General features: G+C 39.9%; 3 protein-coding genes and 1 non-coding gene across 9 annotated transcripts; 2 read left to right on the top strand and 2 right to left on the bottom strand.

The window, feature by feature from the left end:
* The first annotated feature begins 599 nt into the window (after window positions 1–599).
* Window positions 600–8,943, top strand: LOC131230955 (uncharacterized). 2 transcript variants are annotated; one of them, XR_009164150.1, is made up of 6 exons: window positions 600–1,147; window positions 3,155–3,316; window positions 3,831–3,894; window positions 7,098–7,348; window positions 7,998–8,321; window positions 8,419–8,943. XR_009164150.1 is itself a non-coding variant. In XM_058226976.1 (5 exons), exons 1-5 carry the CDS (start codon window positions 708–710, stop codon window positions 8,065–8,067), a joined length of 987 nt encoding a protein of 328 aa, XP_058082959.1. In that variant the 5' UTR covers window positions 600–707; the 3' UTR covers window positions 8,068–8,943. The 2 variants fall into 2 exon arrangements, 1 of the variants encoding a protein (XP_058082959.1); XM_058226976.1 differs by having other exon boundaries at window positions 7,998–8,943.
* A 5,516-nt stretch (window positions 8,944–14,459) lies between these two features.
* LOC131231593 (DNA polymerase zeta catalytic subunit) lies at window positions 14,460–76,756 on the top strand. 5 transcript variants are annotated; one of them, XM_058227839.1, is made up of 23 exons: window positions 14,461–14,699; window positions 15,865–15,947; window positions 23,300–23,354; window positions 27,616–27,665; window positions 27,785–27,897; window positions 29,775–29,817; window positions 34,156–34,224; window positions 34,624–34,791; window positions 34,911–35,082; window positions 35,174–35,265; window positions 35,370–35,810; window positions 36,805–38,572; window positions 47,184–47,444; window positions 47,520–48,013; window positions 48,887–49,032; window positions 52,421–53,015; window positions 54,609–54,755; window positions 55,630–55,905; window positions 57,516–57,623; window positions 66,553–66,758; window positions 66,860–67,163; window positions 75,047–75,715; window positions 76,349–76,756. In XM_058227839.1, the coding sequence occupies exons 1-23, from the start codon at window positions 14,591–14,593 to the stop codon at window positions 76,520–76,522; spliced, it is 6,543 nt and encodes a 2,180-aa protein (XP_058083822.1). In that variant the 5' UTR covers window positions 14,461–14,590; the 3' UTR covers window positions 76,523–76,756. The 5 variants fall into 5 exon arrangements, with proteins under 5 accessions (XP_058083823.1, XP_058083824.1, XP_058083822.1 ...); XM_058227840.1 differs by lacking the exon at window positions 34,156–34,224 and having other exon boundaries at window positions 14,460–14,699; XM_058227841.1 differs by lacking the exon at window positions 54,609–54,755 and having other exon boundaries at window positions 14,460–14,699.
* A 13,794-nt stretch (window positions 76,757–90,550) lies between these two features.
* Window positions 90,551–91,369, bottom strand: LOC131230937 (putative glutaredoxin-C14). The gene has a single exon (XM_058226962.1). It carries the CDS (start codon window positions 91,187–91,189, stop codon window positions 90,833–90,835), a length of 357 nt encoding a protein of 118 aa, XP_058082945.1. The 5' UTR covers window positions 91,190–91,369; the 3' UTR covers window positions 90,551–90,832.
* A 17,283-nt stretch (window positions 91,370–108,652) lies between these two features.
* Window positions 108,653–108,758, bottom strand: LOC131232140 (small nucleolar RNA R71). The gene has a single exon (XR_009164748.1). It is a non-coding gene; the product is annotated as a small nucleolar RNA R71 (small nucleolar RNA).
* Between the last annotated feature and the right edge of the window lie 13,138 nt (window positions 108,759–121,896).

Genomic DNA, 121,896 nt, shown 5'->3' with positions numbered 1-121,896 from the left:
GCTAGCTCGGCTAGCTCTCTTGAGTCAACTCGAGAAAGCTCAAGTCAACTCAGTTCGAAGCTAAGTTCGAGTTGAGTCGAGCTGATTTTTTTAGCTCAAAAATGAATTCGAGCTAGCCCTAGTTTGACTTGACTCGGATCAAACCCAGCTCGAACTGAACTCGGATTGAACCAGTTCGATGACTCAGTTACTTTGATATTGATGTTACTCACCAAGTGTTTGATGAAATGACCCAATGAAGTGTGGCTGATGGTAAGAAATGTACGTATATGAAACTGATACATTTTTGTCTTGATTTTTATATTGTTTAGAAGGTGTTTGATAAAATACCCGTAAATGGTTTTACAATTGTATCAAATACAGTGAGATTTTAAAGGTATAGTTTCGGTGTTTGTGAAAATGTTACAATGGCGAACTTGGCTTGATCTCGGCTCGAACTCAGCTTGAGCTGGCCAGTTAAGCTCATGGACTGGGCCGAGCCGAGTCCGAGTCCAAGCTGAGGTCGGCGAGTGGCCGAGCCGAGTCCAAGCTGAGGTCAGCTAGTGGCCGAGCCAAGTTGAGCTGAGGCCAGCTCGACACGGTTCGACTCTATGTATACCCCTGGGGAGAGGATTCTAGTCCGACGGCACGGCAGGCAGCACCATTTATCCCGCTGTCGGCCATAGCAGGGGAGTGCCAAACCGTTCAAATTAGCTGGCTATAGCTGCATGTGGGTCCCATCCGCAACAAGGACGAGCTTGGGTCGCGACGCACGCAAGATGAACCCATCTAGGGTTTTGGAGAGCGAGATGGCATCTCCTTCAACATCTAGGGTTTCTTCCAAACTAAAACCCAAACCATCCACTTCGGTTCGACTCGCACCTGCTATCTACCAGAAATCATGCCCGATCTGCCTCCGCAGCATCGAAGGTCACAGAGCGGCTGTGATCAAGGTCTGTTTCCACGCTTATTGCATCGATTGCATCCGGAAATGGAGTGATCTGAAGAGGAATTGCCCTCTCTGCAATGCGGAATTCGATCGCTGGTTCTTTAACATCAGGGTTTCGACTGGCGATTTCGAGGAAGAGCGGTTGGCGGATCTGAAAGAGAGAAAGAAGGTGGTTATAGAAGGCGGATTCAGACGCAGAAGGAGCGAAATCCATCACAGGTCAGAATTATAACAGTTCGATTTTTAATTTCTTTGCGTTGGTTTCAGATTCTCAGTAATTGGTCTGCAGAAAGAGTCGTTGATATTAGCACCAGCAAATAAAAAATAAAAAAATCACTTTCCGGCCACATTTCGATATTTGAGAATGGCGCTGTGACCTTATAATGGTCAGCTGGCGTTACTGTTATGCAACGGTAACAGCCACTTTGGAATGGGAAAACCCATCATGAAAATTGAAAATTGAAAATGTAAGGCCCATGAGAAAACAGTGATTACTTTTCCTAGGAACTCTGGTATATACATGCATGGAAAGGAGCTGTCATTGTGTCACTAACGCTGTAACTCATGTTGTTGAGAAAATAACCAGAATAACAATGTCTATTTCATAGCCTGTCATTCCATCAGCGGTTGTTTGGATGTGGGTAAAATCCCACTTATGCAGAGAATTCACAATGGAAGCCTTTAGGGGTCTTTTTGATGCTTGCGAGTTCTTTAAGTAGAAAGTGTAATGCAAACCCGAAATGGAAAGCAAATAAATCAATAAGAAAATAAAGAGATTGTGGAAAAGATCCATCAATCCTCTAGCCAGATGCTAGAGATCACAATGCAAGACTGTAAGCAAGCTCAACAGTCCTCTAGTCTGGAACTAGAGATCACTTTCCCTCCCTTCAACAGCCACCATTGAGAAAAGAAGAAAATTTCATATAGAGAATATTGATCAAGTTGTCTTATTCCACAGGATAGAAGTTCTATTTATAATCAACCTTACAATCTATAATAAAATATATGAAATATAAAAATCTATGAAATAGGAAAGCCCCTAAGTAACAAAGCTTTCTATATTTAAGAAAATGTCTAAAATAAGAATCTATGAAATAGGAAAGCACCTAAGTAACAAAGCTTTTTAAAATAAGAAGATACTTAGATAAGAAAATATTTAAGATTATTTCTTGCCTAAAAATAAAGATATGAAAGAGCAGATTTTCTAATCCAGAAATTTGAAAAAATGGAAAGTGATGATGGCTAAAAAAAGATGGTGGTCCTTTTCTTGTACACACGTGCAGAGTGTGCTCTCATGAGATGTGGGCCTTTTCTTTGAATCTTGATCCATCGGCACGTGTGGCCATTTGGTTGCATCAAAGTGACTCACAGGTAGGTGGTGTTTGACGGAGGAAATTCACCTGTAAGTCACTTACAGGCAAAACTGCCAGGAAACTTCATGGGGTTAGTGGGAGAAGTCGCTTCCTTCAAGTGACTTACTGTTGAAAGTCACAACTTAAAAACTTATAGGCATCCAAACAATCCCTTAGCGGTTGCTTGGCAGCTTGTATTTTGGGCAGTTATGGATTTGAAATCCAAATGCAAAGATTTTCTTTTGTTTGGCCCCTGGATATTGAGTGGACTTTTTAAATCCACTAGGATCCAAAATCACTAAAAAGGCCTTTTTAAAAAAAAATAAATAAATAAAAATTGTCTCTAAAAGGTAGAATGCAAAATCAGAGGATTTACAATCCTGTCCAACTGTCATAATTGTTCTCTACTCCTTTATGTGAAGTGGCCTTTTTGAAAATTCAGGTTGCCAAACACAGTTACTGGATTCCTCGGGATTGAAAATCTAGGCTCTCAAACACAACTGATAAAATGAAAATCTCAGGGATTTTCTTGGTACCTCCGGTCCTCCACCAACATTCTTTTGGGCCTTCCCCGTGTTCTTTTTAGAGCCTTCAACTTGAACCAACTCACTCCTAACCAATGCAATCATTGGCCTCCGAAAATGTACCTTATTTCTCATGACTTGTGGGACAATGGCATTTGTTTATATGCATTTTTTCTATTTCATTATTATTTTCCATACTTGGATCTTTTACGGGTGGTATTCTGGGAAAAAAACTCAAATTGGTGTGCAAATGCTTTCTTAGCTCTTTTGGGTTGTAACTGTTGAAAGCTTGAAATGCAGTTGAGATTTTCTTAGTGATACAGAATTTGTTGGTTGTGCACTTTGATCAGGTTGCTAAGCAGATCTAGGGATCAACTTCATTCTGTTATCCAGCGTTCTAGGCCGTTACCCTGGCGCCGCTCATTTGGGCAGTCAAGATTCATGCCTTCTCATGTGGGACAAAGAAATCAAGCTGAACTGGTAGCAGAAAGAGTTCTTCAGTGGCGCGCTAGGTATCTCACTCATCGTACATCCATATATTATATCCTTAATGCGATACATTGCTAAGATTGTTATTATATTACCTTTAGGATTATTCCTTCTTCATAGAGGCTAACTAGGAACCGATCAAGATTTTACATTTGTTTTTTTTTTGAATCAATGAAACCTGAATCATATGTTGCAGAGAAATTTTAATTAAATGAGCCCATAGCTTCTCTTGGTTTTGTTTCAATTGGTTTTAACTAAACGTGAATCTGTTGGGTTATGACTTTGGATAGTTTTGTTGCAGAAGACTGTCAAAATACAAAATTGTTTCTGTTCATTTGTTACAAGTTACAACTTACCACTACCAATGTTTTACTGCTGCTTCCAGAGGAGCGATAATCTGATATTATTATATTTATCAGAATTTTCAGTTCACATTTGAGATAACAAGTTTAGGGACAACAATTCATTTTCTATTGCTGTTGGTTTGATAGCTCGAGCAACTTTGTACCTGTAACATTTATTTCTATATTTCTGCAGTATATACAAGAGACGGTTACAAGCAATTCCTCTTCATTGTCCTTCTAGGGATAGCTTACATCAGGTACGTCAATTATTCTCGATGTACTTAGATTTATTTATTTATTTATGTTTTTTTGTTTGTTTTATAAGAGAGAATTAATTCAACCCACACCAGAGCTTATTCCTCTTTGAAAGGGCATTCTTTTGCAATGGCTTGAGTTCACTTTGAGGATTTTTAAAGGTACTGTACACCTGCAAAAAGAACAAATCTCCTACACATAATTTCCTAGAGGAATGGTTATTTCAAAGTTATAATAGTGCGGATAGAACTTCGAATGTATTGTCAATCTGCAACTTATTATGGCACTAACCTTGCCCCATGGTTTTATATAGCTAACTGCTGTTTTGAGTTGGTCTTTCTAAACATTGGTCAACATTTCACTCTAGTGTCCCTCAACATGGTTTTTGATAACCACCTAGTTTGGTCATAACCTCATTCACTATCGGTATTTTGGCCATAACTTCTTCGATACCTGTTAGAATAATTTCATCCAATAAACTTGGGCATGTTGTTTCCATCAGATGTCGTTGGACCCTCGAAACAAGTCATCTTCACATGTGACAAAAGTATGCTCCTATCATGTTTATCGCTTGTAGCATGTATGCTGTAGACCATAAAACCTAGTCGCTATCATCCTCGGTTCCCTTTTAGTCAGTGAGCAATGTTTCTTCTTCCCTTGAAAAGTTATAATGGTCCGATTATATTTCTTCCACCATTGTGCTAATACAGGGCCAATTTATGGACTATGAGTGTTATCCTCCAGATCAACCCCCTCTTTTCCCAACTCCGCCCCCATGCCATGCTAAGAAGATGCCTTCAATGGATCTGGACATCACCTACAACACTTTAAATGTGTCAAAGAGTCTCATATGGCTCTCTAGTATAGGAGCAGTGAGTAAATAGGTGATCAACCGACTCTGGGTTTTGCATGCACATCAAGCAGATATTAGGGATCATGATCTTCGAATTTTATCAATTCTAAGCACCTTGTTTCTTCCCACCAACCAATCAAAATTCTGCTACCTTAAGAGGGGCACTGTAATGCCAAGCATTAGAAGTGTGACATTTGTGCTCATGACCCATGTATCAACTTGTGGAAAGAGTGGATAGAGAGTCGGCCTGATTTTTCCTCGTTTCACACCATCACATCCATTCTCCCAAAGAAGGATGATGGCATTGAAGCCGCGCTGAAGGGCCGAGTGAAGTCATCCACTTCCCCATCTATCAAGTTCCTCTGACATGGAGGAGACCAAACCGCTACTTCTCTAGAGAGTGAGAAGCATTGAGCAATGTGAACATTTGCTTTTGGAAATAACCTTGTTAACGTCGAAAACGTATCCCAAAGCACCCTCTCTCTAATCCAAACATCCTCCCGAAAGCGAATCCTCTCCTCCTAATGAGAAATTGATCCCCACCTTAAACTTGGATGCCAACCTAGTAAACACCTTCCACAACATGGATACCCTATATAAGGATGAATCTTTTGTCTACCACCCCCCTTCCTTGACACCATACTTTCTAGGCATCACTTCTCTCCATAAGCTACCCTCTTCTGCCAAATCTCCACAATCACTAACCCAACAATAAAAAATTCATAAACTCCCATCCTCCTAATTTCCACCCCCCTTCTTCATATGGCTTGTACACCTCTTCTCACTTCAACAAATGAAAGTTTGTTTCTCTTTGCACCTTGTCACAAAAGTCTCGTCTTCATCTCTCTAACCTGTCCAAAATAGCCTCCAAGCACCAAAAAAGAGACGCAAGGTAAAGCAACAAATTTGACATCACTGCTTTTATTAATGTTAATTTACCGCCTAAAGAAAGGTGCCAACTCTTTCACCTTCACTATTTCCTTTCTATGTTTTCAATTATCTTATCCCAAAGATGCTTCATGGGTTTGCTAATGCATAAAAGGAAGGCTGAGATACGACAAAGGAAAAGACCCAATGCAACACCCGAACACCTCCACTTGCCTCGCCATATTCTACTCGGATATGCGAACACCCAACATCTCAGTTTTTAAGGATGTTTACCTTCAAGACCAACAACACTTCAAAATCTCTATCACTTTTTTCTCAAGTTATCCACCTTATCTTTTTTGCATTGCAGAATAGGATGATTTCATCAGTGAATTGGAGATGAGAAATTTGAAACTTTGTTTTTCTCAATCTAGAAATGGCTAATAAGGCCCACAGATAGGCCTATATCCAACATCTTTTTAAGCGCTTCCGCTACTACCACAAACAAGAAAGTGGAAAGTAGATGTCTTCGCCAGAGACCTCTTAAAGCCTTGAAAAAACGTATGGGAAACCCGTTGACCAACATGAAGAACTTGGTTGACTGAACACAGTCTCGAATCCATATCCTCCATCTCTGCCCGCAACCCAAGTGTCCCGATATGTAATCAAGAAAATCACAATGTACGTGGTCATATGCTTTCATAATGTCAAGCTCGCAAATATTACTTCTTCTTTTTTTTTTTCCCTTTTCCGTGGCACTATCTATGCATTCATGAGCAATTAACGCTCTATCCAAAATTTGTCATCTGGCAAAGAATGCACTTTAGATTTTATATATGGCATTCACTAAAACCACTCAAATTTTGGATGCCAAGATTTTACATAAAATTTTGTAAGGGCCCTCAACAAGGCTAATAGGCCCAAAATCTCTTGAGCATTCAACGCCGTTTTTGGGAATGATGCTTAGAAGGATGCTCCTAACTCCAACAATCAACAAACTTTTTTAAGGAACTTGGCAATAAAATTTACCAAAACGCCCTTCACCAACTCCCATTACACTTGAAAGAAAGCCATAGGGAATCCATCCAGCCTTAGAGCCTTATCTCTACCTAAAGTTTCTACCACCACCCTGACTTCCTTCTTGGTGATCGGCTTTTCCAAAGACTCGGCTTCGCTTTGGAAATTTAATTAAAAGGCAAATTATCAGGCCATGGCTGCGCCCACTCTCACTAGTGAGAAGATTCTTGTGAAATTGAACTAAGGTGTCACAGACCTGAGATTTTCCTCTACCCTTATCCCATTCACCAAAATGCTCTGAATCTTATTAGTCCTGGCCGGGCACTGTCAATGCTGTGAAAAAATTTCATGTACTTGTCACCTTCTTTTAATCGTGTTGCTTCAAACCACTGCCCCCACTTAATCTCCTCTTCCTTTGAGCAGTTCTTATATTCTGAGGAAAGCTCTTTTTTTTTTTTTTTCCTTCAGAAAATACGAAATAATGATGCAAAAGAGCAAATACAGCGGCGCCTAGAACCATGGATCCGGAGGGAATTACACGCCATCCTCGGGGACTCAGATCCATCAGTTATTGTTCATCTAGCTACATCATTGTGGATCTCAAGCCTTGAAGAAGAGTTCAAAGTGCCCTCAAAGACTGTTTACATGGAAGACAAATTTGTCCAACAGTTGAGGCCTTTCCTGCATGATCAGACGGATATGTTTTGGCATGAGCTCAGGTACTTGTATATATTTTAATCCAATCTCAAACTTTGTCGCTGTGATGTGATAGTGTATATCAGAGCCTGTTTTATTTTCTCCATGTGTTTATCTCACAATCACTTTGCCCCTTGCCAGACTACAATAGTGTTGCTATCAATCCTGCTTGCGTGAAACCAATCCAACTTGTTGTGGGTCTGGATTGAATTTCTCTACTGGAAACAAAGTGTGTGAGGAGTTCCAGTAGTTGTGGCATGGGCTCTTTGGATCTGAATGTGATTTTGTGGGCCTTCGTCCCTTTCCAGGGTAGTAGATTCTTTTTTGGTCGGGAATCGGAAATGACCACGACGCCACAAGGTGACTTTTTTGGGTGCATTTGGATGTAACCCCAAATAATGACTTACCTCTCCAAAATAAATAAATAAAACAAATCATTTTGGGCGGATATATGGGTGAGGCCAGCAATCAACCAGTGTAAGTGAAGTTTCAGTTTCTCTGCCCTTTCCACCCAAAATTGTCAGTCTCATCCCTTACCTACTAGATCAAAGGAACCAAATGATACGGGCAGAAAAGAAGACAGCTTGCTCCTGCCTTTCAATAACTTCCAAACAGAACCGTAACTCTGTTATTTGTATCATGTGATTGAGAATACAAACATTTTCTTTTCAGGTGTTTTGCAGAGAGCTCTTTTACCATGGCAGCATATGACTCTGTGGTTGATTATAAGCAGTTAGATTAAGTGCAAGGCACAAAAAATCAGACCAAGTGCCTGTTGATACCTTGGGCTATGGATGGTGCTGCTGGCGGACATTTGTGTTTGCTGATCTATCAAGTCCGGTGTGAAGGAGTGGATTGTCTAGACATAGTGTTCTCTGTGGATTTCACCTTCCAAATCCAAACCTGGTGTTTGTAGGAGTCGGCTTGGATATCAGCATGGAAAATCTCAGAATTCAAGCTCTTATCTACATGCAATTCCATCTTACTGTTGAAAAGGTATGCATCTGTTTTGGTAGACATGATGATGAACCGCCGAATAACTCATGCATCATCTTACCTGAGATCCTGACCCCTTGCTTTGTGCTGATCACAGATATGTAGTTGGTTGCTCTGGTATCTGTGAGCGGCTATCAAGATTCAATTAAGTCGCTTTCCTCTGATTTTGCATCCAAAGCATTCATCAGATTTCAAAGGCGAGGGAGTCTTTTCTTCTGATTGAGCTCTCATGGCTCTAGTCTTTAGGGGTTGTCCTTTCCTACTGCTTGATCAAATCCATTTCGGCTCATGGAATGCATCTACGATGATCCATGAGAGACATGGAAGCATACCCTCCACGTGACTGGCATAGCTTGTAACCCTCTGCCCACGATTGATTTACTTCTGCAGTCTGCAAAAGAGATGCAGTAGCAGCAGCAGGGCTGCTAGTGCACAATACAGTACAAGGATCTAACTGGCAGCATCGTGTTTAATTGGTGTTTGGAAGCTATGTTTGTACAGGTTGGTGAGTGGATAGAATTACAAGTGCTCAATTTGATCAAAAGAGGAAATGAAAACGTTAATGCCATTTGTTAGCATTCATTCTAGAGGGCTGATGGCTGACAATCCGTTCCTATGGTAACTTTTGCCTTTGGAAATATTGGCTATTATCAAGAACGGCTAAATGCTTTGTAAAAAGGGTTCCTGTATTAAGTTAGCCTACAACTGGCTGTAACTTGTACGTGATCAGTTCTCTTTTTAATAATAATAATAATAAGTCCTTTGTAATAATGAGCAAGTAGTCTTAAAATTGCACTTACCAGCTCTGATCTGAAGGGTAGTTGCAATTTGGAGCCTGCGACCTTACTCTTGTCATTGCTGGGTAGAAAACAAACATGTGGCGTCTTTTGATTGACCACGCAGTTCAAAAACTGGGTGACTTGAGTTGCAACTCTGCATGGTCCATGGTTTTAAAACTCAGTGATGTGAGTCAAAATTTACTTGTGAAACTCGAAACCGAGTTCAACTCGGTTCAGACTCCGGATGACTTGTTGAGTTAGCTCGACCACTTGGTGGGGTCGTTTGGATGCTTGTAGAATTGAAGGTTTTTAGAGGGTTTGTTTGCTATAAAGACTTTACAGCTGTCCGCTGCAATATGAAACCTGGCCAAATGTCATGTTTCGTGTGTTATGGGAAGTGGCTAGAATTTTAAAATCTTTCTATGGCATTGCAGGAGTCTTCTCCACCTTCTCCATCTTCGTAAAGGTCTCTCTCCATTTGGGTTTCAGTAGGTAGGTGATGATGTTGGAGATTATTTTAGAGATGATGGGTTTCGTTGGACGATGTGAAATAAAGAACAGGTGTTAGGACTTTCAAATGGTTCTATAAGAAAAGAGAGATTTATTTGATATTTTCGGAGTATGATGCTCGGCTGGCACTCACAACTTATAAGCAAACATAGCCTCGAATGGTGAAACCCGCTATCACCTCAAGAGAGATTTATTTGATATTTTCGGAGTATGATGCTCGGCTGGCACTCACAACTTACAAGCAAACATAGCCTCGAATGGTGAAACCCGCTATCACCAAGTGAGGGTCCCAAAATTAGATTTTGTTGAGGAATGTTGACCTGGTAGTTTTCGACACCATTTTGAGCTCTAAAAATAATTGTCATCCAATATGATGGGTTAGCATTGTTTTTATTCTTGACACATCTAAGGGACCCGTGATATGACAATTTAAGTTGAATTAATTACAAGCGCCTAATATTATCTATGACAATCCACCAAAATATGGAAGTTTTTCGCTTACACTAGACATTTAAATATCTTCCATCTCAAATATACGAAATGCTAGTGGCCATGGGCATTTTTTTCCAGGTATTTGAAAGAATTAAACCGTCGGTAAGGGGCTGTTTGTTAACGCCGAATTTTTGTACTTAATGCGGAATTCCAAAAATATTCCATGTTTTGTGGTGTTTCTTAACGCATAAGAAGGAGAGCGCTACACTATTTTCCGTTGAAAATTTCCTGGAGATTATTAATTTTTTAATTCAAAATTATCCTTTCCGAGGGAGATTGTCTCCCATGTGTTGTACCCATCCCAACTTTTAACATGAGCCCACCATGATGTATGTGTTTCATCCATTCCATTCATCCATTTTAAAAGATTGTTTTAGGGCTTGGTATCAAAAATGAGAGGAATATAAATCTCAGGTGGACCACACCACAGGAAAACAATAGTGATTGGATATCCACCATTAAAATTCTACCAAGGACCAATGTACTCTTTATTTGACATCCAATCTGTTGATTGGGTCATATAGACCCAGATGAATGGAAAAAACAAAGATCATCTTGACCCAAAACTTTTATGGCCCCCAAAAAGTTTTTAATGGTCGACGTTCATTCAACACTGTTTTCTTGTAATGTGGTCCACTTGAGATTGGGATATACCTCATTTTTGGTCTCATGCCATGAAATGATCTAGAAACATAGATGGACGGCATGGATGAAAGACATACATCATAGTGGGGCCCACATAGCACTAACCACCAGTCGAGTAGCCAATCTGTTTCCACGGACGAGGATTGGATATTGAGAGGTTGAATAGGGACGCGGATTAACTACTGACAGGTTGAATAGCGATATTTGCTACCGAAGTCACGTTACCAAGTTCCATGGGCCCACTGTGATGTATGTGGGCCCCACTATGATGTATATGCTTTATCTACACTGTCCATCTATTTGGAGATTTAATTTTAGAGAATAAATTAAAGAATAAGGCAAATCCAAATATGTAGTTAACCCCACCACAAGGAATAGTGGGGAGATTGATGCCTACCGGTGAAACCTTCGTAATGCTCACCGTGATTTTTATTTGAAATCTAACTTGTTCACAAGTTAACACAAACATGAAAGAAGGGAAAATACAAATATCAGCTTAATCAGAAACTTTCGTGGCCTATTTAAGTTTTTAATGGCGAGCATCACTCTCCCCACTGTTTTTTGTGGTGAGGTCCACTAGAGCTTTGGATTTGACTCATTCCTTGGATCTTTATCTAAAATCATATTTCCAAATGGATGGACGGCGTGGATACAAAGCATACATCATGATGGGGCCCACATAACTTAGTGATGTCACTTCATTAGCGAGTCTCGCTACTCAACGGATGCAAATTGGCTGGCTATATGGCTGCTGTATTGACTTCAGCAAGTTCTGTGGATCCCATCATGAGGTATGTGTTATATCCAAACCGCTCATCCATTTGGTGAGCTCATGTTAAGACTTGAGACGAAAAATAAGACATCGAACTATCAAGTGGACAACACTGCAAAAAGCAGTGGGGAATTGAACATCTGCCATTGAAACCCTTTTTGGGGTCACATACAACAAGGTGAGCCTTATTCGAAGGTTTTGTCGCTACTAGTGCTCAACATATAGTGACAATCTTCCCACTAAGAGGAACTAAGGGCCTTATGAATAATGATATTTTAGTTTTCTATTAAGTATTTAGTTTATTTGAATTAAATATAATGATTTTATTTTCATTTAATAAAAAATAATTTCTTTATGATGTAAAACATTTCAAAATGGAAGAAAGGTACAAATATGTCAAATTAACATATTTCAGACATTTAAGATGTTTGCTAATCAATAAGTTGTTTCAAATTCAGTACTTAATTTTCAGACTTCACCCATAATTATCAAACAAATTTTTTTACTGCAGATTTCAAATTCAGCCTCAAGATTTTAGATTTCAGATTCAGTTTTTAGATTTTAAATTTAACAAACGGGGCCTAAGAAAGCATTTGAGAGGTAAATCTTTATAAAAATTTAAGCTAAACAAACCCGCAAGTTATTCAAATGCATTTTAAGTCAAACAAACTTATAGGTTATTCAAATATATACAACTTTTTAATAGTAAAAAGTTTACTACGGCTGTCATGTTCTAAAATTTAACAAAGTAAAGGGAATTTGATTTCGAATTCAAGGATATGAGATATATAACGTGTGATTCATAAATATATTGCTTGTTATTCACATCCCACTACACAATTACATTCACATTCACATTTGATTAAATTATTAAATTAATCTCTATTAATTCATGATCATAATTACAATACTCATATTTAACTGATCAATCACTATTTTAAGTTAAATAGAACAGGCCAATGGAGCACACCACAGGAAGTAATGGAAATTGAGCAACTGCCACTTAAAACTTATCAGGGCATAGAAGTTTTGAATCAAACTAATATTTGTCTTATCCCTTTCTTTATCCAGGTCTGTGCGAAACAGGTTGGATGGAAAATAAAAACCATGCTGGGCCTTAGAAAGGTTTCAACGGTGGGCATCATTGTCCTCGTTGCTTTCTTTGGTGTGGTCCCCTTGAGCTTCGGCTCTTCCTCATTTATGGGCTCAAGCCTTAAAATGATCTCTCAAAATGGATGGACAGTGTGGATATAACACCTACATCATGGTAGGCGTCACTGAACTTGGGGACGTCAACGCACACTGAGGTCGGTGTTGTGTGGAACACCAAGCAATTGGCTCGGGCTTCGTCGGAAACGGACTGGCTACTCCCCTTGCCACGGCCCCGTGGCTGGTGGTCGGTGCTCTGTGGGTCCCACCGTGATGTATGTGTTTCATCCATTCCGTTCGTCCATTTATACAGATCATTTTAGGTCTCCATACAAAACATGAGAGGTATATAAATCTCAGCTGGACCACACCACAGGAAAACAATAGTGATTGGATATCCACCATTAAAATCTTCCTAAGGCCCAATGTACTGTTTATTTGACATTTAATCTGTTGGTTAGGTCATACAGACACAGATGAAGGGAAAAAACAAAGATCAGCTTGATCCAAAACTTTTATGGCCCCAAAAGGTTTTAATAGTCAGCGCTCATTCAATACTGTTTCCTTTAATGTGGTCCACTTGAGATTGGGATATATCTCATTTTTTTGTTTCATAACATAAAATGATCTGGAAAAATAGATGGCCGGCATGGATTAAACACTCACATCATGGTGGAGCCCACAGAGCACCGACCAAGTAGCCAATCCGTTTCCGGCTTCGTCTGAGGGGATGGTCTCCTGGACACAGTCCAACGGAACCTGACGAGTTTGCCCGTGCCCGGCCTACGGACCAAATAATGCAGTCCAAGCATGCCCAGCTGTCTGGGGCCAAAAGTCAGCCCATTGACAGCCCTAGCTAAATAGGTCCGTCGAATCAAGTAGGCCATGAATAAATGAAATGGACGGTTGGTATGTGGTCCACCACTTTCTATGCATGGGCCAGTCACGGGTCCGCGTTGTGGGTTCTGAGGTCAGACGAGTATTTACTGCAGCTGATTGACTCGCATGAAGATTCACCACCATTTTGTTTGCCAGTCTCTCGACCACCACTCACGTGCGTCGATCAAGACCGCTGAAATCGTGGGGCCGATTGTGGATGCAACAATGCAGAGCAAGAGGATGCGATTAACGGGACGAACAAGAATAAATGGCCAACAAATATCTGTGGTTTTTTATCTGGGCTCCATCCACCGCCCAGATTCACGGACATGCATGCCAGGTGTACGGTGAACGAGTCACCACTATTTTAGAAATGGTGATGAACTATCACCATTGTCTCCAGTAAAACAACTCAACTTGCTGGGGAAGTCTCTTCGATCAGCCAAGTCAGAGAAAAGGAAGAAAGAGGGATACTCAGCCACGTCAGAGAAAAGGGAGAACGACGGATACTCTGGCAGAGTATGATGGACCATACGCAGGCACTAAGAAATTGCAGGCGTGGCATACACGGAATTCAAATTAAACTGTCCAGATCATGGACGAACATTGTACTTTGGTGATTACCTGATTATCGGATCTGTGGAAATTTATTGAACGGTCAAAAATGAAAACTATCCAACGGTCACAATCCGACGAACAAGATCCACGGAACAGGGGTTGAGATTTATCAAAAATCTGATTTCCCGAATGTGACGATCAAAAGCAGATTAAGAATAGTTGGTATTGTTCGAGAAATTATACGCCATGCATACGAATATCTGACTGCCAGCGTATCAAGTGTCATACTCTGGCAGTGTATTATATAACTCTGAGTAAAAAAAAAAAAGCGCCATCTCACCTCCATTTATAAACCATCCAAACCGCGCCAGAATGCTATGGTAAAAGCTCCAGAATCCAAACTCCCAAAACCGAAAACTCGTTCCTAAAGCAGCAGCAGCAGAAGCTTTGCCTGTTTGGCATGCGCCCTTCAAACCCTCTGCGGGATGGCATCGCAATCCGATCCAAACACGTTTGGCGTTCGAATCGTGTCGATAGACTACTACATGTCTCCTCCCATTCCCGATCTCGACATCTGTTACAGCACCTTCCAAGGTATTTGCATTTGAATTTCTGTATACGGATGTGTTTGGATGCACTATCGAATTGGATTGCAATTTTAAGTCTAGTAAAGCGGAAATACTCAAACTGTAGTTTTCTTCCTCAGCATTCGTGTTGACAGTCAGGGCTCGGATTGCCTTATTAGGCCGATCCAGACTGAATGGGAGCACACCTCGTAAAACCACGTGGTGTGGTCCAAGTGAGTTTTGTAATGGCCTGATTTTTGGAGTGTCCATTCGTCCTTGTGGGGAGCGTCTTGTGACTGGATTGGATGGCAAATAAAAAACAAGGTGGGCCCCACACACAATCCGAAAGGTTTTTAATGATGGGCGTACACATGCCAATTGTTTCCTGTGGTGTGGTCCACCGTAGTTTTGGATTGGCCCAATTTTTGGTCACCAGGTAGAAGATGAGGGGGTCGCAGAGGATAGACGGAATAATGTCATGCACACATTACAGTGGGCCCCACGCATCGCATTGTAGGTTAGTTTTAACCTACAAAGATTTGCATTAGATCCAGTCTCTAGTTTATTTTTATTGTTATTCTTCTTCTTCTTCTTCTTATTATTATTACTGCTATGATTTTGTCGTCTGGTCATGATTTTCAATGAAGGTTTGCAATTTGATTCACTTTTGCATCAAAACATGGCCTAAATATTTCCTCTAGTTCAGCTTTGAGGCAAGACTTCTATGATAGTTTAGCATGATTCAGAAATGTGGCGACTATTCAACCGTAAGCATGACATAGTTGTAAGGCAATCCAAACCATGCAAGTCTCCCACCTAAATGTGGATGGAGCATAACCTAAAAGTTTATTATGCGAAGTTAATAGTAACCATTTGATTTTGTCCTTCAAATTTGGACCACTCACACTGTTCTACTTTCAACCATCCATTTGATAGCCATGAATTGGATGGACAGGATTGTTTGATTAGTGTGATTTTGAGGTATGCTCCATTCACAGTGTGCCTCAATTTGGGTAATCTGGATAGTTGTACATGAGGCCACATGTGAGGAGTCACCCCCATTTTCAAAATCGTGGTTAGCTATCATAGGAGTCTAGCCCTTAACTTTTTCATTGTAGTCTCTCTCTATCTCTCTCATTCACTCACTCACTCACTCACTCTCACTCACACACACATTTTTGTGGATTTTGAAGGTGGGGACGTGGCAGAGATTCCAGTTATTAGGATATATGGCTCTACTTTGTCTGGACAAAAGACCTGCTTGCACGTTCATCGAGTATGCATCAGCAATCATGTCATTTTCTTTTTGGTGTTCATAGGAAAGTAGAGGTTTTAGTATGGACTTGTGTTATTTCTAATTATGTAATCTATTCTTTGGAAAAAAAATTTAATACCTTGGAGTCGTCACTCTTAAATGATATATATATATATATATAAATATATAATATAATATAATATAATATAATATTAGGTTATGAAAGGAAGATAATATTCCAAATTGATTTTGAAGTGCATCATGCATTGCTTTATAATAGGAAGAGCTTTCCAGTTCATCTTGATGATAATGCTTGGCCTGTGCATGGATTTTCATTTTGTACTTGTCAGGCCCATTGGTTCAGTGATTGAAACCATTGATATGGGGGACACATGGATGTGAATGCACCAAAAATCCCCTAGTTTGAAGATGTTAGTCATTGAGTCATTTGGATATGTTGAATGTGGTCCTGTGCTGTATTTTGTCTTAACCATTTATTTGCTAGCCACCAATTGAAGGGTTTAGATTTTTCCATTTGGAAGATTTTTGTGCATGGGCCACCTAGAGTTGGTCCAATCATATCAAAGCTTTGGATTTTTGAATTGCCGATGCCCCTTCTATAAAGTGAAAACACTAAGTTTAGAATCTGACAATTTGATGCAGGACAATTAACCACTTGCTCTAAAAGCTTGAACTGATAAAGCATGGTGATTTAATCCATTTATCTCATAGCCCAGGCCACAAATCCATGGATTAGGTCTTCGGCCGAACCCTCCTCGTGGGCTCCAAATCCATGGGTTCTGCCTCACACGAGCCACCCGCCTCACACGGACCCCAAATCCATGTTCTGCAGGCCGCCTACCCCGAGTGTGCCCTTGCATCCTAGAGGCCAACCCACTCGAGCCCGGTGTGAAAGTGTCCCCGCATCAGAATCTCTTGGGTTGAGTGTTGTTTAATATTTGAGATGGCTTTACCTTATCGATTTAGGTTTGTCGAGTCTCAGTACTGTGTATTTGACTCTAGTTGAGGCAGTGGTCATCTCACTCGGCTCATATGTTTGAGGAATTTTCCTTTTGGGGTTGCTAATTGATGAATCGGGGTACATTCCTCAATGTTAGTTGATGGATGGTTAGATGTTTTAACCATTGTACTTTGTTTGATAACTGACTCGTGTTTGATTGGAATGTTGATATTTTGATTGGTACTTGGCGTTTCTTGGAAACTTGCAATATCTCTTCTCTAAAGAAACCGTGGCTTTGACAATCTTGCAAAGTTTGTGGTTGATTTGTGCAAATTCTATTTTTGCATTGAGTTGGTTATAGCCCGGGTTGATAATTTTTTTTAAATCTACTATTGAACGAGTTTATGTTTACCCTTCAATAACTATCTTTAACCTTTTTTTTGTGAGGTATCATCGAAAAGATATAACACTTTTGGTCTTTGATTAACATAATTGGAATTTGCTGTTCTCGAATAGCTAGGGCCACAATTTCTAACGTTTTCATTCTTTTTTATATAACAATTGTAATTTCGATTCAACGATAAAGTGCATAGCTCACTATTTGCCATTCGTTTTGTGTTTTACATCTTGGCAATTCGGGTTTAGTGGTTGAGGGCCTGTTTGGCCGGCTGGATTAGATGGGCTTAGGTGGTATGGAATTGCATCCGGTCCTGTGCCAATTCCACTCCATGTTTGGGAAGAGTGGAAAAGCTTGGAAGTAGGCTGGATGGAATCGTATCGGGTCCTGTGCTAATATCACTCAATGTTAGCAAGTTGTGTAGGTCCCACCATGATGTGTGGGCTATATCCACACCGTCCACCTATTTTTAGAGATCATTTTAGAGCATAGGCCAAAAAATCAGGTAGATCTAAAGCTCAAGTGGACCCCACCATAGAAAGCAATGAGGATTGAATAATTACCATTGAAAACTTCTTTGGGGCCACATAAGTATTGGATCTGCCTCATTTTTAGGCCCATGCCATAAAATGAGGTTACAAAACAAATGAACGGTTTAGATATAACACATGTATGTTATTGCCAATAATTTCAAATGATGGTGGGTATATCTTTTCAATGTACCACCGTATTACAAACAAAAAAGGAAATTAAGCTTGTCCCATGGTAACAGGGAACAGTCCCTGCCATGGGTAATAATGATGTTTTTTGAATCCTATCCCACCTAATACCGTGGGATCGGTCCGGCCAAATAGGCCCTGAGAGACATCACCTGATTGCCAATGTTGTTCAAATGATTGAAAAATTAGTTTGTTGAGCTACAAAACTTTCTTGTAGTTTGTGTATGACTCTTGAAGGTTGATTCTTTGTTTGTTGAATGAATGAATACAAAGTAGCATTGTTCATTACAATTGTCTTTCTTTCGATATGGTTCGATATTATGCAATTCTTAACTCCATTGTAAGCAATGTGCACCCAAATATGCCTTGTCAAGAGGCTTTCTTTGATCTGGGAAACAAAACACATTCCAGGTTGTGGTCTGGCACCATGTTATTAAAAAATGGTTCCGTAATGGTAATGATGGGATGCCATATGGGGCTGTACGAGCCCAATACGTGGCTAGTACATTTTCTTCCTTCGATTTTTTTTTTTTTGGACTAGTATAGGGCTGTAACGGCCAATGTATTCCATAGTGGTGACGATGGCCGTAATGGTACCATTGCCGTTATCGTTACGATCAATGTTGTCAAAAGCGATTATGCGATCGCATAATGCCATCCATATGGCATATGCCATATGGATGGTATGCGACCGCATATCACATATGCGATTATGCGATCTCATAATGGCATATGCGATGCATACTCTCCAACGGTCAGAAATTTAACCGTTGGAGCATTATTATTATTTTTTTTTCCCGGAAGGTTTGCCTATAAAAAGGCACTTCCCCCTCCATCTGCAACATAAACATCCTAAAACACTCTCTTGCTCTCGTACATCATTCTAAAGCCCTCATTCTCTCTCTTAGTCTTTTCTTTACTATTCAAGATCAAGTCAAGGACTCAAGAAGCAAGACGTTAGAAGAATCAAGGATTCAATCACTCTATGCTATTCACTCTATATCTTTCTCTCTTATCTCTTCTATAGTTCTATTATCTTATTATTCTAATTTTTAATCTCCATTCTAAGAATCTAATATCTTATTCTAAGTTTCTAACTTTTTTAATTTCTAATCTTTATTCTAAGTTTCTAAATTGTGTTTGTGTGATCGTTTGTTCTTGATTTCTTTTTAGAATTATCATTTATCAAAGATTCAAGAGTCAAGACTCAAGAGTAAGACTCAACTCAAGAAGAGACTCAAGTCTCAACAACTCAAGGGTCCAGTCAATAGTCAAGTCTCAACTCTCAAGTGGCAATCACACACTCAAGTCTCCCAACAAAGTCTTCTATTTTGTTTCATACTTTCATTGTAATTTGTAGACTTGTAGTTTCTTCTATGTACTTTGTACTTTATAGTTTCTATTTTCTAGATTCTAGACTTCTAGTTTATTTCAACTTTCAACTTTCAACTTTCTAGTTTATTTCAAGTTTGAAGTTTCTAGTTTATTTTTAGTTTAATTATTTCTAGTTTCTTGTTTAGTTGTAGTTTGTAGTTCCTAGGATTCAAAATTCAAGACTCAAGAGTGTGATAATTTGCAACTTTGAAGAATCAAGAGTCGAGACCCACTTTCAAGACTTTCAAGATTCAACAACAACTTTCAACCTCCAACTTCCAAGGACTCAAGAGTCACAAGACTCTCTCTCTCTCTCTCTCTCACACACACACACACACACACACGCACACACACACAATTGTATTTGTAACTCCATAACCATACTAGTGACACTCTCCATCTTACTACTTAGTAGTTAGCACTTGCCTATTACAACTTACTAGTTACTGCTACTTATTGATTTTAATACTTACTACTTAGACTAATGGACTCTAGTCTAAATTCTAAATTTCTAATACACACTCATAGTCTCATACACATACTACGGTCAACTATTCTACCTTACTAAGCTACGCCTACTACATAGTGTCATCATGTCTTCTTCTCAATCTTCTACTTTGAAGCCAAAGTCAAATGACTTGGGTTGGAAGTACTGGCACTATCGAAGTGCTGGTGAAAAGTCCCAAGTAGTGTGTGACCTATGCGGATTCGTAAGTTCCGGTGGTATTGGCCGGCATAAACAATGCCTTTTGCATGCATTGAGGGCAAATGCAAGAGCAAGTCTCAATGTTACTCCAGAGATTTGTAGGGAAATCATGGAGTACATGGACTTCTTGATTTTTATGTTCTTAGAAGGTGTTTGATGAAATACCTGTAAAACCACTGCTGCTGTTTTATATACAGTGAGATTTTGAAGGTGCAGTCCATGTGTTTGTGAAAATGCTGCATAGGCGAACTTGGCTCAAAGTGGCCCGAGTTGCTAACCAAACCGAGCCGAGCTGGCTAGTCAGGCTCGACCGAACCGAGTCGAGCTGTGTCCAGCTCGACTCGGTTCAACTCGTGTACACCTCTATATATGAGCATAATGTACCACAAAAGACTTCAATTCCAGCTAGACTTTCTTATAAATCATTCATATTACCTATGTATACTATTGTTTGGATGTATACTGCAGTACAACTCACATATGAGCCACAAATCAAAAAGCAGAATATATGTGGGCTAAGATTATCGCTCAATATGACCTATGGGACATATAATCTAGTTTTTTTTTTTGGGAATATACAATTCAATTGGTGGGCACCACCAGTCTAGTGAGAATTTTCTCTCTTGATCTTCAATCAGCCAGCCTAGATGCATCCTTTAATAATTGTGTATGGTCCTACATGCATTAGAGGGTATTCTTGTGATATGTGATTTTGGAGGCTTCGTAGGTTGTATATCTTTTAGATAGGCTTGAAAAGATATTATCTCTCTAGATAAGCTTGAGAAGATATCTAGAAATTTCCTAAATAGGCATAAGAAGTCTTAGACAGTTGTTGGGTCTGAAATTTGGATAAGTCCTTGCGCTCCATCTTTTGTTGGTAGCGCACTAGTCGCACTCCAACCTTTCATGTCACACACCAATGCATGTTAAATCTTGGTTTCTACAAGAAACAACAAGTCACAAACCTCCTCCAGCAAGGAGCACTACACCTCCATTGCTCCAAATTAAAACAATATGAAGCTATGGTTCACGCACCTAGCCAGTGGGTAGTGCAAGTGCTCTTCCAAGAGTGCAATATCTTCCGACTTCTGGAATGACGGGAAGTTACCATTCTGCCAATCAACTTGCAACACATGTCTAAAACCATCATTTGGGCACGAAATAACCTCCTAACAGCCTCCTAGGAAGGATATAAGTAACAACCTTTTAGAGGGAATCCAAGCCACTCATCCCTATAAATACCCATTTTGATCCTCATTTACAACATCCATTCAGCTTTTTTGAGGAATTGATGCTAAATTCTTCACCTGTGGTTCAAGGTCACCTACTTCCTTCTCCTCACCAAGTGCAATTAAGATATGGTAAGCACGAAAAAGTCTAAAGATTCGACGCCTCACAACAGAGGCCTTGCAAACCTGAGTATGCGCGAGAAGTGTCAAACACCTTCTGGGAGGCCTCACAACCTTTGATAGGGCGGTCCTAGAGTTGCACCCTTGCTTGGCTCCTTTGGGAGGGCTTCCCGCTCTTGTTGTGCAGTCCCCCCTCCCCCCCCGAAAGGAGTCGCACTCCTTGTCCCACATGTTGGCATGTATCTTGATGCATTCTTTAACTGTCCTAGAACCCCTAGCAATGCTAAAATGACCTTACTAGCATACGCTCTAAACTACATGGCTATCTAAACCCGATGTCTTGTAGGATACATAGAAATGCATCATTTGCTAATATATTGACACCCCACTGGTTGTACGAGATGTCTAAACCTCAAAGGCTATCGCTTGTACCTCAACGGCTCAGCCTGATCGATGATTCCGAGACTCCAAAGACGAACGATCATAAATTATGATTCGTATACATGATTTGCATCTTCCTATTATGTACCATGTAACATATTACTTTTCTTAGTTTTTACCTTTTCATATACATACCTTCCTTGCCACCAGCCACACTTCATTGAGTCATTTCATCAAACACTTGGTGAGCAACATCAATATCAAAGTAACCGAGTCACTGAATTGGTTTGATCCGAGTTCGATTTGAGTCGAGTGAAATTTTTTAGAGCTTAAAAAACCGCTTGACTCGGCTCGAACTCAGTTTCTAACCGAGTCAAATCGAGCTTTTTCGAGTCGAGTCGGGCGAGCTAACTGAGCTAACTCGGTTCGTGTACAGCCCTACTCATATATGTCCAAACAGCGAGCCTTATACTCAACTGCACAACAGTTTGTCCCTACAGTTACCTGTTGGAATACATGGAGTTAAAAGTAGATTTTGACTCTTTTATTTGCTGTTTTTTAGTTTCTTTCCTAGAATGCTTCTTTATATGGAGATTTTGGTAAAGGCTATATAAAAGGTAGCCATATGTATGAGCTAGAATATGGTTTATGATGTATTCAAATAGCTTATTTTGAGGTTTTCTGGTAGTGGTTGATTCTATCTACCAGCATGTGTTGCTTCTACCCCCTATAGCACGTATTGCCTCTTCCTATTTGCATTTTTTTTTGCATGTGATTACTAGTTTTAACTAGCAGACTGTTGGTCACTACTAACAGTTTGTTTATTTGGGTTACTCGTCAATCATGTGGTACAGTTCAAGGAATTCGAAGGTTCTAACTGGCACGTATTCAGTTTACATCTTGAAATTCAGATTCTTTCAACCTTGCTGCAATTCTTTTGATCGGTAAAGGAGAATTTATTAAACGGAAAATTGCCAAATTTCAAAGTACAACCTACAAGGGGAGACACCCTTGCTCACACTACAACAAGAGTGGGACCACTCCTGACATAGATCATCAGACCTTTGATCCAAGAACTCTTTTAACAACCTTACCTCAAAAAGGAAAAAAAAAAAACAGAAAAAAAAAGAAAAAGAAGAAGAAGAACAACCCTTTTAACTACCTCTTCCAATCCCTTAATTCGATCTTCCTGCACCATCCTCATATTACACAAAAATTACAAGAATACCTTCATGGTGCATATTTCCACGCCGCCGCAACCCCCCCCCCCCCCACCCCCCCCCGGATTTGTGAGGTTCTTGAAAGTCAATGTCTAAATTGTTTATGATTATGGATATCCTGTCTTTTTCAAATGGAATACTTTTCCATCACTCTGTTCTGTCACTTGTGTTATATTATATCTGATGTTATTGGAAAAATTTTCATTTATCTTATTGGCAACTCCTTTTAGATTTATAGATTAATTTCTTGCCATTGGATCTTGTAGGCTTTGCCCTATTTATATGTGCCCTGTTCTGATGTCCTTCAAACTCCTCAGGAAGGTATTCTCTTAACTTAAATTTGATTGCATACACTGCCTGTTCTTAGTTTTGAGTTGATTCTTGGTAGATGTGGTTTTGTGGTTCTTGAGGCTGAAAGGATGCACTGGTGTGTAGAAACTTATATTGGATAAACCTGTTTTGGTGAGATGAAAGCAAGAAACTAATAGTGTAAAATAAAGAGAGGAGAAAAGGATTCATGTAGCTGACCCCAATTAGTTGGGATAAGGCTTACATGACGATGATGATGAAAGAGAGGAGGAGAAAAATAGAAGTGAGAGAGAATTCCTGTATTGCTTAATTAGAATACACGAGAGTGGTAACTATATACTAATCAAGTATACATAGGAGATTTTCTAGAATATCTAGGGGGTTTCTAGAATCCTTCTAAATCTACAAATTTACAATCTCAAGACCATCTAGGAGATTTCTAGAATATCTAGTAAAGATAATAATCCCAAGATTGTCTAGGAGATGGTGATGGAAGAGTTATCCTACTTTCATCATCTTATAGAGAGAGGAAGGGCGCTTTGATCGACCTTCAAACTTGAGTTTTGCTAAAGAGAATGAAAAGAGGAAGAAGAAGAATGACTGGGAAGAAGAAAGAAAAGATAAAACTCTAGATCAGAGATGCTCTAATACCATGAAAGTTTAGATGAAACAAGAGGGAAAAGAGAGAAGTGGAAGAGAGAAGGGGTGTTGCCCATTATCACCCTCTCTTTTTTAATCTTTAATTAAACTAAAATCCTGATTACAATTGGAGTCTAAAAGAGATAAGCAAGATACAAAAAACAAGGATTAAAGACTAACACAAATTAGGAAACATAAAACCTAATTCTACTAAACTTAATCCCATATATAGTACACTATAGGTGTATACAAATTGTTGTATACAATAGGTGCAGTGTACACCTTAAGTGTACACAAATTTGTGTGCACTAACATTGGAAAGGTGCTTGACATATTTGTGGATGAAGAGATCTAAAGTGTGAATTCATCTCATATGATGGATATTTATTCAAGGGTTTTCTCGCTTATTTATTCTTTAAGGATTGCTGTGGGAAAAGATCCTATTTGAGTTACATGGAGGAGTATTGGGTGGACACTTTACAAGAGATAAAACATTGACTATGGTAGAAGAAAGACACTACTGTTCTCATATTCACTGTGACGTTGAACAGTTCATGGAACGATGTTGCCAATGCCAAGTCTTCAAAGGTCATGTGCAAAACATTGCGCCTTCATATGTCGCTTTCTGTTTCAATCTCGTCATGGGTGGAAATTTCCATGAACTTCATTTTGGGTCTTTATAAGACTTAAAGAGGAGCATATTTGATTCTTGTTGTGGTGGACCGTCTTTTAAAAGATTCCTACTTCATTCCACGCAAAAGGACAATTGACACTATACATATCGTCAACGTATTCTTTTCAGAGATTGTGTGACTTCACAGGATACTGAAAACAAGAACTTCAGACCGCAACTTGAAGTTTGTAGGGCACTTTTGGCACGTTTTATGATGGCAGTTGGGGATTGAGCTTTAATTCTCTAATGCATATCATCCTCAAACAAACACCAAATCGAGGTAGTCAATAGGAGCTTGGGTAACCTCTTGAGGAGGATCATGGGTGACAACATATCTCGGTGGGATTTGGTTTTCCCTCAAGTTGAGTTTGCTGTAAATCATATCGTGAGAAAAATCCCCATTTGAGATCATGAAGAGGGGAAGTCCACATCATGTTCTTGACTTAGCACAATTACTGGTACAATATCAAGTGAGTGAAGATTTGGACGCTTTCGCCAAGTACATCCAAGACTTGCAAGCTTAGATGAAATTGAAGAGAGCAACGTCGGATTCTGAGAAGCTGCGAATGAACATTGATGGGAGAGGATATGTAAAAAAGGTGAGGTGCTTGGTTATGGTTTATCTCTGCCAATAAAGTTTTTTGAGGAAAACTTATAACAAGCTCAAGTATAAGAAGATTGGTCCATGTCGAGTCAAGAGGAACTTAAGTGACAGTGCCTATGAGATCGAGTTGTCAGATGACTTAAATATCTCACCAACTTTCAATGTGGCAGATTTGTTCAAGTACCATGGCGAGTTGTCTGAATTGTCGATATGGATAAACAATTCTTGAATAAAAGGAAGGAAGAAGTTGAACAAATGCTGCATATGAAGATTATTGACACTTGATGGGGCCAACACAAACAGTCCTCGGTGAAATGAAAGAACAAAACTCGGGAACTGGGAGGAGTCAGATGTAGGCGCATGGCCCACTATAGGGCTTGGCATTTGCTGATTTAGGCTGTTTGTTGCAAGATTTAGGGGCTTAAATGTCAAAGATCAATTTTAAAATGTGTGGAAGATTGGGGGCCTAATGTGAAATACATGATTGAAGATTTTGGGGGTGTTTAATAGTTTTTTTCTTTGCTATTTTGGACCAAATCTTTATTGATGGGATTGTTATATATATATATATATATATATATATATAGTCATGGCGCACGTGCGCACCTACGCTACGCACGTGCGCACCTTTGCACACGTGTCATGTGCGTCTAATCCGAACGGTCTATGTGATGCGGAATCCCATGAAACCCTAAGGGACAAATTTTCACCCTAATCTAAAATTTTCGTGGGCCATAGCAAAGAGAAATGCAAATCAAGGGAGGAAACTGTTTTCATTTTTCATGGCTCACCAAAGTTTTGGATCAAAGTAAAAATTGGGCCTGGGGGGTTTCATGAGGTGCTACTTCATATGGACCGTTCAGATTTTGGAGTCACATCATGTATGATGAGTTCTCAAAACAGTTCGCACGAGTTCCATGCGAACTGGTGCGCAGTTGAGCATTCGGCTATATATATATATATTGGAAGGATTGTTATTATCTTAAATAAATTATAGATTGATTTGAAATTAATTGAACTTGATTTGAAATCGATCTAATAGTTGAGGGATCTTCATTAAAGATTCATGGGGATTGTATTTAGGGTTTACATATAGGGGGAGTTTTGAGTTGTGAGTTTTCTTAAGTATTGTAAGAGAAGAAGTTTGAATATCAATAAAGTTGTTTATCCCTCCCTACTTAAATATTTCTTGCGAGTGTATACGTGTTCATTTCTTTATGATTCGGGTGTCAAGATCTCATTGAATCGATAACTGGGTTGCACCAGTTCGTCGAAGTTTAGAGCCCTAGATAAAGATGTAACCATGAATAAATTACTAGAAAAAATACCAAATTATTTTTTGATTCTGTAGAAGTAGTGGATTATCTCATTCTCACAAATAGTTCTTGGATGAAAGCAGTATCATCCTCCAATGAAGGAACAACCTGACTTAAAAGTAGCATATTAAAAATTCGAACTAGAAGAAACCACCTTATCTTGGAATGCATAAGAATGGAAGTCAAGGATCTCACTTCCATTGTTCCACATTATTTGCATGAATGATGGAATTGAGAAATGAAGCTGCGGCCTCATTTGGTAGTCTTGGCAAAATAACATCATAAAATTAGAGTGAATATGATAAGAATACCACTACAAGTACAAGCAAGTAAATGATCATGCAGCCCAAAGCTTCAAGTAAAAGATCCCAAACCTTTATATATCCAACTCCAACTATTGATGAATCTTTGACAATACAATTGTCTTTAATGAGATGGCTTATAAAAGACAGAGAGAGAGATAAAATTATAGTAGAAGATTGAAAGAGATTATATGCTCCCTGATGGTATTCATCTCTCAATAGAAGGGGAATTTTATGACGCACTACCTCCTTAAAAATCACATGGTCTTTTAGAAAAGCACGGTGTTGTTGGACTTGAGGAACATCAGGACGATCTATAAAACAAGGAAATGGAAACCGAATGTTGCAATCACATCAAATAAAACCAAAAAGATTAAAAATTAAATATCTGATATTAAATAATCATATTTATAAATATTTAACTCTAGGAGGAATCTAGGGTCCTAAGTTGATGGAATGCCATCATATATAAATCATCCCTTAACAACTACCAAATTACAAGAACACCAAAATGAAAAATGGACAAATAAAATGCCATTTTCAGAAACTTCTCAAAAAAAGAAAAAAAAACACTTTAGTTTCTCGCACTGTATATAGCAGTTGTTTGCATTTATTTAATTTGGATCCTGCTAGGGTTCATCATATCATGGTTGGCCACAATCTTATTCACTTTCTATTCTTGATGTCTTTCTTTTGCATATCTACAAAAAGTTTAAATTGCCTTTGTTTTATAATCCAGGTTATGCGTACACACAACTTGTATCCCATGCTATGGAGAAGGCTTTGAAGGTATGCTTAGCTTCATCTTAGTTCTAATACGTGGTTTTATGATTTTGATTGAACATAAGTTTTCCAATGCTCGTTTGCAAATTTGATGTAAACATTAGTTTTTTCTAATACTCTCACAGCTTAAAAGTTCTGCTGGATCTAAAAGACAGCATGTGCACGGTTGCAGCCTTGTTCGGGCAAGGAGATTTTATGGTTATTATTCCACAGAGGAGCTATTTGTAAAGATTTACCTGTATCCACATCCTTAGTTAGAGTTTTCTGGTTTAAATTCGGGTTACATTTTAATTCTAGGTTCCCTGGTACTTTTCACTGCACAAGTTTGCTAGGACTAGTGTCCTTATGATGGATAGAAAAGGTCTTTTGTTCTTATCTCATCTTGTTGTTAAAATCTATTTCCTTCCTTTTTACAGGTTTGCAGATTTTTTTTCCCTTAGATAATCTAGAAGAATTTTTATTAAGGGCCTGTTTGGATTGGTGGATTCCTCTTTTCTACCATGGAAAAGATATCATTTTCCTTAGATGCGACGATTTCTGCCTTTTGCGAAAACAAAGCCACTGTGGAGATCGATTTCCATTTCCACAATTTTCCCCAAAAAAAGGCCATTTCCATTTCCTCAAGAAAGCCTAAGAAATGGACATTTTCACGTTTTTTGAGAGAGAGCTGTGACTTTTCTACCATTAAACTATCTACATTTCCATGTCAATATGAATGCTAAAACAAACAGGTTATTTAGGATTCTTTCCCACATATTTCTATCTCCGAAGAATTCCTCCGATGTGACGTTTTCTTTTCCAATCTACTTTTTGGATTCCACCACTCCAAGCAGGACCTTGGTGAAAAGAAGGGGAAACAAAATACAAAAATGGGGCTGGATGAGAGGAGGCCCATACAATCCAACAAGCATAGAGAGAGATGGAGAAAACTCCCCTAAACACTACAAACCCCCTGACTCCTATCCTCCATGATGAGGCCAGCTCTACAACTCCCAACCTGGCCTGCCTATCAGCTTCATCATTGGCCTCTATCAAGAATGACATAAGATGATGCTGACTCAAGTCCAATGCTTCCTTTACTGGATCTGCTAACCTCCATGGGCATGCATCTGCTCTAGCCCAAGAAATAGCATTCTAAAATCACCTTCAATGATCTCTGGGAGAGAATTGATTGTAACAAGAGTCATGGACTCTAGTAGGGCCCAAAATTCTGCTAATCAGCAGCACCGCTGTTGTGACACACCACATCAATCCCGGAAAATCCAGGATTTCTTGGAGAAGAACCATCAAAATTTACCATGAAATGGCCAGACGGAGGAACTTTCCAGCACACAGTAAATTGACACTGAATCATATACTCGCAATTGGAAGCCAGCATCATTGGAGAAAATTCTCTAATTCTAGAATCAGCATTTGCACACAATGTGATAAGACTGAAGATCTATAAACCTGCCCAAGGAAACCTTCCACTAAATTTTTTGCTATTTCTTCTAACCAAATTGACCATGGTGAAGCCTGCACAGCATCTTCCACGATAGACACCTGATGGAATGACAGAGAATGGTAATTCATGTTGAAACTCGAACAATTGGATCAACATATTGATGGTCATTGACATCCTTGCCATCACTCATCATTGTGATTTTTTACCATCTGATTGTGTTTAAAATTAGTGGTACACCAACTGATGGTCATATGAGTTTACAACAATTAGGAGTGTATGTTTGTTGAGAAGTCTCCAATTTAGAATGTTTTTGTAATTTATGATAATGTTTACCAAATGCCACATACATTCTTTTCATTAATTGGGGACTTAATATGAACTTGTTCCCAGTTGGCCAATTTATATATTCTCTATAGGTACACATGTAATGTTCTTTCTGTTCAATATTCACTTTCTGACTATTATATTTGTCACATTGAAGGCTTAAAATGATCTTGCATGCAAAGTCCCAGTTCCTTAGCCGGTTTATATAATTTCTAGTGGCTATACAAAGTGATGTTCTTGGCATTCAATGTTCACACTCGCTAGCTCAAGAACATATTTATATTTTTTGTATTTCCTCTCAGATTAGTCAAGAACCTAATCTTGGAATGCCTTAACAGACATCAAAGATATTATCCCCATGAAGTTGCTCGTGCTGCTACTTTGCTTTTGGTACACAATCTCGAGCTAGCTATTGTTGTGTTCTTGGTTATTGTTTGGCACCTTGTGCAGCTTTGGTCCTTGGCTTTATTTCCATTTTGACAGTGTGCGTCTTGATGCAGCACTTGAAGAGCTAAAACTAAATCAAACCAATGTGAAACCCGTACCAATCATAATTTCTAATCTTCTCCAGGAAGCTACCATATGTTTCTTGAATGATGACTAATTTAATTAAAACCAAAAGGGAAATAAAGAAACCACAAAGTGGGAGGCGACCCGCCATCTCTAATTCAGTCCAACTTCAGCAAAATCAAAGAAAACCGGAATCCAAAGGTAGCTTTGTGGATTCTCTCTTCACACAAACTATAAGGCATCAGACCAAATGTGTTTTTAGGGACTCACACCGCTAGAATTGAAACATATCGTGGGAATCAAGATTAACTAAATTAAATAAATTAAAGACTTCCTTTAATCTAGTTCATGCACATGGCTATGTATTCATATAGCCTTTGCAAAATACATATTTAATGCAACAAGGCTAGAGCAAAGCCCTATTGGTCCACATGGCCTTCCTATTTTATCTTGAATTACAAATAGAGACGAATTAAAAATAACAAGAAAAGAATCCAAATCTATTCTTAACTCTTTGTACATCAACTGATGGAGACATCACGCGCACATGCGCACTCACGCCGCCCCCCCTACGCACGTACGCCAGAAGGAGGGCCACACTGTTGATCTGGATCGATGACGACGTCCAAGGAGGGCCTCCTACCTAGAAGATGAAGTTTTGATTCAAAAGAGTGGGCCCGTTAGTCAAGAAAAGCCCATCATGGGATCTCATGATCGTGACCCACTAGTCAGATTGATTTCATATTTTAGGTTTTGCTTATTAATGTTATTTAGAACATCATGGGCGCTTTAGATATCTTTGATTAGTTTTTATTTTGGTTTACTTCATCACCAAGTAATAGGTTGTGCACATGGCGCGAGTTTTGGGGTATAGGGTTTTCTTATAAATAGGCACCCCTTGTAGTTTTTTTTAAATAAATTGAAGATTAATAAAAATTCTGCGTTTTTCTACTCTCTGAGTTGTGAAGCCTAATTGGGTGCGAAGCCCTCCCTTTATCGAAGGGTTAATTACCGTGGTGCGAAGCCACATCTATCCCGATTCACCCCCATCCATCGCCATATCTACTACTCATCTTCTACTATCCCTTCTTCTCATCTCACCCCATCATCTAAACTTCGAATCAATCATCTATTGCAGCAATTCTCCTTCCCACAGCAGAATTTTAGAATCTGGCCCTACAGGAGGGTTGAAACTTCGACGGAGCACCACGCACAAATTGTACATCGGATCGAGCTGAGATTTGGGGGTTTTGGAGTCCATCCCTGGCCGACCAGGGCCAAGGTGACTTTTTTCTGAATAGTGGGCCCCACACACCTGCGACCGAGATCATATGCACGTGCGTCTGGGCCATTGTTGTTGTCCACACGTGCAGTACTTCTTTGGTTCGTGTCTCTCCTCTCTTTCACTCTACTTTCACCCAAAATCCCTAAACCTAACCCTAAATTACTCAAATCTCCAATTTTATGCCCATTTTCTTACCATAGGGTTCCTTGATTTGAAATTGGTGAATCCCTTGGATTAGGGACTGATTACTATGCATGTGTGGGATGATTATTTCTTATTTTTGAGTATTGTTTGGTTCATAATTTTTATTGATCCAGCCCTATCAGGTGTAGGCCTGGACCCGTATAGATTCCTCTTAATTGAATGTTTGGACTTTCATGTGGGATATGAAATTTGTGTAATTGTTTCTGAACTAACGTGATCTTAAGCCTGAAATCTCGCATATCATATTTAATTTTCATGTCTTGCATCAGCAACCTTGCTGGCCTTTGAATAGGCTACAAGGACCGTGCTGTTGGGTGTAATATCCTCCAATACCACTAGAGAATTCAACTTCACTTATATCTCTTGATATATCAACCAATAGAGACTTTTTACACAACCTTATGGATTGGATGTCCTCTATATTGTATAAAACTTTCATCATCATCATCATCATCATCATCATCTAAGCCTTATACCAATTAATTGGGGTTGGCTACATGAATCCTGTTTCGCCATTCCACTCCATCAAAGGCCAGACCTTTAGTTAGACTATAGTTCATCAAGGCTTCTCTTACTACCTCCATCCATGTCCTTTTGGGCCTTTCTCTTGTGCTTTAAGAGCCTTCAACTTGTACCAACTCACTCCTAACCGTCTCGGTTCTTGGTCTCTGTTGCACATGACCAAATCATTTAAGTCTACATTCCCCCATCTTATTACCTATTGGTGCTACTCCTAAGTTCCCTTAAATGCATTCAATTCTAATTATGTCCTTCCTCATCTTGCCACTCATTCATCGCAACATCCTCATTTTAGCTATGTTCATTCTATGAACACGTTGCTTTGCTCAACATTCTGTCCCATAAAGCATGGCTGGTCTCATTGCTATCCTATATGATTTCCCTTTCAGTTTGAATGGTACGTGATGATCAGAAAAAAATAAACTCTAGAATCACATCTCTATTTCTTCCACCTAGCTTGAATTCTATGGGCAACATCCTTTTCAATCTCTCAAGTCTTGTGAATATTGACCCAAAGTATAGAAAATGGTCATTTTGGGAAACTTCTTGGTCAACAGTCTTAACTAATTTATCATTTTCACCCTTATTACTAAAATTGCACTCCATATACTTTGTTTGTCCGACTAATTTAAAATCCTTTAGGTTTTAAAGCATCCCTTCATAAATCTAGCTTTGTATTTATGCCCTCCCTCGTCTTGTCAATCAAAACTATGTCATCTACAAATAACATACATTGTGGGATCTCTTCATGCAAATGCGTTGTTAACCCGTCCATAACTGGTGTTCGAAGGATTGGGATTGCTATAGGTTTCGCTGGCTGGGGATACAAAAACAATATCAATATCACCGATAATATCGCCGATAACCGAAAATGCAGGAAAATGATGGAATCTTTTAGTGAAACTTTAGGAGGTGCTAAAATACATGTATATACGTATTTAGGAATAAAAAAATTGCAAAAAGAATGTATACATAATAAATTTCCATTTAATTGGTGCCTAAAAGCATGTGCTATCATAAGAAATTAGTCCAACCATCCCATCTATCAATCCGACTATCCAACTTTCCATCTAAACATGCATTCGATATTTCAAAATATTGACAATACATGATATTTTGCCAAGAAATTGTTGACAACCAAAAAGGAAACGAAAGATTGTGGTCTCGATATTGCCCATGTTGCGATAACGATAATATCACGATATTATCGATATTATCGTCAACAAATTGAATAGTGCATACAACCATGCGCCCATTAAAAAAATTAAAATGAATTTCTTTTAATAAATATATTTTTGGGCATACCGATGCATTGGTGATATTATCGAAATATTGCTGATGCATTGGCAATACAAGCGACACCTGGAATTTACACAATCGAAAATATTGGCAATATAAGTGACACCTGGAATTTACACAATCGAAAATATTGGCGATATTGATATATTGGCGATAATTAGCAATATATTGCCAATGCCTGAAAATTTTAATACTACCAGTGTTATCGATATCGCTACCAATGTTATTGGTATCGCCGAGCTGGAGATACGGATAACATTGGGGATATTTTGATAATATCAGGGATATTCGAACAATATCCATAACCAATGCGAAAAGATATGGGCTCAGTGCTGACCCTTGGTGTAAACCTACAGTAATGGGGAACTCACTTGTCTCTCCACTAGTGGTCCTCACATTTGTTACCATTCTCTCATGCATATTCTTAACAATGCAATATATCCTCTCGAGACTCCTTTTTTTCCCAACACCCACTGGATTAACTCTCTAGGGACCCTATCGTATGCTTTCTCTAAGTGAATAAAGACCATGTGGAGATCCTTCCTCCTCTTCCTATATTTCTTCATTAGTTTTCTAAGTAGGAAAATAGCTTTAGTGGGAGGCCTCCCACGCATGATACCAAATTGATTTCTGATACATTCATCTCATGCCATAGCCTTTGCCAGTCACTTTGTCCCAAAGTTTCGCAGTATGGCTCATAAGTTTAATCCCATGATAGTTAAGAATAGGTTGGATGTTCAGTAAATAAAGAAATCACTGATTTGGTGAAGGTATTATTCACGAAGTGTTTCTTATGTTGGAGTTCCTCCTCTTCTGATATCAGCAAAATTTTGTAGTTTTTCATCTTTTGGATTGTTAACGTTGCCTGTAGTACGTAGCTTTCTTTTTTGAGACTGTGGGTTATTTTGCAGGGTGGTGCTGTGCTAAATAAAAGTTTCCAGCCTTATGAATCGCATTTCCCCTATCTTCTCCAGTTTTTGGTAATGAACTGTTTATGTTTTACGGTTAGTCGATACATTATTAAAATATGGTATAGTTGCATGCCTGCAGTACCACTTTGGTAAATCTGCTCAATCACAGGAATGGTTATCCTTAATGATCACTCTCTTGTTGTAGTCATTCACTTTTTTTTTTCTTCTCTTCTTTTTAGATAGTCATTCATCTTATGGTTCATTTAATTGCCAACTTTGTCACTTTTAAGTTTTAACCAATCTAATATTGTTCGTAATGACATAGCACCTTTCCATTGAGCTATTACTCATTTTCTGCATCCTTTACTCAGTTTACTTTTTATGTGGTTTACTAAAAATGCTTTATCTGTCTACCATCTTCTTCTTTTGAATCCAAACATTCATTCTTTTCACAATGAAATTTTTTAGGTTGACTACAACTTGTATGGAATGGGCCTCATACATTTATCCAAGGTGAAGTTCCGTCATCCATTACCTGTTAACTTAAGCCCAAGAGCAGTCCGTCACAGCAACCAGTACAGAAACCAATGTAGACATGACACTGAGGAATTCCCAAGGGAATCTGGCAGCTTCCAGGTTGGTTTTTTGAACAGAAAATTATTGGAATTAAGTATCTAGTATTGCTGTGATGTTGTTATAGCATAGATTTTCTCATATTTGATTTATATCGTGATGTTGCTGCATCTTTTTTTTAGGCAGATTCAAATAGTGAGGCATGTCAAAATCCAGCTGTTTGGCTTTCTTCCACAATCCCAAGTGGTTGGATGTGGCCATCAGCTACTGGGCATGATTGTTCACTGGATCAGGGGATGCACCTGATCAGACGTCAAAGTACATGTGAGCTTGAGGGAGATGCAAGTGTGGATGGTGTGTATTGGCTTAATGTGCTGCACAAGTTCCTGCATCCATTCTTCACAAGGTCAAAGCTGATTGGTTTCTATCATGGTTTGACTTGCAGAAATTCTAAATCAGCAATGTAAAATGTATACGTCCCTTTCTCAGACTAGATCAGAGGTGAAAATGGTTCAGTCACTTGTGCCAATTTGGGAGGTATTTTTTTGTTAATTTTGTTTTACTGCTCTATATGTTGTATGTGGGATTCTTTTTTACTTTTTTTTCCATCCCTTGGAGTTGATTTTACCTTCTTTATTCAGGAGGAGTATGAAAGGACGGGAATGCATGAGATGGTGAAATCTCCAGATTGCAGCAAGCCAACTCCAGAAAATGTATTGAGAACTTTCTCACATGGGCTTGAGTTTAAAACTGCACTCTTGGACTTATGCATGAAAGCACAAAACTCATTTTCTCAAGTTAGTCTATATGAGGAGGATGGGAAGTTTGTGAAATCTATAAGATCTTTAGCTGATTCGGGTGATTTACATGCACTCGAGGAGCATGTTAAATCCAGCAATTCTCATGGAGAATCCGTGAAGTGCCTGAAAGAAGAAACTAAAATTGGATCTGCATCAGAACGGGGATCATTGTCTGAAGAGGGTGATGATGCAAAACCTTCAGACCAGATGGACGGATTCGATGGATTATCACCAATTGTTGAGGATATGGTTACTCAAATTCCTGAAACCTCAAATCCAAAGGTAATGTATCATGCTTTTGTGCGACTATCTTGGTATGTAATGCTCACATTTCTTGTGCACAACCAAAGTTACTTAGCTTGTGATTACTTGAGTGATACGTATTGTCCATCATAAACTGATGCCCCCAGAAGTGACTTTTGGTTTCTCTTGCCGTTTATTTTAATTTTTTCACCATAACTTACAGTATACATATTTTCTCAATATCTGTATCTCAAGGACTTGTCTGAGTGGGGTCTATGTGAATCTGCTCCTGAGGCCCAGGTTCAAGGTAGCACTTCTTAGATGGTTCTACCTGTCTATTTGTTTGGACTAAACAAGGAACTATCTTCTTTTTATATTTAGTATATTTATTAAGTAATAAATGTATTACCATTTTAAGCACATAGTATTGTGCACAGACTGACACACATACCTTGTGTATCTACACATGCGCGCATGCTTTTTCATTATCTTCTTTCCACATACATCAGGTATATATATGGGGTGTTACCTTCTTCTCTTGAATGGAATATTTGATTTCTTTCTACAACCTAGCTGGCAACACATCTAGTAACCTATTTTTCCTCTGGATTTGATATTTGCTGGCACGGGCTGGGTCCAGTATCTACTGTAACCAAGATCCAAAGATGTTCATAGAAACAGACACCATATTGTAAGCCTTATAATTTCTAAAGAGTTAATGTTGCAAGTCTTTCGTTTGATGGCAGGTGTTTCCAGCACCACTTTTCTATCTGCCCGAGTGTTATTCAGTTATTCTGGAGATTTTTCTTAAATAAAGTTAAGGCTGTTATTGATTCATATCCTAGTATTATCTGTGTCCTCTGTCTTGGATCTTATTCTTAATACGGTTGCTTGGTATCATTGATGTTTTTTTTTTTTTTTTTAGTTCACTCTCTCAGAGTGACCATTGACCTGCATTTGTGTAGGTTCTCATTCAACTTCTCTCATGGCATTACTATATTTCTTGGACCATCGTTACGCTATGGTTTTGCAGGTGGCCGATTGTGAGGCCCTTGGGATTCTAAGGTGGCTTGCCTCTTCTCAAGCTATGGAGGATTTAAGCACTGATGATGAGCTTATTCATGAGGCTATTTTGAGTCCTCTGTTGCCCATGACAACCATAGATAAAGTTCTGGAGAAAGCACATTTGGATTATGAGAGTGAATCCCAGCAAGAATGTCAAGACATTCTTGACTCGGTTGAGGTTGAGGAGCAGGCCCCACGTTCTGATTATCATGCGCATTCAGTCAGAGTTTCAACAGAGAATACTATTCCTCAAGTAGATGGCTCATTTGATGATCCAATAACTACTGCTCAGATGGGTAATTCATCTGAAGTTGAGACGAACAATGAGGTCGGTCGGTCTTCTCTGCATTCAGTAATGGAAGATACCAGTACAGGCCATGGCAAACACAGAAGCAATAAACAATTATGGGGCTCTCTGCCCTTCTTTATGAAGAAAAAGGTGCATGAAGATTCAGAGTCTTCTCTGAATTCTAACGAGACATGTTCTGATGAGGTGAGAAATGGCACTGATGCTAGTTCATCGGCTGGAAATGATGCTTCTATGATCAATGTAGAGGCTGAATTTTCTGGTCTAAAGGAAGGAAAGACACTAACTGGGTGTTCTGTAAGGGATTTAATGAGGAGAAAACGCTGCTACCGGGTTGATCCATCTGAATATGGAAGACATAAAATTAAGAAGATGGTTTCTGCAAAGGAACGAAATGAGGAGGCATGTTTTAGTCCAGTGCATCATGCATCGCAGAGTGTTGTACCACCTATCATCTCCGTTGAAACAACTCATGTTAAATCATTACTGACTGATCTCACTGACCATGGATCAGCTGTTCAAGAGAGAAACTCAGGTGCTGCAACTTGCAGATCAGGGGCTGCTTCTGAGGGTTCTAGACTTAAACCTGCTATTTATAACTTTCCCAGGTATGGAAAATTACCTTTCCCGTCCTGCACTGCTAGGTCATTGCAGGTTGATGCATTTTCGAATGAGAATTTTGGTTTTAATGATAATTGGAGGGATAGAGAAAGCATTGGAACTTCTGCTGAATCAGAAGGCTTTGCCATCACGGGTCCATCCCGGTTGGTCGAGGAATCTGTGGAGGTACCAGAATGCTTCAACTCAGAGCTAGGCCTCACAAAATATTCAGGCTTTGGTGAATGCTGTGAAGTTAAAGTGGAGTCATATTTGAGTTCCTCGAAACTTGTAGAGTCTGATGTCTGCAGTCATGAACCTGAATTGTTACTTAATGGTGCAGTGTTGAAATACGATGAGGACAGAGCTGTCAGTGGAGGATTTCACCAACTGCATACTGTTCCTCCGAGCTGTTTCATGAATGTTCCTGCTGAGAGTGTGAGCTTCGTTAAAGACAATTACATTGACAACAAAGAGAAAGAGGGTCATGTTGATACAGAGGGTGTTCTTGATATGCCTTCCGGGAAGCACACAGAGCCAAATTATACATTTAATGCCAATGAACTGCAAATTGAGAACAATAAAAGCAGAGAAGCAGACATGAAAATCTTTTCATCTGGTTCCAAAAGGACATTGAGAACAGATGTCAGCACAGGAAAAAATCACATGGAATGTATTGAGATGACCTTTAGGAGGAAACCCCCCACAGCAGACTTGATAGATTGGAACTTTGGAGATGCTTCTCTGGCACCTTTTGTGGAAAATCGTGATTTTCTTGGCGATGCGGGCAATCGTGACATGACGTTAGCTTGCGACAACAATTTACAGTGTTGTATGTATTTGATTTCCTTATTTTCTTTCTTTCTGATTATCTTCTCTATCTGTGCGTATGAATATATAATTTTCTTGGTTTCATGTCCTTTTTTACTTCTATCAGGAAGACATAATGGTTTATATTTTTGTCCATCTTGTAGAAGTGTTTGGTAGTATGGATTCATGTTTATTAATACTTTGACATTGCATGTAGCTGGGGATCAGATAAAGTATTTTGTGTGAGAAAGTGAATATGCATGCATGCGTGCATGAAAATATAGACAGGGATTATATGCGTATGCGTGTGTGTTGGTGTGGGCGTCTGTGTTTGTGTGAAAATCAGTGTTTGAAATATCGGTATCGCGTTACGTACCGCACCCTTGGGATACAGATACGTATCGGTTATCGCACGGGACATATCGTGTGTATTGGGTAATTTTATGCACTTTTTTGGAAACATGGGGAAACATTGGGAAATGGTTGAATTTTTCAATGAAATTTCAAGGATTGTTAAAAAGACCTTAATCCACTCTTTTAAATTATAACATCTCAAAAAAGAAGTGCACATAATAGGTTTCCTTTGTATAGGGTCCTAAGCCACATGTTGTCTGACCGACTTAATGCAACTATATTTAAATTGAATGTATAACATTTAAAATGTATGTGATGATCATTTCATCAAACACTCCTAAATACTTTGAAATTATTCTCAATTGACAATTGGTTGAAGGAAAATTTCGAAAAAAAATAATATTTTTTTATTAAAAATGATTTTATTTTCCAAAAATTGGCAAGGACTTGACAAATCAATAGATCAGCCCTCACACATGCTTGATTTCATGTTTGGAGTGCAATATTGCAAGCAATTTGAGAGAAATTGGGGAAATTTCAAATTGTCTTCAATTTTCCCCAAATAAGACCACCTAACTTAAATTTTGAACTTGTATATGTGATGATCATTTCATCAAATACTCCTAAATACTTCGAAACTAGTCTCAATTGACAACTGGTTGAAGTAAAATTTCGAAAAAAAATGTGGAGAACATGAAGAACCAATGGATATAGAAATCAAAGCTCTAACTTCTTGACTTTTCATGCAAAACATGAAGAACCGATGAATTTGTAACCATTTGACACTGATTTAACATAATTTCAACAAAAAAGGGATTGAAATTTGAAAATGCTCAACGGATCGAACATATGAGATATATTGGCACTACCTGTGCGTTTCATATCGCACGGGTGGGATACAAGATATATTGTGGGATATATCGGCCGATATTGTCGATATTTAAAACATTGGTGAAAATATAGGTAGTGACTATATGTGCACGTGCGTTTGTGCGTGCGTGTTTATGTCAAAATATAGACACTGAATATATGCGTATGCATGTGTACGTGTGTAACTCATTGATTGTAATCAACTTGTTGATTGTAAGATGTAATCAATGTTTTAAATAACGTGTAGCGTAAGCTACACAATCCTTAATATTTTTAATTAAAATAATAAAAAATATGATAAAATTTACAAAATGCATAATTTCTACGAGTTCTTGACTACGAATCTGGATCATCAACCACTTATTTCCATGCAAAATCTCTCTCTCTCTCTCTCTCTCTGTCTCTTTGCCTTTAGACATTTCTAAGTGTGACTTCTTTTTTATTTATTTATTGAAACACCACAAATGCATGATATAGACCACAATTTGGTTGGTCCGGATTGTTCTAAGTGCTCTATCTATGATATGGACGACAATTTGATTGGTCCGGATTAGTTTAATGTAGTGCCATGTGTCATAGGTATAAGTCATCACCATTTTAAAATAGGTGTTAAACTAAAATAGGAAAAAAAAAACATTTAAAAAAAATGAGATTTTAGGTAGCTTACGCTATCCATGCTATACACTACGCTACGTGCACTGTAGCTTACACTACATACCCTGTAGCTTATGCTTACCAGGGAATTACGCTACTTGCGTACACTACGTAGTGTTTTTGCGTAGCATACGCTACAACGCTACTGAAAACACTGGATATAATAGACTATTATACAATGCTTGATTGTAATCAACTTGTGTAATAGCCTATTACATTGCGCCTTCGGGAATGTTGTACTCTCATCGTTGGTCCCAAGCTAGATAAATGAGGGTTTTGTCAGGTTGGCAGCCGGTGTCAAATTTATGCCATAACTTCCCACGTGAATCTGAACAGAATGGTGGAAAAAGATTCATGTAATTGGGGCAAGGCTTAGATGATGATAATGACAGCGAATAAATATTTGTATCGGCCCTCATAGAGCTATTACAGCCAGTGTTCGAAGTATCGGTATCGCTACAAGTTTCGCTGGCCAGTGATACAGAAATAATATTGATATTGCCAATAATATCGTTGATAACCGGAAATGCGAGGAAACATGGGAAAACGGTGGAATTTTCAGCGAAACTTCAGGAGAAGTTAAAATGTACATATTTGCATATTTAGAAATAAAAAAATTGTAAAAAGAAAGCATACATAACAAGTTTCCATTTAATGGGGCCTTAAAAGCATATGTTGTTGTAAGAAATCAGTCCAACCATCCCATCCAGCCTATTTAACCATCCAACCTTTCATCCAAACATCCATTGATATTGCAAAATATCAACAACACATGATATTTCACCAAGAAATCATCAACAATTGGAAAGGAAATGAAAGATTGTGGTTTCAATATCGCGCATGTTGCGATATCGATAATATCAAGATATTATTAATATTATCAATGACAAATTGAACACTACATACAACCATGTGCCCTTGAAAAGAAAATTGGAATACAAATTCTTCTAATAAACAAAATTCTGATGATATGAATACGTTGGCGATATTATTGAAATATCGTCGATACACTTATGATATAAGCATTACCTAGAATTTACATAGTAAAAAATATTGGCGATACATTGGCAATATTGATGCATTGGCAATACAAGTGACACCTAGAATTTACATAATTGGAAATATTGACGATTACATTAGCAATATCGATATGTTGGCGATACTTAGCAATACATTGTTAATATCTGGAGTTTCTGATACTACCAGCATTATCGGTATCGCTACCAGTGTTATCGGTATCGCTGAGCTGGAGATAAAGATAATATCGGAGATAATTCGAACACTGATTACAGCCACAAAAACAGCAGTATAAAATTTTCTAATGCATTTTTTAGACATGAGTGGACATGTGACCCAAATACATCTCAATATGTGAAGTGCACATACATGGTTTTCCATTCGCAAATGCCTACTTATTGATCAAGTATGCAATCATATACTCTAGCTGTTTGCTCTATTGCATAATTGTGCAACTGGTGCATTATCACAATGGTCAAAGGTAGCTGCAGTATCCCCAATAGAAGCTATTTGAATTGAAGCCTTGCATGGTTGATGCAAATAGCTTCTATTGGGGATATTGCAGCTACCTTTCATGTCAAGGGGCTGTGTCACGCCCCGAAATTCGGTTGCCTGAGTAGAGCGACTCGGACCGGAATCCCAAGCCCGTGAGATATAAAAATTGTATATTAATTGTGTCTACACAACCCTTTCTATTCCAACATACCAAAATTATCATTCCAACAAACCAACAATATTCTAAGCACAAAACAATCCACATAGATTCTTAGTTCATCAATACTTGAATTCAATAACCGAATGTAAAATGAAATGTGTTTTAGTAATTTCATCTATCCTTACATCAACCTTGAATAAAAATGCACTAGCCTAAAACTTTAAAGATCTGATTAACTACGTTTAAAGTAAAATCAACTCAATAATAGCATCATGCATCTTTGAAAATTTTCAGCCTGGTACCTGAAATATTTTAGAATACGATGAGCATAACAACTAAGTGGGATCACATCGTTCTCAACTTGGAATTTCCAAGTTCGTACAAAATACAAGCCCAATAATATAAATAGGAAAATCATCACAAGAAATAGATTACCAATCCCATAAATAATTAACATTCATAATTTCACAAAAGCATTGAATACATTTGTAACGAATCTTCATAATCTTTTAGGAGTAAACCAGGGTAGAGCATCCACGTAATTAATCTTTTAGGGAACGAACCAAGGCAGAGAGCACTGTGTGATAATCTTTTAGGGAACGACCTGAGGCAGAGTACCATGTGATAATCTTTTAGGGAATAGCCCAAGCCAGAGCACCCGTGTGTGCTAATCTTTTCGGGAATCACCCAAGGCAGAGCACCCGTGTTTTGTTTTTAACATCCATCCAAGTACAACATTTAACGTAAATTCTCATTTTAGCAGTTCTAGTAGTCAGAGATTAAATATATCTATGAGTTCAGCATAATAAAATACATTTGCACACATTCACATCCATTCCATAATAGTCTTCAAGATTAATGCTGAGATATCGGAATTTAAGTAGCATATTAATATGGATTGAAAACAAGGCATTCTACACATCACGTGGAAAAATAAAAGTATCTAAGCTTAATGTATCGTTTAAACGTGGAATTTACAAGTCAGAAAGATAACCCACTTGATGTAATGCAGTATGATCTGATGCTTTGACGACTTTTCGTGGATTAATACAAGATTCAATTCGAGCTCTCACTTGACTCGACTCTGTTGGTTTTATTAGGTGCATCTCGGTTGCGTTTGAGGGCTCTAGTTGATGGGGTTTTCTTATGTACAATCGAGTACAAGTCAATTCTTTTAAATCTTTTAGGATTTTCTCCCCTGGCTTGATTTTTGAAGGAAACAACATAATGAGGCTCAAATGGAAAAACAATGCGCATGGTGTTTTAGTGCAATGAGGCTATGTTGGATTTAACTGTTTAGAAGGTAACTAACCTTAAGAGTTTGTTACGAAAGGGCCTGTGTGGTGGTTCGAGATCAACCCAAACTCGGTGAATAGTGGTGTGACTCGACGGAGAATTCGCGTCTACTCGGTGGTTACACTTTACCGCTTCTTGAAGAAGTTTTCTTTCTCAATCTCTCTCTCTCTCACGGATTCTTCTCTACGATGATCTCTTTTTAGGGATTTCGGTAGGGATTCTTGATGTGAGTAGGTTTTTAAAAAGAAGTTCCGGAGTCGGGTTAGCATAAGGGAATGCGGCAGTGAGTTAGAATGCGGACGGTTTTATTTGATAGGTTTCGACTAGTTTCCGGTTTTCACACGTCCAATTTGAATGTTTGGATATCCATTGATAAGATGGGCCTCATGTATGGTGTTATGAGATTAAAGATCTAGTCATTAACATAATTCTCCGGTGTAGGTTTAAATGAAGAAGATGACGACCCTACAATGGTAAATTTGAAATGGATGTGATTTCCTTCGTTTTGAAGCCATTGGACAATCCAGATGTGTTGTAGATAGCTTGTGGCCCACCGATTTTGAAGGTTCAAATCCGATTTCTTGGTGGGTTCGAGGTTCGAAGGTCTTGTCTATCGTAAGCTTGACTCAAGTTTTCGAATGAAGGACGGATGTTTGGTGCATCCTCATTGGTTGGTCAATGAAGGAAGGTGTTGGAGAGTAGAGGGTTGTTGGATGGGGAGATTTGGAATTGATTCGGATGGTTGAGATCATGCGGAGGGAACTTCACATGGATTGCCAAGCGTGGCATTGCTGCAAGCGCGAAGAGTGAAAAGAGTCCTATTTCGGACGGGCTCTTAGTTTGCTGGGGGTGGATAAGTGGGGTCCGTCATGAGGTTCGATGGGAATTCACATTGTCTATTAGTTTCTACAGGTCGGGGTTGATTAGCGATCCAAAAGCGAGACAAATCTGTGGTTCATGTGGGCTGCACCCGGAGGTCCTGGGCAGGGGACATCTACCGTTGAGAGTTCCATTGACGTCCAGTTCTGATGAGCGATTCAAATCAAGTGGAGGGTCCCACCATGATGGATGATATACATTAGACGGTTTGAAGGGAAGGTTGTAGTGAGCCGTTGATCAGGAAGGGAGGAGTCGGGGCTTCGGGTCTTTGGTTTTGGTTAATGATGCAGTTAGCAACGTTGACTACACTAATATATATATATATATATATATATATATATATATATATATATATATATATATTTAAGGCAACAGGGTCTGTGGACCCCACTTGCGACAACTGTGGAAGCATCCAAGACGTCCATTTGACAAAATGGCCAAATCTATGACGTGGGTCCAAAAACGAAGTAGATCTAAAGCTTGAGTGGATGGTTTTAATTGGGTTGTCATCTAGTTTACAATGATGCATGGATCGATTATGAGTTCGGACGATTAGATAGCTTAAGGAACATTCTAAACGGTTCAGATTGTTGACCATGTGTCCATTGACTCGCATATAAGTGTGTGTGGGTGTGCAATTGTGCGCAAAATTTTTGGGCCATTACACCGTGAGTTTGTAATGGCCGTTATAAACTTACCGTATCTCCTTGGGGCTCCACAAAAGTATGAAGCTCCCTTTGAGGCCATAGCGTGACAACAATGCGCCTTTTTGGGCATGACATAGGTATGTCACATGCATTCCAGGCATTAGGTTCTTGTAGCAATTGATTGCACTATTGATAATATTGGTCTATATATCGGTCAATATTATTGATATTGCAAGTTAGCGATAAGAAACCTTGCTATCATATCTAAAATCATTGATATCGCACTATTGACAGATTTCGTCGATACTGTTAGGGAAACCGCAACCGTCTTCACAAAAATTGCAAAGTACTCCATTTTTTGCATTTTTCCTTCATTCTTCCCTCTTCTGAACACCTCTAGGGTGGATTTCAAAATCTTTTGGGAGAAAAACATGGTTTTCAACTCGGAATTAAGATCGAAGTGGATTTGCAGCAAGTTTTGATTCGGGTAGTATTTTTACATTTTGAGCCTCTTTTTTTGTTTAACTCATACCAAATTTGTGCCAAAAGGTTAGAAATGTTTAATTTTTCATGTTTTGTATGGAAAAACAATGATTTGAACATTTAATTTTGAGATTTTAGAGTAGGTAATCTGATTTCGGGGAAACTGGGGAATAATAAAAAATTCCCCAATTTCTCCCAAATTGGTTGCAATCCATTCCAAGCACGAAATCAAACATGTAAGATGCCTAATCTACTGATTCATATAGTTTTGGAGAATTTTCAGAAAAAAATATTTTTAATTAAAAAAACAGTTAAAAAATATTAAAAAAATATTTTTTTCGAAGTTCCACTTCTATCAGTGGTCAATTGGGCCTAGTTTCAGAGTATGTAAGAGTATTTGATAAAATCATCATCAAATACACTAATTTTGGTATTTGGGGTAGGTGGTCCGATTTGGGGGAAATTGGGGAAAATTCGAAATTTCCCCAATTTCTTCCAAATTAGTTGCAATCTTACTATCCAAACATTGAAATCAAACATGTATGAGGCCTGATCTCCTGATTCATGTAGTTTAGGATTTTTTTTTTTCAGATTTTTTTAATTAAAAAAATATAAAAAATAGTTTTTTTTCCAAAATTTCTTTTCTATCAATGGTCAATTAAATGTATTTTTAAAGCATTTAAGGGTGGTTGATGATTTTTTTTTTTTGAAAATATAAATAATAATTTAATTTAAAAATAATTAATAGATGTTAAAAATTATGGATGTAGTACAATGCATTTGCTAACATAATGTTCTTTTGCATCAGTTCAGTTAGACAACGCATGTCTTAGGACCCTATACGAAGGAAACCTATTATGTGTACTTGTTTTTTATGATGTTATGATTTAAAAGTGTCTATTAGTGTCTTTTTAAACAATTTCTAAAGTTTCATTGAAAAATTCGACCAATTTACCAATGTTTCCCCATGTTTTCCAAAAAGTACGATACATTACCTATACAAACGATATATCCCATGTGATAACCGATGCGTATCCGTATCCCAGGGGTGTGATACGTGACACGATACCGATACTGTAAACACTGCTTGTAGCTTAAATGAAAATTTTAAACATAGATATTTGCCTACGGTTTAGTCCATACGGTGTTTCAATCAATATGGACTGGCCACAGTGGTGGCTATCCTGCTGAAATGGCATTTGGTTCTTGGTTTGTTTTGTTCATTATTGTAGCTCGCTCTTTGTTCTCATGACATGTCTGTCTTATTGAAGCATCTCATGCTAGTTTTAAGGTTCCTTTGATTATTTCTTTTTCTCAATGTGAAGTTCTTAACTATTGCTCAAGTAGTCAGGCAGAAGATGTTTCAAGAGGGCTAAGATGCATGTAAAAGAATGGGTGAAGGCTTTTGAGAGTTTTAGGGCTGTATTTTTTTTTTTTCCACTTTGGTCTTTTGTATTCTTTCAGGCTTTGGCCTCTTTTAATAAATTTGTTGCCCTTCAAAAAAATGTGAAGTTCTTAACTATTGCTCATTTCTGTTTTATTTTCATGTGGTATTTGATTGAATTTGGACTTCTGTTGGAACTGCCATATTAAAGTTGTTGGTTTGAACTTCCCTTGTTGCTTCATGTAAATAAGCTCAGGTTTCTGTAAATCATATGTTCTCCATTTCCCCACAATTTTTTTCCTGCCAATGGAAAAATTCTGCTTGTCACATTCTATCATCACCTCTTTGAGGTTGTCTTGGTGCTGATACTTTCTTTCTCTTTTTTCTTTTCCAGTTAAAGGGAGATATTCAGATGATTTTCCTCCATTCTTTGCAAACATCTGCCAAGAAGGGAAAGATTTTTGCCATGAATCTTACAGAAGTAGAGAAATTCCAAATTTTCATACAGAAAATGTGTTGGGCATTCCAACTCACTATCAAAATGATGGTTCTTTTTTATTCTTACTAACTCCTGCATTTTCACCGCCATCTTCAAATGTTGTTCGTCAATGGCTTTTGCAACTGGAACATCACAATTCCACAGATATTTTGGCAGGTATGAACAGTATATGAGATGTCATTCCATTTGCCAGTCATCTACTACCATAATTTTATTTTTGAATCTTATTAGGTACCTCAAGGGAGAACATCCATGAAGTGTTGATGGAACCTTCTTCTCCAAAGTATGACAGTAGTTTAAGGCTCATAAATGAAGAGAATGCTTGTTTTAGTCATGGAAGATCATCATCTGAGCTTCAAAAAATGCATACAGTTTCTTCTTGTGATCCGATTAATCCAGAAGGCTCCAGGGGTGATGGTTTTTACCGGACTCTGCCAGAATCTAACTCTTTACCTAATGTGAGGCTTGATCTGTACCAATCAAGTCAAGATAACAATGGAAACCCTGAGACGAAAATTACTCCAAGTCATACTAATAGAGTGATAACTAAATCCGAAAGTAAAGGAAATCATGTGAAAGTGAAGAGCTGCTCCAAGAATTGGCAAGAGGTATCTCAGATTTCAGGGCCAGATACAAAATCAAAGCTTACCCCTCTTAGTCAGACTGGTTTCCGTGATCCTGCAAGTGTTGGTGCTGGTCAACAACTAACACTGCTAAGTATAGAGGTATGCGAACAACCTTGCTCATTTGTGTAAATTTTTATTGCCATCGGTACCGAATAGGTTTGTTTTCTACACATTACTCGATGAAAACATGCATTGTGCGGGTGCATATGTGGGAGGACATTCAACATGTGTTGTGGCCTGTGATCAAGACGATCCAGTGCTGGACACACTTGTATGAAAGAGAAACGCCAAGTTATTCATTCTTGTGAGATGAAAGGAGCCTTCTGTGTGGTCAAGACGATCCAGTGCTGGACTCACTTGTATGGATGAGAAATTCCAACTTATTCATTCCCGTGAGATGGAGTATTTTGAGCAAACACTTAGTACCCCAATGTCACGAGTTTATGGGATCTGGCAATTCATAGGTGATACCCGCTCTTAACATGTGATGGCCCAAAAAACAAGCAAGTCCACTCATTATTTAGTTGCTGGATCTCATATGTAAGCGTGCCGGCACCATTATAATTCCTTTCCTTCAATAGTCCACAAGATCACCAGCAAGGATTTGTTTATGCATACCAAGCAGGTACATTGTTAAGAGTGGAGGCAGTTATTATTATTAATTTTTAGAAGAAAGAGGCGTGGTAGCCCCATGCCTGAAAAACTTTAGCTTATATATATATATATATATATATATATATATATATATATAAATGTTAGATAGTAATCTTATCTATTATCGTTCAATGGCCATCTTGCCACCTGTATATGTGCTAAACTCAATAACTTATAAAAATATTCAGTAGAGTAATTCATGTAATTGTGGAGCATATCTAAACTGGGAATACCCTCAATTCAGCATTGTGCTGTCATGCTTTCCATGTTGACATGTTCACGATTTCCATGTAACTCAAAACCAGTTGTGGGCAACAGGTTCTGGCAGAATCAAGAGCAAATTTCCGACCTGATCCTCGATTTGATGGCATCAACATTATAGCTCTCACAATGCAGGAGGATAGCAGTCATGCTCTTGAAGTTTATGTGCTCTTGCGCGTTAACAACGAGGGATCATGTCAGAGGTCTGCTGGCTCTTTAATTTTTTTACCCGAACTGTGGATGTTGTACTGTGATTTGATTGTTCTAATTTTATTTATGCCTTTTAACTTACCCAAAAGTCAAGATGGTCACTTATCTGCTTACTTTCGTTTTTTAATCTATACACACCGTGGCATTGCATTCTTTGAAAGTTGAATTGCTTCACTTATATATTTTTGTTTTATAAGCTATGTAACGAATAGGCTTTTACTGAAAGCATCTGTAATGGACTTTTGGTTATCAACTGACCACCTTGACACAGAGGATGCACAAGTATAATTGGGCTTTCTGATCCAGCCATGGATTTATTGGGCCTCACCGTTGATGGACTGTCCCGAAACTTACCCAGATCGAAAGAACCTTGCCACAAATCTTGGTACCGTTGCTGAATTCCTCTTCTCAACCTTCTATCTGCATTCTAGAAATTGAAAGGTAAGAGTGTCTTATTGAGGGGATTTTGGGGCATGGTCCATCCACGGTAGGGCCTAACAGGCCAATGGTCAGGACCTTTGAACAGTCTGCACCTCTGGCCTCCACTAGCACATACTGAAAACCCCCAGTATTCTGTGCATACTCAGGTTCTTCCGCAACATGCTCATCCTCTACATTTCCTATTGAGACGCCTCACTAAACAAACTCATCTATACCTTATGAACTAATCTCTGGAAAATTACTATGGTTAATGCGTACATGGGGGATTTTCTTATGTTAGCAGCCACAATTCTTGTTGAACTTCTTAGAACTTGGTCTGGAATGGGCAAGGGATTCATTTCTTCCTAATCCTCGTTGTTCGCACTTCTTTATATATGGCCCTGTCATTTGCAACATGGTAACTGTCTGTTTCAGGGACATCTTGACAAGTTTAAATTCTCACAATATTTTTAAAGCTCATGTTTAATTTTACTTGGAAGTAAAATTAAAGAAGAAAGATTAACATTCGGATAGATTAGAAGCGTAATAAACATGCTAGAAGTAAACTAAGTTAAAGCTAAAATTACTAATTAAAAGTAAATTGAATTGCTGCTCTGGAAATTGCCATTGAAGTTCAGAAACATCTGAGTTGGTAATTATCATGTTTTGTCGAATTATTAATTATTATATTATGAAGCTTTCTCTTGAAAAGTGGTTAGGATTAATTTACCACCAATTTATTGGAAATTTGTCATATTTCTGTGAGCCAAAGCATGGGATAAGTATTTGAAAACTAACGGTACATTGCGTGGTTCTCCACCAAATTTCTTCTTTTCAAATCGAAAAACCTTAGAACCACATCTATCCTTCTCCCTTGTCACTTTCATCCATCCTTTTGTTCTCACCGAGTTTTTTGGTTAATATTGATTGTAATCCTGCCATTTCTGGTTGGATCCAGGAGGAGAAAGAACTAAAAAATATGCACATATCAGTGACAACTATAGATGTTAGAACAACAAATCATCTCAGTTGGTCATCTCTTATGACATTTTTATGATATTATAATTTTACTAGTATTAAAAAGGAACATAATTGATGTGGACATCAGTGGTGCACCCTTTAGAGTGTACCACCTGACAGAGTACTAGAGCGGAGGAGTTGATGTGGATGGACGATGGGTCCATCGGACCCATTTTCTGATGCGCTACGAGTGCAGGAGCAACATGACCGCACCTCGACCATAGATCCATGGGTCGGATTTCATACCCTACCACACGGGTGTTCACCTCGACCATAGATACATGGGTCGGATTTCACACCCTACCACATGAGTGTTTTAGTTTTAAACTTTTTGGTTTTTTTTTTTCTTGTTTCAGGGGCTTTATTGGAACTTTATTTATTTTTTGTCTTTTTGTTATTTTTCTTGTTTCAAGGGGCTTTAATGCGCTTTTACTTTTTCCATAGCTTATATATATGTTATGAGAAACCCAATTTTCGTTATTATTGAATAAATAGAAATTCGTCTCTCTTCTTCTTCTTTATTTAAGATATTAGGGTTTCAGGATTGGCCCTTGGGTGTTAGGATTCCACCTCGATTTTAGGTTTCATTCTTTCTAGATCTTCGAGGTATAGGAAAAGGTAAGAATCATCTTCCTTCTTTTCTTTTGATGACAAAAGGACCCGTACTTTCTTCATCTCGAATACTTTGTTCTTCACCCCTTTTGTTCCTTTTTGGATACCCCCTTTCTAGTTCGAACGGAAAAGATGGATGGTTAGTCAGTAGGATCAGATCCAAACTTGATCGTGGACTGACTTATGCTAGATCTGGGATATCCATCCTCATATCCCTAGTTCCTCCCTTTTTATTGTTTACGTGATCTTATGCTAAGGGGCATGATCCTGACGGAATAAACTCATGTTTGTGTTGAGATTTACCTAATCCCTTTGATTGGAAACAGTTAGTTAATTGGTGTATTTATTTGAATATTCTTTAACCTAATTATACATTCATCTAGGGTTAGATCATCACATGTCCCTGCATCAATAATTCTTAGTGTCATCACGAAAATGCATTATGTCATCAGGCCTTTTTTTTGGCTATACTTGACATCTCGTCTATCTTTACATCAGTAGCTACTTAAAAAGATAAAAACAATGTCAAAGCATGAACTTGAATTGTCATTTTGAGGAGGAAACCTACTGAAAGGGAAGTCCCACCTTTTATTCATGCTATTTGTTTGTTTCTATATTTCACTTTTGTCTTACAATTTACTAAGTATGTAGTTGAAGTTCATTTTGAACAATTCTAAAGATAAGCTTGCTTTTCCAGTTCCAAAATTAAATTGGATATACATTCTAGGAATATGATTTTAAGTTCACATAAAGGTACACCAACCATCAGCAATGCAGTTTGAGCATCTAAAGATACACCAAACCTTAGCATTATTCCTTTATAGATTTTATCTGCGTCCATTTTTCATTATGCAATGCAGTTTGACACCATGATGTTCAGACTATCATATCTTTGTGCCCGACATCCGTTTGTCACTATGGTGTCCAAATATATTTGAGTTGTGTTGGATTTACTGTTCTCACAAGATTTAGTCTTTTAGTCTTTGGTTTAAAGTTTTAATCAATTTATATGACTATTGGTGGTTTGATAATTATACATTTATAGCTCGTTTAGTAATTTTTAATCTGTTTGTTGTGGATTTTAACTTTAATCTTTCTTGATCATGAATATTTGGTTTCCAAATTTTGTAAGGCCAGGGTTTTATTTCAGCCTTTTTTTTTTTAGTTTTATTTTTCTTCTTGATTATTTTACTGGAGAATTTCCTGCTTGACTTCTTAGTGGGGATTACATTTATGGGATGTATCGATTCCTCAGGCTGTATAACGGCATTTAATTTGTTAGAAATAGTTTTTCCGATTTAACTTTTAATATCTGCCTCTTTATTCCAGAAACCTTGATGGTGTATCTGGCTGCAAGGTGGTAATGGCGTCTGAGGAAAAGCTCCTATTTGATCATTTTGTGAAGATTATTTGCTCACTTGATCCAGATATTTTGATGGGTTGGGAAATTCAGGGCAGTTCCCTTGGTTTTTTAGCCGAAAGGGCTGCACATCTTGGCATAGGTTTGCTAAAAAACATTTCTCGAACGCCTGCATTTGAGACCAAAGTTGCACCTAGTGATTTGGAAGATCGTGGCAAGGGAATTGCTGATAATCTACTGCCGGAAGCCATAATTGCTGATCCTATCATGCTCGAAGATTCAATAATTGAAGATGAATGGGGTCGTACTCATGCCAGTGGGGTCCATGTGGGTGGAAGGATTGTTCTCAATATTTGGCGACTTATGCGCTCTGAAATTAAGCTAAATATGTACACTGTTGAAGCAGTGGCTGAAGCAGTTCTGAGGCGAAAAATTCCGTCAATTCCCTGCAAAACATTGACTAAATGGTTTTGTAGTGGATTTAGACGTGCAAGATTTCGAAGTATTGAACATGCCATAGAGAGGGCGAAGCTAAATCTTGAGATAATGAATCAACTTGATATGGTATGCCAATAGGATCATTTATTGTCTTATTGTTTCATCCTTCTTTCTCTAACTTGCATTTAGGTCTCTTTTTTGTCATTCATGATTTTCTAATTTGTAATGGTCAAATGCGTACTTGAATTAGATATAGGTTTTGCAGTTTGATGCAATGCTGCAGTATGCAAGAGATGACGCATGATCTCACATAGAAGCCTCTGTGATTTTACTTCGTCATAGTAGTTAATTGTTTTGATTCAGACTTGTACTGAAGTATTGCTTCAGTGTTTGGTTTAATTCACTAGCATGCCATCATCAAGAGCAGTTCCCTGTTTGTTTCCACTGGGGTTTCCTTTTCATGGAATTAATGTACTTGGTCTTTTCATTGTAAATGCAAGTTTCACCTCTTACAATCCTATGCTCTCATCCTACATGCCATCACCATCATGGACCTTTATTGAGAGACAAGCATGCTACCAAACTCTACAGTCTAAACATGCTTGAAGCAACCTATCAAGCATTTATTTTTGAGGGATTTGCCCATTACGGGGCAGTACTCACCACTCCTGCTTAGTCATTGATGGTTGGTCAGGCATTGTCCATGTAGGTGGCCTCACGTACTCCCTTCTTGCCTGTGTGTACACTGTGGCAAGACCAGTTGAATGTGTTTAGCTGAGAAGAGACACAAATAATAGATGTTATGGTGCGGCATGGTGATGCCATGGAAGAGGGGGAGGGGGAGGAAATTTGGACTTGAAGGCACTTTCAGTTATTTCAATGGATATTTTTGTCTTGCTACTCATTGGCAGATCACTTGTGCTTTGGTTTCACTGGAGATTCAAATGGTGCCAATATGAATCCTCATATTTTCTGTTCTGCTATATTGAGAACTTAGTTGTTTTTAGTCACTCTACCTAAAATATGTGGGCGTCTGTAATTTTTTTTACTAGTGAATATATATAATAGGTATTTATGCATGTGTTCGTTTGTGGTGCGCATGTGCTGGTTCATGTCTGGGTGGTGGTGTCTCTGTGTCTCATCTGCCTCTGTGTCTGTGCCTCTATGCGCGTCTGTGCACATATGGATGTCTGTAAGTGCACTTGTCTGTATTTGTGTATATGCATGTATGCATTTCTATATGCATCCACGTGCATGCGTGCTTGTGTGTGCACACTCGGAACTTTTTTTTTTCCTCCTTTTTTAAACTCATTCTACTAAATTGAGAACTTAGTTTTCATAATCATTCTACCAACAAACATGGTGCTGTTTATTCCAATATAGGGAGTCACAGTTGACAGTACCTTGCATGTGCTGGGTTCTTGGAGGACCTCCTGGATTGCGAATTTTGTCTTGAATCCATATGCATGAGCTTATTCTATAGTAGCCTTTGATATGGGTCCTCACTCATGGCTCGGTGGTAGACTCACAAGAGTTTTAACATGAGGTCATGGGTTTTTGTACCCATTGTGGTGAAATCCCACTGTGGTGTGAGTGTGTGGGGTGTGAGTGCGTGTGTCAAAGGAAAAAAAAGTAGCCTTTGATATATATATATTTTTTGTTTTCTGTTTTTGCTCAACTATGAAAAACACGTCTTTATTCTTTTGTTTTCTTTTACAGATAAATCGAACGTCAGAGCTTGCTCGTGTTTTTGGAATTGACTTTTTTTCAGTCCTTTCTCGAGGTTCACAATATCGTGTTGAGTCTATGTTTTTGAGGCTGGCACATACACAAAATTATCTTGCCATATCTCCTGGGAGACATCAGGTTTGCTGCTCAATTCTTTTTTAAGAAAATGATGCTCTTATTGCATCCCGCTTCTTTTCTATTGCAATATTACTCAGGATTAATTTGTTTTGCACCGATCAATCAATTAGTAAGATGTTAAAATTATCAAAGAAAGACTAAGATGTTGTTCGCTACTTTTAGGCATTAAAATGCTAATTATTCACCCTTAACACTCCCCCTCAAGCTTCCATGCAGCTTACATGCAAATATACGCATTGCTTGCTGGAGAGATACATTCATATTGCAAGACAGGTTTTTGGTCATCAATTTTCAACTTGTTCTTTCAATCTCACATTGTGGCTAGTCTCCTCAGTATTTACCTTGTTGCCAATGAAGAGAGAAAAAAATTGACATTTCGGTTACGTCATAATATATAGGGTTTTCCACCTGCAATGCACTTTGTTGATCAAAACAGTGTAGCCGTTTCACTATCAGCATCATGTCCTTCAAGTTCTGTTTCCATTGCAGAATTTCAAGTATCATATATCTTCCATAGAACTTTCTTTATCGTGATTATTTTGTGTTTTTCTAAAATAAAACAATCATGTTTTCCATGACTAGTTTCCATCCCAGTTTCAACTGTTTTCTACCATAGCCCTTTTATCTGCTTGTAATCTTTTAACAATCATAAGTTTCGTACTGCTTGCTGAAGTCAAGTTATTTCCATTTACCATGTCTATGCTCTACTTAGATACAAGCTATACATGCATGCATGGGCATCCAGAATATCTGTCATTATATTGCCTGCTACTTGTCATCTTTTTCAATCCGATATGCTCGCATTCCTTTAAGTTTGGTGCAGCAATGGATGTTGAGAAATATCAAAATTTAGTCAATCTTTTCCTCTGACCAGGTAGCTTCACAACCTGCAATGGAGTGTCTTCCCCTTGTGATGGAGCCTGAATCTGGGTTTTATACTGATCCAGTTGTTGTTTTGGATTTCCAATCTCTTTATCCATCAATGATAATTGCATACAACCTTTGCTTTTGCACTTGCCTTGGTAAAGTGGTGCCTTCAAAAGAAAATACGCTTGGTGTGAGCTCTTTTTCACCAGATCGACAGATTTTTAGTGATTTGAAAGATCAAATATTACTTACTCCGAACGGTGTTATGTATGTGCCTCCAAAGGTAATTCTTTTCTGCCAGAATCCTTTCATTGGGTTGTATATTATATGTGCCGTAACCATAGCATTTGCTGTTGGAAATTCTGTTCATTATTATTGGTAATGCTGCTGCTGCTGATCAATCAAAACAAAAACTTGTTGGTGCTTTGCTGATCAGATTCCTCTTATCTTTTGTTCGTAATATAATCTCACTAGTTTTTGGTAATTAATACAAGCATTGAGTGGACAATAATAGCACTGTTCTTTGGGATGACATTGCTTTGGCTGTGAATACCTTGACTATTTGCCTTACAATGCTTTCTCATGGACAAAGGCGCATTTGAATTAGTGGTTTTTTGCTTTGCAATTAGGTTTTCTCCCTTTTCTCTTCTAATAAAATCTGTCATTCATAAAAAAAAAGGATGAACACACATCGATGACTATTATCCTGTATTTTGGTGACTCCTAATTCTTGATTGTTCCAAATTCTGCAGGCTGCTGTATCAAAATGTTGAATGCTTGCATTCCAAAGGACAATGTGCATTATACCAAACTCCTTTTGTCTTTAAGTTGATTTGTGTTCCAAGTGGCTGCAAGTACTTGGGTAAATGAGTAGTAATTTTATGGTGGAGAAGTGCTTTGCAGAGAAAGGTGTAGCAGCAATATACGGGTTTATGGATAGGGATTGGACAGTTGTAGATAGGTTTGGTAGGGTAGAGGCTCTAGTCCATGGCATTCTTTTTGTATGATGGTCAATGGGTTTAAGAAATCGATTATTTTTCGTTTTTGGGCGGAATTCAGGAATAGATTTCAGTCCCTAATCTGATGAGTTTCTTTTCCTTTCTCTTTTTCTGTTTTTGAAATGCCAGTCCCTAGTCTGATGTTGTCTCCTATTCAGTGACTGTGGGGGCATGGCTTGGCCTCTTGGCACTCCTCTAGCAGATGATATGAGCTTTTAGAATCCCTGTTCTCTCCAAGGAAATTTTTATCTTCAGCGCAGCCCTTTCTTGCTTTTGAGTATTCCATGGTTTTGATAATTTTCCACTGAGTGGATATTTTGGCTTCCATATTCCATGGAACACGTTACACGTCTTACATGCAACTACTCTATCAATTAGATAAATGATGTAACTCTAGGAGCATTGTACTTTAGGTCTGTACTGTGGATTGCATGTTTTTTCTTAGATTGAAAATTCAGGTTCACATTCTCCTTTTCTTCAAATTAGTAATTATTCTACCACGTCTGTATATTGTAAGCAATTGTATGTGTCTTTTGACTAGTGCTGTAGGCACATTACTTGGCCTAGTCTATTAATCAGTTGGTAACATTCCATTTTGTTTTTAGTATTCAAAATTTGCGTCTTAGGGCTAATGCTACCTACACAGTGTTTATGGTGATAGTGAACCATTGTGTTTATTTTTATCATACACTCTAGCATGCTCTTCTCATAGAAAGATTTGATGTATTCATATCTTCCATACATGCTCAAGCTGGCATTCTTTAGATCTATTTCGAATCTGGGTGTATAAAATCATCCATGCACAAGCTGATATTATTTTCTGGAACTATTGATTTCTCACAATCCTATATGCCAGTTTAAATGTATTGATATATTTTTTTTCCTGGTAATGCAGATCCGTAAAGGTGTGCTTCCCCGTTTGTTAGAGGAAATACTATCAACTAGAATCATGGTGAAGAAAGCAATGAAGAAGTTAGCGCCTTCACAACGAGTTTTACATAGGGTAAAAGTCAATTGCTGATTTAACTAGTAAACATGTAAAGCATTCTATACATTTTTTATGTGAGAGATGCATTCTTGTTTTTGCAAACAACGGAGCTACTAAGATACTAGCTATAGTTAGACACTTTCCAGGTCCACTTGCATACATCAACCATTAGTTTGCATTGCACTTTGTATTTTATTAATGATGAAGTTTGTGAGGAATAGGATTGATCCTACAAGCCTTCCTCTTGCGGACTGTAAACATTGAAACATATATTTGGCACTCACCCCCCCGTACTGTACAATATAAACCAGATTAGTTGTGAGTTTGTTATGAGATGGGGTTCTCAATTTCACTCTAGATTTCCAAGAATTTGGATTTTGGAGGTTGATTCTCACAGATGTATCACTCATCTACAAATGTATTGCTTCCCATCACTCATCTAGAAATGTATTGCTTTTCTTTGTATCCACGCACATAAAAAATTCTAAGCAGTGGTTAAAGATCAAGGAAATATCCATTTTTCCCATTTTATCGCTTTAAGCTCTCCTGAGTGTACCCTATTTTTTGCCTGTGCCATTTTAGATATTTTAGTTTGTAATTATGGCCCGATTTACCCTTAAAAGAATTATTGTCTGATTCTCGAATGACCCTACCATGCAACTAGACTTCTCTGCTATATAATGCCAATAGCTTTGGACATTTTTGCCATCACAACTAGTCTTTACAACATTACTTAAGTTAAGAGGGTAAATTTGTCATAAAATGTAGCTGCTTGGCAGGGAATGGTTGAGATTTTACCTCCCAAGGGAACAACATAGATTGTACCCACTTCCTTTTTGTGTGGCCTATACCTACCTCTCCCCTTTGCGTGTAGTTTGAACAAAGCGTGAGTGCATGTATGCTTTGTGGGGCCACCTTGATGACTGTGTGCATCTACTCCGTACATTTGTTGTGTAAAATCATGTTACAATGTCAGCCCAAAAGTTAGGCAGATTGGGGACTCAAATGGGTCTGCAACAAGGGAAATAGTAAGATGGGTCTCCCACTGTTCCCTTATCTCCTCTCTTTATAGCACGCACCTTTCCGTGATCCCACTTTTCCCTTACCTCTCTCCTCTTCTCTCTCCTACAAATCTCTCTCCTCTCTCTCTTTCTAACCCCTCCACATGTGTTGCACGTGCCATACCCTTGGTTTATCTAAATGTGAACAACACATAAATGTGAATAACCATATACCCTTAGTGGTTGGTGTAGGGGGGTTTGATCAATGCAATGAAAATAGCGTGTGGGCTACCCTATGAGATGGATCCCCATTCTAATGCAGGGAAGGATGTGATGGGGTTGATCACCGTCTTCCTCGATCGATAAATACCTTGAATCCACAAGCTTCTCTTGAATCCACAAGAGAAAATCTCGAATCCATGAGAAGAAATAAAATTTCTAAGAAGTTTTAATTGATAGCTGATCATAAAAACGAGTTTAACACCTTTAAATAACCTTAAACAAACCCTAAAAACGTAATCAAAGAGTTCTAATCAAACTGGGAAATAAATCCAGAAAATCGCACAAATTTCCCGCATCCGTTGACTTGTCGTTGATTGATCGAGTCGACAGGTCGAAACAACCAAAAAGTGTCCAAAGATTTAAACCGAAAATTCCGTGATTTTCGACCCGTCGACAAGATCTGTTGACCTGTCGAACTGGATTTTGACCTATAGACAAGATCTGTCGACCCGTTGAACTGGATTTCGACCTATAGACAAGATCTGTGGACCCGTCGAACTCGATTTCGACTTGTTGACAAGATCTGTCGACCTGCTTAAACTGGCAGAAATCAGCCAACAAGCAATCTGGAATTTCTGGTGACCATAAAGGTCGACCGGTCAAACTATGCTGTGTGGTCGATCCTTCTTTGCTTCTTTTCCTTGGTCTATCTTAGCCATGAACGAATCACGACCCGTTCTACATCATTCCCCTCCACTTCAAAAGAACTCATCCTCGAATGATTCTTCAGATTTAGTTCATGATATTGGTACAGGTTCGCTACGTTGAACATACGTGAGATCTCCATATCTTTAGGAAGATCAACAACATACGCATTGTCATTGATCTTACAGAGGATAGGCACTGGTCCAATATTCTTGTTCTTTTTCTTATTGTACATCTCGGTCAGAAATCTCTTTTTGCGTAAATGAACCATCACATCGTCACCCACATTGAATACTTTCAGAAGCTGATGCATGTCGGCCCTTTCCTTATACTTGTCATTAGATGCATTTAACTGGGCCCGAACATCAGCGTGTACACTTATGATTCGGTCTGCCATATGTTCTGCAACAACACTCATACCTGGGAGTTTGGGCAAATGAACCAAATTGAGAGTATGTCGAGGTACTTGTCCGTACACAATTTCAAATGGGGACTTCCCGGTAGCATGTTATTGAATGCGAATTCCGCCTGAGCTAAGGCCAAGTCTCATTGTTTGGGTTTGTCACCCGAAATGCATCGTATAAGATTTCCAAGTGTATGGTTCACTACCTCGGTCCTGCCATCAGTCTGTGGATGATATGCACTGTTGAACTGTAGGTTGGTGTCAAATCGTTGGCACAAAGTCCTCCAAAAATGACTGAGAAACTTAGTGTCACGATTTGAGGTGATGGATTTTGAGACCACATGTAACCGAACTTCTCGAAAAAATAGATTTGCAACGTGTGTAGCTTTGAGAGTTTTCTTGCATAGTATGAAATGGGCCATCTTGGAAAATTTGTCGACCACGACGAAGTATAATCCACTCTACGTTGGGTCTGTGGGAGACCTAGCACAAAGTCCATAGTCAAATCCTCCCAAGGGCCGTTGGGGACAGGCAACGACGTGTATGGTCTAGTGTTTTGTGACCACCCCTTGGATGCCTGGCATGTGTGACACCGCTGCACTGCTCTCTCCAAATCTCATTTTAGCTGTGGCCAATAATAACTGTCTTCCAGGAGAGTTATTGTCTTGTCTCACCCTAGATGACTGCTGAGGCCACCTCCATGTAGCTCTTGGATGATACGGTCTAGTAATGAACTCCAGGGAATGCACAACTCATTTCTTTTGAAGAGAAATCCATCTTGAATGTGGAGTTCACTAGGCTAACCTTCCTGTCATCTAATCTACGCATCCTTGAAGTTGTTGTTGTTGGCATATAGGTCTTTGAGGCATTCGAACCCGACAACCTCATTGCTCATGGTGACTAACAAAGTTGCACTTCGGTTAAGTGCATTAGCCACTTTGTTCTGTTGCCTAGACTAATGCTTTAGCACAAATGTGAATTATTGTAAGAATGAAATCCACCTAACATTCACACAATTCACGTTAGCTTCGCTATTAATGAATTTGAGAGCTTGATGGTCTATATAAAGAATGAATTCCTGTTGAATTAAGTAATGTCGCTAATGTCGCAGTGTCTGGACCACTGCGTACAATTCGAGCTCATATGTTGACCACTTTTTGCGTGCATCACTAAGCTTCTCACTGTAGAAGGCTACCAACCTACCTTCTTGTGACAAAACTCCCCCAATTCCAACATATGAAGCCTCGCATTCAACCTCAAATAGTTTGTCGAAGCTAAGAAGTACAAGAACTGGAGTTGTGAACAATCTGTGCTTGATTTAAGCAAAGCTCCTGTTAACTTTGTCAATCCACTGAAATGGTCCTATTTTCATACAATATGTAATCGGTGACACCATGGTGTTGAAATTCTTCACGAACCGACGATAAAATATCGCTAACTTGTGAAAACTCCGTACTTCATGGATGTTTGTTGGAACCGACCATTCCCTGATGGCTCTCACCTTTTCATCGTCCACCCGAATGCCCATAGATGTCACGACAAAGCCCAAAAATACATGCTATTGGTTAAAAAGCTGCATGCTTCGGAACTTGGTTCATCAACCTCATGAATGTACTGGGCGCATTCGAAAGACCGAGGGGCATGACTAATCATTCATACAACCCTTGTTCTTAAAATGTGTCTTCCACTCATCCCTCGGCCGTATTCAGATTTGATGATAGCTGCTCCTTAAGTCCAATTTAGAAAATAATTTTGCGCCCTCTAGCATGTCCAACATATTGTCCAGCCGTAGTATGGGAAACCCATACTTTATGGTAATCTTGTTGATCGCGGGACTGTTGACACACATGCGCCAACTCTCATCTTTCTTAGGAGTTAATAAGATCAGAATGGCACGTGGGCTCATACTTTCTTGGATTAGACCCTTGCGGATCAATTCCTCCGCTTGTCCTTGCAAAATATCGCACTCCTTCGAACTCATCCAATAGTGAGGACGATTGGGTAAGTTGGACCCTGTGACAAGGTCGATATGGTGCTGAATATCTTGCATGGGAGGCAATTCATTAGGAAGGTCGTCGGGCCAAATTTCTATGAATTCAAGTAGCAATGTTTTAGTTTCTTGGGAATATTAATGGGCTCAATTTCTTTCCCTTTTACAATTAATGCATAAACTTGTCCCGTCTCCTTGGATTCCTCTACAATGTCCCGTACGGTTAGGAGAGAATGCCCCTCCACTTTAGAAGTTTTGGGTGGCCCCTCTAGGTCCATAGGGCCTAATATGGTTTTCCGGTCGTCCTTGATGAAGATGTTCTTTTATCTCGTCCTCTATGAATGACGTCATGATTGGATTGCCGTGACCGACCAAGTAAAGTGTGATAGGCCTCCATGTCAATAACGTCGTATACGACTTGGTCTTTATAATGTTTGCCAATTGAAAAAGAGTGCATTGTTCAGTTACCTTCGTCTTGCTGACTTTGTTAATTCAACCGATCATATACGGGGAGGGATGACGCTCCATTTTCAGTTGCAATTTCTCCACCATGACCTTAGAGATGATTTTCTCGTTGCTTCCGCTGTCGATGATCACATCACAGACTTTTCAATGCATCGTACACCTTGTTCGGAAGATGTCGTGTCGTTGTGGGTGTACCTTATTCCTTGGTGCATACAATAGTCGGCTCACGATTAGTGACTCAACATGATCTTGTAGAACCCAATATGCTTCGCTGGCTTCGCCATCCGCGGTGTGCTCCAACTCATCATCTTCTAGGTCTTTTTCTGTGTTCTCAGCGCCACCATCATTAATGGTTAGGTTTCCCACTTGTCACTAGGGGCAAGTGTTTAATAAGTGACCCGGTTGGCCACATTGATAGCAGTGGTCAGGATGTGGCCGACCATAGGGGTTCGGGATCCTGTTTGGACTGACATCAGTGGTTGTTGCTCTTTGGGGTCTTACTTGTCCGCTTCCCGGCTATCGGTTCGCTGGTGTAGGAGGTTGAGATCGTTTTCCTATAGGTTCTTTTCCCTTAGTCTGTGGAGATCCCTGTGCAGGACCCGTCGCAGTTACCCTAGTGGTAGGATAGACCCGTGTGTAGGTGCTCTCGAGCTGCGTTTCCACTCGGGTGACTAGTTCGATCGCTTCGGTCATTGTCCACACGGGTTGCATCTGAACCCGATCCTGGATCGCAACACGTAATCTGCCGTTGAATCGGGCGACTTGCTGTGATTCAGTTTTGATGAAATCGTTCCATGCCGCCAAGCGGTAGAATTCTTCTGCGTAATCTCTCACTGACTAACTACCCTGCTGACAATTTCGGTATTGTTGGAACAATACCTAATCATAGTCGCTGGGGAGGAATCACGCGCACAACAACTGCTTCATTTGCTACCATGTGCGGATTCGTGCTTTCATCTGTTTTGTCCATGCGAGTTGAAGTTGCTCCCACCAAGTTGAAGCTTCGCCCTTTAACTTGCAAACCACAAACTTAACCTTCTTCTCTTCAGGAATTTCCATATAGTCGAAGAATCGCTCAACTTCAGAAAGTCAATCGAAGAAATCCTCAATGTGAAGTTGGCCATTGAAGCTAGGAAGATCGACTTTCATCCTGAATTCTCAGCCCGCCCTATCTTCCCGATCACCGCCTCGTCCGAGATGTTGGAGGATCATGTCATCGATCTCCTCGTCGCCAGACCCCACCTCCTCGGGCATGATCCTGTGGTCCACTGCCGGCATCACCTTGTGATTGGGGTGATTACGAATTTCAGCGCCTACTGGGGGCGGATCACCGCCATGAACACGAAACTTCCCTAAAGCTTCCATCATGCGATCGATGACAGCTTGCAGTCCTTGCATGACTTGCCGATTTGCTCGCTGCGCCGCTTCGAAAGCTGCCGCTATTAAAGGAAAATTCCTTGGAGCACCATCCATGAGAATGTTGCTAGACCTGTCGTTAGAAGCCATAGATCCAAGGAGTAAGCCTTGCTTTGATACCAACTAACGCAGGGAAGGACGTGATGAGGTCGATCACCATCTTCCTCTATCGATAAATACCTTGAATCCACAAGGTGCTCTTGAATCCACGAGAAAATCTCGAATCCATTGGAAGAAATAAAATTTCTAAGAAGTTTTAATTGATAGCTGATCATAAAAACGAGTTTAACGCCTTATAAGCCTTAAAAACATAATTCAAGAGTTCTAATCAAACTAGGGGTGCACATTGAATTGGTAGAACTGGTAAACCGGACCGGAACCGACCAAACCGCACGGTTTGGTCCGGTTCCGAAAATTAAAGAACCGATTAGTTTGGTTCGGTTCTCGGTTTGGGGTTATGTAGAACTGTGAACCAAACCTTGCAACCGAACCTGGAATTGGACCATCCCAAGCAATAAATATTTAAAAATAATAATACAAAAAACCAATCTCTTGATTCTCTTCACTCCGCCTTTGTTGCCCCCATTCCATTCTCATCTCTCTCTCTCTCTCTCTCTCTCTCTCTCTCACAAGACAGCCACCGGCTGCCCATCGCTGACTGCCCGACACTCTACCTCACCCAGCCGGCAGCCACAACCTCTCTCTCTCTCTCTCTCTCTCTCTCTCTCTCTCTCTCGCTTGACGCTACACACATGCAATTGGGTTGGATTATAAAAAGCCCAGAACCGTGGAACCAATCTGGAAATGAACCGGTTTTTATGGTCCGGTTCTGGTTCCGATTTTCCTGGAACCATTAGGAACGGTTCGGTTCTGGTTTCACCCCAGAACCGGACCTAACCGACCCGTGTGCACCCCTAAATCAAACTAGGAAATAAATTCAGAAAATCGCGCAAATTCCCTGCATTCGTCGACCTGTCGTCAACCAATCGAGTCGATAGGTCGAAACAACCAAAAAGTATCTAGAGATTTAAACCGGAAATTCTGTGATTTTTGACCTGTCGACAAGATTTGTTGACCTGTCTAAACCGGCAGAAATCAGCTAGCAAACAATCTGGAATTTTTGGTGGAATTTCGACCTGTCGACCACAAAGGTTGACTGGTCAAATTATGCCGAGTGTGGTCGATCCTTCTTGGCTTCCTTTCTTTGGTCCATCTTAGCCATGGACGAATCTGTGACCCGTTCTACATCACGTTCCCTAACCATTTATGGGTCTTGATGTATGTGGACATGTATGGTGTCTTGATGCACTCGTCCTAGAACTGGAACCCAGCATTTTTTGATGTATGCTGATCTGACATGCTCTGCTGTGATTGCGGTCTTCCAGGTTCGAATATCTTAGGCTTTAGTGGCCTATTAGTTAAGAAAAAAGCAACGGTTTGAAAAATGGACAGTATTGGACGGTGAGGAACTTCTAGTCTAGCATCATTTTGCGACTTCCCCATCCATAGTGAGGCTCATCAGATAAACAGCCTGGATAAACAAATCATGGACCTGCTTATTTGGTGAGGGCGCATCAGGAACCATTCACTCATGATACATCATGATCCTTTAATTATGTTTAATTCGAGTTCGGTGGGCTCACCAACCAATACCTACACTAGACAGACTAATAAACCTGTGGGCATCAACATGACAAAAATCAACACTCTTCCTTCTATACTAGCTATTGTTTTGGCTTCCATAAACACTTGAATCACATGTTGAGTTGTTTGTATTTAATACCGGTATTATAGGCATTTCTTTGGCTTTCTTCATCTTCGATCCATTCTTCATCTGAACTAATTTTACATTTTTACCCCTACCCAAGCATCGATGAATGAATATTAAAGAATCAATATTTGAGAATGTATGTTTTAACGCCTTAATTTCAGAATCCATTTTTTACACTAAGCAATTATATATCAACTAAAGTGTTGCACTTCATTTTCCTTGTAGATACTTCTTTCTGAAAGGATGATGTGCATCTCTGACGGACTGCAGATAATATATGACACCGGTAGTTTTGGACATTTTTGCCCCCACAATCAGTCTTAGGAACTTTGTTATTAAAGGGTAAAAGTCTTAAAAAAATGCAGTTGCTTGACAAGGGACAGTTTAGGTTTTAACGCATGTGGCTACGTGAATGACCTAGATCAAACCTGCTTCATTTAACTTCTTTTAATGCATGTATCCCACACCGATCTCTCTTCTTCTCTGCGGATAACCGGCACAAAGTGTCTAGACCATGCAGTAAAGATTCTGTGGGGTGCACCCTGAGACCGTGATATCCACTACATACATTTGTTCTGTCAGCTAATGTTAGGAAGTCATCCAAAAAATTAGGCAGATCAGGGGATTCGAGTGGGCCACAACAAGGGAAACAGTGAGGATGGGTCACCCACTGTTCCCTTCTCTCTTTATCTCTCTACGTAGCACACACGTGTTTATCACCCTCTTTTTCCTCTGCATCTCTCTCCTTTACTCTTCCTCTTTCCCTTTTCTCTCTCCATTCCCTCGATTCACATGCGTTGCACGTGCCATACCTGTAGTTTTTCTTTTTATTTATTTTTTATTTTTTATTTTTATTTTTTTATTTTTTACAGCTTTGTGCACGTTAGCATCTTTTTGATGTCTGTTCTCTGGCTTCTCCCTTTTGCATAGCTATGTCATTACTTAACGTAAATGATATTTTTTTTTTCCAGATATTTAATGCTAGGCAACTTGCTTTGAAGTTGATATCAAATGTTACTTATGGCTATACAGCCGCTGGATTTAGCGGCCGCATGCCTTGTGCTGAACTTGCAGACAGCATTGTCCAATGTGGCCGCAAAACACTTGAAACGGCTATTTCTTTTGTAAATACTCATGAAAATTGGAATGCTAGAGTAATTTACGGTGATACAGACAGGTATATTTTTACACATAATTATTGACATCTTTCAAGCTGTCTCTTGCACTTGAAATTTGAAACCTTGTTTACAATTTGAATAATTCCTTCTTTCCATGCAGCATGTTTGTCCTCCTTAAAGGACGCACCATGGAACAAGCATTCCGAATTGGACAGGAGATTGCTTCTGCAGTAACTGCAATGAATCCAAATCCAGTCACATTGAAAATGGAGAAGGTGTATTATCCATGTGTTCTCCTTACAAAGAAGCGCTATGTTGGGTATAGCTATGAGAGTCCTGACCAAAGAAAACCAACATTTGATGCCAAAGGTATTGAGACAGTACGCAGGGATACATGTGCAGCTGTTGCAAAAACGTTGGAGCAGTCACTAAGAATACTTTTTGAACATCAGGACGTTACCCTTGTAAGATTCTCTGTATTTTGATCATTTCATGTATCTTTTAATTGAAGATTTGCAAATTCAACATACCAGTAAAAAAACTAATTCAACATGTGTAGATCCTAGCCCCCCTACATACTGCCTTATGCACAGGTGTAGTACTCATTTTCAAGATCCCAGTCATCCATCAGGCGCCTCCCACCATTATATGCAATACCCAAGAATCAGTCCGGTCTTCTAGCTAGGTGAGCCCCAATTTTCCAAACAAGTGGGCAACTGCAAAATACTCGGTCGAAATTTTCTCAAGGTTGGCGGAATTGATGAGTAAACCTGCGAGTCACCTGAGTCTACCCTAATTTTATACTACACTGAGTAAAAATAAAAAAAACGGTGTAGGTCTAGTGAGGCTATGAAATTGTCATGACTAAAGCGAGTATTTTCATGACTCAGTGACCTGGAGTTAAAACTTAAAAGACACCCTGCTGAGTCATGCAGCATAATGTTGGTTTGATCTCATTTTTTAGTAAGGGGTCTTGCCAAATGCCCAATGCTCAATGCTAATGGGCCATTGTATTGTTGGTTAGAAAGGGCATGCGATTCATGAAAGTTATGATATTAAAATTATTTATCAAGTATTAAAATATAATGTGTTTATTATTCTAAGATGATATCCAATCTTCTTTTAGCTAGGTTTCTATGTTTAATTTTCAAGTTTCACCCACTTTCTCAATTTTCGAATTGGGTTTTGCAACTCTGATAATGACCATAGCCAGCTTGGACAATTGCACGTGGAAATGAACGACTCTAAACTTGGCAATGGAGTGAGGAAGGCCATATAATTATAGACCTGTTTTTAGATATGACCATGTGGCCCATTTGATGAACGCCCTGAATGTCCTACCTCTCCTCTTTGTCACAAAAGACAAAACTGGCCTAAAATGGCGTGGATGGAGGTAGTAAGAAAAAACTTGCAGACCTATGGTCTAATTGAAGGTCTGGTCCCCAATAGCGTGGAGCGGTGGAATAGGATTCATGTAGCCGACCCTAATTAATTGGTATAAGGGATGACGATGACGACTTTGTCACAAAAAATGACATTTTAAAATTATTTACCAGTTAAATCCAATTAAACCACAAGGTGAAATGGGTCCAACATCATAGACTATAAAAGCTACAACTATATGTGCAAAGTAGTCTATGATGTGAGATAGAAATATCGAGTGTGTGCGCGCTAAACTAAACACCTAGCATACAATCTATTCATGCATCCATATAACTAAACAAATCAAATCATAAGCATAAATAGAATGCTACCATCAATTGTAAACACTATTATATATAGTGGTTTGGCTACTTGCCTACTTCACTCCTGAATGATGAACTCAAACTCGAGTTTTTTGGATTTCACTATCTCACATGGTTTTCCATAGGGTCATCACTAACCTTCAGGGGGCGTTTGGTGCGTGGTATTAGATGGGATTAGGAGGGATAGAATTGCATTTGGTCTCGTGCAATTCCATCCAACATTTGGAGAGGATGGGATTAGGTGGGATGGAATTGCATTTAGTCCCATGGAATTGCATCTGGTCCCATGTAGGATTTCCATGGATTTTGAAATCCACTACACGTGGCCCCCACAATGATGCATGTGTTTATCCATGCTGTCCACCCATATACACCGTTTACACATGGCATTATTGTTATATATGTGTACAAGTGAGCGACATCTGTTGCGAATTTGGTCCTTTGATTACAATTCCATGGTCCACCAAACATGATTTTGTTTAATCCAGTGTTTTCCCATAGCAAAATTTTCATCCCAAACATGGGATTGGATGGCTGCAATACCATGGTATTTCCAGACATGCAATCATTGAGCAATAATGATGTTAATCCCATCTAATACCATTCATTACCATTCAATTCCATGGACCAAACACGCCCTTACAATCTTACACAAGGATCCACATATACACCCACCGGTGGCTCACATAGAGACTTACACGTTTACACTCACTGGTGGCTTACATAGAGACTAACATGTGAACACCCATTGGTGGCTTACATAGAGACTTAATCGAGTTTGGATTATAAACTCTATACTCAATTCTACACAAGAATTGAGTATACAAGGGACTAAAAGCATAACTCTTACTAGTTGGATGAGCCTCGTTGATAGCACACTTCTTGAAACGCTTCTTTACACTTAAATCAGCTTCTCTTCAGCTCCCCCCAATCTTTGAAGTGGTTCTTTTTCAGCTCCAAGATCAACAACCTTGCAATTGATCTACCTATGAGGATGCCAAGGTAATTGGAGAGTGGGTTGGTTGAATCTCCTACAATTAATGGGATGGTTCCAACTGGGGATTCACCTACATGGGCATTCTAGAGGATGATAGAATATGGATTTACCTAATAGGATTAGTGTCCAACATGTAGAGAATGTAAGAGAACATGTACATTTTCAAGGTGAGCTTGGAATGCTCATATAAAGTGATGAATCACAAGGAAGATGGCATGAACTCAATGGATTACAACCTAAGTGAAGAATAAAAGAGTTGGATGAATAGAGGCTTCAAAACCATAAAAAAGCCATCTAATTTGCCAAGGACGTCCGATTAATCACTTATATAGAAAAAGACTCCAATGGATCTATAACGGCTAACTGATGATTCAATCGACATGCCCGTTGATTTGATCAATAAGTCTGTAGATTCGATCGACTCGAATCGGTGGAATTGTTGATTCAATTGATAGGTCACTGATTTAGCTGTTTTGGTTGCTGGACACTTTTGGGCACTTTTGACCGAATTGATAGGATCTGTCGATCGAATTGACTCGAATCGATAAAGCTGTCGATTCAATTGATAGACCTCTGATTTCTGCTGATTTTGGTTTCTAATCATTAGCAACTCTGAACCTCTTTAAGGCTAGCTGAACTTATTCATATTTAGGTCTAAGGTTTGGGATGATGAATTAAATGTTTTCCTATTAAAGTGAATCATCTAGATGTAGGTTGTTTTGGAACTAAAGGTGTTTAGGGCTAGGTTCACCAAGGCACCTCAATTTACATATGTTTTCTTGCCTTGATGTTGCGAGTCTTCAAGTCTTCGGATGTCTGTCTGCCAATGGGCCTCAATCGACTCAAGACACATAGACACACGTTATTGACAAATTGAGGCTCTTACAATCTCCCCCTTTGTCAATTACATGACAAAAGCTAAACTAGACCCTGTAATGATGAATACCATTGACAAACCAAAACAACTCAAAATTACATGTCAATGATTATATAGATTTACAACATAAATACATGGACATGACATGTGCACACATTGCTTAATGCTCCCCCTAAGTCCATCAAACCCTTGAACCAAAGAGAACCTACAAAACAAAATTCAACATGTTTTGGTGGGATCTCTTGATCTCTCTCTTTTTGTTAGCAATTGACAAAGAGCCAATCTCATGGATATACCAATGGGCACAAATATGTAAAGCTCTATAAATCATAAATATACCAATAAGCACATACTGACAGTGGAATGTAATAATGGTGCATTTATAAATTAGAATCTCAAAGTCAAATAAGAGTCTTCCTACCAGAAACAAGAGTGACTAAGAGTTTAATAGAGCATACAGGATATGGTGATTCAAGGATATACAAAATAAGCAATATGGCCAAGATAGTTTAACAAAGTATAAAATGAAAATGAAACAACTATGAGCAAAACTATCCAAAATGATTATGAAGCTATAATCCTCAGAGATATCTATTAAGAACACAGAGATCAACAAGGATCACCTATCCTTCTTTTCAACTCACTAAGGTGTGGATTTCCTAGGACCCAGATTGTTTTTAGGAGGGAGATCTTCTTTCTTAGATTCATCTCTCTTAGGTGAGTTCTTATTTGGAGATCCATTTTTGGTAGGTGACTTTCTTATTTGTTTCTTACTTTTATGGTCATTACCCCTACTAATCATTTTTCTTATTTTTTCATTTAGAATGGCAGTTTCCTTGACCAACTCCCTCATGTGATTGTTCATTCTTGGAGGGGTGGGGAAATTCTTTTCGGAAGGAGGACTCCTCTTTTGGTGTGCCATTTTCTTGGTCATGATATATTTACTTATTCGGTTTAGGACTAAGGTGGATTGTAGGTTGTTAGAGATTAGGCATTCAAATTTCATATGGCCTACATCTCCACAAGACTGACACACAGGAGGAGCTCTAGATCTACTTCCAGAAGCAGATGAGTCCTTTTTGATCACCGAAGCGGTAGAGGTTGTTATATGAGTGTTCATATTATGTCCAAGACCACTCGTCCCCTGAAGGTTTACTCAATCCTAAAGGTTTTCCTAATTGGTATTTTCTTTAAGCAAACTTTACCTTAGTATCGGAAAGATAAGATTCAAGTTAGCTAACTTTTAATTTTAGGTCTTGATTTTCAGATTTAACTGTCTCAAGTTCAAATTCAAGACCTGTACACTTCCCTAAAGTCTCATCAAGATCATACTTGAAGATTTTTCTTTGTTTGAATCAGTGAGAATTTTCAAATTTAACTTTTTTCTAATTGGTCAGCCAATTGATTCTTTTTAGCCTTTACTAACCTAGCTTTTTAATGATTTTCAAACTTTTGGTGAAAAACATGTTATTGGCTTCTTGCAATTTGACATCTCCTTCATCTTCATCGGAGAATGTCTCATCTTCTTCTTTCGAGGTCTTATGGTCGGAGTCTTCTCCCATGTCTCTAGTCACAGGAAGAGTAGTTGTAGTGGAGGCCACCAGAACTCATAAGGATCCGAGGTCTTTATCACTATGGAAACTTCAGAGTCTGACTCAAAATCCTCAGACTCATCGCATGTTGTTGCCATAGCCATTCCTTTAGATTTAGTTTTACTAGGGCATTCGAAGGCAATGTGACCATAACCCTTGTAGTTGTAACATTGGGTTTTTCTCAATTTTTTAAAAAGATTTACTTATGTGCTTGGGGTCAACTGATTTACCCTTTTTGTCATAACTTTTTCCTCTATTCTTTTTGAAGAACCTCATGAATTCTTTAGTGATTGAGGTCATTTCTTCATCATCATTATCATTATCACTATCATCTTAACATTCATTTTTCTTGTGCGTATGTGAAGATTTTAGGACAATGAGTTTCTTCTTAGAGGGGGTCTTAAAGTGTAGTTCATATGTTTATAGGGAACCTACGAGTTCTTCTACTTTCATATTATCTATGTCCCTACACCCTTCTATGGAGGTTATTTTGGAGGTAAATCTCTCCGGCAGAGACCTAAGGATTTTCCTACAAATACGGGCCTCGGCTACTCGTTCTCCCAAACCTCACATGGAGTTGCAAATATCATTCGATTTAGTATAAAACTTCATAAATGTTTCATGCTCTTCTATCTTAATATTTTCAAATTGTGTGGTTAAGAATTGATGCTTTGAACGTTTAACTGTGCTTGTTCCCTCGTAGGTGGTTTCTAAAATGTCCTATGCTTGCTTGCTGGTTTCACATGTACATATTCGTTTAAATTCATCTTGGGAAACCACATAGTACATCGCATTGAGAGCTTTGACATCATAGCCACATTTAGCTCTCTCAACATCACTCCATTTAGATTTATCTCTGGGAATGGTGATGGTGACATCGTCTATCACAACTTGTTCCACCGGCATATGCCATCCTTGGTCTATGATTTCCCAAACCATAGGGTCAAGGGATCACAAAAATAACCTCATTCTAGCCTTCCAATAGGCATAGTTAGACCCATCAAAATACGGTGGTTGTGAGATTGAGTTTCTCTCATTGTTAGACATCATTCTAAGCACCTACGGATCACACTCTAGACGGTTAAGTCCTTGAAGAGGAACCTTGCTTTGATACCAATTGAAATTGCGCGGGGGTATTGTACTAATATTGCAGAAGCTTAGAATTATGGCGATTATGACATTTTACCAGTTAAATCTAATTAGGCCATAAGGTGAAAAGAGTCCAAGATCATATACTATAAAAGATACAACTATATGTGCAAAGTAGCCTATAATGTGAGATAGAAATATCAATTGTGTGTACACTAAACTATACACCTTTTCGGATTTCACCATCTCACATGGTTTTCCATAGGTTCACCACTAACCTTTACAATCATACACAAGAATCCATGCACACACCTGCCAGTGGCTCACAAAGATTTACACGTTTATACCCGTCGGTGGCTCACACAGAGACTAACACGTACACGCGCGTCGGTGGCTCACACAAAGACTTAATCGAGTTTGGATTACAAACTCTACCGAAATCTGCACAAGAATTAAATATACAATGGACTCAAAACATAACTCTTACTAGTTGAATGAGCCCCATTGATAGCACATTTCTTGAGATGCTTCTTCACACTTGAATCTGCTTCTTTTCGGCTCCCCCAATCTTGCAATGGACCTTCTTCAGTTCCAAGATCAACAAACTTGCAATTGATCTACCTATGAGGATGCCAATGTAATTGGAGAGTGGGTTGGTCGAATCTCCTACAACTAATGAGATAGTTGGTTCCAATTGGGGATTCATCTACATGGGCATTCTAGAGGATGATAGACAATGGATTTATTTATAGGATTACTGTCTAATGTCTAGAGAATGCAAGATAACATGTACATCTTCAAGGTGAGCATGGAATGCTCATACAAAGTGATAAATCACAAGGAAGATGACATGAACTCAATGGATTGAAGTCTAAGTGAAGAATAAACGAGTTGTATGCATAGAGGCTTCAAAACCATAAAAAACCTATCTAATTTGCCAAGGTTTGAATGATCATTTATATAGAAAAACGCTCCAACGGATCTATAACGGCTAACTGTCGATTCGATCGGCAGGTTTGTAGATTCAATCTATAGTTTTGTAGATTCAATCGACTTGAATTGATAGGCTTGTAGATTCGATTGACGGGTCTGTAGATTCAATTGACAGGTCTATAGATTCGATCGACTCGAATTGTTGGAACTGTCGATTTGATTGATAGGTCACTGATTTACCTATTTTGGTTGCTGGACACTTTTAATTGAATCGAGAGGATCTGTCGATAGAATCTACTTGAATCGATAAAGCTGTCGATTCAATCAACAAACCTCTGATTTCTGTTGATTTTCGTTTCTAATCATTAGCAGCTTTGAACCTCTTTAAGCCTAGCTAAACTTGTTCATATTTAGGTCCAAGTCTTGGGATGATGAATCAATCGTTTTCCTATTAAAGTGAATCATCTAGAAGTAGGTTGTTTTAGAACTAAAGGGGTTTAGGGCTAGGTTCACCAATGCATCTCAATTTACCGGTTTCTTCACGCCCTGATGCTGCAAGTCTTCAAGTCTTCGGATGTTTGTCTTCTAATGGTGCTTAACTGACTCATGACACAGAGACACATGTTATTGACAAACCAAGGCACTTACTGTGTATACGTATGCATGTTATGATCATAAAATAACCTTATTGGGCAACATGAATTGCCAGAGCCACTGCATTGATCCACCTAAATCAAAGTTTATAGGTGGACTGAGTCGAGCCCGGGTCCTGAGTTTGCCAACCTTGTTTTTTTTTGCCATCCATTCGTTTCTCACACTAGCGCATCGCATGAGTTGAATGGGCTGATGATTGGGTTAATGCATCTACTCAGTGGGACACGTGACCAACACACCAAACATTTTGAACATGCCAACTTCACACATGGGGCAGTGTATACACCGGTGGGGTTTGGGATAATATTTCATATGGAATGAGTAAACCTCCCCGCATTTGATATTGTCCACGTTGTACTTTTCAGTTTATGGATTGGATAGATTTTTCTTTCAAATTCAATTCTCGTACTCACGCGGTTAAGTAGCTGGACTAACATGAGTTGGAATTTCTTATATAAAGGTCAAAGAGTATTTGCATCGTCAGTGGACACGAATCCTCTGTGGCAAGGTGTCTCTTCAGGACTTTGTGTTTGCAAAAGAGGTTCGCTTGGGTACATATAGGTCGTCTTCACTACCACCAGCAGCACTTGTCGCCACTAAAGCAATGAGAGCTGATCCAAGGGCGGAACCACGCTATGGGGAGCGCATACCATATCTTGTAATACATGGAGAGCCTGGGGCCCGGCTTATTGACATGGTCGTAGATCCTTTGGATCTTTTGGACATCAATTCTCCCTATAGATTAAACGATCTATATTACATCAACAAACAGATAATCCCCGCATTGCAACGGGTATTCAGGCTTCTGGGCGCCGACTTGAACCGGTGGTTTTCGGAAATGCCACGCCCGGTTAGACCGACTTTAGCCAAATTCCACCGTCACACATCGAGTGCGGGATCTGCATGTGAGTTTGATGATGATAATAGGAACATGATTTCAAGGAAAGCACCAGCAAACAAGACTCGAATAGATTACTATTATCTCTCAAAGCACTGTACCCTTTGCGGGGAGTTGGTCCAAGGATTGAACTATTTGTGTGACAAGTGCTCTAAGAAGGAACCTGTTGTGGCGGCGGCTGTGATTGGTAGAACTTCAAAATTGGAGAGGGACATCCAGCACCTATGTGCGGTAAGCTTTGTGATTGCTTTTATCCGTGGAACTTTTCTATGCTCCCTCACACCTCTACATGTGGGTCACATGTTATGTGAAATCAGAGATGAGCATCAGGTTAGCCCCATCATTGTGATGATCTGTCCAAAAAGTCAGACTGGTCATCTCATCATGTGGATCACACATGCATGGATAAAATGGATGGTTAGCTAAGCATTACAGACTAATCCAAGTTGAAGTTTGACTTAAAGACTTCAAATCTGCTGGTGGACCAGTCTGATTTTTGTGCTAGGTCATCGACATGGTGGGGCCACCTGATGAATGGCTTGGATGTCCCACACTGTATTCTTGATCAAACTTCTTTGGTTGTGTAATGATCTGCTAGGCATCTATTTTATAGTTACAGAAATGCATGAAGTTTTCTCATGCTTTTGGAAGTTGCGGTGTACCGTATGGTATCTGAAAGTAATATCACTTGGAGAAATGATCAGAAATTAGTTGATCAACACAGGTTTTGGTTTTGAGTCGCATCATAATCATCTGATCAAAGGTCTGAGATCGTGATTTGGCTCACATCAAAATACAGTAAGGTTGACTCTGCAATATATCTTTTGACTTTCAAACTCATAAAACATTTCCATATCATATCAGATATGCAGGCATTGCGGTGGAGGTGATTGGATTGTAGAAAGTGGGGTGAAATGCACATCACTCGCATGCTCGGTATTCTATGAGAGACGGAAAGTCCAAAAGGAATTGCAATCTCTTTCTGCCGTCACCACGGAGGCTGGATTTTACCCAAGATGCATGGCAGAGTGGTTCTGATGGTATGCCTACTTCAGCTTGTGTTTGACGAGAATCTAAATGTGCACATAGCCTCTTTCTTTGTAATATTGTCTGGGCCTTTCACTGGCAAGGATTTCAACATCGGATGTTGATGGGTCCCATGTATTATTACTGTATAATCTCTGTATGTGTTATGTATCATTGAGGTTGATTTTTTTCCAAGGCAAGAGTTGGATAGATCAGGCATAATAAAGAGCCATGCATGGTAGCAAATACATCGCTGTGCCTTGTTTACTATTGATAGATGGGTTTACCATATTTTGGATCTTTTGGCTCCACGGTACCATTTCCCAGTTATGAGGTGTTTAGCAAAGCATCTTTTGTTTTAGCTTGGGCGCTCAAGATCTCACTAGTTTATAGTTTGTGTTCTACATGAACTATTAGCAAAATATGGTTGACATTTAATCAGTAGTTGGCTCGTATGGCTAAGATTGTATAATGCACAAAGGAGGAGATTTTGTAGAAGAGGCAGAAATGAGAAGGAACTTAAATAATAATAGTTCATGGATTGTATGGGAAGGTTTATGGATGCTATGTTTAAGGTGATATTTGGCGCAACCAATAATCAAATTGGTTTGCAAGAAAATACCAAGAAAATCCGGCTTCGGGATATAACAAGCTGAGATTCTTGATCCCGAGAAAAGCTCAAGTTTTTGGAGAGAGATTGAAGTCTTGGAAGCATTGGGCATTGGTGAATGAAAATGCTATAAGAGTTGGGGAGACGAAATGCTTTGCAAGACGTGAGAGTCACTAGATACTTTGATGAGGTTATATTCCAACATTCTGAAGTCGTATACATTACCTCAATCAAACTAAGTTGCAAGAAAGAGATTAAATTTAGGTTATTTTCCAAACATTTGTATAAGCATTTGTTTGTCGGATTTGGATCATTGACTGTTTTCATTTGGCCATCCATTAAGTATTCACTAATTTTCTAATTTTCCAATTACAAAATGAAGTTAATAAAAATTTGTCTGATATCTGTATGAATTAAGCCGATGATTTGTAGTACATAGTGCATGTTTATCAATCATATTAACTCTGCTAGAATATCACAAAAGCAAGAGAGCTTTTGACGGTTGGCATAAACCGTCTTCTTTGCAAGAAGCACTCCCATAGCTTTTAAAAAGTAATATTATTTGCACCTTATAATTCATGATTCCTATCTTATCTTACCCAACAATGATTTAGATGGGATATGCTTCTTGAAGTTAAAATGACAAAGGTGCCCTTATATATTTTCTCTCAAAAGTGGTAGACTTGGGGTGTGCATCATTTTGATGGCTTGGATTCCAAAAACACACCAGCTGGGGTCCAAACTAGACTCCGCTCATTGGATAATAGTAAAAATCTCTCAAAGCTTCAGCTCTTGTTTGGATGGAAGCCAAATTCAAAAATCTCTCAAAGCCTCAGCTCTTGTTTGGATGGAAGCCAAATTCATGAATTTGGCAAAACTTTAATTGTTAAATTCAAGAATTTGTAATTATGCATTTGGTTTATCTTTAATTGATAAGTTGGCTAATTACCCAAAGTAGAAATAGGACATAAATAGTGAACTTTGGCAATTTAAAAGGAGAGATGCTTTGGTGCTCTCAGAGCATCATAAGTTATAGTGCTCCTAGTTGTATTTAGTTGCATTGGAGTACTTGGGACTGTCCAATCCATTGTTCTAACTATTCATTAGAGAAGCATAAGTTATAGTGCTCCATGTTGTATTTAGTTGCATTGGAGCACTTGGGACTGTCCAATCCATTGTTCCAACTGTTCATTAGGTCCAACGAACATATGTGGTCTACCATGCTAGAACAACACCAAGCTGATAAATATTAACTATTCAATCAATGGTCAATAATTTAAACGGTCAAGATCATTGGCATAAAATAGGTCCAATCAACAATTTGATCCAGCAATTTGTTAGAGATTATCATGGATTGCTTATGATCCTAAAGAATCTCTTTTATTAGGCAATCGTAGCCATCCCATCCATGGCTTGAAAGAGGACGGCCATAGAAAAAAAAAATTCTAAATCAAGGATGGATTGGATCATCCAATCAATTCACTTTTTTTGGCATGCTTGAGAAGTATGTCTGAACGTAATGGGCAGTTTAGATCGATTTATTGGACTGTCTAACTGAACTTGGGCAACTAGGAGCACTATTGAGAGTAGAGCTGTATACGAGTTGAACTGAGTCGAGGTTGGCATGGCTTGGCTCGGTTCGGCTCGGCCAGCAACCAACCCCAGTTTGAACTTGGCTCAGATCAATCCTCGAGCCTGATTGGTCAGCTAGGCTCGATTCGATCAGCAGCTCTGGCTAGTTTGAGCCGACTTCGAGCCTATGTGACATTTTCTTAAACACAGAATTCATCTTCAATCTCCCTAAGAATGCAAAACAATAAGAGCACTTAGCAGGTATTTCATCAAACACTTGATGAGCAATGTCAGCATCAAGATATGAGGGCAATTATACAATGTAAGTTTTAGTTTTTTTTTTTGGTGATTTGTTTCTTCAATCTTCTCTCGAATACCCTGATATGAGGGTAGTCTTAGAAACATCACTTTATTGAGTATTTCATCAAACACTCCACGAGCAACATTAATATCAAAATAACCGAGACACCGAGCCGATTTGATCGGGTTCGATTCGAGTTGGGATTCGAGCCGAATCGAGTCGAGCTCGGGCAAGCTCGAACTCAGCTCAAAATTTTCTTGAGCTCCAAAAACTAGCTCGACTTGGTCCGAATCCAATTTTAAGCCAAGTAGAGTCAAGCTGTTCCAAGTCAACTCGAGCGAGCTACCGAGCTAGCTCAACTGGTGTACAGCTCTAATTGAGAGCATTGGGGCATTTCTCATTTATAAAGTTCAAAATTCTCTAATTCACAAAGTTGAGAAATGAAAGGCTTCATAAAATTAATTATGAGGATATTTTCCAACCTTCAAACCATTTATTTTACAACCAGTCTGAACTTATTCCTGAGAAGTATATCCTGAGCTTAAATGGTTAGTTTAGATCTTGATTGGATTGTCTAATTGAACTTAGCTTAAATGGTTAGTTTAGATCTTGATTAGATTGTCTAATTGAACTTAGGCAGCCAGGAGCCCTATTGAGAGCATTGGAGCATTTCTCATTTTAAAAAGTTCAAAATTTCCAATTCACGAGGTTGAGAAATCGAAGGCTCCCTAAAGTCAATCATGAGAATGATTTCCCAGCTTCCACAAAACATCTATTTTATCACGAGTTTGAACTTGTGCATGAGAAGTATGTCTTGAACGTAATGGTTAGGGCATAACTTTAAAAGTTCAAAGATAATCTTAGCGTGCAAGATGCAAAGGATGCTCTTCTTGGATCTTGGGGGCTTTTGATTGAACAAGAGTTATTTGGTGATTGTTTTTTTTTTTTTTAATTTTCAATCACAAAAGATTAAAAAGGCAAAATGGTTTATATGATAACTATGGAATTGGTATTGCACCCAATTGCATGTATTGGACGGTGAGAGTTATCATTAGAGAGACTTGGTGAACCATGAGATGACCAATACACCTCCTTTGTTCTCTTAGGAATGTTTGGGGACCGCAGAAGCACACAGAGATGAATCAAGTGGAGTAATCCAATCACACCAAGCAAGCACAACGCAAACACACTGAATTTAACGTGGAAAAACCCATGCGGGGAAAAAACCATGACACAAAGCGACTAAAAGCACTACGAAAGCAGAAAATTACAAGAGATAGGGAGAATACCAATTCGAACAAGCCTCGAATCTCCTTTACAAGTCCTTGAAACCCTAAGAATGAATTAGAATGCCTTAGATACCTCATAATCTCGATTACACCAAAATATATAAAGAATCACAATCAAAATAGGAAACAAATCTTAAAAATTCGTAACTCTGCGAAAATCTGTGCGAAACCGTTTAATGACATTGAACACACTTCGATGACATCGAAACACTTCGATGGTATCGTCGATGGTATTGAACTAATACCAAAGCGTTCCAGCGACCAAACATGAAAATCCAAATTTACTTGATTGCATCGAACTGTCTTCAATGGCATCGAACTTGATCTTTGATGTCATCGATACTTCCGCGATATCATCGAAAAAAGTACCCAATATGTTAAGCAACCAACTGAAGAAAATTTAAAAAATCTTGATGGCATCGAGCCAACTTTGATGGCATCAAAGCTTGCTCGATGACATCGAACCTGTCATCGACATACTGTTGAATCACAGATTTAAGACATCTATCAACAAACTCCACCATGTTTTCAATCGCCGCCCTTTAAAGCTTCTTTCCCTCTTTCTCTAATCTTGTCTTGCATCATAACTCCATCATCGCTTCTTGTGCATACTACGTCCTTTTTTACGGCTTCAACAAGCTCAAAGAAGTTGTACATAACTTGTAATACCCCGTACCTCTGGTATACGGGTGTTACCTTTTAAACCCACAATTATTAAAACTCAAGACCCAACAACCTAATCACTTAACACGCATAGGGTAGGATTTTCAAGCAGCGTTGAGACAATCCGCCACGACTCTGAAGACTCAGTTTACACTCCACACCAATCAAAGAGGTAAGTAGGATTGAATCACTTAAGCTCAATCAATTTCTAAGACCGTATGTGTTAGCAGTACTCTGGAAACTCAATCCACAGGAGTCAGAGGATAACCAATGAAGCACCCCTGTGTCTTAGACATGCATTTATCCGTTGGAAACAAATATCGAAATTGTTTGACCCACAGTTCACATCATGCGGGCCAAATATGGCTCCAAAAGTATATAGCGGCCCACCTGGGCCTCATAATGCACCCCAAACTGGGCCGGGGCCCCTACATAAGAAACCCTAAGCATATGGTCGGTATAGATCTATCACAAACATCACCCTAGACCCCATGCATTGCGCGCGTGCGCCTTGGACTATGGTGCACGACGACGTGCACTGGACAAGGAGGAACGGTCGGAGGTTTGTCGACAGACCCTTTTTGCAATTTGAGAAGAATCCTCTCCCGCCATTTTCATCATTTGAAACGGATGAGTTTCAAACCCCTAAGTGAGCCACTCCGACCGTTTTCCGGGAAATCCAGATCGTCCATTTTGTCGGTGGGGTCCACCACAACAAAACCGTATAAGGATAGGGTCCCCCGAAAACAAACGAAGAGGATCGATATGGGCCGTCCGTTTTATCATGGACAACGGGATCCGTAGAAAGCAATCGGACCGCTGGAATAATGGGGAGGGCTAGTCAGGGAGGTTTGCCGGTATTCACACGCTAGTCAGGGAGTGTCTTCTCTCTCAAACCAAAGATAGCTAGGCAACGAAGAATTACACGCCGAAACTACCCATTTCAGGAAAACCGGGTCTGGCACTGACGACCATTGCATGGGAATTTTCAGAGCCTATCCCAGCCGCTGGACCTCTCCTCTCCCTGCCTATAAATGGGGAGGTTCAGCTCTCTCAGACTCCATACAGAAAGAGAGAGAAAACAGAGAAAGGAGAAAAACAGAGGGAGAGGAAAGAGAAAACAGAGGGTAGTAGTGCGTTTTTGGTGAGCTTGGAGCACACTGCCCCAACTCGGTCCGTGAAAACCGGACCGAGCCGAGTCAGTGTGGGACAACAGCAACACCACTTGGGTGAGAAAAGAGAGAAAGAAGAAGGGAAGAGTGGGAGTGTGGGCGTCGGTTCGGCTAGGGAGGAAACAGGTCTTCCTCTCCCACATTCTTCTTCATTTTTTTTTTCTCACAAACACCATATTTGGGCCAGAAAATCAGGCGGTAGACAGGGCTGTGAACAGCCTCTGGATGGGGCGTCCCATCTCAGCCAAACTCGGGCTGTCCCTGGGCTGAACACAGAACCTCTGATGAGCCCTCAAGTCAAGCTGAAAACGGCCCTGGGACGGGCCACATCCGAGCTGAAATCGAACCACCATCAGGGCCATTCATCAGACTGAAGCAGGGCCGGAACCAGCCATGCTTTGGGTCGTGGGATGAGCCGAGAACCAGCCCACAAGCTGGCCATGCACAGGGCCGTCCCTGGCCTAAGAAGTGGCTGAGAGAAAACAGCCTTAAAACAGTAAAATAGGTGGACATACACAGGCCCTGTTTCATGGCAATACTGGGCCTCATCAAATTGCAGGTGGGCTGCACCCTGCAGTACACGGGTGGGCCCCACCTTGCAACGGCTGGAGGGGCTGCACCTGGGTTTCTCTCAGACCAGGTGGATCACACCATATAAATCATTGTAGGCCACATCACGCCACCATGGGCCCAGCACCATCGCTCGTGGGCCTCAGCAAACTCCAGGTGGGCTGCACAAATGAAGGGCGTCCCAAGCAGGCAGCAGGCTGGACGTTTTCCCTTGAAAAAAAAGAATAATAAAATAAAATAAAATAAAATATATATAATAAAGTATATATATATATAAAATAGTACATTTATATGTGGTGGGCCCCACGTGGGAACCACCTGTGAAGAGGTTGGCTGGTGTACGTGTACACCAGCTCTATGGCAGCCGTGGTGACGTCCCAAATTCTGGGGGTCCCACGTATGCTGTATGTGTCCCTGCCATGTGGGGCCACCTGGAGGTGTGTGTGGGACCAGTGGGACTCCGTAATGTATACGTTACATCCAACCGTCTATCTGGTGGGCCGCACTAACTGTGGGCCTCGCCAAATGTCAGGAAGGCGGCACTGACAGTGGGCCACACCTGGCTGCATGAATTTCTCGGCCGTCAATCAAGGGACGTTGCATCCAGGCCATCCCTCAGCGCACGTCCAGTGTTGGACGTTGTCAGAATGAAAAAAATAAAATAAAATATAAATGTACATATATACATATATGTAAATTCTATAATAATATTATATTATGTAAAATGCATTTATATATGCATATAGCCGGTGGGTCCCACATGTGTGAACCCACGATCTCACCTGCACCGTCCAGCAGGACTGGACGGTGGGTACCCACCTTGAGCCATGCTTCAATCCAGCCGTTCATCCACTTTGACGGTGGATGGGGGCCCACCCTGATTTATGTTTTCTATGTCCAGCCGTCCATCTGGACGGAACTGGTGGTACCCCACATATACCAACGTCAGCCAGCACTGTGGGTCCACCAGCTGTCTGATGTCAGCAACTCTGCGGGTCCCACATGCTGCATGTGTTTCATCTATACCGCCCAAATGATGGAACCCACCTACTGCAATAACATCAGCAAGCTCCTAGGGTCCCATCTCGTGGCGAGTGTTATATCTAAACTGTCCATCCTCCTTGTAGGCTTGAGACAGAAAATAAGACAGATCTGTCCATCAGGTGGACCACACTGTAAGATCAGTGAAAGATTGACCAACCACCAGCAAATCCGTTGGGGTCACAAAAGCCTTGGATTATTATGAAAATTATTCCTTCCAGGTCTTCATGACCATATGAACAGATTGGATGGAAAATAAACATTATGGTGGGCCCGATGGATTTTAGAACAGTGAAAATCATTACCTCCATTGTTAATTTTGTATGATCCAAATAATCTATAGATATGATTCAGTTTTGGGGAATGCTCTAAAATGATCCCTGAATGGTGTAAATGTAGTATGTAGACCTCCCCTTGATGTGATATACATTGGCCCTTTATGACGTGTGAGGCCCAGAGTACAGCCCACAGTGATGACAAGCGTGAGCCCAGTTGGGCCACCTTACTTAGGTAAGCATAGGGTGGGCCTGTTCCCTCTAATGCAAGCCTAAAGGGCCTCGTTATGACCCCTTCAGACCCTCATGTTAGTTGGGCAAACCGTGAAAATACTGACGAACATAAACCGTGCTTTTAGGGGATTCCTTGGGTAACCTGGGACCGTAAGAGAACTTGGATCAGTAACACGAACGCAGCCCTACAGGTGATAACTTTCCCCTTGGGCTTTTCATTTCTAAATTAGCTAAACATAGTTTGCACTAGATTACCACTAATAATTTAGGGTCGATGTATTCATTATATCAAATTTGTGATAATATGTTTTCACCATATGATAGTTCCACATGCTAGCTAATTCTTGAACAGCGACCACTATTCACATGACTTGGTAGCATATCATTAATAGTTATTATCTCATGATACCTCCTTGCATGTTTTATTTGAAGTCATATGTTGTCACATGTTAACATGATTGCCTCTTTATATAATCTCTTAATGCTACACATGGAGGATTCCATAATTGTATGCAAGCCACACTTGTGATGTAATTAGACAAAATGTGTGGAAAAATAGGACCCTTGAACTGGTGTCATTTTGATCAATGGATCTGATTAAAACATCCCAAGGTGGAGAACCTCATGAGCCGAAGATGGTAGTCATGGGACACAATGCTCGAGCTGTCGGCCTACGTTGGGTGACAAGCCCCCCATAGTGACTTTTGAACTACTTAAATTGGCTGATTGTAACTGGATTAATAACGGTTGACTAATCATGCATTCATAGTATATTGGTGATGATAGATGACTAATTCTGAATGCTGTAGCACGTATGATTGCTTGCCTCCAAGTGCAGAGGTTCGTAAGTAGTATTCTGTTAATACAGGATTGATCCCACAGAGAGATGAATTGTGAAAAGGAAAAAATCAAATGCAAAACAAACTAAGTAATAAAAACTAAACTGATGATTTGATTTTGAGATTTTTGAATGGATGTAATTCAACTGAATAAAATAACACCCAAGCTTCAAAGTTCCACACATATGTTAATGTTCTAAAATCATGATGACTTGCATAACACAACTAGGATCTGAGCACTATAGTCAGCCTAATCGAAAAATAAAACAGTTTAAATATTTTAATAAGTGATATAAAATATTAAAAAATCATGGATTTGCACCATTGATATATATTCTCAAGTGTCAGTAATTTTAAGAATTCAATATCAATGAGATAATGAAAATCAAAGAAATATAATAGGTTAAGAACCTCTCCTATCTAAGAAATCTGATTGATCAAGGGTAAGCCTATCCATCAATGTGGATCTCATATGATGGAAACATATGAATCTCACAAGAGAATAAAAAAACAAAACCTAAATAATAGATAACATGCATATACTATTCTTCTCATCATTAAAACAATCAATTTTCATATTCTTAAAGAATTATTAAACCCATGTGCTTCCCTTCTAGCTTGGGCTAGAAGGAACTTAGAAAAACATAATTAAAATAAAAAATAAAAAGCAACAAGAAAGGAAAAAAATGCAAATAGAAAAGATCTAAAATAAAAAAAACAATTTATAAAGCTTTAATAAAACTAAAAACTCTTTAAAAACTCTAAATTTTACTTTGAGATACCTTAAATAATATTTAAGAATGCCCTAGGACGCCGTATTTATAAGTAGGGAACTCCAATTTTCGTACGAAGTCGAAAAACTCTAGAAACCGTCTCAAATATACGTATTTTTTTAAAATAGACTTCTCGCTGCACAGTTTGTTTAAAATAGATTTCCTGCTGCGCAGTTTTCGAAAATAGACTTCAGAGCTTCAGAACACACTTTTCATGACGATTTCAGGATTCTTTACTTCAAATCTTTGATTCTTTTCATTCTTCACTTGATTTTCTTGAATCTTTGGCATGTGAATTCTTCAATCTTGGTCTCCTAAGATCTATCCCTTGCCTTGGTGATTCTTGAGCATTAAATCCATGCTTTTAGCACATTTTTTCAATCCAAGCACTTAAATTCACCTTTCAACATATACATGAGTAAAATAAAATATTAAGCGGATTCATGTTCATAAAACCAAGATATAAATGAAAAAAATTATGCAATATTTGAGTCTCAACAACGTACCCTAGAGTTGTTGGGGTATCGTTTCGCTAGCTCTCAGACCATCGACTATTGACCCCTGTTCCAATTAGATGATCATTCATCGGTCGATGATTGCATGGGTGACGAGTCCAAGTCCGACTGGATGTGCATCCCCAAGTCGATGTGCATTCATACATCCATGCATCTAATAAGACTGCATATTGCCTGTTTTGGATTATTGTTTTGTTTTCTTTTAAATTATGTTTGCTAAGGCGGCGATGTGTAATATTGAGGGGAATTCACACTGAGCTGGCCACTCATTCATCAACTATCTAACCGTACAAAATATGCAGGGACAGATGTAGAGAATGACGGTGCTGGCCTTGATGGCGCGATCGTGGAGCTCGAGGAAGAATACTATGAGGACAAGCCGCAACAAGAAGCAGCGGCGTATTTCGAGCTTAATTAGTAGTTTAATATTTTAATTTTAGTGGTTTAATATTTTGGGAACTTATGAAAATTTTGTAACTAAGACCCCCAGCTGGGTGGGTCAAATATTTGGACTCATAAGATTATCTTTGCTTCCTTTTGCTATCGTACTCTGAGTTTGCATTTCCGCTGGTTCTCTGATTTATAAACTCCCGGACGAGTCTCGTACTTAGGTTTTAGAAATCGGGGCGTTACATAACTTGAAGTTGCACATAACTTGAACTTCTCTGTAGAAACCACCTTGGTAGGCATGTCCGCCGGATTCACGCTCGCGTGAATCTTCACCAAAGTCACACCTTCCTTAAGCACCTGTCGGATAAAATGGTGATGAATATCAATGTGTTTAGTACGAGAGTGATAAACAAAATTCTTGGCTAGATTGATAGCACTTTCGTTGTCATAATTAACCGGTACAACCTCCTACTGAAGCCCCAACTGATTTATCATGCCTTTCAACGAAACACCTTCCTTAAATACCGTTGCTACTGCCATATACTCTGCTTTAGTTGTGGAAAGAGACACCACAAACTGAAGCTTCGACGTCCAACTGATTGCTCCACCTGCTAGTATAAACGAGTAAACCGAAGTTGACTTTCTGGAATCCACATTATCCGCGTAATCTGAGTCCACATACCCAACGAACTTGGCCTGTCTTCTCAAAAGTTAAGACACAGTCTTTTGAACCTTGAATGTATCGAAGTAGCCATTTCACCGCTTCCAAGTGTTACTTTTCAGCGTTTAACATATATCTGCTCACAACACCAACTGTGCGCCTATGAAATATCCGGTCTTGTACATACTATGTTATACATTAAATTGCCCACAACATTCGAATACGGCACATGAGACATATCCTGCTTTTTCTTATTTGATTTATGACATTGTTCTGAGAAAAGCTTAAATTGAGCCGTGTGGGGAACGCTAACTGGTTTTGCCTTGTCCATCCCATACTTGATCAATACATTCTCGAGGTATTCTGCCTATGATAACCAAAGCCTGCTCTTCTTACCGTCTCTATGAATATCTATGCTGAGAACTCTCTTTGCAGCCCTCAGATATTTCATATCAAATGTCGTTGATAACTGAGTCTTCAGTATATCGATTTCAGACATGTTATAACTAACGATCAATATGTCATCAACAAACAATACGAGAATGATGAACTTGCCACCACTCAACGTCTCGTAATAGACACAGTGATCGTATTCACTCCTAGTAAATTTTTGACTCAACATAAAATAATCAAACTTTTTATACCACTGCTTTGGTTACTGTTTCAGGCCATTCAACGACCTCATTAACCAACAAACCTTGTTATCTATTTCCTTAACTTTGTAGCCTTCTGGTTACTTTATATAGATCCATTCTTCCAATTCCCCATGCATGAATGAAGTTTTCACATTCATCTATTCCAGCTCAAAATTTTATTGGACAACCAGTACCAACACATATCTGACCACTCAATGTGTTAGAAAGAAAATGAATTATCACATGAACTCCAAATCTATATATTCTTAGAAACAACGCTTCATTTTCATACGGAGGAATGATCACATACAATCCAACGTATGGTAAAGTTGCCTTTCTACCTTGCACACCTGGTGAGCGTTCCGCACGTATATGTCATCTGAGCCATTGAAAAGGTTGGCCCCCCTTCAAAATCACTTCACACAAAAATCAGGCTGATCTGTCTATCATTTGGGGCACAACATAGAAAACAATGGATGTCCAATGTGTGAACCAGCTGATGAGTGGATCGGTCTGATCTTTTACCTCAATGATCTTCAAGGTGGGACGGCATTTTCGATGAGTCAGATGTCACGTACACGTAATGCAACAGCTGTATGTGGGAGGTGGAAGCTTTTCTAACCATCCATTGAGATGTATTTGATTGCAGACCTTTGAGATTTTTATGCTTTCCACTTTTGTCCACGACGTGATTTGTGGATAAAAAAGATGCAAAGGACTGCATAATCTATTATTCGTCATCATCCGAGGTATTGGATTGCCCATGGCTCAAAGGATGGTTCTGATTGAACAGTACACATCTGCCTGATAGACTTTTGACCGTTGAATGTAAACTGTTCCTTCAGTAGGTTGGACCCACCAGCTGGACGGTTGAGATAAATGGAGTTATGGCGCACACGAGATAAGATGATGTTTATGAATGTATCAGATAAGCCTCAAGACGACAGACCATTGTTGACCATTGATTTCATTGCTAGGTGGGGTCTACCACCCTGGACCCACATGCAATAGTGGATTTCGCATCGTGTTTTGACGTTGGAATTGTATAGGAAAACTCGCAGTCTGAAAAATTTGCATGCATTGATTGCCATTGTTGCTCTCCCACTGTGTTTAGGCCTCACCATGTGGTGATCCAGGTCATTCAACAGGCCCTATTATCAGTGGGCCACATTGAAAAGATTTCATTGGCTACAGATCCTCAAGGACGCGGATTTCCTGCGCTGAAAACTTAGGTGGGGCTCGCAGTAATGTTTGTGAGAAATCCATCCCATCCATTCGTTTTTTGAGATCGTTTTAGGACATGGGGCCAAAAATGAGACGGATCCAATACTCGAGTGGGCCGAAAAGTTGAGTATTGAATGTCCACAGTTCAAATATTCGTGGGGCCACAGAAATTTTGAATCAGGATATTATTTATTTTTTCAGTTCATATCAGTAGGAATGATGTTATTAACGGTATGGATAGCATGTAAACATCACTGTCGACCCTAGGGAGGTTTCAACGGTAGGAGTTTCCCTACCCACCTTTTCCTTTAATGCATCCCACTTTAGTCTTGCATCCTTCTCAATTTTGGTCTCATGACCTAAAATCATCTCACAAAACGGACGGACGGGATGGATTTCTCACAAACATCACGGTGGTCCCACCTAGGTTTCCAGCGCAGAAACTTCCGTGTGCAGATCCTCATTGCCCATAAGTAGAATGAAGTAGGCCACCATTCTTTAGCATGGACTACGAACGTTTTTTTTTTTTTCTTCTTCTTCTTAATTTATCAATCGGAGCTATGTCAAGTGGTCAATCGACGACAGAGACACAAACACGGGAAAAAGTTCCAAACTGGTGAAGTGAGCCCCATTTGATCCCACCACCTAAAAAGTAAGATGAAGTGGGACCAACTTCTAATCTATAAATCCAAGGATAACAAGACTCGCCCATGGTTTCAGACGTGTTCCAAGTAGGACTATTTTCCTTGTGTTCTCAGGATTTCGATTGAACAGGTACTGTGTACACGTGGAAACCTCTGTGGGCCCATCACGATGTATGTGTATTATCCCCACCGTCCATCCATTTTTCATGTGAGCTACGCCACAGGAAACAGTGGGGTTGAAAACTTCATTTAGGTTATAACCCAGAAAATGAGGCAGATCCAAAGTTCATGTGGGCTAAGCCACACGAAACAGTAGGGTTGAAAACTTCTAGGGGCCACATAAATTTTGTATCGAGCTGATATTTGTGCTTTTCTTTCGTCCATGTTTTCGTGACTTTATGAACAGGTTAGATGGAAAATAAACAACGTGGTGGCCATGTGAAGGTTTCAATGGTGGCCGGCATTATCCTCACTACTTCTGTCATGTGGTCCACTTAAGATTTGGATCTACATTTTGGGCTCATGCCCCTAAAGTGATCTGGCAAAATGAATGAATGGTGTAGATAAAACACATATATACATCATGAGGGGCCTACAGAATTTTACCAGGTATCAACTAACTCAACCAAATGGATAGAAAATTTCATCACTTCATCTTATAATTCAAAAACATACACATAAAAGAAAGAAATTATTATATTTCACATTCAAAACACCCATATAGCTTTCGAAAGAAACATTTCTCCCCACCGTAACAGTAACTAATGGTAATTTAAACCATAACTTAAGGCTCCATATATAACTTTAATACAGAACTGATACCTAAATTATCAAAGTTAGCCAATTTTTCAAGATATGTATCAAAAAGTACTTAATCTTGTATACATGTACATAAATTATTCTTTTATAGGGTATTATAGCAGAATTAGTGCTGTACTATAGAGGTAGAGCCAAATAACTCTTGCTTCTTTAAGGAGCGTTATCAAGCGGCTCCTGCTTCCATCCGGTCTGAGGTGAAGAGACATCACCTCATTAGTAGAGCCCACCAGCTGACCGCCTATGAACACAGCTGGTAGAGGTGACCTACGACCTAGTAGCCTGACTAATGCCTCCTCTATTTCTTTTCCTCTGGGTTCCTGGTCGAGCTCATAAACAGCTGCATTAGCCCCAAACTCACAGAAGAGCCTCTTGATGGAGTGGCACATGCAACATGAGCTGTTGCTGAAGATCACCAACCCGTTCTGGCCTGCCAATCTCATCACCTGGTCCATCCTAGCAATAAAGAGAGAGAGAAAGATTGGAAATTTGATTGAAGGAAAACTAAGAAGGCTTTTAGTTGAGATGAAAATTAGGTTTGTGAGGAGACATATTTATACATGCTCGTAGGGATATTGGATGTCATTTTCTAATGGAAGAAAACAGAAGGAGAATGTCAGTAGATATTTTGGTTCATGCTCAAAATACGCCTTCTCAGTTTTTGAAAGGGTCAGAGAAAAAAACGCGGAGTATCAGCGGTGGTTCCTGATTTGAGTGGAGAGTGGATTAGGTGCGGCCCCAGCCTCACTCAAGACAGCGCGGCCTTACCGTGGGGCCCACCTTGATGTATTTATTCTATATCCACGCTGTCCATCCGTTGTTCCATATCATTTTAGGGCATGAGCCAAAAAATGAAGCAGTCCAATTCTCAAGTAGACCATATATACCATAGGAAAAAGTGGTGATTGATCGTTACTAGGCCACATAAGTTTTGAATCAAGATGATATTTGTTTTTTTTTTTTTTTTTAATTTTTTAATTTTTTAATTTTGTTTTTGTTTTGTTTTGTTTTGTTTTTTTGTCTCACTGCAGGCGGAAAGCCTCCCGTCTGAACAAATTACAAGCTTGAGTAAGCACGGGACATTTTATAGAGAAAATCCCCAGATGAATGCTTCCCATAGTAGTATTTTAATAAACCTAGACGTAGATGAAAAGCTGCCCAGTTTTGCCGTCGCTGATCTCCCAACGGAAGGATCCTATCGTCAATCTCTGGTAAAGGAGAGTGGGGAACCTCATGTGAAGGAGAACAAAGAACCTTATTAGGTGCCACTGGCAGGGGCCATGCATGGGTTGACTTGAGCCATTCATAAGGTAGAACCCATGCCTAAGACATGCATAGTGTGAAGGGAGGTGGGGCATCGCACACTTCTTTACTCCTCACTCTCTCTAGCTCATAATCTATGAGCGTTTAGAGGGGCTTAGACATCTAGGTCTCTCTCTCCCTCCCTCCCTCTCAAGATGGGATATTGTAGACACCCCACCCAAAATAGGGTAGCCACAAGCATGAGTTTTGGACCTAAACCCTAACCCGAAATCCGAACCTTAGCGTAAATCAAATCCGGAACCCAAACCTTAGCCTAAGCCTAAACCTAGAACACAAACCTTAGCCTAAAACTTGGAATCCAAACCCTAACCTAAATTGTGAACCAAAACCTCAGCTTAAACCCAAACTCTAAATCAAAACTCCAAAATCCACAACCCTAAAATCTTATATAAGCTTTTATAAGTCCACATAGGTTGACGCAGGGAAGGATGTGATGAGGTCGATAACCGTCTTCCTCAATCGATAAACACCTTGAATCTACGAGAGAAAATTCTAGAATCCATGAGAGAAATAAAATAAGTTTCTAAGAAATTTTATTGATAGCTTCACTGACATCATCACCTCTAAGAAATTTTATTGATGGCTTAAATGCGATCTCTAACATCATCACCTCTAAGAAACTCAATAGGAAGAACATTATTAACTAGTCCCAAAAACTTGAAGTAATACTTACTCTTGAATGAGTACCATATATCATTCATAAGCCTTCACCACTGAACCAACCTTGCCTTTGATGATGAGACTTCTTACAGTACTTGTTCTTCAACACTTGTCCATTCATCAACTTGATGTTAAAAATTCCTTATTCCATGATTTTCTTTGTGAAATTGTTTATATAGAACAAACACCTAATTTTGTTAATTCTTTTATTCTTAATAATGTTTATCACCTAAAAATGGCTATAAGTGGTATTAAATAGGCTATTTGAGCTTGATTTGATTATGTCCTTTTCCTCTCCATGTTGGCTTACTTTATAGTAATACATATCATTTTCTATTTATTCTCCGTCATTCTCAAGGAACCATCATTTTATTACACAATGTCAATTATATCATCATTACCAGTGATAATCCTTAAAAAATAAAATAAAATAAAAAAATCTCATTTGATCTTCAAATTATTATCCGAATTTGTTATGAAAGATTTAAGCCCTCTTCACTATTTTCTTGGTATTGAAGTTACTTCCCTTAATGGTGGTCTTTCCCGTCAAGGTCCAAGTATGCCATTGATCTCATGTATAAAGCAAATATGTTGGATTCTAAATTCGTTAGCACTCCCTTGGCCTGTAAGAAAAACTTACATATCTCTAGTACTCCTGCAATTGATGATACTTTTTATACAAGAATATTTTGAGCTTTACAATATTTAAATACCATGACATGTCTTGATTTTTCATACGCTGTCAACCTTGTTTATCAAAATATGAATGCGTCCTGACTTCATTCACTATAAAGTAGTTAAGAGTATTCTCAAATATCTATCTTAAGGGCGTGTTACATTATGGGATTTAAATTGTGATGCAGGGATGAACGTGATGAGGATAACTACTCCGAATTCACGGAGCTTCTCTGGACTCCTCACAGAGACTTCTCGAATCCACGAGGAAAGAAAGCAGAAAATAGAAATAAATTCTAAGAAATTCGAAACTGATTAATTGATCCATAAAAACAAGTTCACAACCCTTTAAATAGGGGTACCAAGCAATAAGAAAGAAATCAGAAGCAAACTAAAATTAAAACTCCTATAAATTCGCAACTTACTATAAATAGTAAAATTACTTTTTATAGTAAGTTTCATATGTGGCTTAACCACGTTATTCTCCTAATTATTCTAAGCACTTTTCATGTTGGACACAACTTCTAGAGGCCAACGAATGAAGAGTTATAATCAAACTAAAACTTACTATTTATAGTAAAAACGGAACTAAACATGGAATTTCACCGTCAATAGGATAGAATCTCACAAATTTCGGCATGGGCAACCTAGCATAGCCAGGTTGGTTGGTTAAATTAGCTCGTTCTACCCCAAAATCATATATGGTACGTCGAGTAACTCATTCCGATTTGCGAGATATGCCTGTTTTATGGTTCTGACGGTCTTGATGATTTCTGTCTCTGATCGGGCCTTCTCTGATCCATCTTAGACATGAAAGTGTCTGCGGCCCTCTCTACATCAGTCTCCTCCACTTCAAAAGAACTCGTCCTTGAGTTCTCGTGTTGCTTCGGTTCATAATACTCGGTCTGGTGTGCAGTAAAGATTCATGGATCAAAAGTTACGATTAATTTATAGTCCACCTTCCTTTGGTCCAACCATGCTAGGAATGTATCTATGACATGTCCTACATCAGACCTCTCTGCTTGGAAAAAACTCATCCTCAAGTTACTCAAGGGACTTGGTTCATGATTTTGAGATAACTTTTGATACCGATGTTTATTAGCCATTTCCTTGTACATGACATTAGGCTCTTGAGTTGACACAATACATGTACTTATGCTCTCCTTGACTTGGCTAGTATGAATCAGTTCCTTCACTTCTGCATTCAAGATTTCACATTCCTTCTGATAATATGGGCAATTAAGCAGACTTATCCCTGTGACAAGATCGATGTGGTTTTGTATATCTCATTTAGGAGACAATTTATTAGGGAGTTCATCGAACACATTTGTCTTGAACTCCTGCAACACTGGTTTCAAATCTTCTGGGATATTCACAGGCTCCACATATTTTTTCTTTTCAACTAATGAATATATATCTCTTGTTTCCTCAGATTGTCTAACAAAAACCTGTTCAGTTGTGAGAGATTGTCCCTCCACTTTAGAAGTCTTGGGTTGGTTCTCTCTTCCCATAGGGGCAAGGATAATCTTTTTACCATCTTTAATAAAGATAAATAGGTTATCCCGATCCCTATGTGTAGCATTAATATTATTTTGCCAGGGTTGGCCAAGTAACATGTGACAAGCTTCCATGTCGACCACGTCACACATTACTTCATCCTTATAATATTTACCAATGGAAAATGATATACGACATCGTTTAGTTATCTCTGTTTTGTTGACCTCCTTGATCCATCCAATCGTGTATGGAGATGGGTGTCTTTCTGTTTTCAGTTGTAGCTTTTCCACCATTATTTTCGACACGAAATTCTCATCACTCCTGACATCGATGATCACATTGCAGACTTTTTTGTATGTAGTGCTCCTTGTTTGAAAGATGTTGTCTCGCTGTAATACTATTTCTACCTTTGGCATGTATAACGGCTTCCTTATGATCCAAGTGGTGGCCTGTGATTTACTATCATCTAATGGTGCTTTGCAGAAATTGAGGTTGTGTCGTACAGTGGCCACGGGCGGTTGAGCATCACTTTGAGCTCGGGGCGGAATTAGTGCATCCGCAATATGGTTGAGGGTTGCTTGCAGCCCTTGCATAGTCAACTGACTCTCCCAGTGGAAATCTTCCATTCTTTTCAAAAGATAACGAATCCCTGGATCACCGTCCACAGGATTTTGATTCATACCTTCATTGTTTGCCATTGGCCCGAGGGGAATCCTCGCTTTGATACCAATTGACGCAGGGATGAACGTGATGAGGATAACTACTTCGAATCCACGGAGCTTCTCTGGACTCCTCACAGAGACTTCTCGAATCCACGAGGAAAGAAAGCAGAAAATAGAAATAAATTCTAAGAAATTCGAAACTGATTAATTGATCCATAAAAACAAGTTCACAACCCTTTAAATAGGGGTACCAAGCAATAAGAAAGAAATCAGAAGCAAACTAAAATTAAAACTCCTATAAATTCGCAACTTACTATAAATAGTAAAATTACTTTTTATAGTAAGTTTCATATGTGGCTTAACCACGTTTTCTCCTAATTATTCTAAGCACTTTTCATGTTGGACACAACTTCTAAAGGCCAACGAATGAAGAGTTATAATCAAACTAAAACTTACTATTTATAGTAAAAACGGAACTAAACATGGAATTTCACCGTCAATAGGATGGAATCTCGCAAATTTCGGCATGGGCAACCTGGCATAGCCAGGTTGGTTGGCTAAATTAGCTCGTTCTACCCCAAAATCATATATGGTACGTCGAGTAACTCATTCCGATTTGCGAGATATGCCTGTTTTATGGTTCTGACGGTCTTGATGATTTCTGTCTCTGATCGGGCCTTCTCTGATCCATCTTAGACATGAAAGTGTCTGCGGCCCTCTCTAAATCAAATTGCCTCTTTATCTTTTCTTAGCCTATACAGGTTCTCATATGCTAATTGGGTAGGATATGCCCTTACCCAACGGTCTACAACATGATATTGTATTTATGTAGGATCTAATTATTTCTCTTGGGCAACTAAAAATAGCTCATAGTTGCTCGATCTAGTGTCAATGTTGAGTACCGCGCTCTTGCATTTAATGCTGATGACATAACATGAATCTCATATGTTTTATGTGACATCATGGTGTACCTGCATCAACCTCTTCTTATTTTCTGTGACAATTTAAGTGCTCTGCATCTCCCTGTAAATTCGGTGTTTCATACATATGTACAAAGCACATTGAGATTGATTACCATTTTGTTTGGGAAAAGATCGCATTGGGTGTTCTAGTTACACAATTTATTTATTTATTTTGTCAAAATTGATTTTCATTAGGTAAAGGAGAACTCTTTACAACTGGACATTCGGGCATGCCCAATCGACAAAAAGGGGAAAGGGCCCGCCTATCATAAGAGCAACAAAAGAAAGAAGGCGACGTCGTAGACCATCCGAAAATTGCCAAGGCCTACTCTATCTAGGAACATGAGACTGCGGATAGTTACACAATTTATTTCTTCTTCACAACAGGTCGCAGGTATCTTCACCAAGCCACTTACAAAGGTTATTTTTCATAAATTGTGCACTAAGCCTGTGTTGTCACTACCATCCTCCCGCTTTAGGAGAAGTGATAAAGAGGGGTTTCAAGTCTCCACATATGTGGAGGAAATTACATGTGTAGAGGAAGTCATGTAAGACTCTTTTTTCTTTTTCAAAATCCTTCTCCCTTTCTACTTTTACTTTGCTTTCTCCGCTTCTTCCAATCTACTTCTACTTATCTTTCTTTGCTTCTCTCTCTCTCTCTCTCTCTCTCTCTCTCTCTCCCCCCTTGTTGGTTTTGATTTCTTTGAATAGAACATGTTTTATTAAAAAATGGTTAGAAGTCAATTTTAAAATAAAATTTAGTGGTTGACATTGTAGGAAACCATAGAAACAACTAGTGATGAATCGAGCAAAGTACTCACAATCACACAACCAAGTCCAAACAAGAACAAACCAAATTTTACGTGGAAAAACCCTTTTGGAAAAAAAATCACGGCACAAAGCGACCATTAATGCACTATGAAAGAAGAAATTACAACAGATAGTGTTACTGATTCAAACAAGCCTTGAATCCACTTCACAAGCCCTAGCTATGCCCTTGAAACCCTTAGTATTGAATTAGAAAGCCCTCACATACTCCCAAATCTTGATTACACTCAGCTGGGCTGATTGATGCGGGTTTCACAGGCAACCGCTTTACTTGGTGCAACAACTAGTCGGGTAACGCGAGATTCTGGGCTAGATTAGACAGAGTTCTTCTGAATGCTGACTGGGTAAGCTCCTTCCTTCGCTTCCAAGTCAAGCACCTCCCCCGAGCATCCTCAGACCATGCACCACTCCAGTTTCCAAATCAGCATAACAACTACATTGCCAGGCCGTTTAGATTTTAAAGAATGTGGATGCAGCATGATTCATTTTTGCAGGTCGTTAGAGTCGCTTGGGAGGGTGTCGCCTCTCCTCAACCTCTGTTGAACGTACAACTAAAGCTTATTCAGGTGAAAACAGCGCTGAAATTATGGAATAAACAGGTGTTTGGTGACATTTTCAAGCAGGTGCAGCAAACGGAACGCGATCTAGAAGAGGCCGAATTCAAATTGCAACAGGTCTTAGGCGAGGTCGAGCAAGTCACGTGTGCCCAGCAGGAATTTATTGCGGTACAACAGAATCTGTTCAATGTAGAACTCATGGCTAAAATTTTCTAGAAGAAAAAGTTCAGAAATAACTGGTTGGCTGAGGGCGATAGGAACACCAAGTTCTTTAACACCTCAGCAAAATGTAAGCAGAGGAAAAATGAAATCAGGGCTATTAAGTTGGGCTTTGGTGTGAACATTGTTGAGCCTGCAGAGATTAAATCTGAAGTGGTCAAGCATTTCCAGGACCTCTTCAAGGATGAAGATCAATCGCCCGCTCCCCTATCGTAGCCCCTCTTAGCCATTCCTCGATTCATCTCTTCTTTAGACAATGCTCAGCTGATGTGTCCCCCTTCCCATCAAGAAGTACATCAGGCAGTTCTCTCCCTCCCCATCAACGGTGCTGCAGGTCTTGATGGTTTCTTAGGTGCGTTTTTTCTGGGCTGTTGGAATATAATCGGTCAGGACCTTCATAAGGCAGCGGTCTACCTTTTTGAGGGTGGGGAATTTCCCAAGGCCATTACTATGTCTCTAATCTGCCTTATCCCAAAATCTTCGGTCCCAAAGAGGCTCTCCGACTTTCAGCCCATCAGTTTGTGTAATTGTTTGTATAAGATTTTTGCGACGATCATTACAGTCAGGCTGACCCCCTTTCTGCCTTCCCTGATATCACCTGAGTAATGTGCCTTCATTTAAGGCCGAAATATTGCCTTGGCCTAGGAAACTTTTAGAGAAATTAACAGAAAGGTTCGTGGAGGTAATCTCATGTTAAAACTTGACATGGAAAAAGCATACGACCGAGTTAATTGGGATTTTCTGAAGAAGGTGCTGTATGGTTTTGGCTTTAGCCCCTCATGGATACACTGGTAGAAAAATGCTAGGCCAATTGCTGGTTCTCCATCCTTGTTAACGGAGAGGCTTCTGACTTCTTCAAGTCCTCGAGAGGGTTGAGGCAGGGTGACCCCCTTTCTCCCAGCTTGTTTATCATCGTTGTTGAAGTTCTCAGCCAAGGGGTTAAATCAATAGTGGAACATGTGTCTTACAAGCCTTTCAAGTTGAGTAAGGGCTACCCTGTAACGTTTTGGAAAAATCCGTACAAGGACCCGAATACCACCTCAGACAGAAATCACCCAGGACCGAGACCTTTAGAAATTAGGTTAATATTAGCAAGTGCTAAACTAGGTTACTTATGAAATTAGTACTAATCACTTTAAATATGATCTGTAAGACCCAAACCGTGTAGAATCATTGACGCTACATTACCCTGAAATCTAGAATCCATCCCTAAATTCGGTTGCTCTCGGGAGCACACCGAAACTCTATATTGGACTTGGACTGCACGTCGAAAGTCTGATAACTACAAAGCTATACAGTTATGACCGCATTACTGGACTTGACAACCCTCACGAAAATCAAGTCTTAATTGTGTCTAGAAGTGCACAACTTGAGCCCGGAGCAAAGTGTGTGAGAAACATGAATATCTTTAGAAATAAAATCTGAATTTAAGTAATCTGAGTCGTGTCGCTTGCGCACCAAATATAAGAATTCAAACCGTCAGAATCTGACCCAAATACACCACTGGATCAGGAAAAATGTCCCATACATGGCAATGTTCTTGTGGCCCTGATCGAGTGACCGTGACCATTGAACTGAAACTGGTCCGCCACAGTCGATCTGCAAATTTGATCGGAGCAAAAACTCAGCCTCACCTAGATCCAATGTCAGGGAACTTAAGTTCGACCGCACGCAGAAAAGGGGCCATCAGAAGTGCTCCGTTGGGCTGAAACAGATGCACTTTGGATATAACCTAAGTATACCTTGGCCCTGGGGCCATTCCCATCAGTTCTGGGTCTATATAAGGGCCTTAAACTCTCTCTCTCATATTTCATACGAATTCTAAAATCCTAAGAAAGAGAGTAGAGGAAAAGGAAAGGAAAGAGAGAGAAAGTCAGAAAGTGAGTTGGAGATTCCTCCTGGGATTCGATCCCATTGCTTCTCAGGTTTAACTACCGCTTCTATATCGCTATTCCGGCGATTCTAACTCTGTACTTAGGTAAGAAAACCTAACACTAACCTGTTATAGTGTTTCAAACATTGTAAGTAATGGAATAGCTAACCTATTTTCATATTGTAGGTCGCCAATCTACCGTTGACAAAGGCTAAGTGTCTAAAATGAATCCGTTATGCATTTACCGGTGTAAAGTGCGGACTATAAATGTTTAGGTTATGGTTTTCAAGGCTTTCAATGTCAGTTAATGATTTATGATTGACTTGAATTGCTATCACATGTTTAGACGCGTTGTTTCCTGCACTTTACACATATATATGAACTATGTTGAATATAGTGTATTCTTGTGTTTGTTGATAGGATTGCATGAGTATGAAATTTGGATTCGCGCTTGCCATGATTATTCGTCGTGGATATATGGTTGTTGTATATGTGACAACTCTGTGGTGAAAGGGTTTGCCCTAACACCTGTTATAACCAACATACGTCATGTATGTTGAAGTGTGTAGACTAAGTGTTTGTTGAAATGTCTAAATGAATATGAAATTATGATTAGTACTTGTTATGATGGATGTTGGTAATATATGATCGTTGTATGTGTTGCAACTCCTATGCGAAAAGATTTGCAATAATATACGTCTTAAGTAAATTAATCTATGTATGTGGTATGTGCAGTGTAAGTGTTTGATAAAATGCCTGTAAGAGGAAATGCTTGTTTAAATGTTTGAAATGAGAGTGTTGGGATAGGATTCTCAATCCCCTTCTTTATAACTATAGTTTCCTTTATGTAATATTTCTTCCTACTATGTGATTTATGGAAGTAATGCCTAGGTAAGATAACATGTGTACTATGTGTTTCAGGAAATGCTAAATACTTGAAATGGTTGAATTGTTGTGTAATGCTGCTGTGCATATCATATGTGATATATAAACTGTAACTGAGTGTGATTAGGACTATGACTTAGTCCAGACAATCGGTAACAAATCTTGATTAGGTGGCTGAGGTTGTTTTTGGCACACAAGACGCGTTCGATGAACCCGAGTCATACTTTAGTTGTCGGCAGTGGTTAGGCCATATGGAGTGCTTACGCCCTTCATGTCAATCAACTCGAGGTGCGCTTGTACTAGTCGAGCTCGTCAAGTAACCCGATTGACTCGATGTATGTTCACCATGTATGGACGCTACTTCTTGAATCTAAGGTACCAAACTCACCAGTGAAAACCTCTTTAACCTTGGTACCTCGATCCGCTAAGACTCATGAGCCAGGCATGGTAGTATGGGACACCGTGGTCAAGTTGTCGGCTTACGCTGGGGTGACGAGCCTCCCCGTAGTGTCCAGTGAGCAACACAGCCTCGTGATCCGAATACGGTGGTATGGGACACTGTATTTGAGCTGTCGACCTACACTGATAAGGTGACGAGCCCTTTGTAGAGACCTCGAGCGTACTCTAAGATTGCGTAGAGGTGACGAGCCCTTACGTAGCAACAAGAGTACATACTAGGCCTGCACTGATAAGGTGACGAGCCCTTTGCAGTGACCTAGAACCGTAACATCGTATGGGATTTACTAGGACTGACGACCCTAAAATGGATCATTGTTTGGGAATTGATATAAGGGAGGTACCTTAGCTTCCTAATCCTGCTGTATGAAAAGGACTAATAAGAACTTGGTAATCACGCTCATGCACCGCATTATGTGTGCATTTGGCGTAGAAGGTCAAGTACTGAGAAAGTGTTTCATGCGCGATTGTGAGATGAAGTCACTGAGGGAGCGCAGGCGAGGGCATGCATCATTATTTCATATCATTCTTACATTAACAAGAGTACTTAGGACCTGATTGTTGTATTGCGTTATCATTACTGCTTGACTGAATTGATAACATGTTAACATTTGCTTTATTGTTCCACTGAGTTGATCACTTACTCCCACATCACGGGACGATGTTTTAAATACTAACCAGACTCTGTTGTAGTTTTAGATGATGGCGCAGCCTGCGAGGTGGAGCCGGACTTTGAGGATGATGAGGAGGCATTCTCATATATGCAGTATTCAGGCGGGTTTCTATAGACCGTTCTGATCGACAGGGCTTCAGGGCTTATACTTGTAGTGGACCATCACTTTTTGACATTTTATATTTTGAAACAATACTTGTAACTATTTGACCTGACAATGCGTTCATACTTTGGGGACCTACAATGGTTTATACATTTTATACACTTATCACAGTCTTCCACTTGTGTAAATTCAACTATCTCTGAAGTATGATTTGCTGATTTAGCTTAATCTCATTCATGTTTTATGCACTAACATAGATAACATCAAATTATCATTATCTATGTTGCATAAGTGATGCGTTGGAACTCCGGAGTTAGGTACCTGCTCGACCCCCGATTTTCAGGGCGTTACAAGTTGGTATCAGAGCATGATTTGGATTAAACCAGACCTGGGTTATGGTCACACGACGCGCGCTGATGCATTTAGACCTAGGTGGGTGTGAGATAAATGTAGAGACAAGCTTAGGTTTCCCAGTTTCGCCAATTAGCAAAATTTACCGAAAATAATCGCTGAGATCGGGTCTGTACACATCCGTGGTCACTGGAGACGACCCCGGATCACCCCTAGACCGTTAATCGACGGGTTTAGACAATGATTTATCCAATCCCAGCCTTCAACAATCGAGAAGTGCGAAATTATATCAGAAAGTACTCGAAATGACCTGAAACGACTCAAGAGGGAGTCGGGGGCCAAAGGGGACACTTCCACGGGGACCTCGAGTGGGTCCCACATGTTTTTAGGGTCCAGGGGGCAGGAGGACCTCGCCCCACCGGCGAGGCATCACCGGATTGTCCAAAGACCGGCGAGGACCTCGCCGGTTCCGCGAGGCCTTGCTGGCTGGCGGGCCGGTTCGGGCCGATGCCTCTAGGGCGTTGTATGGCCCACTGATGTAGGGTGGGTCGGTTATAACCCCTCCTAACACACCCCCTCTTCATAACCTACCCCTCTAAGCTCTCATTTTTCTTTAAAAACCTTTATTTCTCTCTCAAATCTCCCCTCCATCCACCCATTTCATCGTTTTCCCTCAACACACACACCCCTCCATCATTTTCCACCAAAACCCCCTCCTATGTCTCTCTTTTCCTTCGATTTGAGTGCAAAAACCTCTCATTTGTGTCTCACATACCTTCAAGTTCAACAACCCATCCTATTTCCACCTATCATTCCACTCCAATGGCTCTATTCGAGCTTGTGACGGCCATTTTCTCGATTTCTATGCTTCTTTATCTCATGGGGAAGAAGAGGACTCCTACGGATGAGGCCAGGCCTAGTCGCCCTACTCGTTCAAGGAGGCCTAGAGGCGCCACCACTAGTGCAAGTGTCGATCGGGAGATAAGGACCAAGCGAGAGCGTGATCCCCAGGCTCCCCTCGAAAGGGCCCAACTGGCGGATCTATCTCATGGGAGATTTCATGGTCGCGGGGTCTTTTTTGAAGTTCATGTGGATGAGAGGATCTTTGGGCAATATCTGGTGATGGACCACCTGGTCGAGGCCGGGTGGGGTCCTGTATTCGAGGGTGAGTACCGTGCAAATGTGGGCACAATCTAAGCCTTCTACGCCCACATTCGAGAGCCTATGTTGGAGCCCTTACAGTTCAAGATCCCAGTAGGTAGAGATCGGGAGGCCACAATTGATGCTGGGTTGATAGCTCGGCTTATGAGAATGCCGCTTGGCGAAGCCCATGCAAGCGAGAAGAATTTGAGGAGTGCACGTGAAAGGGATCACAACACGCGATTCCTTTATGGACAACTGGCCCACTGGAATCCAAATAACAGCCTCCCAGCAACCAATATGACTGATGACTTCCGCCTGCTCCACCACATCTTCACGTACAATGTGTACCCCAGGTGGAGCAATTTCAGCGAGTGCACCCGTCTGATGGTAGATTTCCTGTACCAAGTGGGGCAGGGAGAGAAGTTGTACGTGCCTACGCATGTTCTGCGACAGATAGTTCTTACCGCACACTCCACTAGAGCATCTGATTTGCTCCCATTCGACTGACTCATATATAAGATTGTACGTGAGTTTGGCTATAGACTCGAGGTGGAAATGCCGGTGCCGACCCATTACATCAACGAAACTACTCTCAATCAGATAAAAATTGGGCTATGACAGCGGCAAACCCGACTCGATGAGAGTGAGGATGAGATGGCTAGTGAGGAGTTTTCTTGGGCTGGTAGGTTATTATCGATGATTCATTCGGGACTTCTCCAAGATAGCCAGACCGTTGTCTCAGTTGACTTGGAAAGATCTTAAGTTCACCTGGAATGAAAAGGCGGGGCAGCTATTCAGGAGTTGAAAGACAAGTTGACGTCCGCCCCTATGTTAGTATTGTCAGAGCAAGGGGTCAAGTATACGATATACACGGACGCGTCTCGCGCCGGTTTGGGCGGTGTTTTGATGCATAAGGACATGGTTATTGCCTACCTATCGCGACAGTTGAGGAAACATGAGAAAAACTACCCTACGCATGACTTGGAGTTAGCTGCCGTCATTTTTTACCTTGAAGATCTAAAGACATTACCTCTACGGAGAGGAGTTTGAGCTCTTTTGCGACCACAAGAGCCTCATATACATATTCACTCAGTGGGACCTGAATATGAGGCAGCGACGATGGATGAAAACCTTGAAGGACTTCAAGTTCGAGGTTTCTTACCATCCTAGTAAGGCCAACCTTGTGGCTGACGCGTTGAGCCGCAAGAAGACCATAGCGTTTGCGGCTCCGCTAATGGTGGAAGAATGGGGTATAGTAGAGTTCGTACGAGACTTCGAGCAGAAGCTCACCGTGAAGGAGCTGTTCGAGAGGGTCGCACATGTTCATGTGCAGCTACTTATTGATGATAGGATCATCGAGGCCCAAAAGGGCGATGGACGATTATCTGGGCTTTGAGAGCAGGCTAGCGACAATGAGGACGTCGAGTGGAGAGTTGGTATGGATGGGGGCTTACCTTACCGTGGCCGCCTATGCGTCCCAAACCTTCCCGACTTGAGGCTGAAAGTTCTTGAGGTTGCGCATAATTCGAAGATGGCGATGCAACCTGGAAGTACGAAAATGTATCGCGACATGAAGAGGTGGTACTGATGAGATAACATGAAGGTCCACATAGCAGATTACGTGTCCCATTGTCTTACGTGCCAGCAGGTCAAGGCCGAACATCGCCGACCTCCTGGACTGCTTCAGCCCATGCCCATTGCTGAATGGAAGTGGGACTTCATCTCTATGGATTTCATCTCAGAGCTATCGAAGACGAGGAAGGGGCTGTTGAGGGTCAAATATTGCATATCAGACCCAGTTATTGCATGGATTTACAAGCATGATGCCGTTTAATGGCCTAATTTAATCGTGTTTGTGATGCAGAGTGTATTTACTAGCATGGACTGAAAAAGGGTGCTAGAAGTGTGGATTTGACACTTCGAAGTTACCAGAGTAAGGGAAGCACTCCAGAGAACCAAGACTAAAGAATTTTCATGCCAGGGATCCGAGGAAATCAAGCCATTCACGTTAAAGAGGCCCGAAATTGGTGAAAAATGCAAGATCACATAGTTCTCGCCATCTGATTGGCTCAAAACTTCATACATGGCCTGAGGGCCATAAATTAACCGTACATATCAAATTTCAGCCCTCAGATCACTATGGAAGTGCCCCAACTGACAGATCAGCCCATAAACCGTTGATTCTCGGCCCGCCTGATATCTGGAGCTACCTAAAATCTGGTCTCAACGCCTTAAATAGGGGGACTAATTGAATGAATGGATTGGATTTTGATTGAAGATCATAATGGGCCCGTATGTACAGCGTATGTGCATAATGTGCACACGTTCCGCCGTGTACCGAACTGACTAAGGCGGGTCAGCAGGCGCTGACCCACATCTTCTTCCTAAAACGGCAATTACCGTATTGGCGCTGCGTAACGGACGGACGGCTCCGTTTTACGGACGCCAGTGGGCCCCACATAACGTACATATGACTAATCTAAATCGTCCATCTTGTAGAGGGCCATGAATTCTTCAAACCTATGCTGAACTTTTGGACCCATGCAAGCACATGTGCGCGATACAGAGGCCATAAGTGGACTGCCCTGCAACGTTCAAATTGATGTTTGAATGATTTTTTCTCTGATTCTGAGTCAATGGACATGAAAAACCATCTGTTTTTTACCAAAATTTCGAGGGCAATCTAATGGACGGGGTGGATTTCCTTGAAAACACCTCTGTGGGGCCCACCGATCAGGCCAGCGCCGAACGTGCGAAAGGCTACGCATGTCCCCAAAATCTGATTTTTCAGGCAGTTGTGGCCCACCATCTTTGATCATATGGCAGATCTGAACCGTCCATCGTGTAGGCCAGCCAAAATACTTCCAAGAGACGTTGATTTTACAGAAATAATGCAAGTAACGCGAGAGTTATGAAGCCCTGAACTTGGCTGCGAAAAGGTTTTCGCTGCGCGTGCGATAGCTTCCCAAATCCGATTTCCACCACTCCAAAAGCTACAAAAAGAGTTCTAAACGTGGAGAAGAGGGTGTGCTTGAACAGGGGACGTCAGATAGAGAAAGAGAGGCGGAGAGAGAAGTGTTTGGAATTTTTATATATTTTTTCTTTATTTTTCTTCTTTTTCCTATGAATTATGTTGAGATTTAGTCTGATTATGTTAGGCTAAACCTCTTAGCTAGGGCTAAGAGGTGAAGCTTGTGGCGTGATGGGAGCTTTTACAGGTTTGATTTAAACTGAACTGATTGACTCTGTTTTGATTTAAGAAATTCTTTTAGTTATTAATGGTTTGTTGTGATTTAAATTACAGTAGATCTGTGATGGCTTGAATAATTCCTTTTCTTTTATTTTGATGTTCGGAAACCCTGTTGTTCGCCATCGTCTCATAGACATGGTTGGATGATGAAATCCTTCCTAACACTCATACATCTTTTAGTTGGTTATGGATTGGTCTAAGTTCTGTTGTTTACCTTGTCTCTTAGGCATGGATTTGTGATGGAATCATACCTAATTCTTATACCTTTCATCTTTTGAAAACTATATCAAGTAAGTTCAGTATAATATCCATGAAGCAGGCATAAGAACTCCCTGATCTCTACAAGTAGATCCTCTGAATCCCTAGTTCCCTTTCTCTGAATTCTTTAAGTTTAGATTAATATTTCACCATTATTTCTCAAATCACAATTGGTTTAGATTTCATCTTAGCCTAGTTCTAGATCTGGTTATTTTTAGATAACGTACAGGTTTCAGTCCCTGTGGATTCGACCTCAGTCTTACCGAGTTTATTACTACATCACAACCCTGCACTTGGGGTGTGAACAAGTTTTTGGCGCCGTTGTCGGGGATTGACGGCTACGTTTCCTGAAGATAACTGGTTTTAGGATTAGTTTAAGATTAGGACTTTTCTGATTTTTAGGATTTATTTTAGAATTTTCTAATTCCAGGTTTTTCTTTAATTTTTAGAAATTTTCTATTTAAATAACTTTCTATTTTTAGATAGTTTTCCTTTTTTTAGAAACTAACCCAACTTTCTTATTTTGTAGGATTCTGAGATAGGTTTCTAAATTGGTAATTTCTCTCTTCCTTACTATTTCTAGATTAGGATTCCTTTTTAGTAAGTTTCTAATTCTAACTCTTTTAGAATCTAATTTTGTTTCCTATTTTATTTTTAGAAATTTTCTATTTTAAAACTTTCTGTTCAGAAACTAACTTTCCTGTTTTGTAGGCTTATTAGAAATTTCTAATTCGGTACGCTCTTTCTAAAATTCTACTTTCTAATTTAGGAATTCTTCCTTGTTTCTTTTTATTTCTATGTTTCTCTTCTTAGGAATTTTATAGGTTTGCTATTCTTAGAAACTAACTTGTTTTGTTCTATTTTGCAGGTTTCAATTTAGGGACTTCAATTTGGTAACTTCCTTCCAACCCTCTTTCTCTTTTTAGATTTTTATTTCCCTTCTTAGGATTAGGTTTAGAATTTGATTGAGGGCTGCGAGTGTTTCATGCCCAAGTGGGCTCGTGACAACACTCGACGTCTCTTGACTGAAGGAGGATTAGTTGAGGGGTTAACTGTCCATCGTAAGACTAGACACCGCTCGAAATCCCCTGAGTTAATTGAGGATATGGCTGGAAATCAACCTCTTCTACCCCAACCTAGGGTAGAAGATCTCCAGGATGAGAATGAGGTGCATCAAGCACCCCCGCCTCGTACCTTACGAGATTACTTATAACCGGCGGGGGTGAGTACGCCCTCATGCATGGTTTTTCTTGAGAATTCAGGACACATGGATATCAAGCCAGGGGTGATCCAACTCCTCCCTAAATTTCATGGGCTTGAGTCAGAGAATCCTTACTTACATTTAAAAGAATTTGACGAGATCATAGCTACCTTATACTTTCCTAACGTGTCTGATGACACGGTCAGGTTGAAACTCTTTTCCTTTTCTTTGAAAGAGAAAGTCAAGACGTGGTTACATTCACTACGTCCTCGATCAATTGGCAGATGGAATGACATGACAAGGGAGTTCATTAAGAAGTTTTTCCCATACCATAAGACGAACACCCTAAGAAAGTCGATCATGAACTTCGCCCAAAGGGAAGATGAAACATTCTTCCAATGTTGGGAGCGGTTCAAGGATCTTGTCAGTTCATGCCCACAACTTGGTTTTGAAACGTGGCGCATCACGAACTTTTTCTATGATGGACTGACATCTCCCATGCGCCAATTAGTCGAGACGATATGTAATGGGGAGTTTATGAATAAAGGAGTCGATGAAGTGTGGGATTACTTTGATAAACTTGCTGAGAACACACAAACATGGGACATCTCCCCTAGACCTAGTACTACGTCTAGGCCGACTCATTCCAAGGAAAGGGGTGGAATATATCTCCTGAGAGAAGACGATAATATTAATGCTAAGGTAGCTAATCTCACTAGGAAACTCGAGGCCATGGAATTTAAGAAGGATAAGGCTAAGGAAATTGTTTGTAGCATCTGTGGTTGCAACATTCATACTACTGAAAACTGTCCAACTATCTCTGCCTTTCAAGAGGTATTAAATGAGCAATCCAATGCTGTAAGCAATTACCAAAGACCTTTCAGTGGGCCTACCTCTAACACATACAATCCTGGCTGGAGAAATCATCCCAACTTCAGTTGGAGGAATGGACAAACCGCTACACCTCAAGGTTACCTAAATCAAAATCCAACTCAAGAGAAACCTCAAGAGGATTCGGTTCTGAAACATTTTCAAAAGTAAGAGCTTTTCAATCAGGGTATGCTACAGGCCTTCCAAGACCTAACAAAAGCAATACAAGGACTTAAGGCTGAAAATACGATTGGGAACAAGGGGAACTTCCCAGCTCAACCTCTTCCCAATCCTAAACCGCAATATGAAGTTAGTGACCCAAGCTCTTCAAATCAGATGGAGCAAGCTAAATCCATCACCACTCTTAGGAGTGGAAACATCATTGACAAAATCATTCCGGTTAGGGCTGAAAAGCCTAAGGACCCAGAAGTGGATAAAGAAGATGGATCTAGCCATGCCCCACCAGAGTTAGAACCAGAACCTCAAGGAAAGCCGGTTGCTCCATTTCCCCAACAGTTGGTTGCACCAAAATCACTCTCTAACTCTCAGGATATTCTAGAGGTGTTGAAACAAGTGAAGGTCAACATTCTACTACTTGATGCCGTAAAACAAATACCTTCATATGCCAAATTCCTGAAAGACTTATGTACGACCAAAAGACGGTAAAATATTCAAAAGAAAATCTTCCTGACTGAGAAAGTGAGTGCCATCCTAAAGCAAGATGTGCCGCAAAAATTCAAAGACCCCGGTAGCCCAACCATATCATGTGTAATTGGGGACTATCGAATTGATCACGCACTTCTTGACTTAGGAGCGAGCGTTAATCTTATCCCCTACTCGGTATATAAACAGTTGGGCTTAGGTGAATTAAAACCCACCTTAACCACACTACAACTTGCTGATTGCTCTGTTCGTATACCAAGAGGGATAATTGAGGATGTGTTGGTCCAGTTTGATCATTTTACTACCCAGTTGATTTCATCATCCTGGATACCGAACCCATCGGTAACACAAGCACTCAGATTCCTGTCATTCTTGGTCGCCCATTCCTTGCCACTTCAAACGCAATTATCAATTGCAGGAATGGTGTCATGAGTATGTCTTTCGGGAATATGACATTAGAAATGAATATCTTTTTCAACACAGCCAGACGGATAGGGGAAGATGACGATATCTACGATATTAACATGATCGATACTTTTGTGGATGACAGGACACCCCTTACCTTATCCTCTGATCCTCTAGAGACGTGCCTGGCCCACTCCCATGAGTTTGATGATGACATAATTAGGGAGACGTGGCCATGCTTGATGCGGTACCGGTACTTGAAGTTAACCGGTGGAGGCCACAATTTGAAGAGTTACCCCAAACTGATGAAGTGCCTCAATCGTCTAACCTTAAGCCACCGAAGCTTGACCTAAAACCTTTGCCCTCTGATTTAAAATATGCATACTTAGGTCAAGATGAGACATACCCGGTGGTGATTTCTGCCCACCTTGAGAAAGAACAAGAGAGTATGCTCATATCTACTCTCCTGGAGCATAAGGGAGCCCTTGGATGGACAATCGCGGACCTCAAGGGAATCGACCCCTCGACTTGTACTCACCGCATATATCTTGAGGATAATGCGAAGACCGCTCGGCAACCACAACGTAGACTAAATCTAAACATGAAGGAAGTGGTTAAGGCCGAGGTTCTTAAACTATTGGATGTGGGTATCATATACCCTATATCTGATAGTCAATGGGTGAGTCCAACTCAGGTGGTTCCTAAGAAGTCCGGGATCACCATCGTAGCCAATGACAATAACAGAAAATTAAATACCGTCATGAGAAAAGACCACTTTCCTTTGCCCTTCATTGATCAGATCTTGAAAAGGTTAGCTGGTCATTCCTATTACAGTTTCCTTGACGGGTATTCGGGCTACAACCAGATAGAGATCGCCCCTGAAGATCAAGAAAAGACTACGTTTACATGTCCCTACAGCACCTTTGCTTACTGAAGGATGCCGTTTGGACTATGTAATGCTCCTGCCACCTTCCAGCGATGTATGATGAGCATATTTTCTGACATGGTGGGGCAATATTTAGAGGTCTTCATGGACGATTTCTCTGTCTTCGGTCCATCTTTCAGCGAGTGCTTGGAAAGTCTTAAATGTGTGCTGAAAAGATGTGAAGAAAAGAACTTGGTACTTAATTGGGAGAAGTGCCATTTCATGGTTCAGAAGGGATATGTCCTTGGACACATTATTTCATCCAAAGGAATCGAGGTGGATAAGGCAAAGATCAATCTTATCTCTAACCTACCTCCACCCAAGAACATAAGGGACGTGCGATCCTTCTTAGGACACACTGGGTTTTACAGAAGATTCATAAAGGACTTTAGTCTCATCTCTTATCCTCTATGTAATCTACTTCAAAAGGATGCACCATACGAGTGGACTGAACCATGTCAGGAGGCTTTCACTAAGCTTAAGGGCATATTGACTAGTGCACCCATCATACAGCCACCTGACTGGAGCATTCCTTTTGAACTTATGTGCGACGCGTCTGATTATGCTCTTGGGGCAGTTCTAGGCCAGAGAAAAGATAAGAAACCCTACGTTATTCATTACGCAAGTAAGACTCTAAATCCTGCCCAAGTAAACTACTCGACTACGGAAAAGGAACTCTTAGCCGTAGTGTTCGCCTTGGACAAATTTAGGTCCTACTTGATTGGATCCAAGATCATTATTTACACTGATCACGCAGCGCTTAAGTATCTTCTGCCTAAGAATGATGCTAAGCCCCGCCTGATACGATGGATCCTCCTACTCCAGAAATTTGACCTAGAGATAAAAGATAAAAAAGGAGTAGAGAACGTAGTGGCTGACCATCTTTCTCTCCTTAATCCCTCTGATTCCTTTGAGACGACGCAGATTAATGACATGTTCCCTGACGAACAGTTGTTTAGAGTCTCCCATTCGCCTTGGTTCGCTGATATCGCTAATTATCTTGCCACAGGTTCCATACCGACACATTGGACTGCGCAAGATAAGAAGAAATTTTTCACCAAGGTGCGCAACTTCTTCTGGGATGATCCATACTTGTTTAAATATTGCCCAGACCAAGTCTTGAGGAGATGTGTGCCAGATGATGAGCATCAGAGTGTCATCTTCTTCTTTCACTCACAGGCCTGTGGTGGTCACTTTTTTGCAAAAAAGACCACGGCAAAAATTCTGCAGTGTGGCTTCTATTGGCCCACTATGTTCAGGGACACTTATGAGTTCTGTAGAGCTTATGAGCGTTGTCAGAAATTAGGAGCATTATCCCGTCGAAATATGATGCCCTTGAATCCCATTCTTATCATAGAGGCATTTGATTGCTGGGGCATCGATTTCATAGGGCCATTCCCCCAATCTTTTGGGAATTTATATATTTTGCTTGCCGTAGACTATGTCACTAAATGGGTCGAAGCGATTCCGTGTCGAACTAATGACCATCGCACGGTCATTAAATTCCTGAAAGAAAACATCCTTTCCTGATTTGGAACGCCTCGAGCTATCATTAGTGATGGGGGCTCACACTTTTGTAATAGACCATTTGAGAGTTTAATGAAGAAATACGGTATCTCTCATAAGGTGAGCACCCCATACCACCCACAGACAAGCGGGCAAGTTGAGATTTCCAATAGGGAGATCAAACACATTTTGAAAAAAATGGTTAACCCTGACCGTAAGGATTGGTCAATTCGATTGACCGATGCCTTATGGGCGTACTGTACTGCTTTTAAAACCCCTATTGGAATGTCTCCCTTTAGACTTGTGTATGGGAAAGCTTGCCACTTGCCTATGGAGTTGGAACATAGAGCCTACTGGGCGATCAAAAGTTTGAATTTCAATTTGGACAACGCTGGCTCGCTACACAAACTTCAGTTAAATGAACTCGAAGAAATCCGGAACGACGCTTATGAGAACTCGAGAATTTACAAGGACAGGATAAAGGCGTTTCATGACCAACATATTCTACGGAAATCATTCACACCTGGTCAGAAAGTCCTTTTATATAATTCTCGGTTACATCTCTTTTCAGGTAAGCTTCGATCTCGTTGGACTGGCCCTTACATTGTGGTCACTGCGTATTCTCATGGGGCCATTGAGATAAGAGATCCTGACAATGGTAAGGAGTTTAAAGTAAATGGACATCGCTTAAAGTCATTTGTCGAGAAATTTGATTCAGAGGACATGTCCATACCTCTGACTGATCCTGTTTACTAGGATTGATCTCCTAGTCTGATGGAGGTATAGGTAGGTTTCTTGTTTTCATAGGAATAGGATAGTTTCCTTTATTCTGTTTGAGGATAGATTGTAAACTTAGTGCTCCTGGGAGCCAACCCAACTTTTCTTTCTGTTTCATTTTCCTAGTTAGTTAGTTCAATGTTTGTGGGTAACATTGCTGCAAACCCTCACGAGACTACAACTCGTCCACTAGGGGTAACCTAGGGGTTTAAAGGCTTGTTGCATACGCTAAATGCAATCGAGAGTACCTGTGAAAGTGGTGTAGGTAGCATTTCATTTTTGTTATTTTTATTTTACTTCTGTTGGTTTCTCTCTTGTGTTGACCCGATCTTACGTAGATATCTTTGGAAAGCCTTTTGATTCTTTCGTCCAGGTACTATCTTTCCATCACTCTTATATTTTTATTGTCCCATGTGCATTGCATGCTTATTTCTTTTACATTGAGGACAATGTAGATTTTAGGTTGGGGGTGGGAGATTAGGGTTCCTAATCAGCATTTTCTTGGTCTTGAGCAAAAATTGTGAAATTTTTAAAATTTTTTTGGACTTTCTTGTGAGTTCGAAGGGATTTTGACGGCCATCTAGGGAACTTGGAATTTCAAGATACGTGATGTTGGTAATTTAAGATGCTTAGATTCAGTATCTGTTTGATTTCATAGTTAAGTTTGAATTGTTAATCCAAAATTAGAAGTTGTAAACATTGATTGAGTTATGATCTCACATGTCACATCTCGCTTTCACATTAAGGTTTCAGTTTGATATTGAAGGATTTACTTGGTACTCACTAAGCTTGAAAGGAACCAACCTGAGAAATTGAAAGGATTGGGCGAATGGTCTACACCATAGGTTTGCTCCCTATAGGTGTAGATTTAATTCCCTATGAATGATATGTGAAAATTTTGGGTGTACAGTCTTCATCATAGGTTTGCTCCCTGTAGGTGAGGATTTGATTCCCCTTCTTGGTGTTACTTTTAATGGAAAAATCAAAAGCTGAAGGAATGAAAAGATGATCTGTGAGGTAAGTTTTGGTTATCATGAATCTTCTTATTGGTTACCAGTGATATCCTGAAATAGAGAAGTGAATTTTAATGATGATAAGCTGAGATTACACTGTACGCTCATAGATCTCAATGATTAGAATTTTTCTAATTAATGGAATAATACTTTGAACTTGATTATGAAGTTTACCGTGCGCTTGAGTCTAGGAGAAAGTAATATCCAATATTCATGAATCTGGAAATTCTCATATCTGGATTATTCTACAAAAATCACTAAGAAGTTTTGAACTGAGATTGAAGATTATTTTTTTTTGCATATTTTGCTCGGGACTAGCAAAATGCTGGTTGGGAGTTGTGTTGAGGGTCAAATATTGCATATCAGACCCAGTTATTGCATGGATTTACAAGCATGATACCGTTTAATGGCCCGATTTAATCGTGTTTGTGATGCAGAGTGTATTTACTAGCATGGACTGAAAAAGGGTGCTAGAAGTGTGGATTTGACACTCCGAAGTTACCGGAGCAAGGGACACACTCCAGAGAACCAAGACTGAAGAATTTACATGCCAGGGATCTGAGGAAATCAAGCCATTCACGTTAAAGAGGCCTGAAATTGGTGAAAAATGCAAGATCACATAGTTCTCGCCATCTGATTGGCTCAAAACTTCATACATGACCTGAGGGCCATAAATTAACCGTACATATCAAATTTCAGCCCTCGGATCAATATGGAAGTGCCCCAACTGATAGATCAGCCCATAAACCGTTGATTCTGGGCCCACCTGATATCTGGAACTGCCTAAAATCTGGTCTCAACGCCTTAAATAGGGGGACTAATTGAATGAATGGATTGAATTTTGATTGAAGATCATAATGGGCCCTGTATGTACAGCGTATGTGCATAATGTGCACACGTTCCGCCGTGTACCGAACTGACTAAGGCGGGTTAGCAGGCGCTGACCCGCATCTTCTTCCTAAAACGGCAATTGCTGTATTAGCGCTGCGTAACGGACGGACGACTCCATTTTGCGGACGCTAGTGGGCCCCACATAACGTACATATGGCTAATCTAAACCGTCCATCTTGTAGAGGGCCATGAATTCTTCAAATCTATGCTGAACTTTTGGACCCATGCAAGCACACGTGCGCGATACAGAGGCCATAAGTGGACTGCCCTGCAACATTCAAATTGATGTTTGAATGATTTCCTCTCTGATTCTGAGTCAATGGACATGAAAAACCATCCGTTTCTTATCGAAATTTTGAGGGCAATCTAATGGACGGGGTGGATTTCCTTGAAAACACCTCTGTGGGGCCCACCGATCACGCCAGTGCTGGACGTGCGAAAGGCTACGCACATCCGCGAAATCTGATTTTCTAAGCAGTTGTGGCTCACCATCTTTAATCATATGGCAGATTTGAACCGTCCATCGTGTAGGCCAGCCAAAATACTTCCAAGAGACGTTGATTTTACAGAAATAATGAAAGGAACGCGAGAGTTATGAAGCCCCGAACTTGGCTGCAAAAAGGCTTTCGCTGCGCGTGCGATAGCTTCCCAAATCCGATTTCCACCACTCCAAAAGCTACAAAAAGAGTTCCAAACGTGGAGAAGAGGGTGTGCTTGAATAGGGGACGTCAGATAGAGAAAGAGAGGCGGAGAGAGAAGTGTTTAGAATTTTTATATATTTTTTCTTTATTTTTCTTCTTTTTTCTATGAATTATGTTGAGATTTAGTCTGATTATGTTAGGCTAAACCTCTTAGCTAGGGCTAATAGGTGAAGCTTGTGGCGTGATGGGAGCTTCTACAGGTTTGATTTAAACTAAACTGATTAACTTTGTTTTGATTTAAGAAATTCTTTTAGTCATTAATGGTTTGTTGTGATTTAAATTACAGTAGATCTGTGATGGATTAAATAATTCCTTTCCTTTTATTTTGATGTTCGGAAACCCTGTTGTTCGCCATCGTCTCATAGACATGGTTGGATGATGGAATCCTTCCTAACACTCATACATCTTTTAGTTGGTTATGGATTGGTCTAAGTTCTGTTGTTTACCTTGTCTTTTAGGCATGGATTTGTGATGGAATCATACCTAATTCTTATACCTTTCATCTCTTGAAAACTATATCAAGTAAGTTCAGTATAATATCCATGAAGCAGGTATAAGAACTCCTTGATCTCTACAAGTGGATCCTTTGAATCCCTAGTTCCCTTTCTCTGAATTCTTTAAGTTTAGATTAATATTTCACCATTATTCCTCAAATCACAATTGGTTTAGTTTTCATCTTAGCCTTGTTCTAGATCTAGTTATTTTCAGATAACGTACAGGTTTCAGTCCCTGTGGATTCGACCTCGGTCTTACCGAGTTTATTACTACATCACAACCCTGCACTTGGGGTGTGAACAGGGGCATGATTCCATTTGGGTGATCGTAGATTGGCTGACAAAATCGGCTCATTTTCTCCCTGTCAGAGTTTCGAACTCTGCAGACGAGTTGGCCAGGTTGTACATCAAGGAGATTGTACGTCTGCATGGAGTTCTCTTTGAGATCGTGTCGGACCGAGACATGCGATTCACATCTATCTTCTGGACTCGTATCCAGGAAGTGATGGGTGTGAAGTTGAAGTTCAGTACCGCGTTCCACCCACAGACAGACAGGCAGACAGAACGGGTGAATCAGATTCTAGAAGATATGTTGCGGGCCTGTGTGCTGGATTTCAAGGACAGTTGGGATGACTGTCTTCCTTACGCAGAGTTCGCCTATGACAACAGCTTTTACGTGAGTATTGGCATGACTCTCTATGAGGCACTGTATGGGCGCCCGTGTAGAGCGCCGCATTGCTGGGTAGAGGTTGGCGAGAAGAGCTTGATTGGCCGGAGTTAGTTCAGGCGACTTTAAAGAAGATCGACATTATCAGATGCCGACTTCTGACAGCGCAGAGCAGACAGAAGAGCTACGACGATACGAGGCGGTGACCGTTAGAGTTCAAGGTTGGGGACTATGTATTTTTGAAGGTTTTCCCAATGAAGGGGGTCCTCCAGTTTGGGAAGAAAGGGAAGCTCATGCCTAGATTCATTGGCCCATTCCAGATACTTATCGAGTGAGGGTGGTAGCATACCGCATTACTTTGCCCACACCACTCGTAGGCGTGCACGACGTATTTCATGTATCCATGCTGAAGAAATACGTTCCCGATCCTTCCCACATTATCAGATGGGAGTAGGTACAGTTGAACGAGTACGCTACATATATACTGCGACCGACGCGTATCCTAGACAGGAAGGAGCAGGAATTGCGTAGTAAGGTTATCCCACTTGTGAAGGTACTATGGACGCATCATACTGAGGAAGAAGCTTCTTGAAAAATAGAAGCCGAGGTCCGAAAGAACTACCCTCGGATCCTCGAGAAGTACGAAAAGGTACTAATTTTGAGGATGAAATTTTTCTTTAAGGGGGGTAGATTGTAACGTCTCGAAAAAATTCGTACAAGGACTCGAGTACCACCTCAGACAGAAATCACCTAGGACCGAGAACTTTAGAAATTAGGTTAATATTAGCAAGTCCTAAACTAGAGTACTTATGAAATTAGCACTAATCACTTTAAATATGATCTCCAAGACCCAAACTGTGCAGAATCATTGACGCTACATTACCCTGAAATCTAGAATCCATCCCTAAACCCGGTTGCTCTCGGGAGCACACTGAAACTCCGTATTGAACCTAGACCGCACGTCAAAAGTCCGATAACCACAAAGCTATATAGTTATGACCGCATTACTGGACTTGACAACCCTCACAAAAATCAAGTCTTAATTGTGTCTAGAAGTGCACAACTTGAGCTCGGAGCAAAGTGTGTGAGAAACGTGAATATCTTTAGAAATAAAATCTGAATTTAAGTAATCTGAGTCGTGTCGCTTACGCGCCAAATATAAGAATTCAAACCGTAAGAATCTGACCCAAATACACCATCGGATCAGGAAAAATGTCCCATACATGACAATGTTCTTGTGGCCCTGATCGAGTGACCGTGATCGTTGAACTGAAACTGGTCCGCCACGGTCGATCTGTAAATTTGATCAGAGCGAAAACTCAGCCTGACCTAGATCCAAAGTCAGGGAACTTAAGTCCGACTGCACGCAGAAAAGGGGCCATCAGAAGTGCTCCGTTGGGCTAAAATAGACGCCCTTTGGATATAACCTACGTATACCTTGGCCCTGGGGCCATTCCCATTAGTTCTGGGCCTATATAAGGGCCTTAAACTCTCTCTCTCTCTCATATTCTATATGAATTCTAAAATCCTAAGAAAGAGAGTAGAGGAAAAGGAAAGGAAAGAGAGAGAAAGTGAGAGAGTGAGTTGGAGATTCCTCCTGGGATTCGATCCCATTGCTCCTCGGGTTTAACTACCGCTTCTACATCGCTATTCCGGCGATTCCAACTCCGTACTTAGGTAAGAAAACCTAACCCTAACCTGTTATAGTGTTTCAAACATTGTAAGTAATGGAATAGCTAACCTATTTCATATTGTAGGTCGCCAATCTATCGTTGACAAAGGCCAAGTGTCTAAAACGAATCCGTTACGCATTTACCGGTGTAAAGTGCGGACTATAAATGTTTAGGTTATGGTTTTCAAGGCTTTCAATGTCAGTTAATGATTTATGACTGACTGGAATTGCTATCACATGCTTAGACACATTGTTTCCCGCACTTTACACATATATATGAACTATGTTGAATATAGTGTATTCTTGTGTTTATTGATAGGATTGCATGAGTATGGAATTTAGATTCGCGCTTGCCATGATTATCCGTCGTGGATATATGGTTGTTGTATATGTGACAACTCTGTGGTGAAAGGGTTTGCCCTAACACTTGTTATAACCAACATACGTTATGTATGTTGAAGTGTGTAGACTAAGTGTTTGTTGAAATGTCTGAATGAATATGGAATTATGATTAATACTTGTTATGATGGATGTTGGTAATATATGATCGTTGTATATGTTGCAACTCCTATGCGAAAGAATTTGCTATAATATACGTCTTAAGTAAATTAATCTATGTATGTGGTATGTGTAGTGTAAGTGTTTGATAAAATGCCTGTAAGAGGAAATGCTTGTTTAAATGTTTGAAATGAGAGTGTTGGGATAGGAGTCTCAATCCCCTTCTTTATAACTATAGTTTCCTTTATGTAATATATCTTCCTACTATGTGATTTATGGAAGCAATGCCTAGGTAAGATAACATGTGTACTATGTGTTTCAGGAAATGCTAAATACTTAAAATGGTTGTATTGTTGTGTAATGCTACTATGCATATCATATGTGATATATAAACTGCAACTGAGTGTGATTAGGACTATGACTTAGTCCAGGCAATCGGTAACAGATCTCGATTAGGTGGCTGAGTTGTTTTCGGCACACAAAACGCGTTCGATGAACCCGAGTCGTACTTTGGTTGTCGGCAGTGGTTAGGCCACACGGAGTGCTTACGCCCTTCATGTCGATTAACTTGAGGTGTGCTCGTACTAGTCGAGCTCGTCGAGTAACCCGATTGACCCGATATATGTTCACCATGTATGGACGCTATTGCTTGAATCTAAGGTACTAAACTCTCCAGTGAAAATCCCTTTAACCTTGGTACCTCGATCTGCTAAGACTCATGAGCAGGGCATGGTGGTATGGGACACCGTGGTCGAGTTGTCGGCCTACACTGGGGTGACGAGCCTCCCTATAGTGTCCAGTGAGCAACACAGCCTCGTGATCCGAATACGGTGGTATGGGACACTGTATTCGAGCTGTTGGCCTACACTGATAAGGTGACGAGCCCTTTGTAGTGACCTCGAGCGTACTCTAAGACTGCGTAGAGGTGACTAGCCCTTATGTAGCAACAAGAGTACATACTAGGCCTGCACTGATAAGGTAACGAGCCCTTTGCAGTGACCTAGAACTGTACATCGTATGAGATTTACTAGGACTGACGACCCTAGAATGGATCATTGTTTGGGAATTGATATAAGGGAGGTACCCTAGCTTCTCAATCCTGTTGTATGAAAAGGACTAATAAGAACTTGGTAATTACGCTCATACACCGCATTACGTGTGCGTTTGGCGTAGAAGGTCAAGCACTGAGGAAGTGTTTCATGCGCGATCGTGAGATGAAGTTGCTGAGGGAGCGCAGGCGAGGGCATGCATTATTATTTCTTATCATTCTTGCATTAACAAGAGTACTTAGGACCTGATTGTTGTATTGCGTTATCATTACTGCTTGACTGAATTGATAACATATTAACATTTGCTTTATTGTTCCACTGAGTTGATCAGTCACTCCCACGTTACGGGACGGTATTTTAAACACCAACCAGACTCTGTTGTAGTTTCAAATGATGGCACAGCTTGTGAGGCGGAGCCGGACTTTGAGGATAATGAGGAGACATTCTCATATATGCAGTATTCAGGCAGGTTTCTATAGACTGTTCTGATCGACGGGGCTTCAGGGCTTATACTTGTAGTGGACCATCACTTTTTGACATTTTGTATTTGAAACAATACTTGTAACTATTTGACCTGGCAATACGTTCATACTTTGGGGACCTACAATGGTTTATACATTTTATACACTTATCACAGTCTTCCGCTTGCGTAAATTCAACTGTCCCTAGAGTATGATTTGTTGATTTAGCTTAATCTCATTCATATTTTATGCACTAACATGGACAACATCAAATTATCATTATCTATGTTGCATAAGTGATGCGTTGGAACTCGGGAGTTGGGTACTTGCTCGACCCTCGATTTTCAGGGCGTTACATGCCCTCTAGTCTCCCATTTCCTATACACAGATGATACGCTTCTGTTCTTGAATGGAGGAGTTGCCTCGTTGAATGCTATCTAGGGATTGCTTCAATCTTATCAAGATGCGTCTGGCCAAAAGGTGAACCTCCAGAAGAGTTTATTCCTCTGCTCCAGAAAGCTCCCGTTGTTCAGAATCAGATCTATAGAGAGTCTTCTAGGGATCCCTCGATCCACCTCTTGCCCCATATACCTGGGGGTTCCCTTATGTACAGGTAGGTGAAGAAGGCCCTATTTCAGCCCCTGGTGGACAGGGTGGTAGTGAGTATTTCTAGTTGGAAGGCGAGAGTCCTCTCGCAAGCTGGTCGGGCTATCTTGGTCCAGCATGTGCTTGAGACATTCCAGTCCACTCCATGGCTGCTGTCCAGATTCCTGTGTCAGTAATTGCGGATCTAGAGAAGCACTTCACCACCTTTTTTTGGGGCTGAGCGGATGGCAAGCGTAAGTTTCATTAGACGAATTCGAAAGCAGTTTCCACTCCTAAATGGGAAGGTGGCCTGGGTATCAGGAAGTTGAAAGAGGTGATGAAAGCTCTTCGGCTCAAGATGGCATGGGTTGTCCAATACGATAAAAATCCTAGTCTATGGACCTCTTTC

This window comes from Magnolia sinica, chromosome 17, assembly GCF_029962835.1.
Source record: "Magnolia sinica isolate HGM2019 chromosome 17, MsV1, whole genome shotgun sequence".
Taxonomy (NCBI): Eukaryota; Viridiplantae; Streptophyta; class Magnoliopsida; order Magnoliales; family Magnoliaceae; genus Magnolia; species Magnolia sinica.
This window is presented reverse-complemented; position numbering and strand designations above follow the sequence as displayed.

Excerpts from the sequence above, each read along its gene's own strand:
- LOC131230955 (XM_058226976.1), top strand. The coding sequence starts at position 708 with ATGTGGGTCCCATCCGCAACAAGGACGAGCTTGGGTCGCGACGCACGC. Across the intron at positions 1,148-3,154 it reads AGGAGCGAAATCCATCACAG|GTTGCTAAGCAGATCTAGGG; the intron begins GTCAGAATTATA and ends CACTTTGATCAG. Across the intron at positions 3,317-3,830 it reads GTTCTTCAGTGGCGCGCTAG|TATATACAAGAGACGGTTAC; the intron begins GTATCTCACTCA and ends ATATTTCTGCAG.
- LOC131231593 (XM_058227839.1), top strand. The coding sequence starts at position 14,591 with ATGGCATCGCAATCCGATCCAAACACGTTTGGCGTTCGAATCGTGTCG. Across the intron at positions 35,811-36,804 it reads CTGAAACCTCAAATCCAAAG|GTGGCCGATTGTGAGGCCCT; the intron begins GTAATGTATCAT and ends ATGGTTTTGCAG. Across the intron at positions 55,906-57,515 it reads TTATGTATGTGCCTCCAAAG|ATCCGTAAAGGTGTGCTTCC; the intron begins GTAATTCTTTTC and ends CTGGTAATGCAG.
- LOC131230937 (XM_058226962.1), bottom strand. The coding sequence starts at position 91,189 with ATGGACCAGGTGATGAGATTGGCAGGCCAGAACGGGTTGGTGATCTTC.